Genomic DNA, 142695 nt, shown 5'->3' with positions numbered 1-142695 from the left:
AGCACATAAATAAAGATGGTAAAGAAGGAGAACATTCTATATTACACTTATGTAATTAAACCATAATGACACACATCAGACAGGCTTAATTGGTTTCTTGTTCTGACAGAGACTCTGGCTTTTGGAAATTAGTTCTGTATATGAATTAAAACTGATTTTGATACAGTATTAGTATCTTCAAAATGATACTGTAGACAGAGTGTACTTCACAGTCGAGCCAAGTGTTTCTTTTAATTAACATACTAGTTTCCACATTGTGGTGCTGCTGTGAGTGTGAAATGACATGATCTGAACATATCTTCATCATCACTTGTCAAAGTACCTTTCCAACTCTGCGATTTTCTTGTCCTTGTCATTCTTCTCTGTCTCCACCTCTCTCAGGATATCCAGCAGTCGCTCCACCTCTGTCTGGGCCTTATTGGCCTCATCTTTGAAGAAGTTCATTTCCTTTTCTAGCAACTTCACCCGGTCTGAGAAGTCTGGATTTACTCGTGAGCCTGTCTGATGCTCCACTTCATGGGCTTTCTGCATCCAAACATAAACATACATTTGTATATTAAGCCTATAGTACAATAAAGTAGTAAATCACTTGTTCTCAGACTGTGGTCCATGTACTACTAATTATATGCTAGTTCCTTCAGGTGCACGGAATCCTCTGCAGTTCAAATAAGATATAATTTAATGCACATTCTTTTCCTCCTTTGGGTTAGTCCTTCTTCTAGAACAGCAATGATATATGTAGTCTTATTTTAGACCTGGTTTAGACCTAGAATAGTTCTGGACCTGAGGTTTAGTTCTGGTGGCACCGGAGAGGACAAATATATTCTTTGTTGATATTTGTTGTGAAAAGTTTGAGAAACCTCACATTAGATAACACCCAGATAAAACCAGGTTCCAGTCATCCATAACTGTCTTATATGAGTTGACCCTCTGGCCTAGCTTAACTCTGTGAATGAAAATTGCAAGATAAATGTGGAGGACAAGGGCATTATTGCTGCTGCTGGCTCATTAGTTTAACAGGGCTATTATTTAGCTCCATTTAGCAGCCCTCTGAGACTTCATCTGACTATAACACTTAGTAAATATGAACAACCCAAGACCTTCAACACAAGCACATGTTCAGCTCTAAATAACCTATTGTTTATTTCCTGTATTGTTCACAAATTTTCTCTCTGCCCCACCACCTCTAGCCAAGTTCTGGCCAAGTTTGATTACATCCCAGTGATGAGTGAAGAGTGTGTAAAACCTAAAAGTAACTTGTGAATTTAAATGTAGGATTCTGTTCAGAGTGCATATTATAAACTTCAAGAACATTAACAAGACTGAAATATGAACTGATAAACTAATACAAGATTTTTCTATAAAACGATTGGATTTTTTTTTTGTTGTTGTTGCAGAGACCACTGTACCTACCCACATTGCAATTTGATTACAATAGATTATTCAACCCTAATAGTCACTCAAATCAACAATTTGCAACAGTTCACAAACCACTATAGTAACGACAAGCAAAATGCTCCAAGTTTGCAACCACTACAATACAGTTTTGCACAAGTTAGGACAAGTATATATTCACAAAATATCAAAAGAAACTAGAGAACCTGTGTCAAATTGGTACCATGCACTATGGCATCATGCAAAACCAGCAAAGCTAATGTCAAACAAGAGAAGCAACACAAGCCAGGCCAGGATATTAACAGCAACAATGATCAGAGGTCATCTAGTGCCAATTATCAGTCAAAAAGTCAGTATGTGTCCAAAACTAGCTTTATACAACATAGGCATTAAACACAGTAACAACAAAATTCACACATAATACAAATATTTAGCTGATTCAAACATCTTGTCGTGCTGGTGCCATAGTAACATAATTTATGAGGTTGTCAAGAGTTAGAACAGTGCAGTGTCCATGCAGCTGGAGGATGAATGCAAACCTGCTGTGCTTAATCACCACTTCACTGTAAACAACACAGTGTCTTCATGCTAGTGTGCATTATGCCTACAGAGACTGCTACAGGGACTTACAGGACTGTTCAAGTGACTGAATAGATGCTCAGCTTGCTACATTATGGACAAAAAGAGTCAATATTGTAGTCATGTGAAATTGCACTGCTGCATGGTGAAAATATAAAAGTCTCAGATATAGATTATGAATGAAGTATGAGGTTGTCTACTTCCTGCATTGGTCAGACCAAGCTGCAGCTGCCAGAGAACGAGCCCAGTGCATGATGGGAGCTATTATCCTAATTAACTGTCTTTCATATAAGACACATTCAAATATTTGTCTCACTGTAGCAGCATCAGCCAAACTAAGATATGCAAGAATAGTTTTATTAGTTTTTCTGTGTCTTTTTCTGTAAACGTGCTGACTACTCCCTGTATTGGCTTGATTCAGCAAAAGACTATTTTATAAGGCATATCACAACCATTTTCTAAATATGTTTTATATTAAACAACCTGGTTTATTTAAGTCATGATCATTTTAATGCAACCACTATGCAAATTAACTTTCATCATGAGTTGTTTGACCATGAATCAAGTCTTCTTTTTGGTTATGTAGATCAAAATGTAGATATTCTGTTTATCTAAAATCCTCTGGTGCAAGTGCATTGATAATTTACCAGGTGCTCTGTTGGCTCCTCACTCGACAGATCTGGCATACAGTATAACTTTGTGGTGACACCCACTTGTTTTCATGGAGATAGGTTTAACATCATATTATATTTCTATGGCGACAAGCAGGTGGCATACTCTCCACCAGTAAACTTGCATAATGCACCTTAAAGTTAGGTCCAACTTCCACGTCCAGCGTCCAACTATACAAAAACGTAGCTAATAATGCCTTACACTTGTAATGTGCTTTACAGGCACTACAGTGTGGTCATTATTCATTGACACCCTATTCAATGGTGGTAACAGACCGGCAGAAGCAAGGCTGCCAATATGTGCCATCAGGCCCTCAGACCACCATCTATCACTCTCACCATTTTCATACGGGTATCTTGCTTAAGGACACAACAGCAGAACTTGGTCTGAGCTGGAATAGATCCTCCGACCTTCGGGTTGGGGGACCACTGCTCTGATCACTGAGCCACTGTCATTCCTCAATCTATAAACAAATATGAAGGTAATGTTGGTCTTACCTTTTGCAACTGCGTTTCTAACTTACTACACTCTTCTTTTTTCTGTTCAATGGCAATCTCCAGTGATTTGAGTTTTGAATCCTTTTTAAGGCCTGAAGAAGCCAGTGACGAGGCATGCTCCTTCAAATCAATGAGACTGGACTGTGAATGGGGAGAGAATGCATAGAGAACAAAGTCACCTGCTTGTTTAAAGTACAAAAACAGTTTATTTTAATTACAATTTTGAGGAAACAGCATTAGCCATACTAGCAGTAACAAAAGTAGTTAATTAATCCAATAATAGTAATCATAATAGTAGTAATTGCAGTAGAAGTCTCAGTAGTAATAGTGTGTTGCCCGGGCACTGACCTCTTTTTCAGTCAGCTCTATCTGCAAACTGTTGACCTTCTCCTTTAAATCCTTGTTCTCTTTCTTGTAAGACTCCACTTCCTCCAGACGCTCACGATCCTCCCTCTCTCTTTGGTCTTTTAAACGCTCAATAATCCGCTCCTAATCCAGTGACAAACACATAATATTCCGTTGATTTGTATGTGATCAAAATATAAAATCTCGCGGTATATTGGCCTGGGAGTACCTTCTCGGACAGCGCCTCCTCCAGGGTGGCCAGGGCAGTGTCTGTGTTACTGGAGTCAGTTTGGAGGGACTTGATGCGATCCTTAAGGTTTCCCAGCTGTTTGTCTTTGTCACGGAGCTGTTCTTGAAGGTTTTCAATCTGTTGCAGGAAGAGTAGGAACACTAGTGATTAACTGACTGGCTCATGTACATGAAAAATAGTGTGGACATAACTTTTATAACAAGTATTTATTTTGTTCCAAAAACTACTTAAAAACATTATATTTTGTGCATTGCAGGCCACATGTTATCTCGCACATAAATGCCAAACTTTAATTAATAACATTATTGATACGTTGGAGATGATGCCATCAATATTCCTTGGGGTATGAATGGGCATATAGTGCCATATCATATGGGCACTGCTCAGTCTGAAGCTCTGTTACTCAGTTTCAACTTTAATCTGAGCTTTATTTTAACACAGTTTGACAGGTGATTTGTACTTTTAAAGTCTCTCACACATAAAATTACAGTCACAACAGTTTTTGAGTTGGTCACTCTCAAATTTTGTTGAAAATCAAACACCTAAAGAGGACCATGAACACTTGCATTGATCACTGGCTCCTGGACATGTGTTGTTTCACCATGGTAGAGGTAAAGTATCAATAAACTGCATACATACACTCATGGAGCATAATTACAACATGATAAACCAACTGCAAAGGTGCACTATGTAACTTTTCAGATGAAGGGTCTATCACCTACTTGTCTCCATAAAGATTGTATTGTGTTGCTTGAAATGTTCCACAGTATGGCATTAAACTTATCTATATCCTGTTAAAATTCAAAAGATCTTTGTACTTTTTCTTAATTAATTTCTGTTTGTCTAGTTTCTGATAAAAGAGAACTCTCAATCTCATGGACATAAAATGGTAAAACATTAATGGAAATCTCTAACAAACTTATTTTCAGTCAAATCAACCATTCTGAGAAGAATCTGGACCAATTTGTACTCTAAAACCACAAATAAATAATAACCCAAAAATGTACAAATTTTTTTTAGGAATTTTTTCTGAATTCCGCCTGGACATTAGTCTAATTACAAGTCCCTAATCTCATGTTTAATGAGATGTGCTTCAGCTTTGACATGGGAACTGTCAAGACCCAAAAATATGCTTAATCTGTTGTCTATCAGATCATCCACAGAGAGAGTTCTTATATTTACCCAATATAACTCAGACGCAATTTTAAATCTGACTTTCCTCTGTGTAGAAATTGTTCCCACTTGAAATGAGAATAGATCAGAGCAGAGGCCACAACTACAGAGCCTCTTCTTCACAAAGCCTCCAGACATTTGTCTGTGCTCCAACAGGTTCAGAAACACATTCCAAAGGGTTCAGAAACAAGATTCAGTTTGAATTAAGACAAGCAATAACAGGTGGTGCACCCTCAACCAAGAAAATGACATGGTGCATCTTAAAAAAAACAAAACAAAAAAAACAACCTAAAATAAAAAGGTGTATTAGAAAAATATGCCATCGTCACATTTTAGGATAGATTTACATAAAAGAAATTCATGTAAAAGGTAAATTAGATTTGATGAAAGCCAAAATACTAAAGGCTGATCTGGTGGAAGAGAGAGAGTAATACTATTTATAGCTTGTACAACCAGAGGCAGTGAGGCAGAAATATCTGGTCTTTCTAAGGGCTCTGATCCCTCCAGAGACACCAGACGCCCTCTGTGGTTTAGAGGCTTCGTTTAAGACACACAGTGGTCAAATTAAAATTGTTTATCAGCATTATTTGAATACATTTGATGTTGCCACAGTGTATTTCCAGGTACACTGCTGCCCAGTCAGTTAATTTTTTCCCCCTCTTTTCTTTAAATTATTGTAAATAAAATGTTTTGAAAGGTTTTGCATGAAATTGTTTAGCTTAGCTATTAAGTAACCTGGTAAAGTATAAAATATTAGATAAAAGGAAATATTCTGACAAAAGAGCACTATTCAAAGCATGATCCATCCATACCTTCTTCTGTAGCACGTTGATCTTGCGCTCTTTGACCTCTAGCATGTCCTTCATGTCCCTGATCTCTCCTGCGAGTGTCCCCTTCTCCTCAGTCAGGTCCTGAAGCTGTTTGGTTTTCTTATTTAGGAACGATTCTTTCTCCTCAAGACGCAGGCGGAGAGCATCCACCTGAAGTAAGTGTAAGCAAAATGCAAGGTTTTTAATCTTTAACAGAATCTTAAATTGTAGAAATAGTCTTAATTAACTAAAAGAAAAGTCTTGGAACTAATATGTACAACAACAATTTTTTTCAGGACTCATTATGAGCTTTTCTTAATGTTATAACAGAGATCCCTCCACATAATTTAACTCAAAATCGTATTTTAATTGTTTATCCATCCATTTTCTTCCTCTTATCCGGGACCAGGTCGCGGGGGCAGAAATCTAAGCAGGGACTCCCAGACTTCCTTCACTCCAGACACTTCCTTCAGCTCCTCCTATTTTAATAGTTTCATGTGTTTTTGAGCAATCCTGTGTGTCCTGCTTTCAAGAGAAAAGATAAAATGTATGTTTTCACCTACCCCTTAACTCCTCCCACTTTTCTTATTTACTTACTTAATACTTGCGATTATTAAAAAATGACAGTATTAAAAATGTCAGATAGCCATTTTTCAGCAATAGAATGAGTAAATAATAAAAATCTGCTTGCTATGTTTGCTCTGGTAAAATACAACTACAAAGAAGCAGGGCATATCAGTTTAGCACTACTGAACATGAAATCAGTAAGAGTGCTTCTGCTTTTAAGCCATTTTAAATCATTATTTAAAATTTAAAATAACAAATTAAAATGAAATTTCATTACTAAATTCCACAAAAAGCATAATATGTCTTCTTCAAATGCTATGAATTAATAGCCTGATACGGTGTTTGAGTGGCACCTCAGTCTGGAGGATGGCAGCGCGTTGCTCCTTGGCAGTGAGAGACTCTTTGAGAACCTCGATGTGCTGTTTGCAGTCTGAGTTCTGGTTGTTGAGAGTTTCTAGTTTCGTCTGCAGAGCCAAGAGCTCTGACTCCTTCTTCGACAGCTCCTGCTTCAGCTGGTCAATCTGCACCAAGGGGACATGGCTCTCATTATTACAAATGAATAGCGTAGTCTCATAGTGGCTAATCGTTTGTACATTACTTCATCAACACTCTTTTCTCCCATTAAAAATGCATTTAGGACTGACTCTCCTGCTTTCGTCATATATTATACATCATGCCCATTCATGATTGATGAAAGTCTAAAAATAGTATAACAAAACATGTGAGAATCATATGGAGAGGATGTAAACATAACATAGAAGCTTCAGAAAAGAGACGAAGAGATCAATATATATATATATATATATATATATATATATATATATATATATATATATATATATATATATATATATATATATATATAATTGTATATTTGAAATGAATGAATGAAATGAATGAGGTGGATTTATGCCTTTAAACATTCTAGTCGAAAATACTGATTTGTTCATTACCTTTCATAATTTCTATTTTTCTTATTATTATTATCAAATAATCCAGACAATAAAAATATGATGTTTTATATATTGACCTATTTATTCTTTTCTCCCCAAACTCAGTTCATGTGCATTAAATGGTGTCTTTAAGCTCAAAAACTTTGCACCTTCAGATAAAGTGACTGCATTTGGAAAAGCATGCATCAGCACATTTAGTCATTCATTTGAGTAGCCTGGATGTGGCACTCCACTCCCTGATAGCTGGCAACAAAACACATTGCAGATGTCACTAAACGTTACAGCAGTTTCATACTGTAATCAGCCCACTGCACATTGCTTTAGCTGAGTGCACTACAAACTGTTTATGTACCTTAGTCTTCATAAACTTGGAGTGGTTCTTGTAGACCTCCATCTGCTTGATCTCCTCTTCTCTGTCCTCAGTGTTCAGTAAGCCATTTGCTTTTAACATTTGGATCTCATCTTCCAGATCTCGAATGTTGCGCTCCAAGGAGGCAATTTTGGTATCCTGCACAAAAGACACATGCAGGGCAGACACACGTTAAATGAGAGCTGAAAAGTTGATATTCATCAACAAACTCCCAGTACGTTAAAAGCAAAAGCTATGGCATGTTAAGTAAGGTAAACATAAAAAACAAACATGGCAGACTGTTAAACATAAGCTCAAGAGAATACTGGTAACAACTGTAGTATCAATAAAAATCAAAAGGTCCCTAGCTAGCTGCTTACAGATGGTATCTATAGATTAGTCACCATTTGGAGATGTTAAGCTCACGCAGAGAGAGGAGAGTAGACCAGTGTGAAGCAGCCAAGCCTGAGGGTGAAGATGAAAAGTAGCTTTTGCAGTAGTTTCTTGCAGATCAATGCAGAACACAAGCTCACAAGACTGCAACTGCGAGTGCTGCTGTAGCCTTAGCTTCACGGCTTTTTAAATAAATAATACAACGTCTTTAAGATTAGCCATGGTCCATCTCTCTTTTACTGCGGGGGCACAGTGCAAGCTTGCTCTGTCTTCCAGTGGCTTTGAACTTGTGAACTTGTGGGTGTGAGCAGGGCCGGACCACTAGCCACTAATACAAAGAATTAACGGGGGTACACATATTGCAAACAGGGATGGTGATGGAGGCAGGAGTGGCCTATAATAAAATGAGATTGAGGGGTTATAATGCATTAGACACATGTACATGCACTTGCCACTGCGCTACCTCCCCATGTTACGAGACAAACATCAATATAATCAGATGGCTGCAACAGATATACAAGGCACCGTACCTTTAAACAGCGAGCTGATTTTTTTTACTCCATCCACATGTAATCACTGGCCCCTCGACCTGATCAGTAAATCCTGCTCTTTATCGCTTTCTATATCCATGTCCCTGCACACTAGCACACTCTTACTGTCATAAACAACCACACCTGTTTCCATGGTAGCAGCAGGCAGGCAAGGCTATATAGCTGCGGTGCACTGTCTCTGGTGAGTGAGGAGGAGCGGGCGAGCAAGAGGGAGGCATATGAGGGGAGAAAGGGAGGAGGGAGGGATATTTGTGCTTCTATCAGCAGAGGGACAGTACTGGGATGGGGACAGACGGAGAGAGGCTTCCTGCTCACAGCACACACACACAAACCAAGAGGCAGGTTTTTCCTATCGTCCCTCTAAATGGAACTCATCAGGACACCAGCGCAAAAAGGGGGTCACATGATCACACTAGGGGGAGGAGGGAGGACGGAGAGGGGAGCGCCAATCTGAGCCGAGTGAAGGGCCGTGTCAGCTCCACAATGATGTCATGATTTATTTTGAGGAAGTGATGTCAGGCCTCTGCAGTGGGCTGATGTGGATTCAGCAGTGTACGGAAGGAGCCGCTACACAGTAAGGTTCACCTCAGACCATGGCTCAATACAGGCAACATTAACAGTGCACTGATTTGCATATAAGAGCTGCACCAGAAGCAATGAAAGGAGAGGTAGCTAAATTATGAAAAGCATCTTGACAAGTATATGCATAGATTGCTTTGAGTGGGGTTTCTAACCATGTAACACATGCTACATATGCCTAATAGTTTCATACAATACAGCGTGATAAGTCTTGTCAATATGCAATGGCATCTTCCAAATTAACTGTAAATCCAAAATTCTTAACTATAAGATACTTTCTACAAACCACACTGTCATTTCCTTTTTAAACACTAATAACTACATAAGGCCTTTCAGGATTAAAGATTTGATACATTTTTCATTGTGAATCATACAGCATAAATACAACCCTGTACAATTCTGTGTGAGCAAGTAGATTCAATTAATACTTAACCTTAAAGGTCCTATGTTACGTAAACAAACTTGTGAACTGTTCATTCTCATCAGAAACATACTTGGAGTTGTGTTTTGTTTTATTTTCAAATTGAGAAACGCTTTATTATTATTAGCCTCTCTACATTTCCAAATCTCAAAATGTTCTGTCCCACCTTGTGATGTCATGAAGCGGTAGTTTTCAAGATAACAGCTACCTTTTACCCTGTGTTTAGTAAAGATGGGCAATTCCAGGGCTGAAATCATCCAAATGATTCTAGGGAAGGTGTATGGAACACTTCCTGAATTACCACAAGACATCACAAGGTGAAATAGAGTGTTTTGCTTTGAGAGAAGAACTCAGCCTAAATATGCTGAGTTTGTGCATTAGACATGAGTGAATGAAACATAACATAACTCCAGGCCCTTTAACATGTGAACAAAAATAAGCTAAATACAATAAACACTGCCACACATGTAAACAATATATGCCACGATTAGGCCAAATAAAAGGAAATATTTAATAAAAATAGAATAGAATAAGGAATTATTTAGCAGTTCTTACTTTCATTTCAATGATGGTCTGTAGTGCCTTGGTTTTGCTTGGGTCTTGATGCAGCTGATTTCTCCTGTGCAGTTCCTGTCAGAAATATACACAAAAAGTCTATATTTCCACAGAGTTTTCTTTGTTGTTAGTGTCATTGTATCCACACATAGCATAGTAAGGTGCATTACAAATACAAGACATGTGAAGAAAAGTTATTTAGTAAATAAAGTACTGCACTGTCCTCTAGGGACTGTAGTGCAAAAGTGCCATGAACATGTTCACATAACAAAAACATGTTATTGGCTGTACAAAGTAAGAGATATATGAAGTGTTAAACAAAACCAACCTGGTTTAGTTTTTACTATCACCACCCAGTATTTCAGTGTTTTCTGACATTGCTGATTATCCCTTGCCTGAATGGCTTGCTGCTTGAACACATGTTCACTGTCCTTTTAAGTGGGTCACCCCATCTGCTTAATATGGGAACATGCCATAGGCTACAGTCAAATTATTTTAGACACGTTAAGTGAATGATGGTTAAAAAAAAATTAAAGCATTTCCTTTACATAATATTGATTACTTTGCCACTGAGCTAAAACAGATCTCTAACCATCTGATGTTCCCTCATTATGCCTTATATTGGTTTGTAGCTATTTATAAAAATAAATAAATAAATATTATTTTAAAATATGCTTTTGTAATTACAAGTTAATATAACTGTAAGACTTTGAACATTTATTGAAAATATATAAAATTGTCATACTTTGAGTACCTCTCTGAGATGGATGTTTTCCTTCTCCTTCTGATCCAGAATGACCTCCAGGTGTCCAAGCTGAGCTTCTGCTTCAGCGATGCGCCTGGCCCGCTCCTGCTCCTCTTCTTCAGATGCCCTTCCTGGTCCCGAAGGCAGGCCTTTGCTCTGCAGCATCTCCAGCAGCTTCTTTATAGACTCATCCCTCGCACCCAGCGTTTGTTTCTGTGTTTCAATCCTCAGCTCCATCTCCTCCAGGGTCTTTCTGAGTAGGAACAGCTCCTTGGCCTGTCGGTCATGTTCGGCTTGCAGTCTCCTGAAGTTCTCCTCTGTTAGTTCAATGGTGGTGAAGTGCTCTGCTCCAGGCCTGTTCCCACTCTCCTGCTGCAGCAGGTGGTTGAGGTCTCTCTGGGTGCGAAGCTCATCCTGCAGGGCCTGGATGGTCATCTGGAGGTGCTGGACACACAGACACTTGGCTCAAACTTACAACATTAGATACAAATCTAAAGGGAAATATAGACCCAGGTCAAGGATGCATGCATTGATGTAGCATTAAGCATTTCTACAGCAATTTAAAATAAACAACTTTTACTTTTTTTCTCACACCTTTGACCAGTCCATTTAAAAGAGCAATGCTCCTAATTCCAGGATCAAACTTACTTTGAATCACTCACTGATAAAAGTTTTGATAATGTTCTGTAACATTTAAAATATATATACAGTTTATAATTTAACAAGTTTAGTGTTTATCAAATAAATTCAAACAACATCATTACTGATCTAAAAAAAAAAAGAAGAAGCTACATTTACATAATTCAGACAGCATTATGACCACTCACAGGTGAAGTGAATAATACAGATGGAAATAATCATGATAATCATATAAGGCAACAAGTGAACAATGTCTTTAATGTTCGTGTAATAGAAATTTAAAACCAAAAGACAAATGATTTGACTAGAATGGGTTTGACAAGTGCCAAATGTTCTGCAGAGGTCAGGACCTATCAAAAATATGGTCCAAAGGAACAGGGTGAATTACGATTGTTGCCTAAATAGCAGAAGAGGATAATAAGTCATCCTGAAGTTACTGGAATATAAGTTTGTTGGGCTGAATGTGAGGCAAGTGGTCATAATGTTCTACCGGATGTATGTTGAGAACAGTCGAATTTGAGCACTTGCAGTGTATTAATGGCTGCAAATTCAGAAAATCTATATTTATAGTTTTTCCGCGGTGAAAGTAATATAATTTGGATCATTTAATAGTAAATATGAATGGCTGGAAATGACCTCTACCGAAAATGTCCGGCAACTGTGTGCCTTCATAATAGGATAAGCTGCTATTAGGGCCACATTTCTGTCAAAGATTGATTGATATGGTTCTTGTAATATATTTTTGTACATACCAAAATCAATCTTTGTCCAAAACATTATTTGGTCATTTCAAATTGAGTTTGAGGGTATCAACAGAGGGTTAGCAGACACATTTGATTGGTGATTTAGGTGCACAGAGTATCCAGTTTTTCTCGTGGTGCTCACTGAAGATAGAGGGGAGGGTTCACAGTACAGACAGGAGAGCTCTTTGTTTCTCTATTGGGCTTATGGGAGAGAGGGAATCATTTTGACACACTGAGGCTAACGGTATGTTGTGCACTCAACACGTGGTGCAAACATAGCGACAAACCTTAGTCCTGCGGGCATCCAGCAGCTGCAGAGCATGGGCAGAATGAACAGAAAATACAGATGCATGGTAAACACAGCGTCAGAGCATGAGTAACATACAGGATGGCCAACACCAGCCAACTTAAGCTTTATAGGAGCGCCACCCAGGGGCCGGGGCTGTTATTACACCATTTACAATGTATCAATGGAATTATTATGGTTTATAACCTTTCTGGAAAGATGTATTTGCAAAAAGTCTTATCTTTATAAGTAAACCAGTTATAGCATCAACTCTTGAATGTGTTCAAGAAAAATATTCTCCAGTTTGAATGTATAGGAATTGCCTATAGAGCCTTTTATTCAGTTCAGTTAAAAAAAAAAAAAAAAAAAAGATTAATGTTTTATTAAACATGTTTAATACTACTACTACTGCTACTAATGTCTCGTCCCAGTCTCTCTTCCCGACAGCTGCCCAGGTCGACAGTTCGTCCACCAGAAAAATTACATTTTTACAAATTGTGTGCATTCCTATAGGTGGCACTGTATCCCTAATAACTGTATTTGACATATCAATGGAATCTGGGTCATGCAGTGTATAACTGATAGAAATTTCATTACAATCGGACTAAACATGTGCATATAATAATTTTTACAACATTTTTGAGGGAAGTCTTGCGCCCCTGCTGGCCAACCGTGTAAAATGCCCCATGTCCGTAATATATATATATTTTTCTCGTAATCATGTATAGAACTTAATCCCTGAATTGGTACAAATCCAAGAATATTGACGTTTCATGTCTAAGCTAGGGGGCGCTATAGTGTCCACTTTTCATATGTTTTATAGTGTATTATATTCAGGCTGAGATCACGCATTAATGATTCAAATTTCAGCACGATCGGACTAAGCCTGTCCGTGTAATATTTTTTTTTTTATATTTTTGGGGGGAGTTTTTGCGCCCCTGCTGGCCAACCATAAGAAATACCCGATGTTCATAATAGACTTTTTTGCTTGTAATCATGCATAGAACTTAATTCCCGAATTTGGTACTAATCTGATAATGTTGACATTTCATGTCTATGCTAGGGGGCGCTATAGTGTTCACTTTTCATATGTTTTATAGTGTATTATATTCAGGCTGAGATCACGCATTAGTGATTTAAATTTCAGCACGATCAGATTAAACATGGACATGTAATATTTTATTTTTTTTTTTTTTTTACAATTTTTTGGTGGAGTCTTTGCGCCCCTGCTGGCTAAAGGTGGAAAATGCATCATGTCCGTAATGGACTTTTTTGCTTGTAATCCTGCATAGAATTGAATTCCCAAATTTGATCAAAATCCGATCATGGTGACGTTTCACGTCTATGCTAGGGGGCGCTATAGAGTTCACTTGTATTAGATTTCATATTTCATTACATTCAGGTCTGGATCACACAATTGTGATTTGAATTTGAGCTCTCTAGGCCAATGCCTGTGGCCGTGACAGGTCACCGAAAAAACAGAAAATGAAGGCGTTTTTCAAAAAACCTTCTTATGCATTTTGTGAGTTTATGTCTGTAGATGTGACATGTCAAATCTGAGCTCATTTGGACCAAACCCCGGGGACTTGAATCTTTTTGTAGACACCCAAGTCAAAACGGCGGCGAGTTTTTGATCCAATATGGCCGACTTCCTGTTCGTCATAGGGGTGCACAATGATTGGCTTTTTTGCTTGTCTCCTTGAGTTCTATCACTGTTCCGAACCAAAATATGTGTCAGCCCCATGGATCTATTAAAATAACCAGCCCCCATTCCTGTCAAAACGTGCATTTTCAAGGGGGCGCTGTTGAGTGAGGGTGCTTTAGGTATTGTGACGATGGCCATTTTATCAAATTTTTCACCGGATCGATCTGATACACGGTTTGGGGACTTTTCGTCGACGTTCAGGCCCTCAAAATCGCGATCGTTTGCAAGGAGAAATAATAATAATAAAAGAGCGGAAGAAACCGACGAAGAACAATAGCCCGAGCCAGTTACTACGTTACTGGCTCGGGCCAATAATAATAATAATAATATCCGAAAAGTGACAATATAATAACATTGTTAATAATGTTTACAATATCCTGTACATCCTCTTCCGACCACAAGAGGACAGTGTTTGCACAGGTATGCACATATGCACCATGAGCTGCAAATGCCATCATGGACTTCAATCCGTTTCATTGTTTGACTTTTTCCAAAATAAACAGAATAAATGTTCGATGAAATTAATTATTTTAACTTCAAATGTGGGTCTCGTAGTCAACAGTATAGTCAACAGGTCCAAGAGTCTGCAGTTGATTGAATGACACATGGAGGCACTTCTCTTCTCACTTCTCAGTTTATCACGTTTGCCATTGATAATTTACTATCATGTGTAATTTTTTGCATTAGGTTTACATCTGTTTAATTTATGCCAATTAATTTAACATATTATTTCTTTTAATTCAGATATATGCTAAACATGTAAGATGTTATAAAGCTTTTTAAAAACATAGACCAAAATGGTTACACTTTTTCAGTTTAAATTAATACAAAATTTATTTAATGGCCATATATTTTACCTACTGTTTATTACACATGCTGCAACGATCTTGTTTGTCTATGTTGCCTATAGAACTGCATTTTTCCTCCCAGCACCTCCTCTTCAATCAATGACCTCCCTACACTTTGCCATCAAGCCCCCACACTGCATTTGCATAATGACACTGGTGGTTTAAATGATTAACAAGCTGTTTCTAACAAATCAATGCACTTGTCATTCACAGGACACATCTGTGACTCACTCTGACATGGTGTGTGTTGGTGGTCATCACGCCTCAAGAGAAATGAGCTTCCAGACAATGACACATGCATCTAGAAGTTACCTCAAGCTAAGCTTTTTTTTTTTTCTTTTCTTTTTACATTGAGTGATTTTTTTTATTTTGTTAGATCGATTTGAAGGAAAATATGTATTCTTATAATGTCCTCTGAATCAGATAGATTTGAATATGAGAGGGTCTCAGAACTTTAAGTAAAAAACAAAAACAAAAATTCTGGTGTATATGAAAAAAGAGATACAATGGGTGTAAAGCACAGCATGTGCTACTGAATATCTGGGAGCCCTAGTACAAATAATAAAAAAAAATTTAACACTGAAACTTTGAAAAATAAATAAAAAAAGAAACAGGCATAAAATATGTAACCAACCTTAATAGGACAATAGTGCAATCAATTGGGGAAACAAATGTAAAATGTAAACATTAATTCAGTTATTGCTATATTCAGTTACAAAACTGATGTAATTGAAAATACAATTGACCCAAAAGTGTTACAAAATATTACTAATAATCTCGTTTTAGTATCAAGATATATATCGCAATATATTGAATCATAACAGGCATATCATGATATGTAACATAGCACCAGATTCACACCCCTAGTATTAATATAATTTCACTTTTCTATAGAAACATCCTGCATCCATATTCACCCAGGGTCTTCTGCTTTTACTGCTCAGTGAAGTGTGACCTGCGCCTGCTTTCAGTGGGGATAAGATGCAGAGAACTCACAGGGAGGGTACAGGCCAATCAGACTGTATTTTGGGGAGTGCGTTGTGAGCAGCTTTGGTCATGAGTCTGTCAGATGTGGTACAGTTTTATATTGTTTTACATTGTTTTGTTTTTTCCTAAATGTGTTGCTTTGGAATCTGTCCAATTTCCCACCACTGTCAGTTCTCTCTGCCTTTAACTTTGAAGCCAGTCAAGCTCATATGACAATGGTTTGATTGGTAAATGTTTTTAAGTTTGAGCATATTTGTTTTTGTTTTAAAAAATTCAATACCTTCTTTAAGCTGCTAGCTGGCATTGTGACTGTAAAGATAATTATATATATTTTAGCCTTCCATACTACATGTTAATGTTACATGTTACTATACTACTTTTAACTTTAAGTAGGGATGCACTAAATAACTGACCAATCATGACTCAGCACTGGATCAAAGCAAAGAAGATGAATAATTTACTAGTCAATGGTGCTCTGTCATGACCTCTAGTCAAACAATTGATTTCTTTGGACTGTCCTATAATGCTAGAGCTATAATAGGAAATCAAACATGACAATTTTTTTTTCCAGACTGAAGAAATGCTTGGCATTTGCTGAGGCTAATCAAGTCCTACAGCCTGTACCAAGATAATTGGCCTAGTTTTGCTCTGTTGGTAAAAGCCAATATATTCCTTCAACAAGCCCAATGGGTGTGACCAAATGATCATCCCACCATAACAATATACTTATGTAAGGATGCCCCACAGGCCCAAACCAAGATTGAGAGGACCCATAATGTAGCACATCTGTCTTTTTTAGCCGACATACTTCATTAATGATCCCCACCAGGAGAGATATAAATATCATCCAGGGCACAGTCAGAGCAAACCCGGACGGACAAGGCAAGGCATAAAAGGAGTCTCTCTTGTATTCAGTACAAAGGGACTGTGGCTCACAGTGCAAGCCTTTCATATTGCATTTAACATATTGAGCTGAACTGAATGTTAAAGCCAGACTAAAAATATGCACAGATTCACAGTGAGTAATAAGTAGCACTGAAAAAATGATAAGCTATAAATGGCCTTTGCCTTGTCTGTGCCACAGCTGAAAGAGCATGTAATTTTCTCCTAGACACTCTCTCTATAGGCATTACTTTTGTTCAGTCTTTTCATATTAGAGGTCGCAAGGGGATGCAGCAACTATGGGCTTAGGAGGGGAACAAATTAAACGGACAGTTAGTCATTCACTCATCATATTATTTGCTGTTTACTACAAACTGTTCGGCCTATTTAAATTTCAGGATCACTATGTCATAAGAATCCTTGTCCCTGTGAAGAAAAAAATGCCAGGATGTTTACAAAATAAATGCTGGACTTATAGTGTTGTTTTACTAGTACATTTATTTCCTAAATGTGGTTGGGGCCTATCCCAGCAAGTATAGGTAGTGGGAGACATGGTCAGTACAGACTTTGGCTTTTTCATGGAACTATGGACAGTGAGGAAATCAGACAAAAACCCCACAGGGAGGGTATGCAGAGAGCAACTCTACACAGAGATTGGAAGCCTCTGACACAGCTGAGGACAGTGTCCCCAAGGCGCTAGCCTCCAGTACAGCCATCCATTTATTTTCTTTAACTAAATGTTGTTAGATGTTGGGGCCTAGATCTGTTACTCTGGCCTTGAAGAGGGGAGGTGTACACAATGAACACTTGCATAATCCAATTTTTTGATGACAAGTCAAAAGAAATGAAGTCTGACAATTATTCACTGTATGCTTCATCACCATGACAATTTTATCTAAAGTAATAAAAAAGCATGAATGTTTGTCTAACTCACCTGTGCTCATTGAGAGGTTAATCGCTTGACATGTTTCCTATTAGAAACATGGCAACTCTCCCGAGACAAGCAAACAAATCACACATTAGGGAACACAAGTACAATGAATTACTGACTATTCACATGAGAAGGCAGCTGACATGAGGACAAATGTAGACTAGCCGAGTTTAGACAGTCAGTGGTCGTGTGTTTGACCTTGAGGCTGGAGCGATGTTGCCCGCTGCTCCAGTAATGACAGTTTCAGGGGCTCTGTGTGTGTACATATATACGTGCGTGTTTGTGTGCATGTGTGTGTGTGTGTGTGTGTGACAGCATCACTCAGGGAGACGGACAGAAGTGCAGGCAGCCGGGCACACAGACCACAAGCAGCTGGCAGAAATTACCCTTACACTGCTGGACTGCTTCAAGGGAGATTGTGCAATTTGCTGCATCATGCCACACTATGTTTGTATACTTCAACAAACAATACTATTTAATTACATAGGCATGTGAAGAATGCATATGTTATCAAGATATAGAATTACTAGATAAGATTTTTTTTTTTAATCAAATAAGTATTTATTTACTGTGTGATTGACCTACCTCTGACATATCATTTTTTTGGTTTAAAATGAGCAGCTCCATGTGCTGCTGCTTTCAACTCAATGATTTGTTTATTTCTATCACATGTTTCTATGTTGTAATTATATATTTATAAATTATCAATAGACTGGTGAACACTGAGTTTGAGTTTAACATGCAATAAAACTGAATAAAGGAAGGGTTAGCAGAACATTGACTGACAGACAGTGATTTGTGATTGAGTCAGGGTGAATAAAGAATACAGAGATGCATAGGCTCAGGCAGCAGTGATAAAGTCAATTTGATAATTGTGTCTGAGCATTGTGCCAACTTGTGTCAGCTGTAATCGAAATGGACCATCACTACATTGCTTCCTACATTTGAATGAGCTCAGTATTATTTATTTGAGAACAAAAATATTAGAGTTTGTATCATAATAATTTTATGTCTTCTAGTCATACTTTTGTCTGGATTATGCCAAATGGCTTCAGCAATTTATTCTGAGGAGCACTATCTGAGCACATAGTGAGTTAAATATTTATGAACACAACTCTTTCCAGAAAGGTCTTCACATTTCCTCTAAAACTGAACTGACTGCAGCATTTGACAAGGGTTGGCTTCATTCACAGGAGATGAAGACATACTGAGACATGAGTGAATGGTTTGAGTTGAGCTGCTCTCACCTGGTTCTCCTCGTGAGTCACTCTCATCTGCTCTTTCAATATGGATGTTCGTGCTGCCTCCTCCTTCCTCATGATCCTCTCCTTCTTCAACTCGGGGCTCCAGAAGCTCTTGATGCTGTTTGTGGAGGAGCCTAACTTACTGTCCTTCAGGTCCAGTTCTCTGCGCAGCATCTCATTCTCTCTCTGCATGTCCCTGAGCTGGGCCTGCATTTCCAGCAGCTCGCCCCCACTGCTCCTCACAGCCTGTCGCAGCAGGGCAGAGGGCACCCCCTGGTGGTGATGGTGTGCATGTAGCATGGACAGAGAGCCCAGGTCACTGTAGGACAGGATGTCCCCATGAAGCCCAACTGAGGCGATGTTGGGACTGCTGCCCATGGCGGTGACGCGCCCCCCATACATGGCGCGGCTGGCCCGTCCTATGGTCATGTGACCACGGGGGTATGTGGCAGTGGAGCCCACACCCTCGTGGTCACTCAGGTACATGGGCCCTGAGGTGGCATAGGCAGCATTGAGGGACTGGATGTTCTCCATGGAGAGCGTCTTGCCCCCACCACTGCTCCCTCCTCCGCTGTTGGCCCTCCGATGGCCCAAGCGGGGGGAGCGGGGCAGCCGCGGTGAACGGGCAGGGCTGCTCTCAATGTGGCCTACTGCTCTGGCGCTGCCGTACATCTCCTGATAAGGTCCTTTAACAGCGACACGCAAAAATCAGACTGTGACTGTGTGAAGCACACATGAGCAGCTTACTTCATGTCTTTATCAGCAGAAATAATGTACCATCAATGTCCAACCCCAGGAAGCAGCAGAGAGCACCTGTTGAGAGAGTAGAGACAGTTAGTGTGTGCAACATGAATGGATGTAAAAAAACAAGATCTAATCATTTAATCATAATTAATCAAGTCACAAAGAGGAATGATGCATTATAAAGTTGTATTGTACAAAGCTGTCTGCATCTTCCATCCTATACAAATTAAGCTACATTTAAAATTTTAAAGCTACATTTGATTTTGACCATGTAAATCAGTCAGTCATATTTAATTTTAAAAAAGCATGAACACTGCAGTGGCACATGCGTAAGACTAACACAACAAAAGTACTACGCATATATATAAAAAGGGAGATGAAACTCACGATTCACTCCCAAACGTCCAGCTAACTTACTCCATGCCTTTTCCTTTTGGCTGTGGTCCTTTGATAATCCCCGTTAAAAAAAAAAGTGAATTAATAAAAAAGTTTGGTTAACTGGGACACTGGCCAGTTATTAACTTAATGACTAGTTTTACAGCCCTACATATTACAGTGAAGGTGAATTCTGTCATAAGCTTAAGATGTCTTTATTATGGACACCACATACAGGTGTCTTGTGTTATTTTTGGCCCCAAAGTCAAAGTGAACAATTCTCTTTTTAATGACACTTACTGCTTCTGTTCTGTTTCCATGGATACTCTGAGGGTTAATGGAGGCACTTGTCGCTTATGTGACTGAAGTACAGCACACCTTTACAGAGGTGTGGGGGAACTGACTATGTTCAATAAGCATATATTTGTATGGAGTAAAATATAATCTATCGGTGTATAAGATTACTTCTGTAACAAATTTGATATTCTCTTGTAACCTTCATTCTTGCTGTTTAACACACACAGTGGTTGCTAGTGGCTTAACTTGCATATAGAGGACACAATATTTTTCTCATTGTTAGTGTGCGGATAGACCATGCTTCATGTTCAGAGGCTGCACTGACTAATGATTGAGGTTTACATAGTGAGGATTCAAGTCAGACAGAGTTCTGGATTTCAGCGTTGAAAATGGCAACCCAAATGAGAGGCTGATGTGAGGCACATTCTGCTTTCTGATTGGATAATCATTTTTAGAACCAAAACACAAAATTATCACATAACTTGGCCCTGTGCAGTGTTTTTGTAATTAAGGCTAAATCAGCATTAAAGATGTAAAAGTTAGTAAACAATACTTTGCTTCTGGAAGCACAGGTAATGATTATTTGATTCAAAATCCAAATCTTACTTACTGTCTGTTTAATATAAACTCATTCCCAAGTGGAGAGACCCTGAGCTGGTCACAGGAGATGAAAACATCTATATTTAGTAACTGTAATTAAACATTAATTCAAATTCCTCATCCTTCCTGACACATTCAGTTTTGACACAGATGTAGCTGAAGTACCTGGGCTGAACATAATACCCAAGAAATACATGTGAACAAAGCTGTGACAACACTGACTCTTCTCTGCTTCTGTTCTTTTATTTTTCAGAAGTTGTTGGCTTTTCCCATGCTCCCTAATGCACCAGTGACTCCTGCAGTGATGATCTGGACAATGCCTCATCACAATACAGTTGGCCTTCAAAAAAGGGTAAGAAAGTTGTGTTATCACATTAATCAGAATGTCTGTGAACAACAGTTGTAAATTAACATGTAACCAGACATAAATGTCTTGAAACCAATAAAATATATTCTACATTGCACACCATATTTAATCCAACCAATTCAAACGTGTCAAATCCAGATTAAGATTGTAAATTCAAGTAATTTTAAGAGAGGCTACTTAAACATTTCAGAAAAAGTTATTATATTTAAACGACCTTGCATTTTTCAGGCTGATAGAGCTAAATGCACTCTTCCAGTGATTCCAAAACTCTTTCCGGGCAAGACAATTTATACAAAATTTCCTAAAACCTTAAATATACGTTTTATCATTGAGCAACAAGATCTAATCATCGTCATTATATAAGCCCTCGGCTATTGTAGGTCTTGCACCATATTGCATTGGGCTTCAAAACAGAAACAAAGGCCAAGCGAGTGATGGCACCGTGGTCAGTTGATGGCGCTACTTTGGGAGGCAGTGGTGCGGATACAGCTGCTCTGAAAGAGCCACCACAGGCGCTGCTGAGTGCACGCGAGACACAGAGCTACGCTGTGACATTTCCAAAAGGCAGGAAGCAGACATTTTGCTTTCCATCAGACTGCCATCGTGACTCAAACTAATTCTTAAACATACCTTTTTATAGACTTTTTTAGGGAATGGTTTTGTCATGCTTGCCCTTTTATTCGCCACGTGTATTAACCTTCATAATGAACAGTAACTGGTAATCTGGAGACGCGAAACCGGTTCAGAGCGGTGCAACACATGCAACATCCTCCTCCTTATCACGTATTCTACTACACAGCCCTGACGCTGCCTGTTCAGCCCACTTCAGTGGTGGGCTAGAGAAGAACGTCTTACTGTTCCCGTCATTTTAACCCACTCAATAATTGAGACCGCTTTTATAGGATTAAATATAGTAGCCCAAAGACGGATACTATTACAACATCACATAAATACAGCATGCCAACCAAACCTCGTATGAAGAACGATTCTTGTGTCTAGGGCAATATAGGCTATCGGCTGTATGGAGCGCATGCATTAGCACGGGTGTTCAATTGACAGCTGGGCCTTCATTTTCGATGACTGGACGTGCGGTGCGTCGGTCGAGCAGCACCTGGACGCACCAACACAATTGGCTGCACCATTCAACGTATGTGAGGAGACCTTTCATTACATACGAGTTTACAGTTTCTCTTGTCGCTTTATATGGCAGGTTCTAGAAAAAATCAAACCGCTCAGTTGCACCAGTGTACGTACGCTGACCAACTGTGTCTACAAGCCCATTACCGACAGCACTCAACCAGTGATTTAACCACAACACGCAAACCGAAGGACACGCGCGTCCACTGTCTAAATATCTGACTCGTATGATGCCGAGCGTCTTCACTTTAAATCATTACAGAAATACCTTTGTCGATGTTAAATCCCGACGTCCGCCACGGTAGCCAGCATCTCGTCGCCTCCATTCACCAAGCGGCAGCCTCTCTCCTCCAGCTCAGTACGGCGCGCTGTCATTGGTTCACGCAGGCGCACTCCCTCCTCCTCCTCACCATTTGAGCGTCACTGGAGCCGCGGACGCACGCCGCTGTAGACGCTGTGGATGAAGTAGCATCTGGCCTGAGGAGGGGGTGGGCGAACGAAATGGAGACAGCAATACAACCCACCACTATTTCACCTCTTGAACAGAAATCAATGCAAGGGTCCACTTTGATTAGCTACAGCTTTGTGATTTATTTTTATTAGAGTTTCATGGTTCAAGTTACAACAAAGATAACCTTTACACGGCTCCTTCTTGTTTAGAATCATATACATATAGAATAGGCCCATGATATGTAACTCGAAGGCATTTCATAGTAACAAATAGTACCAATCAACATTACTAGGCACTAGTAGGCTATAATACTGTGAAGTAGGCTATAGGGATCTGCTTTGTAGGTTCAGTTGGAGCATGAACGAGTCCAGGCTCTTGACACTGCATGCTCACTTCATTGACCTGGCTTTGTCCTTCTCAAGTGCTTAAACAAACAGCACATAAACTGCTTTCTAATGTCCTCCTTTTCCTTTCCTCTGTGCCATGGATGCATTGAATTAAGGAGATCTCTTCTGGTTTTGCTTTGTAAACACTGATGCTAAGTATGCTTGACAGGGCCCAAAGCAGAAGCATCAGCATTTCTGTCTCAGCTCACTGGATTTAAGTGCATTATTATTATTATTATTATTATTATTATTATTATTATTATTATTATTATTATTATTATTAAAGCTTTGTATTTTTCCAGATAACTTGTTGGTCACAGTAATGGAAATACAGAATTTTTTCATACACATTTGTTTTGTTTTGATCCAATATGTCCTTTGATTTTATAAGTCTTAATTATATTATTTCCACGAACCTCTTATCTCATTACTGTAACATTGCTGCCTTTCTCACAATTAATCATGTCTTTGTCCATTACTGTATAAACTGTATAAACACTCTTCTGTGGAAAGTTGTAGCACATAATCAAAATAGGAACAAATGGACAATGGCAAAAACTGAAAACTAAGATTTTGGATTAAAGTTAGGATGTTTGGCTTTTTTTTTTTTCACCAGATACCCTTTGTTAAAGAAAAACCCTTCTTTTCACTTTCACAAAAAGATCAGTTGTCTAGATTAGATTAGCCATTATTGTCTCCTAAACTCATAAACACAACAACACAGGACAACAGAAAAATAAATGGTGCAATCACTCCACATTCTCATAACACATCAATTCAACAGTGGCAATTACCATGAAAAATGAACTGATAAGATTCGATACAGTACAAATTTCTCAGTCAAGTCATCAATACTTTCCACTTTGAGGTACCTACTAAGTCCTGCTAATTCGGTGTCCTTCACAGAAGCCAGGGTTTTGTTAGATAATCTTATGGCCATAGATCGTACAGTCTATGCTTATGGCTTAATAAACTCAAACAAGGATATGGGGGCTTTATTTCACCATTATCAGACAGCTTTAAGATGTGCAGTGGCTTCTTCACTATTAACGAATAGAGTATCAATTAAGAGTTATGTGAGTGGCAGATGAAACAGGGAAGTCTAGTCTTGGCCCCTCTCTGGTCTTTATTCATTGATCGTTAAGCTCCCTGACTTGATGGTTCCAGACATATTGAGGACTTGGATAGCTGCTCAGTGCTGACCTCTTGTGGTTTGTACCAAGTGTTGACTCATCAAAGGCTCATCAATCACTACCAAGAACAGTTCTGGGAATACATTTGCACTTGAGCCCAGTTTGTGGTAATTAATAGGTGCTTATAAATTGTCTTTGGGAAATGTCAGAGGCATGGTTAATAAGGGTATTGTATCTTTAATATTATGGATAACCACTCAGAAATGAAGAAATGAAGATGGCTTTTAATTCAGGTACTGCAAAGAGAAATTACAAATTGATTTATTTGTTACATCAGTGAAGTTTATTCTTTATTAAGACACATCCTATCAGTGGAGGATGACTCACAAACTCACATACAGGTATAGTAGGGACAATGAGTCACTGATCACCACTTCTTCTGAATACGGTATGTCATGGCTTCCAGGAATGTATTAAAGGATGTGACATTTAACAAAACAAATGACTGAATCTATTAATACATCTGAGTGAAACTTCTTTGAAACACTTTTGTTTCTACATTTGTATGATAAAGACCATGTAGTATTTTTTTCTGTCTTATTGACAGTGCAGTTTACAGTAGCCTCTAATACTTGTAGTAGTTATTCTATTGTTGGAAGGTTCAGGACATACAATGGAAAAAACACAACTAGTATTGATGTTTTTTAACAGAAATTGTTATTGAATATGAAACTGCACACAAGTGTCAATTTTTACTACTTCCTGCACTTTTCAGTTTTATTTTATATCCATTAACATGCAGTTAAATATGCTCCTGTAAGTATATAACCAAGGGAAGTTGGCTGTGGGTCAATGCAATAAATTATTTTTAGAGCAAAGATGGAGTAGGCGTATTTAAAGTGCAATAGCAATCTCACTGATAAGCCGTATCAGTTATTAGAGAAAGTGTAGACTGTTTTGACCTCAGTATCTCTGCTGTAAGTCTACTCTTTCAAGTATAGGCTATATTATCTTAAATGTTAAGATGAACAGAAAAAATATACTAGTACTATTATTCTAGTATGAAGATGTGGGTCTTAAGGAGAAAGAGAATGACCTCACACTTTCAAAATGAGATTGTGGATTAAGAATGTCTTGTCAAAAACACTGATCCATAGTACAATACCATTTCTTAATTACTTAATTTTGTGTGTGTGTGTGTGTGTGTGTGTGTGTGTATATATATATAGATACACACACACATACACATATAATGTTTTGGCTTGAACTCATTTAAACCAGATGGGGGCAGGCAAGCTCTTCAGATATGTACTGCAGTTATGCGCACTACTACAGTATACTCCAGATTATTTCAACCTGCTTAGATACATATTTTTCAAGATTGGTGTGGGAGAATAGGAGGCAGATGGCCAAATGGAGGTGTTTAATTAACGTTTAGCAGGTATAAAAAACAAAGACGCTCTGAATTATGTGCCACGTTCATTATTGAGTAATAGCTGTTTTATTAAATTGGACTCATAATTCATAAACTAATAATCAATTTCATCTTTATTTTCAGATCTCTGTATGGTCCACGATCACACAATGCCCTAAACTAAATGAAGAAATCACAAGCATGAATACATTATCATAAATTCTTGGTTGATCTGAAATGACAGACACTTTCCTTCCTCACACCTCCGTTGCTTCATATACATTGGCATCTTCTCCTGCTCCAACATGCCACCACCCACACAAAGATAAGTCATCACTGTCTTCAGGGATAAAGCCTTGTCTTCTTATGCATACATGCTTCATTTTGTAGTTTAAAATCCCTATGCTACTCAATGTTAAAATCAAAGTACTAGCAAATGTAAACAAAAACACATCATTAAAATATATCTATATCTATAAAATATATCTAAAATATATCTATATTTCTATCTATCTATCTATCTATCTATCTATCTATATATATATACACACACACACACACACACACATATATATATATATATATATATATATATATATACACACATATATATAATTATACACACCCACCCACATGCACAGTATGTGTGTGTGTATATACATATATAATAACAACTTGCTTGAAATATGGTTCACCTTTTTATTTGAGAGGAAAAAAGAAACACAAAGACATTTCAGTTATTTTTTTTTATTTTCTTCTCCGTTTGGAAATTGCAGGATCAATATTTTTCATATATCACATTACTTGACATGATGCACCAAAATTTTTACTCTGTTTACAGGGATACACTATTTTAACACAGGGTTTCACAATGGATACACGACTGACGCTTGCCCATTGCACTTACAACAGTGAATGACAGATATTTTGCTTCATAATCCTAGTTCTCTGTTCATCTCTTTACAGATTATATCCATCTTTTACTACACCTCCGGATGGACTGACAAAGGACTCTCCTATTGCCAAGGAGGTACTGTCTTTTTACAAGCACAATATGGATAATAAAATCTCTACATTGACCGGATTCTGAATACAGAGTTTGTTCCGCTGTTGTAAACCATCATCACATGTCAGCCAAATATGCAATAATAATAATCATATCATCATCATTATAACCTCTTCATTATGATAATAAATATTCTTTTATTCACAAAAAGTTGGCAGCAATTACATCATGGGGATGCACATGTATTCAAAACAAAGCTGTACAGAATAATGAGTATTTACATTAAGGATGTGTGTCTGTCTCTGTCTGTCACTAGAAGCTGTTGTATCCCAGTTAGTTCTCTCACTTGCATTTTTATTCAATTTTTTGCTCTTTGTTATCCATGACAGCTCAATCAGAGGCACTGTTCTGTATCCTTTAAGAGTGCTACCAGTCAGGCTTGTGCTTTCAAGAAAATGACATCATGCCCTGATTTTGTGAACGACTGGCAAAAAACACTTTGTTCTTTAGTATTCTCTATATTGGCCTGTGAAATTTCAAGGTTCATTAGGAACATGAAAAACATGCCTCGCTTCCGGTTAGTATAAGTTCAAATCATGCACCTTTTAAAGATGGCTTGGCTGTTTTTAAGTGAACAATGAAATAGTCATTAGAAGCATTCCATTCACCCCACAGGATACACCGACACCAATATGTACAATGACACAGAGTTGATGGAAGTGCTGACCATCTGTATCACAGCTTCATAGCAGCATGAACAGCCACTGCAAGCCAAACACTGAGGAGCCCAGGTCAGCCAAGTGCACAGAAATGAGGGATTTGAGAACAGCCATACAAAAGCCAAGCAAAAAACTCCATGCTTCAAAGCAACATGATGGTGGACATTCAAAAAAACTACACAGTTTACCCTTTGGCAACAAGTCCCACCAACTAGTGTGGGGTGAGGGGTCAAAACATGCCACAGAAATCAAAACTAGTTACATATTTAATATTTAAAGTCATACAGACAAGTTATAAAGCAAAAAACGTTTTCTGGACCTATCCGACCAAGTCTAGATGTTGTTGTCTTGTGAACAGAATGATGATAATAAACCATTTCAGGCTAAATCTTTTCCAGGTTCAAAATGAGTCATTGCATAGAATATCTGATGTTATAATTGCTTTCATATTGTCCTGTTATATGTGGTAGGTGTGTGCTGAAATAGGCAGTGGAGCCAGCTTGAGATAGAGAATTGCAAAACATGTTAACTCTGTGTATGAGTGAGACAAAGTAACTGTACCTGTCTGCATGCTCTTATGCCTTCAAACATAACATGCACATGTGGGACGGTGGCTGTAAATCCGCCAACAAACTGTATTACTGCTATTTATAGATCCAAGTGTTTTATATTTCCATCACTAATTTATAATCATTGTGCTATATACCATTATCTGCATGCTATTGCTTATAAAATAAACAAGCAAATAATCAGATGCAAGAAAACAAACAAAAAGTACAAACAAAATGTCTCATGAACATGATTCAAAAATACACAAATGACAAATTTACATAATTTGATTTGGTTTATGTACATATAATAACATACAGTAGTGTAAAAAGAAAAGTGTGACGATATGGACATTTTAAAACATATGAGGTATACAAGTAAAACATACTGAATAAGGCTCTTCCATTCAGTGAGGCAAATCAAAAACAAAGGAAAACCCATCCCAGCAGACAACCTCTGGGACAAAAACAATGGCTTTGTGATGGCTAATAAAAAGCCATGGCCACTCTTTCATTTGGTCCTCTCGATGTGGACAGCACACGTGTGGGCACACTGGTAGTCATCCCTTCCCCAAACCTACACCTATAACTAGTGGCATCTCAGAGATGAAAAGTTACAATATTTTCAATCTCTCATTTGTGCGTGCATCCTGATATCCACATTTACACAATGCATTTACAGACAAAAACAGAAATGACAACATTCAAAAAAGAGCATTATTTCCCTCAAATGGAATGTACTGTAGAGATCAGTAAAACCAAGCTTTCATGAAGAGAAGCCAGGTTTGGTCTTCATTGCTGTTATACACCTGTTGCAGGTGTGGGTTGTCTTGGTGGTAAAGGAAAAACCCATAAAATTTTCACAAAATCTTCTGAAAACCTCAAGCCGATATCAAGTCTCCCTGACAGATGTACAATCCCCAGATATTCCAGTAGAGGGCGTAATAAGGTACCCTTTGGCAAAAAAGATATGCACCACTGAGCACTCTTGAGTTTCCTAATGTGCTCTGCCTCAGGTTAGAGACTGGGCCTGTCACTCAGCTCCAGTGGTAAGAAAGGGGACTGCCACATTATGGGCCTGTCAGGGACAGAGAAAATTGTGCAGAAATATTATTAAAAATGTATTACATTTATTATAGTCTACAAATGAGGAAATGATATTAATTAACAAAATATATTTTTACAGAAATGTTTTTTAATACAAGCTGACTTCACTTTCATAGTCCAGGACCCTGCTCCACTTACTTACAGTTAAACAGTCAAGCACCCTGGCAGTAATCCACTAAGCTGAGCAGGATGGCCTCCTGCTTTAAGTCGGGTTTATCTGCACATTACTCTGAGGAATCCCTTGACTGACCAAGACGTGCAGTTTGATTTCAGTCAAGAGTCACAAGTCAAGAGCAGCGTCATGCAACTGTGCACCTAATCAGCTGAGCCTATATTAAATGTGTTGTGCCAAAAAATAAAGACAGTACTTTTAGATAGGCGTTCTGTGCTTCTTTGTGCATGAGCATTATTGAGCAAAATTAGTTGGTTTACTGTGGCATGTAATGAGTGATGATGCTAACCCTGAGTCACGATTCTGTGCGCGGCATGAGCTGTCACTACAAGTCTTCACATGTGATATTAAAGCTAACCATAGTTATAGCTTCATGCTAATTATAGCACACACATTTGCCCCAGATTATGTACAAAGTTAAAATGCAACCTGCTTTGATCTTAGCTTTGATGTTTAAGTTTAAGTACACTATGACTTTGAATTAAAAACAAAAAATAACAACTATCATTATAAACATTTTAATTATATCTACCTGGTTCCACTTATTTGTCTAAAAAAATAATGTTTATATTATCATCCTTATTGGACTAAGTTACAAAAATGAGAGAATGTTGAGTTTACAATGTTGACATTTGACAGGCCAAGTCAGTCATGTCTTATCTTACCAAAGGATACAAATAACCTCAGGGGACATCTGATGGAGCACTGTGGATCAAACCCATTTCTCTCTGCCCACTGCCCCATAAACACTATAATCAAGGACCACCTACCTTTAGTCTGTCTTGATCCTCTGTTGGTGCTGTCAAATCATTTTATTAACTTCTAGTGTTTCCAATGTCTGGGGATTAATTGCTGACAAGGCACTTCTTGATTCTTGCTCTGTTCAGTTTAAAGGTAATGGAGAAATTGTGTCCATGAGTTAGTTCCTTGTACTGTATAATTGTAATGTGGCATGAATACTCACTGATGAATTCAGAAGTCTCTCGCTTGTCGCTTGAGATTTCAATTTTAAAGGTTTTTCCAGTATGAAGTCAGTCAGTGTTTCATGTTATTGAATATACTGAAAACAAAAACAAAAGCAAAAATGATCAAGTGTTACTTACAATATTGTTTCAAAAAGGCTAAATGTAAGGATGCTATCACTTGCCTTTAACTATATTCACTTCACCAGAATGAAGTGAACTTCTTTCCAAGGCCAGACAGAGCTAGATAAAAAGAAAAAAAAAAATCCATAATTACAAAATTGATATCATGCATATCAGCATCCCTTATTTGGGACTACAGTAATCATAGTCCTACCATCCCCTAGTTTCCCAGCCTGCTCTGCTGCCCCTCCTTGCAGGATTTTAGTCAGGACATTTTCTCCTTCGGCTGGGGCTTGTCCTGCTGCAGCAGTGCCGATACCTCCAGGTTTACTGCCAATGCCGACCGGAGTAGCTTTGGAGCCTAATAATAATAATGCATTAATCTCATATAGTGCTTTTCCAGACACTCAAAGTCGCTTTACAATATTGTGCATTATTCATTCACTCCATACTCCATACAGAACATGACATCAGTTCAGTAAACTGCAGGTAAACAGACTGAGATAAAACTTACCAATGCCCGTCAAAGGAGGTGTAGCTATCTTGGTTGGCTGTGGCGCAGGTGGGCCCATCATGGCTTTAGATCCTATTCCACTCGGTGGGGGAGCAGGATCCATTTTTGTCTGAAAATTATTTTAAAAAGATGCAAATTTATTACTTAACTCTCTTATTTCCGTTTAAAAATATAATATAAAAATATATATATTATTACATGTGTGGGTGTGAAAATTACACAGTGTAATTGGATGAGTTTTTGCTCATAAGTGTAATATATAAGATATTAACTTATATATTACACTTATTTATTAAACAAACTAAATAATTTTTATTATATCAGCAGGAGAGCCAATAAGACTACGCTAAATGCTATGCTACGATAAACATGATTTTATGTTGCATTAATAAATAAATACATTTAAAGAAAACCTGGATACAAAAAATATACAAGATACCAAAACCAGTCCATAAAGTTCATTAAAAAGTGTGGAGTTTCTATGCCCACTGCAGAAACAAGAGTAATGGAGTAAATTTATTCTTACAACAGTGGGAACTGGTGGTCCTGTTGCCAATCCAGTGCCAGGTTGCCTCCCTTGTGCTGAGGCTGGTGCAGGTTTGGGTTGTTGTGCTCCTCCTGGTCCTGGAGCAGTTGTTGTCTGTCCCTGCTGCACTGGCGGCTGCTGCTGCTGTTGCTGTTGCTGCTGTTGGGTGCTCTGCTGCGACGGCTGTGTGCCATCTGTTGATTCAGATCCAGGATGTCGTCCAACCTGCGCTCCAGCCCGCTGTTGACCTGGAGCTGTCTGCTGCTGTGGATGCTGATCTTTGGGCCCTGGTGTGTTGGGGTCTTGTCTCCTGGATGGTGGGCGATCTCCTTGTGTTCTTTGACCCCTTCCATGATGATGTCCTGTGGGTGAATCTCGTGAAAAGTCACCTGAGTTTCTTGGGCTTCCCGTAGTAGTACGGGAGTCTGGGTGGGCCCTCCTCTGCACCCCTGAAGAGGTCCTGCCGTCAGAGCGCGTGGATGGATCTTTGGAGTGTGTCCGGGAAGAACGAGATGACCTGGGATCCTCAGAAGAGTGCCGGGATGAACTGTGTCTCCCAGAACTGCTGCCGTGGTGACGATGTTCCCGTGAAGATGTGTGGCGCTGTTGGTTGTATTCATCTGGACCGTACTCCTCAGGGGGCTCATCGTAGTCATGGTAGGTGTGCTTACTGCGCCTACCTGTGGATGAATGTCCACTACTGCCATGATGTTTTGAGCGTGCTTCCCGTGGTTTCTCAAACCAGTCTGTCTCCTCTTGACCCAAATGATAGGCTTTTAAACCAAACAAATGTTGAAAGTCAGTTTTAATGCAGGGCAGGAATAGCATGCAGAGTGAAAGCATGCAATTTGGAAACCATGCACATTGTAGAGACATGCACATGATGTACTATGAGAACAGTCACATTACTTTACACAGCATGCAAAACAGTTAAAAGAAAAAGCAAAAATAATCCACAGACAATGAGAAGAGGATAGAAATAAATATCCATGCTTCTTAATTCTGTACATTTGGCATGCAGTCTTGTCACAGACGGTGTGAGGCAGAATAAAAGTTTTAGCACCAATTACCTTCACTGTCAGAAACTGCACAGTGCATGTCATCTACAAGATAAGGATCATCAGGTTTATAGACATGACTTCTGGGAAGATCCTTTTTGTGATGGTCTTGAACGTCTGGCAGTGAATGACTTGAGCCATACTGGTTCCTGGCATCATAAGCATCAGCTGCAGCAGAGCTGCGGCCGATGCCAACAGGTTTCCCTACAGGACTAAGAGGACTTTCCTCTTCTGAATTTTGGTTGCGCATTGGAGGTCTTCCACTACGACTGCTTCTTTGAGAGCGCTCCATTGCATCTCTTTCATAGGATTTGCTTCTGTGGCCTGTGCTATCTCTAGATGAAATCTTGTCCATGCCATATCCAGTTGATCTTGATCTGCCAGCAGTGTACATGTGATCCTCCTCCTCCAGTCCCTCTCGACTTGTTCCATAGTATTTCTGCTGATCATAGGAATGCCTTTTCCCATAAGAAGCATCTTCCTGCCCTTTCTTGGACCTGGTTACTACTGTACAGCTGCCTCCTGTTGATGTTGTCATTGTGTAGGAGGCTAGATCAGATTCAACATCTCGTGCTTCTTCTATAGGGGAAAATTTTGATATCTTCTGCTCCATTCCTTGTTTTCTATGCTTACTTCTTTTAGAAGATACTCCAGGGGTAAGATTCTTAGGTGTACTTTTATGGCTTCCAGAGCCACTTCTTGTTCCATGTTTAGTATAGTCATCATAGTAATAGGAGGAGCTCCCACTCACTGTTGTACTTGTGCGACTGTCCGCAGTGCTTTGGTAACCAGTGGTGCCTGTTGGCCTGCCATAAGCATCCAAAGTCTCCTCTTCTGGCCTTCCATAAGCAGAACCATGCACAGGACCATTCTCATTGCGATAACGTACACCTGCAGGATGTCCAAGGGCATCAGCAGTTTGTCCAGTATTGTCTTTTGTCAGTTCACTTATGTCATCTATCATAACATAGTTTCTAGGGATATTCTGCTCCAGATTGGCAGTGTACATCCCATCCGTGGCATATGTGTTTATTGGATTTTCATTGGAGTGAACCAGACCGGGCTCAGGAGGGCGGTATTGTCCATAAGCATTGCTGTACATAGAGCCATAGCTGGTGTCAGGAGTAGATGTGGCCACTGACACTGCAGGGTTACTGATCACTTCATAGTTTGTGGGGTGTTTTTGCTCTAGATCTGCCAAAGATGTCTGCCGGGGTCTTTGGTGAACCGTAAGAATGTCAGCTTGTTGTTGGTAAGGGTGACCAGGTTGGAAGGAACTAGTTGGATATGGAAGGCTTTGACCAGGCATGGGTTGACTGGAAGGATGGAAGCCCTGGTGGCTATGCTGTTGCATACCAAGATCTGTCTGATAGGAAGACTGGCCATAGGCACGAGAGGAATAACTTGTCTGATTTGGGTACAGTGGTCCTGTGGGGGGATGGGGCTGAAATGTTCCAGGTTGGGGTGCTGAGGTTGGATAAGGAGTTTGGAACCCATAGGCAGAAACTGGTGGTTGAACTGATGACTGACTTTGAGAATAGGGGTAAGACATGTAAGAAGAAGTTGAGGGATACTGTGAAGTTGCATTGGGGTCATTGGTAAACTGGCTCAGTGGTGCAGTACTGGGTCTACTCAAAAGACCGTTAGCATCAAAAGCTCCAGCTGCCATCCTTAGGTTATTGAGCTCACTGTCTGACATGTAGTCTCGAGCATCGCCCATGCATCGCAGGTAGGCCAACTCTCTTCTTTCTCTTTCCTTTACCATTGTTTCTTTGCGCTGAGTTATGCCCATCTCCAAACAACGAAGCTTGGCATCTATTTCTTTTTCTTCTTCCTCTAGCTCAGCCTGTTGCTTACGTAGCTTTGATGACTCTTGTTCTACTGCTTTGAGTTCATGTAGTAGCCCAGCTTTAGTGACCCCCTGGGCAGAGCGTGGTAGGACTCTCTGGGACATGCCAGGCGAGCTGTACATTTGTGCTGGAGTGACAATAGGCATTGGAGTCTCCTCTGGAGGAGGGCTGGGAAGTGTTCTCTTCACTTTTCTCATCAGAGAATTCTGCTGCTGCTGCAGGGAGGCCATCTGTCGAGAAAGGCACAGACAATGCACATTATGTAAATTGAGCAATTCAGTTATTAGCGCATACACTATCAGTTTATTTACCTTACATAAAATAAATAATTGATAATAATTTTATAATACAGACCGAGATTTACATGTACACAAAACACAGTGCTCAGAAGCACAGTTCACTGGAAATGTTGTGAAATCATAGATGTGTGTGTATATATGCTCTTTGTCTTACGGTTTTATTCTTTAGTAGTTAAACATGTGTAAATGAAGTTAAATGAGTGTAGTTTAAAACATAATGCATTATTCACATACTTTGAGTGGTAAATATAGTTTATTTCAGTTCTTACCTGACTGTTGGACAATGCTTGTTGATGGTATGGAGAAAACCGGTTCTTTGCTGGATCCTCAGATGTGGGGCTGAGAGGTTTGGGATCTGACATGGAACGCTGTACACTTTTGATGGGTCTTGGGAGTGACTGATGGCGCTGGGGTGATTCAGCTGTGAAGGCTTTCTGCTGAGGTGTGACGTGGGCCTTGTTAAGTTTCTCCTGAGATGCAAATGTGGTCTCCAACATGCGATGAGGAGACAGAGGAGACACTGGGGAGTATAGAACCTGGGGAGATTTAGGGGGCTGACGAGAATCATGCTGCTGGTAGCTGATGTCCAGAGGGTCAGGTTTTCTTCTCTCAAATGTTGCTACCCCTTGGAGTCTTGGGGAGGCTGCATCTGCTGAGTTTGCTCCAACTATGTGCAGGCTTGTGGAGTAGGGACTGATGGTTGTAGGCACACTGAGCTGAGGTGCTACTACACCCTGGGACTGTGACTCTGGCTCTGTTTGGCAAGCCAGACTCTCTCCTTTGTGTGTTCTCTCGGGAGCAGCTATATAATGTAACAGGTCGACTTTTGAAGTCTCTGCCATTGTAATATGGATTGCAGGAGAAACCCTGCCAAGCTGGTCTGCTTCAGTTTGACATGAAGAATCATTTGTGGTCTGAATAGCTATACTTGAAGACACAGATTTACTTTCCCCACTGGATTCAGAGTGCTTTGATGCTCGTGATCGCCTTCGCCTTACTGGTTGTTGGTCCCACTCTCCCTGGTCCTCTTCATCTGTTTGCACACTGCAGTCTGCTATGCGCCTTGTCCGCCTGCGGCGATTCATAAATCTGTCTTCTCCATCTTCATCATCTGTTTGTACACAGCTGTCAGTAATCTTCTTCACAGAGTCATCTTCTGTACCATCCCTAAGCCGAGGCATAGAATTTTGTTTTCTCATAACCTTCGGGTCAACTTGTTTTTCACTGCTTCTTAATGACATTTCAGATGCAGAGCTTTGAATTGGCCGACCAGCAACCACAGCTTGCACCACCTGTCCATCTTGCCAAAACTGAACGCTCTGGCCTTCTTGTTGAATAACTCTACCAGTGTGGTCACAAATAATGAACCCATGAGGTGTTCCTCCAACTACTCCCTGCAGGGCTCCCTGTGCTGATGTGGCGGCAGCAGCTGCAGCTGCAGAGGCTGCAGCTGCCTCTGCTGCAGCAGCGGCAGCAGCGGCCTCCACAGCAGCCGTCTTCTGCCGCTTTTGCTCCTCCAGCTGCTGCTGGAGCTGCTGCTGCAAAGACTGGATCTGTTCAAGCTGCATACGTTGCTGTGCCAGCTGTTCTCTTTGCATGATGAGCTGTGTTTCACGCTCTGCTTGCTGTTGCTGCAATACTTGCTGTTTGATTGTTTGAAGTTCTTGAATTTCACGCTGAACAATTAACTGCTCTTTTTCTCTGTGCCTCTGAAGCTCCATGCGATCTCTTTCAAGCTCCTCCTGTAATCGCAGTTGCCGTAATTTCTCCAGTTCAACGCGTTCTCGCTCTAGTTGCAATATATGTTCTTGCTGTTGACTCATTTTCTCATCTTCTTTTCCTTTTGGTATTTCAGCAGGAGGAGAAAGTTTACTTGCGGGAGTCCCAGTTGCTGCTGTTTGTGGTTGGCCCGATTGTTGACTTGTAACTGGAACTAGAGACTGGGTTAATGATAGTGGTTCTGTTTGCACTGGCTGGATGGAAGCAGGCTGGCTCTGAGCTATAGGAAGAGCTGCAGGAGAGGGAAGGTGAGTTGCCTGTTGATCTCCTGGAGCTGGGAGAGCAAGTGCTGAAACTCTATGTACCCCTCCATGGGCTGCAGCCGGAGTAGGTGCAACTATTGCATTTGTTTGGGCAGTGTCTGGTGCTGATGGTTTTCCAAGGTACATTGGTGTTTCTTGGGGCATGGAACTGGTAATAGCTGCTGGAGTAGCTGATGATGGATACTGATTATAATACTGTCCTTGTGTGGGATGAGGCATTCTAGGAGTTACTTGGGGTAACCTTGTGAGGCTAGCCAGTGGTACTGCTGTTACTCCTGCAGGGTATGGCCTGTATATTCCTCCAGACATGGGACGGATGACAGGGGCTGGCTGAGTGGTAATAGGCAATGTAGAGGCTATAGGGGTGTTAATGGTGGAATATATCATGCCATCGCCCCCTCTTACAGCTGCTGGGTACATTGCACGTAGACTTGCTTGTCTAGCATTAATCAAATTTGTTAGCGCTTGACTACTTGGGGTTGGTCTTCCATCTGGTCCATATAAAAGACTGGCTCTTATTGATGCTAAACTCTGCTGAAGATTTAGCCTTCCCAAGGAACCACCTCTTCCTGCTCCATATGGGACCAATTCAGTGCTATGTCTGTATCTCCCCATGTGGTCTGCTGTATTAAGTGCTGCACACATGCGACTGATCTCTCTTGCTGTGGTGGCACTATACTGTGCAAGATTTGAGTCCTGGGATCCAGATAGGTTTTGTGCACTATAGTTATAGTCAGAACTGATATTAGACAAGGAGCCATATCGGCGAAGTGGTAGAGAGGAGGTTGAGTAATCTTGACGCAAGTCGGTGTATGAGCCATATTGTGCTCCCATACCGAGATATCCTCCATCATATGTCTGAGTCAGGCCTGTAAGATCAACCGCTGCCCCTCCCTGCACCCTGCCCTGATGTTGACTGCCATCTGTCATTGAAGGTAAGTTGGTATCAGACATGGATGGTTGAATTCTTCCCAGAGTGAATACAGGAGGCTGATATGCTTTGTGTTCTTCTGTTATTCCTTTAGAAACTTGCTGTTGTTGTTGGCCTGCACTTAAATGTGGCGGTGATGGTTTAGGAGCTTGGTTAGTTTCAGTGGCAGGATTTGTATCTGCTGTGTTTTGCCCAAATGCCCCAGAGCAAGAGCCAGCAAATGGTAACTTGTAAACAACATCACAACAAGCTGCTTGGTTTTCTGATTTTAGCTGCCCAGTGAGATCCAAGACCTGGGGAGGGGGCTCTTCTTGCTTTACAAGTTGAGTAACCATGGTATTTTGTGATGCACTGCTATCATCAAGTTGTACCATCATAACATGAGGTTTTCCAGTGGATAGGTTAATTGCTGTTGGCTTGTTTTTCAGTTCTAAGGCAACTCCACCGTAGATGTCTTGAGGAGCCGTGGTCACAGCTCCAGACACTGAATGTGGGACTGTTGGTCTAGTTATGGCACTTGCTGTCACTACAGGTTGAGCGGTACTTGTTTGACTCACTACGAGATCTTTCTTCATAATCACTGGCTGTACTTGATTTGCTAAATTGTACCGGGCAAAGGAAGCTTGCTGCTGGTGTTGCTGAAGCTGCTGTTCCAGAAGCTGTTGCTGTTGAAGAAGTTTTTGTTGTTGTAACTGTAACTGCTGTTGTTGTAGACCCAGATTTTCAAGGCAAGCATCAATTTTAGGAATAGATGGGTCAGTGATTGGGGGTTTACTTTGAGTCAAACACACAGCTGAGCCAACACCTTGTCCCAAGTCAACACGATTTTGCAAAGGATCTCCATATATAACAGGTGTCTTTGATGGGGACATGAACACAACACCGGCTACTGTGACACTAACCGTTGTAGGTGTAGATACTGAGACATGTGGCTGTTCTTGTGCATTAAGATTCATTATGAGAGGTTGCACAGCAGTATGTCGACCAGAAGGCAGCTCCACTCCTCCAGTGTATCGCCTTGTGTCAGAAGCTAGAGATGTCAAGTCCATTCCCTGATCTGTCATTATGATAGGGGCAGACCGCATTGGAGCTCGCAGATCCACCACATTTGAACTTGAGGAGCATGCAACATTTGATATTTTTTCCAGTGAAGTTGATTCACGTGCATTCATAGTGCTAATGCCAACATTTACTGAATGTTTGGGAGAGCTTGTGGGTGGGGCATGGGTGCTATACAAAGTTTTATAGTTGGCTTGTGTAGGGGATGACAATGGAGAAGTGGAGGAATTTACAGTCTGTGGCCTGGCAGAGTTAGGTGTTTCAGAAGCCAGTGTTATGACCATTACTGGAGACTCCTGAGAGGACTGCTGACGGGCAAGCCTTGGTGACATTGCTCTTTGAGGTGATTGTGTTGCTGTAGCTGGAGGACCACCAGGCACTGAGGGCAACTGTCTGCCACTGGAAGGCCGAACTGATGGTGCATGTGTGGGCTTTGGGCAGGGGAGGTACTGGGAGATACAGGAGGACTGGGGCCTTTGAATAGTGAGAAGACTTTGGAGGTGATGGAAGATGAGGCAGGTTCTGGTGTTGTTTGTGCTGGCCTTTGGGGACCACTTTGTCTTGTGGTGGCAGGTTGAGCTTTTGTTGTGGACACTCCAACAACACCTTCGATTTTGGCACTTTGAGTCATCATCCTGTTTTGAGTTTCTTTTGACAGATGTGCAGCTTGGATTCTAGGATCTGTTGAAGAGAATGAGACTGGAGCTCCGATCTGTGTAGGACTGGAGCCTGGAGTTAAAGCACCACCAGGTTCCAGAGTGGACCTGCTTTCAGTGCCTTTCTGCTGAACCGTTTGCCCTTGTTTTTGCATTAGCTGTGCTTTCCTCATCATTTCCTCATAGACCTCTTCTGCACTTTTGAGCGTTTTATCTGATGGTGACACTGCTGTCTTTTCTGTGGGTGAGTAGAGTGTTGTTAAAGTGGGAAGATTGTACTCATTGCCAGATTTATACAACTTTCCAGCAATCACCTCAAAGCCCTCAGCCTCAGAGTCCATTGAAGGGGAGTATTCAGAACATGAGGATCTGTGAAGTTCTTCCATTTCAGCAGCTTGTCGTAACTCCTCTGTTGGTGATGCATCCTCAATCGGCGAAAGGTTACTGGGAGGAGTTTTAGACCTTTCCCTGCGTCTCTGTGCCCTCAGCTCCTCCTTGTCTCGTTTGGCTTTCCGAGCTGTACTTCTGATTCTTTGCTGTTCTAAATCTCTCATTTGTTCTTGTTCTCTGAGAAGTTCTTCCTCCTCTCGAAGCTCATCTTCTTCAGATGAGTCCTCGATAGTAGGGAGCAATGGCCCATGGGAGCGGTGTCTTGCTTTTCTCTGCTGCTTCGCTTCTTCTAGTCTTGCTCTACGACTGGGACTGCTGTCACTGTCATCCTCCATAGACGACACAGATGTGGGGGAGGTTCCAGAGGTGTAGCTAGGTGTAGTGGCAGGAAGCGTGGATGAATAGTCCCCTTTGGACCTCTCCTCTGGTGAACCAGTCAGACTTTCCATTTCAAGCTCTGGCTCTCTTAAGTCATGTTCAGTGCTAAGCTCGATATCACGGTTGTAACTGTTTGTATTATTAAGCTCAATTGTCTTAAACCTTCTGAGTCCACCTTGAGCCATTAGACCATCTTCCTCTGTTCTAGCTTCTGCTGCCTTGGGGTCATCCTCAAAGCTGTTTGACTGATGTGATAACCTGCGCCTTTCTTTACCCTGATCAGCACTGCTTTTGTGAGTTTTTTTGGTTTTCTGCATCTCATATTCTTCCATTTCATCTTCATCAGCACTCATCTCCATGATTTGCCTCCTCATGTATTCCTCATCTGTTAGGTCTTTGTGTGACTTCTTCTGTCTGACTGGTAGTGGTGAGAGACCACTTTCACTGCTGTCTTCCACATAGTCGTGTCGAAGTTTGCAGCTTAGGTCATCTTCTGATTCATCTCTCGCTGCATCATCTTCTGGACTGTAGTCTCCCACAGATAGTGAGTGAGGCCTGTTCTTCAGTTCGGGCTCCAGCAGAGGCTTCATAGAGCTCTCCAGTTTGGTGATATCTGAGGGCACTGACGCATTGAGTTTAATGCTTTCCTCCTGGATCTGGCCCGTGATCTCACCCAGGGAACCGGAGATGCCATCGGAAGAGTACCCGGTGTCACTCAGACTCTGTGTACTTGATTTGGTGTAGTCCTGAAAAAGAAGGGAAAAGGAAAATTCTGTTAGAAAAAAACATGGCAGTAACAATATCTGTTACTGCCAGTGATTCTCAGTTTTCTTCTGACCGATTACCATAATTCATCAAACTATCAGAGAACAAGATTTTTCAAACATTAATATCAAAGTTGTTTAGTTTTAGTTGTCTCAGAAAAAAATCAAGATCAGGATTTTAGTTACAGGAAAAATGAGAACCACTGATCCAGACCAGATAAACAATTGAACATATTAGCACTAAAGTACTATCAAATGTACAATTACAACCACTTAAAAGCAAAATCAATCACATTATTCACGTATCTGTTGTCAACAGAATTAAAGTGCAAGTTTTATTTAACACGAAGAGTGAATTTACCTTTAACTGGTTAATACACAAATGGTTTGTAAACTGAATAGATTTAAAATATGGCATTTGATTGCATGCATTCTCTGTCATTTCCTTTGAACCATTTTTGAAATGTGACCATGCTATGAATGAAAGTCATCATGTGGAGTCAAACAGGACAGATGCTTGGTTGTAAAAACAAACAAAAAAGTTAAATAATATGACTGCAAAAGTTGTAAAGATGCTGAGCAATTGATGATGGTAAGTTAGAAAATAAAAAAGATGACTTCAAGAGATAAAATGAAGGCTTCAGATTTTTGACAAAAATGTAAAAAAATATATAAAAAATCTGAATCAGAAATACACTGATGAAAAAAGACAAAAAAAAACCAAACAAATGATGAATTGACAGGTGACAAGTTGTTGGTCGCTCACTTGGTGTCTGGACATCTGTGTATCCTCATCAATCTTTGTGTCTTTAGGTGAAGTGACAGGTTCTGTCTTCTTTGGTGGAGTCTTGACATCTTCTTTTGCAGGTTTAGAGCTGGTTTTAGTTGTTTTCTCCTGGCCCTGGGGAGGTTTCCGGGTCTGATTGTTACCTGTGGTTTTAGATTGAACGGGCGTAGTTTTGGAGGGAGCTGGAGAAGTTTTCTGAGGTGCAGCTTTCCCAGAGGCAGGGGAAGCCTTTGCACCAGAGGGCTGAGCAGAGGCCTTAACTGTGCCTTTAACGGTACCTGTCCCTTTTACTTGAGAAATGGGCTGAGCTTTAACTTGGCTTGGAGCCTTACTCTGAGGAGACTGTGCAGTACCCTTGGTCTGGGTAGGAGCCTGTATAGTGCCCTTGGTCTGAGTAGGAGGCTGTGTTGTGCCCTTACTCTGGGCAGGGGGCAGGGAAGAAGATTTGGGTTGAGGAGAAGCTTTACTCTGAGGGGAGGGTTGACTGGACCCCTTGGTCTGTGGGGCACTTACTTGGTGACCCGGAGATTTCTGTTGGTGAGGAGCTGTGGGCCTAAGCCCTGAGGCCTGATTGGGGATTTGCTGTGCAGGTGGATGTTGACTGGCTGGAGCAGGATGTCGTGGCGACCCCATTGGCTGTGGAACAGGTGCAGGAAGGTCTCCCAAACTTCCTGAAAGGGCCCTTTGCGTCTGGCAGTTTAAGCATAGCCATTCTTTGTTCTGAAACACAAATGGAAAGACAGAGCATTAGAAAGAAGGCCTATCAGACTATCATGCATGTCATAAACCATGGAAGTTATTTTTGAGCTCAGTAGCTTGGACAAAAGCGCTGTAGAACCTTCCCAAGTGGGAGGTGGGAGGTAAAGCTAAAATTGACCACAATGAGAGGAAGGAAAAGGAGGAGGAGGAGAGTGAAGAGTGAGAAAAGAGATGATAAAGACAAATATTCTATATTTTAGTGTAAAATAACTAATAAATTTATTCCTGTTCAATTTATTCTAACAAAGACAACAATGTAATTTGTCTCATCCAAAGAGACGTCTTTCTAACCATGTCCAAAATCCCAAAAAGTATTCTCATGAGGAACAGTGAAGTGTTGGTGAAGCCATTACATTGCCAAACAGACAGACTTGCTTTGTTTTTATCTCTATCAAGTGCTTCACTGAGGAGCTATATATAAACAGGTGCAGCAGTCTCAGAAATGGCCATCTGTGCTGTTTTTTCAAATGGAGAAAAACTGTCACTAACCAGTTTTCAGTGTGTTTATAGCACCAGGACACTCTTCACCCTCTTCAAGACATGCTACTATTAAAGTGGTTCACATATGGGACATGGGATGGTAGATACAGAAATGAAAGTGCTTAGAATTATAGACCCATTTACATGAACTAAAATAATTAATAATTACCTTAAACTGGACTGAACCTGAGCATTTTTATATTTTAGCAATACCATTTCATACCTGAATGCAAAGAATATTTATGATATTGAATGTAATGGTTTTGTTTCTGGACTAACCATTATCTAATTATACATAACAAATTAGTATTTTTGACATTTCTGTAGCTAGATGTAGATTATAAGAAATCACGTAAATGTCTCCAGTACTAAATGAACATATTTTTCTCCAGCTGTGTACAGAGTGGTCCTGAATCAGCATTACATCTCAGGGTGGGTGAGGGGGAGAGCTGGGATAGCAAATAATTCATGTAGCGTACTAAAGCTTGTAGAGCAGCGCGTGGCAACTTCGTCCTCACAATGTAGAGAGGTTGTGGTCCATGTAAAAAAGAAAGCTCTCTGCACTGGTAGGCCATCTGTGTCCTTCTTTCACTACAACAGTGACCATACAATTTCATGACTTTAATTACATTTTGTCAACTTGTGTCACAAATTGTGTGAATTATAAAATTATTTCTCAATCCTCACCTCAGCAACACTAATTAAGCATATTTAATTATATGCTTTGAAGGATGTTTGTGAAGGTCTTTGAAGGACAGAAAACAAATGTTATAAAAGCTCAATAAGGACACAGTGGCTGAGTGATTAGCACTCTTGCCTTACAGCTTTCTCTGCAGAGTTTGCATGTTTCTCCCTGTGTCTGGGTGGGTTTCCTCTGGGCATTCCATTTTCCCCCATTAACCCAAAACATGCACAATAAATACAATCATCCAGTTAAAGGAAGTTCTAACTAAGACTAACTAAAGATCTGGAGATGAGTTCCTGTGTGCGCCACTGAGGCTTCCACTGCTCCTGGCAGGTTGCCCCAGCGGCATTGAAGGATGGGTCAAATACAAAGGACAAATTTCCCTAAGGGGACTATAAAAGTCAACCCTAACCTTATAAGAAAGAGAGAGTTGCATACTGCTGTCACAATATTGGCTGTTTTTCCTCAAAGCTGACAGTGCTTAGACTTTGGCACTAGTGCACATACAGTTCAGTGGTTTATCTTGCTAGTGGTATTAATAACCCCATTAAACAGTAGGAGATTAGCTGTTACATTTAACCCTCACAGAAAAGATTAAAAAGTTGTTTTTTTTAGGATTTTATATTACTTGTGATCAAAATTTTAATCAGCAAAATGTGTGTAACACTGGCATATTGCATTTTTGTAAACTATGGGCTGATGTAATAGTGAAATGTAGAAGTAGTAGGTTAATATGTATTTTAAAAGATGAATCTCATGATTCTGTAAATACCTAATGCTTTACTTTGCTAATGTGTGACATCTCTGTTTTTGTGATCTTAATGTCTCTGTACATTGTCTCTTTAAATAAAGACTAAAATAAACTAAACTAATCTTCAGAAGGAAGACAAAACCTGCTTTGAGACAATGTAGACAAAGAAAAATACACTTTACATTACCACATTAACTTCAGTCTAATGTAGTTTACTTTTAAATCTGCATTACATTGAGTTTGGAAATCAGTGCTTTCAACATGCCACTTTACTGTTGCTGTAATGTAGACATGTCATTTTCAGCTTGCTTCCATGCTTTTGGGTGTGATATTCATTAAAAAAATAAAATGACTCATTCTTTGGCAACAATCAGATCTCCAAATGCATCTGTTAAATTGAGGAGTGTCGCTAACTGGAACTACTCCAATTGCATCAAAAAGCTAGCTTGCATTTGAACAAAACATGCTGTTTGTCAGAAGTGTTGTTTATCCATTTATTTTGACAGTGCCCTGGAGCAGTGTGTAAAAAGCAGGTGAAGAGTATAGGACAAGGTATCAGACAAGTGGTTATATAATATGAATCTTTAACTTTGTTAGAAATGGGCATCCTGTCGACTCAGCCATTTCATTCTCAAAATAATGAGAGATTGAGCACTGCAGGTTAGTGTGGGGAAAAGGTCACTGCCACACAAATTGATGCTGGCACCATAGAGACCAGTAGTGACATATTAAAGGCCTGATCACTTATACAACATGCATGTGTATCACATGAGAGCATGCACAGACCAGTAACACAGGATAGCCAAAACAGATTAGGTCTTTAAATGATCTAAAAGGGCTGGATAGTACACTTAACAGTATGAATGTTGCTAATATTGTTATCTCTCAGATTTTCTTATATAATATTAATGTATTCATAAGTAACACAGTCAACATGATTTGGCAAAACCCTATGTTCTTTTCTTTTGGCTGTATCTGCTCTTCTCAGCTCATGAAAAAATAAAATAGGTGTTAAGTCGTGATACATTTAGTCACCTCATCCAAATGTTTTGTGATTTATTCATTTTAACATCTCTTCATTTGTGTGATAAAATGGTGGGAGAAAGTACGTAAGTACTGAGTCTTCAAAAGGATTATATTGTTGGATTCTATATGCTATTCATATGAGGGGAGAGAGAAAGTGGTGTTAAAACTGCCTCTTGTGGTTGTCAGGTAAAGCTGGGCAACCTGACAATGTAACTAGCATGACATTTTGAATTTTGTTTGAAAATGTAATTAGCATGTTAAGAAATTAGTAGTAGTAGTAGTCTTTCTTTAAATATATCCAGCTAACACTAGCTGTTGAAATATTTGTATAATAAGTAAGATACCAAAGTTTAGACAGGACTACAGTTACCAAACATTGATTTAGATGAGCCTTCTCTTTTGAATTAAGGATAAGGGGGAGTATCTGGGAGCCGACAACAAGCAATAGAATCAGTTATAAGTAAATTAGCATTATGATTGTGAAAGAAAATAGAGTATACTATGCTATGCTTTCTAGTTCCTGTGACCTTTTTTCAAAATAAATGCAGTGAAAAATAGGTCTACATCAAGGGTCCACATAGCTTAACAAGGAATTGTGGGATAGCCTATATACTCTATAGATCATCCCAATGGACTTTATTATCTTGCCAAGATCTAACAGTGCTCTGTGAAACAGGCTCAACATCAAGATCCAAATTCATTCTAAAAAAATGTTATTAAAATATCTATAATAATTAATTAACCAGTGTTCTTTACAGTGGCCCATAGAGGGAGCCAAAGAGTGGGAAATTTCAAAGAGCCTCTGTAAGCCCAAGGGAGCGAACACACCCACACAATAACGTGAAGGAACCAAACTGCAAAGCAAACAGCTAGAACAGACTGTAAGACTGAACTTTAGCCTTTTTTAAACACAATCTTTCACCTTAAGCATTTTCCTGTTTATTTCCTTCTCACATTTGAAGTTCATCAACAATGTGTAATAAACATATGGCCAAATGCAAACCTATTCGTCAGTAGTGCAGTTAGTCAGTCAGGCACAGTGAGATCCTCTCCTCCCACATGGCAGCACGGTCAAAGGAAGACCACAAACCGAGAACCAGAAATGTCACCTGTCATTAAACGCTCCTCTCACATGATTTACTTTATTTTTTCACAAGCTCAATGACGCCAAGATAAAAAAAAAGGGGATTTCGAGGGCTGATCCATTTCAGTTACACTGAGAACTTCACATGCAGTACAATTAATACATTTCACAAAAAGAAACTGAAATGTGGACCATTTGGTGTTATTTTTAGGATAGATATGGATTACTGTCTTTATTGTCAGTGATGCTTTTATTTACATATGTAATTGTAAAAGCATCATTTATGGACTGAAAGTCCTTTAGCCAGCAATCTTGTTCCTTTAAAAAAATAATGTATCTGCAAAAATTAAAGTTTTAGGGTTCAAGCATAAATTTTAAACCAATTTAGAGTAAAATTGTAGCCATTAATGAAATGTTAGAGTAAGAATTTCAGATTTTATTGTATTTCTCTTTTTGATAGGTGGGTAGCTTTTCAATTTCAGACTTCCTGACTGGGTTCTATATTCATTTTAAATGTGATGATTTCTACTTACTACATGTATTCCAAACATTTGATCATCAATTAAATTAAGGTATTGTAATGATAAAGTGCTTAGATCCACATCTAAATAGAACATTCAGAGTAAAAAACAACCAGCCATAAGGAAGGGGTTAAATAGAAAATATTTGACAACAAAAGCAAAAGACCATTACAACACAACATGTGCTGCTCCTCAGAAACTCTAATGAGGCATACAACTGCAGAGGTCAGAATGAATCTGTCACTATAGTGCAGGTTAGGGAGCCACCAGGTCAGCCTGTATTATTAATGACCGAGTGCACAGAGGAATGATGCCAAGCATGTGTGAAGGGGGTGAGCATGGGAGACCTCTGCAGTACAGAAACACCTGGTCAATACTCTCTCTGCCGCTAAATGTACTGCTGCTATCATCTAATTACTAACACATACTCACAGCGTAAAGTGGTGCTTGATGCAGTGATGCTCGAGATCAAAATCTAACCATCAGCATTATTCAGATTACAACATGGAGAGTGCCAAAAGCGCAGCAAAGAGTTGAGTGAGCACATGTCCCTCCCAGTGTCCCAGGTTGAGCTGTGTCACTGAGATGTGAGCGGGAAGTAAGAGTAAGCAGGTATGTAGGTCAATCCCAGGGGACTACTCCTCAATGGGGACGCATGTGCAGGACTATGGATTAGAGCGGAAATGAAGGATCATCCACTGAGCAAGTGCCATTCGCTGTCAGCAGGCATACAGGCTTTAACATCAGGTATATTGGACCCTTGGAAGAAAAACATTAGAATCCTGTTAAAATACCATTCTCCAAAGAAATCGCCAAAAAAAAAAATAATAATAATAATTCTCCAATATTGAAGTTGATCACTTCTAATAATAATATGCAGTATTAAAACACATTTTGGCAGTACTTAGCTACCCTCTTCATCATTATATATTATAGTCTTATGTATGTATGTATAAAATGTGATCTAAAACTCATCAATTACACTATAGAAATAGATAAAGACAAAACATTCAACATATTGACCCCTACACTTGTATAATAGGAACACATAAATACATTTGGCAATTTTTTAAACAATATTTAATACTTGCTTTGTGCGTTCTAAGACATTGATGGCTGTTGGAGAACTTTTTTGGACCTGGCCCCTGCTGCGCTCTACTTTTAGCCGAGTATTTGTGTCCGTGCAAATCCTGGGTCCTCCCACAGAGAGTGCTGCAGGACAGCTCTGTGTCATGTGCCAACAGTGTGTGTGTCTGCTGTCCCTCTGAGGATACTGTTGGCCGGGCTCAGGTCATGAATTCTGACCTTTATTTACTTATTCTGTCTGCTCCCGTTTGTTTCAACAGGGGCAACAGGTGCTGTATTTTAGCCACAAAAGCTGACCGCTGGTGAGGAGCACGTCTTTAGATATAAATAATGAGACTGGCTATAGCTGTAGATACAGATGCTCTCAATCTGTCGACCTGCCTCTGAGCCCTCTGGATGCAGTGTGCACTGTCACAGCAGTAAAGAGGGGCTGTTTATAGAGACCCCCCAGTCCCCTGTGTGGAGGAAATCACTGGAGAGGACCTATAGCACAGCAGTCAGATCCAAGGCTCAGGGCAGAACCTGGCCTTTTTAGAAATTCATCCAGCCAACGTATACATTTTGATTTTATATTTTAGAATAAACTACAGATCAAATTTATAGAAAGGAACAAAAGAAAGTCATATTACAATGCAAAATGCATGATGCTATTGAGTGTCCTATATATTCTATAAATGTTAATACTTGAAATGATGGCAATGAGGCAAATCTCACATCCATCCCATTCAAGCAGGTTTCCACCAATGCCCGTATCAAAAATGGGTAAACCTTGACAATATGTTGATTGGTCGCTTGGTTCAGAACAGAATTGGTTGTTCCTTCAGCTTGATGTAACTTTTTCATTCATTCATTCATTCATTCATTCATTCATCCACTTTAGAATATTTTGTACCCTCCCTCTGATCTGGTCAACCCATCTACAGCCTGGGGATAAAAGGAAGGACCCTTGATGCATCTTAATTACACTATCGTATTCCTCTATTTCACACTGGTGCACCTTAACAGGATTTGATTAACATCTGACTCGCAGATAATGAGACTGCGAATTCCACAGCAGCTCAATGAGATTTAGCTGAATGAATGCGTTTGTCCGACAGTGCGGCTGGCAGCTGCATCAAACAGAGGACGCTTGGTGCAATGGATAATTTGCTCTCTCCCCGAAAACAGAGATGAAAGAATGCAATGGCCATTTTTATACAAGAAAAATACCTCTAAAAACAAGGCATAACAAAGTCAAAACAAAAGTCAATTCTCTAAGCATACATCTGTTTTGCAAAATCAGACCATTTACACAGTGCTGGCAGCTAATAATGCTCCTGAGAGGGAAATCTATGACTAGGAGTCGGACCATGATTCATTCAGTGTTCCTCACATTTATCTTTGAGACAACCTAGTAAATCTGAACCTTATAGCATAGTCTGGCACATGACAAGTTCATTTGCACACAGTAAGTGGACACATATGTCGAAGGCAGCTAAGCTAGTGCCAGACAGGTTGTTAATTGCCGTTGTCCCCTGCATGCATGTTTTCACTTTTATCAGAGGCTGGTAAAGACTGTAGAGTGTAGATGTGACTGAAGAGTGTAGATGTGACAAACTGAGACTGGTGGGAGTGGGAAATCTGTGTCAACCTAAGTCAAGTAATGGGACAAAGAAATATTCTACCTTTTATAGTAGAATATACATTGTATACTGGATTTAAATCACTGTGTCTAACAATCGAAAGAAACTGACTGGTAAACAAGCATTCAGATCTCAGATCCATTGACTGACAGTTGAAAATACAGTAACATCTAGGGATATTGGATTATTTTTGTTGTACTTTTTCTTTCTTCACAAAAGTGAAAAGAGGCCAGTAAACTCACTAGTAACAACACTAGTAAGAAGAAAAATAAAGATAATGTTTTATAACAAAAATCTAATGAAACAGCTGCATGCCACCAATCTGACACCCATTTTTTGTTTTTAAATTATGGAAATCGAGCACCTAGCAAACCAACAACTCAAACCCAGAACCTTTTTGTGGTGAGGTGAGAATGCTAACCATCCACTCACTGTGACTGTCATATTAAAAGTTGTGACTGAGCTAAAGTACATTATGTCTTTGGATAGGTCAGCAAGTCAAGATTAGACATGCAGACTCCACTCAAAGAAATTATGTGTCAGGCGGTCATAGAACTGGATCCCCTATAGTGCAAACCACCCATAAAAGTAATTTTTCATAACTGTATTCTTGATTCTCCTGACCCTGGCACAGAGCCTTGGTGGCTGACCTGTAGAGACATGTACTACATAAAATGAGTACGACCTTGGCTTGAATCCAGCTTAAGTCAATTTGCTGTGTGCCATTCACCCCTCTATGCTTCTTACATTTCATTTTCTATCTGCACCATCAAAGCTATCAACAGTAGGCCTCTATATAACAACAGAGAGAAAGCAAACCTTAAATGCACAATATCAACTTCATGCATCCTAGCTAATACACACATACATTCAGAAGATGCATTATTATGATCAGTTTAAATTGACATCTAGTTACAAATAAAAATAAACAAAAACATTAACATTTTCTAGCCTATAAAAAGCATTAGCCTGTAACATCAAATTCTGCTCCTCAAGGGTTTGCTAAGACTATATACTGTATAAGACTATGCACCTTACTCTTGTAAACTGTAGCCACTGTAAACATTTAGCTTGTTTTCTGTCCCACCCTAAGCTCCCTTTAGTTAGTGAGCATCTCCCCTAAAGATGGCTGTGGGAGGCCCTTTCTGACTGAGTGAAAAAGTTGTCAGGTTGTGTTTTCCACTGCTGTTCTGGTCCTAAGGCAGTTATAAGCAGCAGACATGTCTCTCAGAGCTACATTTGCCCATAATTACCAGGACTTCACCAGGATAAATATATCCAAAATATATTGTACAAGACCAAAAAGAGGAATACACCAGTTTAATCCAACTAAACAACAAAGTAATCAACAAACATAGGAGAATACATCTTATCAAATCAGAAATTCGCCAGAATGACTAGTATGTACTATCAAATTTATGAGTGACACAATTTGAGAACTTCAGCGATTATTGCTGTTGCCACTGGGTGAACACATCAACAATGTGTTATTTGTATCACATGATCAATCAGCCTTATCTATCTGTCTGTTTTCATGATTCAAGTATCCTGTCTTTCCCTTTGAATTTTTCTCTTCTTTTGTATTTGCAGGGCGTATAACCCACACTATACTAACACAGCATTAGGGAATATTGCATGCCTAAGATGGTGCATGCTGCAGATGAGGAGGCTGAAGTGATGTGGTGAGACATGTGGACTCAGTAGTCAGATTGGAGAAGCGCTTGCTCAAACCACCTCTGCTCTTCTGACAGTGGGATAGACACATCAGTGCAGCGGACTGGCCCATGAGCAGCAATATAAAGCTAGTTAGCATAGCCACCAGACCTTGAAGATGATGACTTCTGAAGAGGTGATTAAGCCCCCTTGTATTGGCTTCAAAGTACAGTGGCTCATAAGGTGGGAGAGGAAGGGCAGCAGAAGATAGACGAAATGTAGGAGTAATTCAAGTTCAATATGGCCACTGTGCGGCTCAGATAGTAATTCATCAAACGGGTGATATTGCCACAGGAGCAGCTTTGGCTCTGGGATGGGTTGAGGTCAAGCTCAAAGACATCACCTGAAAATTGAACACTTGCCTGTGGTGCACAGAGGCAAGTCCAAATAAAAGCATATTATAATCTCAAAAAATACTATATATTTACTAAATCAAACAAAGCTGAGGGAGATGTAACCTTTCAGGAATGTTCCACAGTATGTCATTAAACTTATCTAGCGAGCAGCACGACACCAATAAGCAAAGATACAAGTCAGTTCTGTGAAGAGGAAAGTCCAAACATAGTAAGAATGTGTATTTTTAGCAATAAAACACATGTAATTGAGTAGATGAAATGTTTGCTTCATTGGGGAAAACTCCAGATAAAGCAATAGTATCTCTGTAGACTAGATGGTGCTGAAGTCCCCACCAGAAGCATTACATAGTGCAACATTAAGTGTAGAAAAAGCAAGATAACCAACTCTTCTCTAAATTCACTTTCTCACTCCAAGTTATAAAGAAGATGAGCTGATAAGCTTTAACATGTTTGCTTCATTTTAGTTAATGCTCATAATCATGGCAATTCTTGCTGATTAAAATCATTTTTGAATAACTCATATTTTTGTTGTTTTTCATGCTGCTGGTAATTGCCAGTAGAAATCTATTTTTCACAATTTCCCTTTGAGGGTGCAGATTTGCTGTGACTGGTATTCATTTTATAAAATGGAAGCTCTTCTTGACACAGCCCTCTTTTTTATCTGGACCTAGGAGCTACAATGATCTTGGTCACCTATTGTTTTGTCTACCTGTAACAGCGCAGTTATAAGTGGCACCTTTGGCATTTATGATTATACTGACAAACATTACAGCAGAGTACCATTTGTGCTGAATGCCTCATAAATACCACTAATGTCTTACATCACAGTATATTCCAGTCACAAAACAAGCAATAGTGAAATGTTACCACTAATTTGTAATGCCTGGACAACATATTGTTAGCTAGGAAAGGACATCACCTCTAGAAGTTAAATCATGTAATGACTTATGGCTTGATGTAGTCCGGACACTATTTGTCTTGTTAAATCAGGCTCCATCGTCTCTCAGGACACTCATCTGTGTAGGTGGATGCTTGCAGTTGTGTGCTCAGGCTAAGCATCAAACTCAAGGGATCACTCTAGTCCCTCATCCAGGATTAGAAACTCTCACAGCTATTAGCTCCCACTACGACACTGTGAGATCGCCCCCCCCTTACCTCTGCGTACCTTTAAATACACTGCATTCTTGTACTTGTGGTGTTTGCTGCAAAATCAACAAAGAGCTGACTGAATTAGGAGTGCTCAGTAACCATGTAGCAATGTCAAGCGCTTGTGATTCAACCAGGAGTAATTGCCAATTCAATCAATGTGTCAACAGCAGGCCGCCTCAGAGTGAAGCATGCACACACGAGGTGGAGGGATGCAAATGAATGCAGCGAAACATGTGAGAGGAGATTGTACTTGTGAATGTACCAGACGAGCTCTCAACTACAGGCAATATAAGATGTATATATAGACTCTGCTGTAGTGTAAGGAATGACCTGTCAGAAAAAGATGAAGTGCACCTCAGCTGTCACCTGTCCAAAATATCTGAACTGAACAAGAACACATTTGGAAAAGACCGCTAAAAATCAAGCAGAGCCAGTAATAAAATATACTGGTGCCCTTGGTGTAAAAATTATTTTTACAGAGAAGAAAGTCCAGTTCACAGAATTTACACATCTAAGTAAAAGCCAGACAAAGTTGAATAATATGTGTGACTCAGTATACTCCAATCAGGTGTAACATTATGATCACTGACAGGTGAAGATTAACCTTTCATGGCACCCGTTAGTGGGTGATAGAAAGAACATTTTGCCCTTGCAGGTGATGTGTTAAAAATATAAAAGAATTTGAGTTTGACATTAATCAAACTGTGGTATTGATATCAAGTAAACATTTTAGCCCTTCTCCAACTATAACAACATTTGTAAATTTGTAATGTTTATATATGGTACTATGATTGGGATTGGTCTTATTCAAATTTCTTCAGTTGGAGTATGGTTTGTTCAAATGCACAAAACAGTTTAGCAATTTATGAAATTGGCCATTGGAATTTGCATTGGTGCTGATTGTAACTGACAAGTATATTGCAATCCAGATATCATACGTAATGTCCAATACCAATGAAGCAGACAACCTTAATCTTTAGCCAGTGTATGTTTTGTCATATCAACTAGAAGAGCACTGAAGAGCTTGATGCATGACTCTCACATGTAGAGCAGAGAGAGGCTGCAGCTCTAGTCTGTGGGTGTCTGTGATCGTGCAGCACCATCACAGAAGCAGCCAGGCCCAGTGCGCCTCGGCAGGCTCGGAAACACAAAGCCCAGGGCCATCTGGCTTTATCCATGGAGGTCCTGAGGGAGACGGGCCTGTGCCAGTCTTCACAAAACACTTCCAGCACGTTCAAGAATGTGACGGACTTGTTCCTCTTTATGTAGCACAGTGTGAGGCAGCTCTCTGCAGAGCCACTCTGACGCAACAGCTCTCACGTGTCTCACATATGTCAACACGAACTGCAATTAGATCAAAACATATTACTTTACTAGTGCATTGGTTGTAGTAGTAAGGGGATCAAAGTGGAATGGATTTCATTTAGATTCAGCAAGTGCAAATAAGGGAGACATAATACAATATAGAATATAGCCTATTTATAATAACTAAACTTTAATTTGCCTTAAAAAGCATGAATAAAGACCCATAATAATGAACAAGTAGTTGAAGAATGACAAGTGCTAAAAAAGGGTGACTTCTTGTTTTCTTTTAATCAGACAGACTTATAAGTGAGATGTATTGTACTGCTAGCTGTAAGCCATTCTCATAACTGTCACTCGTGTAGGTGATGACTTGTCATATATCATTTGTTGTTACTTCCTGGAGGTGTGGTCAGCCTGACGAACCTGGCAGGTCGCTCAGACTAATCATGCCTCTTGCTGCCCAGTGGTCCTTGGCGAAGGGTGTCCCATGTGTGTGAAAATGCATGTGCACACATGTTCTCTAAGGATGGCTTACAGCTAGCAGCCAAAACATGCCCAGGTAAGAACATTTCACTCATATGTTTTTATGTTATTGTTCTTGATGGCAAGATAAATGTCACATAAGTGCTAATTAAGGTATTAATCAAGTCGTTACAAAGCCCAAATTAGCATTTGTGACAATTAAGGTATTAATTAAGTAGTTACCAAGCATGAGTCATTCTTAATTAAAGGTAATTAAGTTGTAGTTCTTAATACACTGGCCAATTTGTGTCAGCGTTACTGGCTTCTGTAATAATACGTTACCATGAAATTATAAACATTTTGTCTGTTTACAATATATTCTGAATAATGTATCATCAAATTACATTTTCTACTAATAATGTAGGACTATTCTTTTGCTGTAAATGGTGGTTTAACTAAGTGAAATATATAGATGCAAAACCACCTCTTAACTGTTGTGGATGCCCAGCTAGTGCACAGTGATATTTAAATGCATGTTCTCATTATTTTAGCAGAGACACAGAGGGAGGCTTTAGTGTCTGTTTGAAAGCACATGAAAGCGCGGCAGTATGGAACTGCAGCAGACTCAGCTACAGATGGTAAGGTCTGTGCACAAGCTCTGCACACTGTCACAGCATAAACACAAGCATCAAGCAGAATGAAGCCCTGACAGAGCTGATGTGTGGGCGTCACATGGCTGACCTCTATACAGCCATTGCAATTCAAATCTCAATAATCCACTGAAAAACTTATATTTGAAAAGCTGTTAAGACACACTTGACTTTACACATTTTTAAATTTCATTAGCAGTATTTGTCAGACCATATATTGTTATATGTGGGCATTGTGAGTATTTTGTTTGATTGAATAGTTGCTTGTTCTTTCAATGAGAATGAGGCAAACCTGGCTTATTGCTTGGAGCTAGGGACAAGTAAACATTAAAATTGCATATCGTTTTTATTGTAGTGTGCTTTAGTACTGAAAACAAGGTGCAAGACGTACTTACGTACTTACTTAAGTACTGTGACACCTCTATACAACATGGTTATATAGTATTTTGTATGTATATATATATATATATATATATATATATATATATATATATATATATATATATATATATATATATATATATATATATATATATATATATATATATATATATATTCTATTTGTACATTACCATGTATAATACACAGATTATCACAAATTCAGCATTGTTTTGTTGTTGTTGTTGTTTTTTTTTACATTATGGATATGTTTAGGAATAGGCATTATATTGAATTATTTTACTATTGTATGAAAGAGATGGTTGAATGTGCAGATCCATTATAGCTTTACTTTTTTTTTTCAAAAAAATAAAGAATAACAGTCTGTTATACTGCTTTTAGTCACTATTTACTGGCAGTGATTGGACAGTTTACTGGTAAAGGGAATGACATCATCTCCACTCAGTACAGTATGTTCAAAAGTAGTATACAGTATTAGGCCTACATGTATCCATCATAGGATGACCTTATGCGGCACAAGGCTCAAACCGCACTTTCTCTGCACCACTCAGCATAAACTATTTATAATGTTCTTCCAGAGTCAATTATTGATGCGCTATGTTTTCAGTTTCTGCCTTTTTAGACACTTGTGTGAGAAATGCTGCCGTTTTCCTAATGACCATCCTGGGCCACTACCTAAAAGCACACGGCGGCATTGCACTGATGCTTTATTATGCTGTAGATCATAGAAATGGAGAGTGGGATGGTGCTCCGGGCCCACCGTGGGAACAAAATGTCTGGTATGTGGGAAAACTGGCAATGGGAACAATAATGTTTTAGTGACACTGCTGGGAAAATAACGCATTGTGTCAGACCCTCCCCTCACTGTAATTAGCAAAACCCTATGTATGCTAACAGCTAACACAGCCGGAGAATAATCATCATCAGTGTTAACTAAAGTGTCTCACAATTGGAGAACGTGTGTCTGTGTCCACACGATGACTGCTGCAGAGGAAATGTGAATTAAATCTTTCTGGAGTATACAGATATTTAGTATAAATAATAATACATTTGATGCTTTATGATGCATTATTAATTAATTCATATTAATTCAAGCACCATCTATAGCCACAGCTGCCCTGGGGTAGACTGGTGGAAGAAAGGCAGCCAGTCTGCGCTATCTGCCTTTCCAAACACCAGTAGTCGTTCACATATACAAAACACCTTCATACAATGGGTAGAGTATCTTGCCCAAGAAATAAACAACAGTATGCAGTGGGTCAGACTATCTTTAGGCCAAACCAAACATAAGCAAATGTTAGAGGGCAAACATTCTACCTGTTCAGCCACTGCAAATGAATGAGGAGCTAAATGGCTGTGTCAGTGTCAGAGCATCCCCAGAACAGTAGCTCTTTAGAGTGTCTTTGGGTCAGTATCTGTTAAAATTAGGACAAGCAAAGCATACATCAACATGATTAAGTAGGCCATGTAGGACTGTGCAGCTGTTCTCCACAAATACAGTTGCATAGAGTATAATAAAATAGTCCTAACACTAACACACACAAAGCCTGGGGGTCTGGGAGCCTGGGTGTCTGGACCAATACTGCACTTAAAACTACCAGAAATGTATGAGAATATAGACATAACCAATCAACAGCAGTTACAGCCTTCTCATAATGTTTAATAATTTCTCTGAGCCTCATGTTTCTAATCAGTTCAGATACATCCCTAACTACCAGAGCAAAAATATTTATTCATTCAAGTAATTCTGGGGAGTACCAATGATTAACAAGTAGTATGAATCTCATTAAGAAGTATACATTTTCCAAAACAAAAACTGTAATTAGCATATCTTTGTGTGAATGCTTACAGCAAACACAGACAGAATGTAATTATTATAGTTAACTTGGATATTCTATGTTTTATGAAATTGATCTATTATGAAGAAAAAATAATAATTTATATTTCTTATTCTGTAAAGCACTTTGAATTATTGTGGGTGATACAGTTGACTAAGGTGATACTCTTAAGATGTGTATTGGAAATAACAGTCTACACACTAGGCATGCTATTTATTTTCGATGACTTTGGGAAACTAATTAAAGAGATGTTTTTTGTACTCACAAGTTTATTTTCCTGCAGTCTTTTTCTGAACTCTGGACACATAAAAGCACCAACCCACCAAACAGAAACAGCAAGGGGAAAATGTTCATTGTCTAGGTCCATATTTGAAGAACGCATTTAAACATAAGAGGTAGGTGTGAGATGCCTTCAGGGACATATTGTAATTACCAAGTCTTTGTTTCAGCCAGTAAAATGACATGTTTTGTATACTGGTCTAACCTATAGGGCTTTCTTTATTACTTTATTACTGTTACTAATTAATCTGTCATTTCAAATAGATGATCGATGTAGTCAAAACATATAGGCTTTCTTACACGTGGGAGTGACTTGAAGTTCAGAAAAAAATATTATTATATATTGAATAAAATAATTGCACCACTGTGTATGAATGAATTAACATAAATATGTAGTTAATATATGCAGGTCCCATTTTGCTGAGTAGAATGGACAACACTTTAAGCTTGGCTTTTCACTTTACACTAATGGTTTATTTTCATGTTCTTACACCAGATGTCCTTGCTGGTGTAGCTCTCTCCTTTCATCAAAATGAAGAACTAAAGGAATCATTGGATTGCTACCAAACCCACAAGATAGAAAAGATTGGTGATTTGTTTGATCACAGAATTTAAAAATTCTTCTGTGTGCAGTAGTGCGCTAAGCAAGTGACACTCATATGTATTTGGTTCCATCTCTGTGCCATCATTGTGGATTTTACTTTGGGGCCTGACCATTCTTTAAATGCCTCTATTCTTTTTTCCACTTTCAGTGTGTAGCTCCAATGAAGTCTAGTAAGTCAAATCCTATCACCTGAGCCACTGTCATTCCAGACAAAGTTTAGAGAGAAAGAGAAAATCATCAACAAAAAGCCAATCTGAATTTGACTTTGTTCAATAGTTTGTTTGTTGTACTTGCGGTTTCAACCCCTCTTACTCAGATTTTATTTCTTTTTATCTCCACAAAGAAACAACTCCAGTTATAACAGTCTTTTCCTACGGCAGGGTTAAACTGAAGGCATTTTCCCAGAAGAGAAATAAAGAATCAAGCCCAAGGGTTGTTACTGAAATCTATTCATTGTTATATTAGTGTGTTTAAATGTGGCATTAATCCTTATTGAAAAATGTGAATCGCAATATAGTTAGAAAATTTTCCTAATTTTTCCAACCTAGGCTTGTATAGTCAGTCTCCTATCATTAGTTTTTAGCACACCTCCACACATCCTCAAGCTTCAAAACAGATTTCACCAAACCAAACATTTCAAACTAAAAAGCAATAGTCTTTATGTCCCTGCTCTGACAAAACGTTGAGTCCAAAAACACTTCTCTATGTAGCAGACAGGAACAGGAATGGATAGAGGAAGGCAACCATGGGGAAAGAGTTTAGGGGCGGACGATGAGGAAGAATGTGCCAAACGGTCTGTGGAGCTCACGCTGAGAGCTCAATCCGAAACACAAAGCATTTTCTCCCAGCTCTTTTCACCCACTCCATTGCCACGGCGACGCATCTGCCGACAGCACACACTGACGGTAAAAACAAAGCACGCGCAGGTTCACAAATAAAGCAGTTTCACCCTTCATTGAGTTGTGGATAATAACTAGTCAAGCAGAAATATATCCTTTAATAAAATAGCTGTAGATGGAGAAAAGTGATGGTTTTCAAACTTATGTATCCAGATAGCCAAACATTTAGAAAAACAGAGATATGAGAAGAATTCATTACATTACATTTATTTTTAAAAGATCTATGTGTGCCTTATTTGACACCAGTCTAATTTTGTTACTTATTTAGAATTTTTATTTAACATTTATATTTGGACTCTTTGTTGTTATACTATATTGTAATGTGTGTAGCTACTGTGTCTAGATAAATTCCCCTGTGGATCAATACAGTTTAGTCTAAGTCTAAAATACTGTTTACTTCAACTCGGGTATAATTATTTTAAAGGCCCTAGTATATGTTTGGTACCTATAGCATAGCCACCTCTTTACACCTTCTCTTTTTACAAAAAAAAGTGTTTTTTTTTACACACTATAAACACAAATGTCTTATTCTGGAGGATGTGTTTTTTGTTGTATTAGAATTACTAGTATTCCAACATTTATGTTTTGACAGATTGCATTATCACAAATGAGATATTGGCAACAGTAAGTTGTCTATTTTTACCAACCAGCATTTTGACAACTACTTCTACAAGTTGAATTAGACTGAAAAGAGAAAGTCTTACTTTTGGGCTACGTTAACCACCTCTAATGATAAGGAGGTGCCTGACTCACATTGTGTGCATGTGAATGGCCTGTGTGACGGTGACAGCCAGATGCCTGCAAAGACAAGGCTGGCCATAAAGAGACAGCGCTCCACAGAAAGCTGTTATTACTGCTATCATTCAGTGGGATGCATTTGCATAATTAAACCCTGTTATTACTCTTCTCGGGAGAAATTCCCCTCCTTGTTCTTGAGTGTCATAGCAGAGGACTTAAAAGACAGCAACCTCATGTGACCCCTGCGTATGACCAGTCAATACTCACTTTATTACATTTGACTTGATAAGCTTCCTGCTACATATTGTACATTGTGTGTCTGTGCAACCTCAGGGGAAAATAGTTACTCACTATTTGAATCAACGTCCAGTTAACTGTATCTACAATATGTCACAGAGACAGAAAATAGAGAGAAGAGAGAGTGTGGTTCTCAAACTGTGCTGCTGGCATAACAGTGGTGGCATGCACGAATATTGTGATCAGAGGCAATGTTAATCATAATTTAGTATTTGATTAAGACCACATAGTCTTGGTTTAGACATACTAATTTGTCCAGTCTTGGAAACAAAACAGAAATGGGTGTGGTTAGTACTTGGATGAAAATAACAGGTGCGTAGTGTAGCGGCATTTGCTTATCTAAATCCAATATATTATTATTATGATAAGTACTTGTTCATGAATCCTGGTTTACAATAGGATTAGTTTTGCTCATTCTGGGTATATGTATAAATCAATATAGTATCAAATGAATTTCCTGGATAGACTTCACAAACAAAAGGGAGCATAAGGCAGATGTGATTTAAGGACAGTTCACAGACTGCAGAAATGTTGTAACAAGATCAGGCCTGACACTGAAGACAAACCAAGAAAAACAACTTCTAAAGTCAGACCAATACCCAGAATGCAGCTGATCTCCACCACAACACAGCAACATCAGGAGCTCATAAGAATTCATAAAAGTGCATAGTGCGCTTACTGGAAAATATCACAATATCGTTCACATTGAAATGAATGACATTATATCAAATAATGTGAATATTTCAAACTTGCACAATGGCACCATTTCTGCAAATGACACTTCTTATTTGCAGCATAGTAACCGAAAAGATTGCAGGTGTCAAGTTATAGTTTAATTATAATATAATTTATTATCCTCTAAATACATTTTTTTGCATTTTAATATGTACATCTATAGGAAAGCACTATACTGTCCACTGCACAACTGTACTTTGTCCTAAAAAAAAAACAACAAATATTAAACTATGGAGAAAAAACACCCAAGGAAATGAATATGTAAAACGTAGTAGTGTACATCAAACAGTGTCATCTTACCTCAACTATATGGGGTGTGGGGTTGAAGCCGCACATGTTGCACACTTGGGCGTGGCATTGGGTGCAGGTGTTGTAGTTGGGTGCCTCTGTGGTGGTGCCCACATTCAGTGTGGTCTTACACAGAGGACAGCACACTTTGGCTTTAGGCTCAGGAGGAGGGGGCTGCTGCTGCTGCTGCTGCTGCTGCTGCTGCTGCTGCTGCTGCTGCTGCTGCTGCTTGTTGAGGCCCTGGTGCTTTCCCAGCCAAGGACCCAGAACTGGGGCTGGGTTTGGGGGCAGGTTTGGGGGATTGCTGCTGTTGGGGTTCAATTGTTTCAATGGTTTCTGATATGAGATTGCTGGCTTGGTTTAACAGAGATGCACCAAAACCAAACAATTTCCCAAAAGTCTGCTCTGGAGGAGGGGGTTGCCGTGATGGCGAGCTCCCCGCACTCCGTGTCTGGTCCTGTCGAGGGGGGTGTGGTTGGTGGACCGGAGAGTTGCGAGATAGGTCTGGTTGAGAGGGGGCCTTTGCCATGGCAGCAGGGGACCTTGTTTGCGGCTGTTGCTGTAGTTGGGGTTTGGGGCCGGGCTGTGTCTGTGTCTGTGTTTGGGAGGGTGGTCGTGTTTGGGGGGCAGGCTGTGGTGGGACGTCCATTTTGGCTGCTGAGGGGGAGTGGAGCGACTGCTGACTCTTGGAGCGCGGTGTGTTCATGTCCATCCCCATGGCTCGCTGCATCTGACAGTTTAGACACAACCACTCCTGCACCTATAAAACACAGACAAATACACATGAGGTAAAGGGTCAAGGAGTTATCTTCCACCATTTGCATTTCTCAAACCAATCGTCCTACTTCCACTGGAAAATACAGCTGAAGCCCAAGGGAGGAACAAGGCCACAATAATGAATAAGAATATACTATAGAATGAGGATATGAGAATATGCTATTCATATTGCATACCCTCAAATTCCTTGTAGAATTGCATCTGTTTACAAAGGCAAGGTCATTTAGACATACTGGTCATAATAATATGTTTCTTAAGATTTACAGAATATTTTGATACATCCTTATATAGAGTCTATGGATGTGGATGAATAGTAGGAATTCCTGAGCTGATTCCATGCAGCTCTATCCTTCATCATTAAATACATCTATGGAATACACAAACATGACATCCTCTGCCTCCTTTCCATTCTTGTTTCCCATGTTTATTTGTCTCATTGCAGACACATTCACATGCTCTCCCTTCCTGTCTCCTCTCTGCTCTTGTTGTCTCTCCTTCACTCCTCCACTGTCCTCCTCTGTTCTAATACGAAGGTGAAAGTGACAAAGTAGCCCCAGTGACTTTACGTGTCTGTATGCTTTGTGGTAATTGGCGCCCTGGTGCTCTGACAGCTGCCACACTATTGTAGTCCACTGTAGTCCTGCTCATTACGTAACAGTGAGATGCATTATAAATGTGGCCAAAGAAAGCCTTTCAGGGTGTGGGCAGTGATGGATGTCTAGGGTACAAAGATTATTCAAGGATAGGCCAGTGAAAGGAAATGATAAATTAATTAATTAATAAAAATATTTAAAAAACAGAAAGATGTCTTCACTCCTGTGTGGACTTAAATGTCTCTGTTGCCTGAAGCTATGAGTGATTGATCCACAAAGAACACCTCAGCTCTATACTACTCACCACAGGGCCTTCACAATATCTGAGACACACAGACTTATTCACAAAAGAGAAGTGGGCAATGTCCCCCTTCCATATACTTGGGAGGAACAATAATCTTACCTAATTGTAAAACCATGTAGAGCTTTTGCATTACACTCCCATTGACTGATTGGTCTTTACATGTATGTTTGTCTGTTCAAAGTACTGAGATCGGCCAAAACAATTTCAAATAAATTCATGTGTAATTTTTTATTATTATTATTATTTAATGGTGATCACTTGGTAGCTCCTATTTTGCTATTTGCTTTATGATGTAAACTGAGACTTTTGCTATGGAATGTATTGTTTCACAGAGGAATTTATTTGGACACAGTTCAACAGCAATAGTAAATAAATCGTAATAAAATGTAAATAATAAGTAGACATATGCATAAAATTTGTCAAAGTGAAATATAAATATATACATACAAAAGGTAGGGTAAGGAAAAATGCAGGGCAAAGATGGATACGGGAGCATACATATAAGGTTATATATTAGTTAAGGTTAAGTTATTCCTGTTAAGAGTATTTGAAAAGGACGGAGGGACTCTACATCCATCAGTTACTATGCAGTGTGTCTGTGATTGAAGGATTGACAAGAAGAGTGTTTAGGTAATGTGCCTCTAATGTTGTGATGCATTGAGTGTGTCTGGAAGTGCATTAGCCACACCCAAACATGACCAACTGAATAACAACTCGCCTTCTTCTACTATTACTCTAATCTAATACTCAATACTAAGGCTGCAAGATATATCACAATCAAATCTAAATCGCAATTTTGCAATTTGGTGGTAGTGTTATTATATATATATATATATTTTTTTTTTTTTCATGTATTAGCCTAATGTCATGCTCTCTGTCATATGTGTGTTTTTCTGTTTTTCTGTGTGGCAGTCTGTGTGTACAAGGCAAATCTGATCTTATGTAAAATCCTTCTAACCCTGTAGTTCAGATCCCTACAAACTTAGTCAGAAATATATATGACTCTTGTATTCATTTCGCAGTTCGTATTTCAGTCTCAAATGCGAATGCTCCAGGAACTGTGAATGGATTCCTACTATCAAAACATAAACTGCAAATCAAATAATAATCATTTAACAGAAAAATTGCAAGTAGATATTGGATAGAAAATCATTCAGCCCTGATACTTATGCTATCATAATGACACCACAGCAATAAACCAGTCACAACAGCTTCATTTCTGATGTTAAGTAACGGGCTGTCTGTCATTATAGTAGCAGGGAGCTGAGGCCTGGTCGAAGTCTTGCTTGCTTGTCTTGCTTTTCTCTGTCAATCAAAAGCAAAGTGAGACGCTGGGAGCAGAGGTGAACCCGGGGGACAGGCTGCAATATTTGTGGAGCGTGAGATAAGCAACACAACACCACAACATTGGAGCTTTTATCCAATCACAGTATCACTACCGCCACCTCCTCACACGGTCATCATTATTGACCTTGATTGTTTTTTTTTTCTTTTTCTTTCAGGAAATTACATTGGCAATAATCAGGTTATGCACATTGGTTGAACGCAAATGGGGAACACAGAGAAGGCAGCTGCAGAGAGAGAGGGAGAGAGAGAAAGAGAAAGGAAGAGAGAGAGCAATTCATCAATATCAGTGACTCTCCTCCGCCTTAACCCGTCCCTCTCTGCTTCACCCACGTTACGAGGCAATCACGTGGGAATGTGAAATCTGATCATAAAACCACACATACTACCATGGCTTCTCAAAGGTACAGATGCAATTTGTTAAATTAATTACGATGTTGGTTCCTATTTATTTATTCTAAAACAGTATACATGGCTAACTAATGTAATTACAATATCAACTTATTACTCAATATATGAAAGCTGGAATTAATATATTCGCGGGTACTTTTTCTTTGCAATAGTGGGGAGATTTTAGACATTTTTATGTAATATGATTTAATTTAATTTTGTTGTTTATTTGTTTCACACTTTTTAATGATGTAAAAATTGGTTCACTGGGATTATCCTTCTTCGTGTCAGTGGCATAAAGTAGTATCAGTTTTATAGTTTGCTGCAGTATATCAAGCTTCAAAACGTGTTTTCCTGATAGGCCTACTAAGGACTACAGCTGATGCGTAATTGTTCTTATTTTAACTGGGGATAAAAAAAATAATTAACATGTACTACAGGCAAGACATACTAGATGCTTTTGCAGAGTACTTGAAGGTCATATATTACGCAAAATTGGCTCATGTGAGTTTTTACCATACCTTATCAAAAACATACCTGGAGTTGTGTTTTGTTCATTCACACATGTTTGAATAAACCATTATTATTATAAGTCACTCTGTATCTAAAAAGCTTAAAATGCTGTGTTCCACTTTGTAATGTCATGTAGTTTTCCAGTTAAAAGCTACCTTTTACCTTTATTTCTGTAGAGATTAGAAATTAAAATGAAATTATTCTAGTGAAAGTGTATTGAGTTTAAAAACACAGTGGAGTACTTCCTGTTTTTCAGTTTGGAAAGAGAACACATCCTAATTATGCAGGGTTTGTGTGTGAAACGTGTGATGAGATAAAACACAACTACTGGTATGTCTTTTATAAGGAAAAAACATAACATACATCAGAAAAATAGACCATTTAAGAGCACTGCAGCCCTATTCCCTACATACTGATGCAAAGGTCATAGGGGCCAGGCAGGAGCCCACGGTCGTGCAGGAAGTCAGTGTGCTCCAACAGGATGCACCGAGAACCTGCTCCACAAATAGTACCTTTAGCAGCAGGGACCACAGAGACTTGGATCTACACCAAACTATCACTGCATAGGTGTTTATTGCAGTACTGTCCTTCTCTTTAACAGAAAGGGATTCCTCTAAGCAGTTCAGATATTAGTCCATGAAAAGCTATGTTCCATTAAATGTTTTAACAACTATGCTGAACAATATGCTGATAAATCTACTGTTTAGCATGATTGCACTACATCAACTAACCGTACAATAAATAATAGTTGAAACAATAACTTTTGGGGCACAATATTTATCATGGGTATTTTTCATTGTACTAGTGAGGAAAATCATGTTATTTTTTCAGTATTATGATGATATCTGAGCTAAAAATGTTGGATAAATAACTTCTAGTGTTTCATATCTGCCATTTATTTATTGCAGTGAATTTGCTGTACATGTACAATATTTTTGGAGGATAATCCTGCTTTAGCATTATTGTGTCAGAAGAACAAATTAAATTTAATATTATTGTTTAACATCTATATTTAATTCAGCAAAATATAGCACTTCAAAATGTGTTACCATGACAGGCCTACTTTTCAGCCTCCAATACGCTGTAGATACATTAGAATACATACTTTTAAGTAATCATTACAATGCTCTATTGTACCAGTCACTGCTGCACATAATAAAACACAGCCTTTCTTCTATTTATCGACAGCAGAGGCTTTCCCTGGAAAGTAACTTTGTGAGCATCAAACGTGCTCCTGGATGAATGGATTGTGTTTTAAAAGGGAGTAAGAGAAAAAACAGCTGTTCAGCTGGAGCTCAAACTGCAGCATCCCCATCACCACAGCAACTAACACAGGAAGCTGAGCACTGCACTTTAGGACCCAGGATGGTGGGGATGTGAAACTACTTTATCAATTCTCTTCCAAATGATTCCAAAAGACATTGATATTCCTGCCTATGCCTCTGTCCTCTGTCCCTCTCTTCTTCAATGTCTTCATCAAAGTGCTGAGCCAGTGTAGCATTACAAGCAACTAAATATCTTAACGCTAGCAGGTGAGTAATAAAACTGATTAAAATATGTGAGTATCTCATTTGAATTCCTGGTGCTCATTGACTGTCAGGTGTGCCGGAGGCGGTTACCCACAATGCCAAGCGCTGGACTATTATGGAAGACAGTGAGACGTAATGCAGAGTGGCCGTGCATGAGATTGAATTTGGACCAGTGCAGAAAAGGGACAGCTCATAATGAATGCCTTTACAGTGTAATGCAGGAAGCAAGCCTCTTCTTCTGCTGCTGCTGCTGCTGCTGCTATAGACTTTTATTAGACTCTAAGTATAACTGTGTCAGTGAAGTCATTATGGGAAATAACACAGTTTTAAATATTAGAAGGCATGGACTTAATTATCCACGAACTGAATGAAACTGCTCCCATTTAATATGTTTTTGTCAACACTTTTAGCAGATTTTTTTTTTTTTGGGGGGGGGGGGTTTAATTGCACCAAAGAGAAACATTTACATAAACACAGCAAATACCTTATTCCCGAGCTCACTAACATTTGGTGGCATTTGGCATTTTAAACAGGTAAACAATGCCTGACTGATAAACATGCTGCAAAATGCCCAACATCTGGCTGGTCTATAAAAACTTTCTAATAAGTTGTCACTTTTGAACAACAATAAGGAACATCTGGTAGAGGGGGAAGTAGGTAGGACTTTACTCATTTAGTAATGCAGTCTTAGTTGACCAAAATTTTTATTAGTTGACTAATCATTTCATTGAGTGAAACTGAAATTAGTATGATTAACATGGGTCAGCAGCAGAAAGTAGAAGTGAGTTAGCTAGAATTTATAAGTAAAACGGTAGATTAAACTCATGATTCACAAGATTAATCTGTCAATGTATAAATACATTGTTTCCTAGTACTGTTTACTGCATAAATGGTATTGTTTTTGCATGAACTCCTGTGCAGGTATAGTCTTGTGAGTGTAGTTTTGGTCAGATAGAGATGTATAATATAGTTTTGAGAGCTTTAGCCACGCTTCCTTTGTAGTCGACTAATATATCAGCAGGACATGTCTTAAAAAATCTCTTTAGTCAACTACAGCTCTAGGTGGAAGTCTATTGGGTTTAAAACATTAAAAAAATACCCTATTGATGATTTACCTTTATAAAACCACTGAAATGGGAATCGCAAACTTAAGTGAGTTCAAGTTTACCACCGGTGTCCCAGATTCTCTTTGCAAAAGTGTCTTCTGGTATAATATGCAAAATTCACTGAGTAGAGTCTCAGTTGGATTTCTGACCCACTTCATTCTGTTTGTCCACTTGAAATTCTCACACTTGCCTCACCCTCCTCTTTTTGCGTTGGTCCAGTTTGAGTAATGGGCTCTATAAATGTGTTTGTACAGGATCTATGAATGGTAATGGTTTATTTCTAGGTCAGAATCTGCAAGTCATTCATTGTAAAAGCATGTAGAAAGAAAGTTAGTTCTGCTGTTACTTAGTTCATATCTCTTTGTAATGGAGTTTGTGGCAGGCAGTAAACCTTGTGTTATGGTTCAAGCTAAGATCAATAAATTAGACAGCAGACTCTTACAGCCTACAAAGTGGTTTTCTAGTGCACTTTCAAGATAGTTTTGAAAGAGTAGAACCAGAAAATATGAGTAAAAGTTTGTATAAAAAGTGCACAAAGACATTATAATAACTACAGCTTAATTATCCTCAATAAATCCTGAGCAAAGACTTAACAAACAAATATAGTTTATTAAAGAGGAGGTATTACAATTCTGGGGGTTTTAATTGTTAACACAGATTACCATGTTACCTTTTATTGTTTTGAAAATGCTATATTTGCTGAAAGAATGCATTCAAATGTGTGATTAGTTTTGTTTTTGATGCTGTGAGTCCCCCCTCCTCTTGCTCCCTGGACTCAAGTTACTCCCCCTTCAGAGAGCCATGACAGCACAATCAGCATGCATTCTGCTAATGAAGCTGCTGCACATTGTATCAGGTTTCTGAAATCATAGTGTATTGTTTTGTGTCATGCTAGTTATTATACGTAGTACCGATAGTTTCAATTTCAAAAACAGAGACGGTGATGGGGAATCAATTTGTTTTTAAATCATAATTGCTCCATAGTTTTGGGGGTTACTTTTCATGTTTTCTAATACTTATATTTAACTTGAAAAGTGCTGGGTCATAACTTTATATGAAAAATGTGAAAGCGTAGTTTCGGCAACAGTACAATAGCTACTTCTATCAAAGTCTGGCTCCCACTCAGCCATTAAATGTATCAAGTGCACTGTAAACCTGAGGACAACATCGGGCTCATGTTTTTTCCCCACAAGCTCCTTTGCAAACTCCTTTGTAGAGTTTTTGAGTTATTTTCTGTCACTGTTTGCAAACTAGACTTTTAGGCAATATTTCAAATAAAACATTAAATATCACCATTGAAACATTGCCAACACTGTTCTTTTATCCATCACAGAGATTCTGGCAACAATATCATTATGCCCACAGTGTGTGCAGTGTAGCTTTATTTGTAGCTGTTGTGGTCAGATAGTAAAAACAAGTGACAATAAATTAACTCTCATCCTGCCTATAGAGGAGACCAGATGGTCACAATATATATTGACTGTTGTTTTGAAGGTATGGAAAATCTGAATGTGAAAGGAGTGTATCATTTACAACAAAAAAATACAAAAATATTTTAAATTGATATTGCTGATATTTGTGGATATTTTTGCAATCATTTAACATTTGTTTGAACCTCTGCTTTTGTTTTTAAACATGTCAGCTTGATTGACATAATATCAGGTAAATATTGTTACTAGGATACTCCAAAAAAAGAAGAAAATAGTTTTTATAATTTTTATCATTATCAATAATCAGCCACACTTCACAAACATTTTTTTTTCTTTTCTACTGAGAAATCAGGACTTGCTAAGTATGCTTTCTACCAGTTTTACTCTCGCCACCTTGAGTATGTGTAAAATAATTTGACAAAATATGGTCTTTGTGGTTCAATCAATGGAGCATATACCATATATGCAAACTCTTTCAGGTGGAACTTGGACAGTTCTTCGGTATGTGATTTACCTAATGTAAGTTGAGTTTATTTGATCCACTTTTTGTTCTGCTTTGGTAATTTCTTGTTTAGAACTACAGCAGAAATGATGCAGTCACTTTTAGGCCTAGCCCTAGAATAGACCTGGAATAGTGCTGTTATCTACGTAATTTAAAGCTGGGGGTACACGGGAAGTCAAACCTTTTCTTCGGTGGTATTTTGTGTGAAAAGTTTGAGAGCCACAGAGATAGAGCATTTAGTCATGAGGAAAATCACTGCAGTTCCTCATCTCTAAGGTCACTGAGTTTCCTTTTTCATCCTACAGCAGAGTTTCCTAAAGTTTCCAGGTGGTCAGGCCTTGAGACTTTGTCAGTGCTGCTGCACTGCTCAAGGTGATACATGCGACCCACACACTCTCTCATTCTCTCTATTTCTGAGTAGTGACTGTGCTCTGAATACGTCAGCCTGTTGTTCACATGGGCCTGCTGACGTTAATGTATGCTCATGTGTATGCAGGTTCATATCTCTCTCCTCTCCTCTTGCTCCTTCTCTCCCTCCATCTCTCTATCCTTACCTCTTTCTCTGTCCCTCTCTGTCCCTCTTCCCCTCTATTCGAAGCTTTCTATTTTTTCTTTTTTCTCTATCTCTCTCTTCATTCTTCTAGCTACTTTCTTTCTATCTTTCCCCCTCTCTCCTTCTTTTCCTTCTCCTTCTCTTCTTCTCTTTACCCTCTTCTCTCATCCCTGCACCTTTTGCTCACTTCTTGCTCCTTTACTCACTCTCTGTCTCTGTTACTATTTCCCCTTCTTTCTCTCTCTCTCTCTCTCTCTCTCTCTCTCCCTCTCTCTCTCGCTCTTTCTCTCTCTCCCTCTCACTCCTTGTCTTGCTCTTTCTCTCCCTCACTCTCTCTTTCTCTCTCTCACTCTCTCTCACTGTCTGTCTCTACCTCTCACTCTTTCTTTCTCTCACTGCTCCTCTCAGCTGTGGCTTTTCAGGCCCAGGCCGTCACTGCAGACAGAAGGGGGATAGGGCCTATAAATAGACTCTGGGCCAATTATAAAGCAGATGTTTGCCTGTATGATAGTGGCAGAGGGTACAGTGTCTGTGGTCCTCTCTCTGTTTCTCCCTGCTCTTGTTATCTGCACTCCACCATAATGAAAGCCTTCAGTGGACATTAGGATTATATTCAGTTAACATTATTACACAATACAGGACTGTGCAAAAACAGCGAAATATCACAAAGTATCCATTGCAATATATCGATTACTGCATGTATCACCGTTTCATGATAACATCGTATCATGAGCTGTGTATCGTGTATCATATTGAATCATGAGGGACCCTGTGATTCACTAGAACCAATATACCATGATGATAAACTTTATTTAACCAAAAGAATGTAATTTTCAACACAAGATAATGTTTGTTTAATGTTCTTTATTCTGCTCATTTGATAAACCCACTGTAATGGAAAATCAGGCGAGAGACATTGATCAGCACACAGTCAATGTAAAGCCACTATAGTTCCACAAGCACGTTTCCTCTGTGGACTAGATCTGTTTTGAACATTTGTTTCAGTATCAATCCTTCATTAATTGACTGTCTAGTTTTGAAATTAGTTTTGGTATAATCTGGGTATTGTTTTCACAGTATAGTATTTTCACAGTAGCAATACACAGATGTGGTCAAATTAAATCTGATGCCAGGGAAACAGCTCTTAGATTCAATGACACTTTGAAAGGCACCTCACCTTCTCACTTGACTGACAGACTCAAAACACGCCGCGACACAAAAACACCAATTTGTTGGTAGCAGTTTGCTCCTCTGCAAATTGCATTTACCCACAGCTCCATGTTCAACACTGTCTCAACTCGCCTTTCAACTATTTTTATACTTCATCAGTTCCAGATAGATACCAAAACATTGCACTAGTTAAGCAGTTTTTTGACAGTATAGTTTGAGAAATGTGAATAGCACAATATCACAAATGTATTATGACCAGCCCTTATTGATTAAAGTGACCATTATTCTATTTTCTGCTCTGTATGTTTCCTCATCAAAAACATACCTTGGATATTTTGTTTCATTCACACATGTTTGACACACTAACCCTGAATATTTAGACTGAGATCTTCTCTCAGACAGAAAACACTACATTCCCCCTTGTGATGTCATTTGGTAATAGAAAGTGTTCCAGTGTGCTCCACTGTGTTTTTAAACTCCACACCTTCACTAGAATAATTAGATTGATTTCAGCCCTGGAATTGCAAATCTCTACTGAACTAAATGTAAAAGGAGTTAAAATGTTAACTTAAAAACCTTCATGACATCACAAGGTAGAAAAGAGCATTTTGAGCTTTGGAGATATGGATAGACTAATGATATAGAATGCAACTTGCAAGCATGTGTGTATAAAACAAAGTACAACTCCAGGTATGTTTTTGATGATGTTAGAAGATTCTAACATGGCTTGAAGCTCACACGAATCAATTTCACTTAATATAGGACCTTTAATCAAATAACCTTGACATCCCTGGTAATGAGCATCATTTAGAGGAACCAATGATAATAAAAAATGTGTTATGTGTAATTAACATAACCATCTTGAATATTGGGATTTGTCTCATGCACTGCAGCCATTTGTGCCACCAACACAACAAAGCAAGATCTCCAATGGTCTGACTAATTGATGCAGAGGGATTCATTATGCACTTCTCATATGCGCAGCCGGTGGTCTGACCATAACCTTGCATCACCTATAGCCTACATTTCAGAAAACAGAGCTGTAGGATAAAAAAAAAAATGAAATTAATCTGTAAAATGTTGTTACTCAATCTCAATCCTCTGCATCCTCTTTTCACACAATGACATACAGTCTTTCTCTACAAGTTAAGATAAAATACAGTGTTTTTTTAATTTTTATTATTTGGTATCATGTTTTTAGTTTTCAAGAATGTATTGATGGGCTGAATACTTTTGTGGTTTATGAAATCACATTTTTGTCAATAAATTAAAAATAAATCAATCATTCAGTCTTCCACCCCCAAAAACGTCTATATCAACATCTTAGAATAGCACATACTGATGAAGTGCAAAAAATCTATATGTTCATGTATTTTTCTATTGCTGTTGCCTCCCCAGTGCCCTGTCTTCATTATCAGGTCCTCATCACCTCTGCGTTAGGTGATAAGGTTGTGTGAGATAGGCTGCACTGTGGCCCAATCCATGCTAAGTGGGTTAGGGGGCTAAATCTTCAGCTCTCCAGGGGCAGAACTCTATCTCTCCTCGTGTGTGCGTCTCATCTACTCCCTCCAAAACCAAGTGTCTCACTCACCAATAACATCCACCTCTGCGCTCCTCTCTGCTGTACTCGCCTCCGCTCACTGCCTGCCCAGATCTGTCCTGGCTGCATATTTGTGTCTTTGTTATCGAGTGACCAAAATACCTCCATATAGGGTGGGTCAATAAGACAATTAAAGGTTGTATTGTCTTAAAAATATAACAGTCAGAAGTAATGTAATAGAATTTTTTGCAGTGGTCTAAACGTATTCCTGTCATTCTCATTATTCACTTTGATGACTTTATAAGTGCCTTTCTCAACTTTCAGAGCCTAAAAGCCTTACTTCATGAGTGGTTGACTGAGGTTGGGACCTTTGTTGTTTTATTACTGTATTATTTCATTTATTTTATCATCATTAATACAATTATATATATATATATATATATATATATATATATATATATATATATATATATATATATATATATATTATATATATATATATATATATATATATATATATATATATATATATTTATATTATATAATCTGGTAAATTGTGACAGTATGCTATTTTGATGAAGACTGAGTATCATGATTCTTTTCCCCACCCACTCCTCCTATTGTTCCGTCTCCTTCATATCCTAAATGAGTGACAGACGCATTTATCCAATCACAGTGAAGTGTGACCTTTAGTTATTTGTACCAAAAGAATCAAAATTGTTATCAAGGCTCTGAAAAACGATTTAAAATTTCAGCTATGTTGCCCACCCCTATCTGTGAAGTACAACTAACACATAGTCTTAAAAATAGTTATTTAGGCTATTGTTTCTTCCAGGCAGCTTAACTAAAACCCCATCCCAGCTGCGATTTGCACCATGACTCACCAAACTTGATGTGGAACTTTGTGACAGATGACATAGCCCCACTTGACAGTCACAGTGAAGCATAGCCTTATTCAAATTAGACTGGAGATTTATTTCAGCAAGGCAAAGGCAGCGTTCACAGCTACCTGATAGGAGTAATGATTGTTCAGATGCAAAGGAATAATTGAAATGATGATGTGAGGCTAGTTATGATAAGAATGCTTAGCAAAGCGGTTTGAGTCATCAGTGACTCCATTAATGTACCTGTTCAGATGTGATGGTAAAAGTGTGTATCATCATGAGATAATTTACTTTATACCAGAAATGTTGTGGGAAGACTGTTATTAAAATCTGTGCTGTGTACAGGAAAACCAATTCAGGACAGCTCAGACTGCCAATACAGCTTGTTCTGTTTGAAGAAGACCTATTGTACTTGAGTTTGCTATATAGTTAGAATCTATGACACCAGTGGGTCATTATGCTATAATTGTATAATTTGCACATTTTGAATTGCAATATTCATTTAAAACGACTCAATAAAAGAAATAGGTCAGCTGACTTCCCCATTCGAAAACTGCGATTCCCAATGGGAACTGATGTTGCCGTAAACCTTGCCACAACAGAGAGCCATGCAGCTGATGACATCTCCTATGGATAGCTATGGATCACACTAGCGAATAGCAGATTTAAATTTAAAAAAAATAATTTTTACCAAAATGACTACACACCCCTGCCAAATCCTAGGTGTATCATTGACTAAGCAATATGGCATCTTGAAATCTTGAAAAAGCGATTAAAAATCACTCAAACATGCACAAATCAGTCCAAATACATCTTTGAGAGGGTAAATGAGAAGAGGAAACAGCTGTAACATAGTTAAAAGCTCTGAAAAGTCTATTTTGCGTAATAGATCTGCTTTAAAATGTCTAACAACATCTATAAGATGATGGGAGACTGACCGACTCATTTTTAATTCCCTTTCAAGACACTCTAGATCTATGCACTTTTTCAGTTCAGTTCAAGTTCAAACCTCAGCTATACTTTACTTAAACTTGTTTTAATTTTGGTTTATTTGATTAGATTTTAAAAATGTTGTACTCATTCCAAATTCACACTCATCTTGTTTTGGTTCTAGATGTTTGGCAGCACTTTAACTGTGATATAGACTAGGGGTGGGCAATATGACAAAAAAAAGAATATCACTTGGAGTTGGATCATGATTGATTTCTAGTATATCACAATTCATAGGCTTGTTATGTTTCGATAACCTTTTAAGAGGCAGGTAAACTGATCTGCTTCTTCTCACTTCATGGTGGTTGATTATATCTAGATGTCACTCACTAAGAGTCTTACAGGGGCTGACCTATAGGAGGAGAGGATCTTTGTTTGACGGTAGAGCTGTACTAAACAGAAAAATATTGAATCACAAAAGATGGTCTCAGGTTTGAGATCACGATTCGATTTTTAGCACCATATTGCCAAGCCCTAATATAAACTTGGTTTGATCCTGTTCTAGTCCAGGTCTAGTTTTGGTATAGTTCTGGTTTATTCCAAGTTTAGTTCCAGTTTTGATGTGGTGCATGAGAAGGTGTGAAAGCTGCCAAACACCCATAGATCTGCTACCTGATCTCATACCACTTTCTATAAACAACACATCACTGCCAGCTTTGCCACGCTCTTGTACAATCCAGAAGTTCAAATAATTAATAGCAGTGCATATCCAGAGCTGTATATCAAGCATACAATAGCCAAATAAGCCCCATTATAGAAGAAAGTGTCCTATACCTTCGAGCACATTAACCATTCGCACCCCTCTCTCATACTCCCATGCAGCCTATAAAGCTATAAAAACCTACAACAGTTTTCAAATTGGCCAACATACAGAAATCATACAAACAATCATGTCAACATTATTCACACTAACCAAATGTCATAAATGTAACATAATTTTTCACAAAAGGTCTGTAAAAATATAATTACCCCAACAGAAGTCAACTCTGACACCTCACATATTGAAACTCATGGAATGCTCAAATGTTAGATGCACTGTACCATGCAGTGCTCTTCATATTCCAGGACTAGCCTGAGTGACCAGGGGGAATTTGTGTATGAAAAATGACTGCAAGATACTGGTCAATTTCTAAGCTGCTGCTGGGGTTACTAAAGAGCTGTGAGGCACACCTGGATATGGGGAATATCTGTGAATATCAGGGCTGGAATAAGAAATGATCTGTAGCACTACCAATTTGCAATTATGAGATGAGACATTTTGTATTTGGAAGCAAGGCCAAATCAAATATTAAGGGCAAACCTTGTACAGCTGAAAAGCACATTTTATATGAATAGAAAAATCTTGTACACGCATTTTTAAAGCATTTTTTTAAAATTTTTAAGTAAAACATATTCTCCAATTTCGAATTGAGAACTGATACTGTCCGAGATGATAATAAAATGTCATTGTGTTCAACCAAATCTCTAAAACTTCCAGTTTTAAGGCCAAATTCCAATATTTATTTTTGCATTCTGTAAATATTTGCTACATCCTTGTTATAAATAATATAAGTATCTTCATGATATTATTAACAATATAGTAATGGTCTAGTAATGTGATCAAATGTTTCTTAGTATTTGTTTTTATACCTAAATGCTGTACTTTTTAGGTTTTTAGATTATAGTGCACACAGTATTGTCCACAAACCTTATAGACTGTCTCTAATGTGACTGGTGCCCATAGAGTAAAGAGCATGCTTACCTCAGTCAGGTGGGGGTTGGGGTTGAAGCCGCACTGGTTACACACCAGAGAGCGACACTGCGTGCAGGTGTTGGCGCTGGGCTTGTTGCCCATCAGGTCTGTGGTCTTGCAGACTGGGCACAGTTTGCTGCTGGGCATGGGAGCGATTTGAGGCACAGAGTAGGGGGAGGAGGGGGCGCTGCGGTCAGGGGACACTGAGGGGGACCTCCCTGTCCTGCTGCTGGCTGAGTCCACCTGTAGAGTCATCCGGGACTTCTGGTCAGTCCCATGTGAGGCCAGTCTGTCCCCGGTCCCCTGGTGGTCACTTTGAAGGGCAGCTTTTGGCCCAGGATCTGACGGTGGAGCTCTATAAAGATCAAACCAGGAGAAGACAGAGATTAAAGCTAGACAGTGTAAGTTTTGGTTCAAGAGTTTTATAGGAAATATTTTGATAATACAATGGTTAATTTTTAGCACTGGGGATGCTATGTACAAGGTCTTTTATAAGTTCAGAATTTTATCAGACAATCAGACAATAAGTTGCTATAACAGGTAGGTTAATGCTTTAGATTCATCTTTTTTCACACACATACACACACACCCAGACACACACACATATACAGAGCACAGTAACATTATGGAGGTGGCATGTTACCTGCATGATTCCATGGAAATAGTTCAAACCATATTTTGGAAAATACTGTGGAAGATTATAGACATTTCCATGGAAACAAGTTGGCCAAATAAAGAGTCACGTTTGTGGAGATCCAAACCTGAGTAAGAAAACATGTTTTTCAAAAATTTTTCAGTGCAGTATGCTTGTATTATAGTTTATTTTTGGCTAAAAGGCTTCATACTCTGCCTTTATAATGAGACTTTTCTTTTACATTTTGACTTAGAATGATTAAACTAACACTAACCATGGTCTGGATGTATTAAAAAAAAAAAATCCAGAATTGCATATATTAACTTAAATCGGAAAATAAGGTATTGAGAAAATAAGTTGGAACAAGTGTGCGTAGAGAACATTAGTGATTCAAGGCTCCTCTGTTGCGCTCATAAGATTAGTTTTACCACTGCAGTAAACATATTATGCAGCCTCTATACGTAATGCACAATACATTTAGTTGAATGGGCTTTAGAGTTTGGGCTATTACAAATTACATCTCTATATAGGAACTTTTTATTAAAAAAGAAAAAATGCAATGGGAGAATACGTAGGTGCTCATAGTGTGATATCAGACTACTCAAAACATTGGCTAACAGAGACAAATGCTGAATATTTTATATAGCCTCTATCAGTTTTCTCTGAGCGAGGCTGCTTTTCATTCTTTGAAGCTGTTCTGACCACATCTATGATTCCAGGGAAGAACAAAGAACCCAGATCAGACGATATTTACAAACATTTTAGTCAAATTTGGGCTCTGAACACCTGTGTCAATTGAAACTCCACACAGGTCTTGTTTTTGTTTCGGTGTTGACATTCAAAAGCACCTCCACCTGTGCGCTCAAGTGAAACAAATGTAACAAATGTAAATAGCGCATGGAGCTATTGTGAGTCATTGCAGATAACTGGGGCTGCTCCACACCTGCATCTCTGCTTGACTCTCTGCACGATGCCTTTATGTGCTACAAGGAAAAAACTGCACTTTTCAAACCACGACTGGCACATGAGACGGTCCACACTGTCCCAGTGATGTGAGAACTGACAGATCAGAGGACAGTCGGAAAATTGGGAAAATGTCACAGCACGATAATTACTTAGTAAAAGAAGGAATTTAAAAACTATGAACAAACTGGATAGCTGTTATGTTTTGTATTATTATAGTATAGATATATGGTAATATATATGGGAATGCAGTTTCTCTTTTCCTCAACATACAGCGTTTGTATGTAACCAATGAACAGATAATAAATGGGCCCAGTCAAGCAGAAGTATACAGCAAAGCCAAAAATTCAAGTTAATGCATCTGATATAAAAATGTATTCAACAGATGGCATATGTACTCTAGTTTATGAAACTGTTTACTGTTTATTTTAAACATACCATGTATGCAACATGGAACAAAAATGATTTCCCAAATTTCAAAGACCTTCAAATCATGTAAATAAATTGATGTATTTCATCATATCTTGTGTTATTCGATCTTTGAACTGTTGATGAAGGTGCATGATTTTTCAAAAGAAATGTATTTAAAATGATAAAAATTTGTTTGGAAGAACTGACATATTTTATAGAAATAGTTCCCTTTCATTTTGAAGTAATATTAAAGTATTCAGAAGAAAAAAGCTGACAAATTATGCAAAATCATGCACCTTCTACTTGCTTGTACAATTTCCCCTCCGTTACTTTTCCCTCTGTTACACATGACCTTTGTTAATAAAAAATCTCATTACTCAAAAAGTAAGAGGTTTTTCAACCTAATCTTGTACCATATGGTAGAAAACTATATTAAGCAAATATTCAAACCAGTTTGTTAAGGATATGTAAGTGAGAACCGCTAGTTATCTCTGTTTGTATTTATTGCCCAAAAAGTGCTGCATATTTCATTCCCTCCGTTATCGACATGAGTTTTTTAATTTTTTTATCAACAACTTGAAAGAATATCACAGGTTTAACTTTACCCTGTTGGAGTGTTAACTCTTTCCTACATTCTGATACTTTAGTTATTTCAATAGTTCCTCTAGTTTCTGAATAAGAGCTATTTGAATGTAAAAAATCTGCCCCTGTTTCCCTCCGTTACCGCTTGACCGGACCCAAATGTTGTAAGAGACATAATAAATATCTGCAAGAATGAAATAATGGTACCAATGGTAAGAATTAAGAAGTACAAAATGATCGATGTAGTACCGGGTAACTGTACTGAATATTGAGTCTTTTAAGTTCGAATTTTTTGCACTGTGACAACACTAATATAGCACAGTATATAACACAGTATATAAATAAAATGTTATGATTTATGTTACTTCAATTAGTTATTCCAATAAATGCAGTTGTCAAAGCAGAATTATTCATAACATCTCTGCAGAAAGTCGCTCTAAGTCAAAATATGACATAAATCTATACATTATAATTAAAAATATACATTCATTTCATACACTGTAGAGAGTAATGCAGAGGGCAGCCTAAATACTTGGGATAGCTGACAATTGCGTTTGGAATGTGCCCCTTAGTATAGAAAAAGAGACCCGATCTCCAGGGATGTATGGCTTTAATGGAGATGCTATATGTTTCTCTGTATTGATTGAACTGTTGTCCACTGGAAATGAAACTGGGATTGCAGTGAAAGTGATCCGACTGCTTCCGTTTGAAAGGTCAGGGTTTGGATCAGGCTTTCACATGCACCATTTGTTCTTAATGCTGGTTGTTTGAAAACATCTGCTGCTAAAATTGCATTACTTCGTCAAAAGAATGTTATAAAAACTTTTGATAATTTGTGTCTTATGAGTACACTCAACAGAGGATATTTGATATGTAGCATTACCTGTGCAGGAAGTATAGTTGTAGTATTTCAAGCAGAGCGGGTAAAATAAAATGTATGAATAAACTTGTTGTTTTGAAGATGCAGAAGTGTCCAAATTACAGTGGATTTACTGAACATCAAGACATTTACAGATGGTTTTAGGCAAGCACACCTCTAATAGATTACAAAGGCATAAACCATGCCCTGTTATCGTTATTTCTAGTAACAATTTTGTTGACACTTTTTATTTTTTACTGCATAAATGTACCAATATAATTACTGGGAAAAGGGGATAGAGGTTAAAATGTCATGTTTTTAATTGCAAAAAGAATATTTAAATTTTAACAGGGTCAAACTGAACTGTGTCCTGTGGTTCTGATTATGAGACAAGAGCCTTTATGTGGAGACTTGATTTTTTATTACTTTCTGTAAAAAAAATCACAAGAATTTTATCTGAATCACTCAAATGGCTTAAAAGCTATTACTGCTTCAAAACTGTTTTAATGGCAATCTAGTCTCTATAGAGATGTTACTGACACATAGCATCAAAATTAAACAATAAAAAGTTCACTGGAGAGAGTGTAGATTTTTCCAAGGTATTTTTAGCTATCAAAGCACAAAAAAATTTCAAAATACAATAAAATGTTTAATGTCATACCATGGAACATTCTAAGCATACGTCTTTATGGTGACTAGCAGGTTGCTGCCCCTGCACCGGAAATGTTACACAGTGTACCTTCAGTTTTGATGATAAAAACACTGACCTGAACAATATCACTTAAGAATTGCCTGTGATGGAACAGGAGCAGAGGTGTCATCACACATGGAGCTGTCTCATTTCAACAAGCAACAGATCACAAACACACTGGGACTAAACTTGCATTGAATAAAACAGAAAATGAGTTGTAGGGAGTTCCAACTTTAAAGCATGTAATGCACATTAGGAACGTCACTCCAAGATAGATGCATTTGAATAAACCATTTAAAATGTGACAGAGGGTAAACAGCTAGGCTCTGATTTATGGTCATCATCTTGCTGTCATCTGCTTTGACTGGAACAATTGCAGTCCTAAATCTTTAAACAAAATGGAACTGCATTGTTTATGGTTGTTTGATACAAGCATACAATTAATAAAACATTTGTGTCCAAGACAAGACAATAAACTGCAAAATTATGCCTGTTTTCTCCCAAAAGTACTGAGATGCTATTACTCAAAACAGTACAAGAGATATTGTAGTAATCTAAAACGACTTTGTACATCCCCCCTCTCAGGATTTAAGTCGACTTTCACTACATCCATAAATCTCCTCTTTGGGCTTCCCCCACCTCGCAGCTCTTACAGTATTTACTATCACTCTCCTTCAGTATCAAAAGTATATCAATGTGGCTCCTTTGACTTCATCTCCAAAACATCTAAAGAGAGGAGAGCTGTACCAGTGATGTACTTTAATATCCAGCAGACTAAATGATACACTGCAAATGAATAGAAATGGCAAGTTGGCATTTATTATATCACAGTTCCTGAAATTATTTATATAATAGGTTGTTCTTTGTAAGGAACAAAATATTCTGTCTTTTTATTAAATCTTATACTGCTGTTTAAATCTCTATTTGCAATTTACCTTTACTTAAGTCGTGTTATAATGTTACTTCATCAAAAACATACCTGGAGTTGTGTTTTGTTTTATTCACACGTGTGAGTAACTCTTTATTGTTAGTTTATCGACATCTCCAAAGCTCAGAATGCTCTGTTCCACCTTGTGATGTCATGAAGTGGTAGTTTTCAAGTTAAGGCAATTCCAGGACTGAATTTACCCAAATGATTCTAGTGAAGATGTATCGAGTTTAAAAACACACTAGAGCACTTTCTGTTTTACCACATGACATCACAAGGTGGAAAAGAGTATTTTCAGTTTGAAAGAAGAACAGAAGATTATGCTGGGGTTGTGTGTTAAACATGTGTGAATGAAACAAAACACAACTCCAGGTATGTTTGTGATGAGGAAACAACATTATAACAATACTCAGAAAATAGCTTAATATGGGCTCTTTAACACAGTAATATCAGCAGCTCTAACAGAAAATCACAAAGTCTGCAACATACATTTCTCCCCTGCCTTCTCCCATCAGGCATAGAACAACATGATATAAGACAGCAAATAAGATTACAAAAATGGTGAGATCTAAAACTCTCTCTTTAAAGGTGAAATGCAATGCATGTGTAATAGCTTGTAAACTTGAAATCTGTTCTTTAGCGTGACCCTTGACTATATTCAGCCCTCATGTCAGGCTATAAATAAAGGATGGCGTTCTGCTGGAGCTGAGATAGATTTTGTACGTATGTGTTGTGCTTGTGTTTTGTATGTATGTGTTGAGCTTGTGCTGATAGATGCTTTCCTTGCTGCAGATGAATAAAATATGCACCCATGCTGTTTCTCACCGTACATGATTTTACTGTTGTGACATTATGAACTCATAGGATAGATCGTCATTGAAAACAAATCTGGAATAACAAGGGTTTGTATTTGTACTGAACATGTGCTAGAGATTAGAAGACCTATTTTGTACATACAGATTTAGATTACAAAATAGTACTATGCATTTGATGATACTATAATTAGCTTAATACAGCTTCTTAATGGTATAATACTGTATTAATGGATGTCTTTTTTTTTTTCATTTAAGACAAGCCCCTGTATTGAAAAGCTACTAATTGTCACTGGTTCTTTCAACCGCTTTTGAGAGAAAAAATTATAAACTGAATCATGGCATGGCTTTGAAAGGGTATGAATCAAGAGTCATTAAACCATTTATTTAGTATTTTTAGTTAAATCAAATCTTTTCATCCTTTTGTTGAGGTTGTAGCCTATTCTCCAAGCTGAGATAAGGCCTAAACTGACAGACTTCCATTCACTTTCACATTCATTACAGGCAATTTAGATTCACCAGGGCATGCATGTCGCACACACCACTCAAGGATACCCTCAACCCCTTGCTAAATAAAAGATCTTATAGTGGCCTATTCATTATAGTGGCTACTGCTGGTGGGCTTTTAAAGTATACACTATCAATAGACCACATGATGGACACTCTCAAACAGCAAAGATGGCCGCCCCAAGCAATGTAGACTTACAGTGTTGAAAGGTTGACATAGGTTATCAACTAAATTATCACATTTAATTCATTTGAGACAAAGGAAGTATCTTTGATGATGTATTTTATTAGAGGATTTTCATTATGTTACTGAATAGAGAGGTACAGCATCAGGTGTGGTACAGATGTGTGAATGTCATACTCAAGATATCAAATCAGTAATTCTGCCATACACACAAACCCTCACTAGTTTATCACAACTTGCTCATATGTTACATAGACTATAGTAATATTCTTGGGATTTGCTGATGATGTCAGCCAAAGAGACATTATCATATAAAGATGAGTAGGATATTAAATTAATTTTNTTTCGATAACCTTTTAAGAGGCAGGTAAACTGATCTGCTTCTTCTCACTTCATGGTGGTTGATTATATCTAGATGTCACTCACTAAGAGTCTTACAGGGGCTGACCTATAGGAGGAGGAGAGGATCTTTGTTTGACGGTAGAGCTGTACTAAACAGAAAAATATTGAATCACAAAAGATGGTCTCAGGTTTGAGATCACGATTCGATTTTTAGCACCATATTGCCAAGCCCTAATATAAACTTGGTTTGATCCTGTTCTAGTCCAGGTCTAGTTTTGGTATAGTTCTGGTTTATTCCAAGTTTAGTTCCAGTTTTGATGTGGTGCATGAGAAGGTGTGAAAGCTGCCAAACACCCATAGATCTGCTACCTGATCTCATACCACTTTCTATAAACAACACATCACTGCCAGCTTTGCCACGCTCTTGTACAATCCAGAAGTTCAAATAATTAATAGCAGTGCATATCCAGAGCTGTATATCAAGCATACAATAGCCAAATAAGCCCCATTATAGAAGAAAGTGTCCTATACCTTCGAGCACATTAACCATTCGCACCCCTCTCTCATACTCCCATGCAGCCTATAAAGCTATAAAAACCTACAACAGTTTTCAAATTGGCCAACATACAGAAATCATACAAACAATCATGTCAACATTATTCACACTAACCAAATGTCATAAATGTAACATAATTTTTCACAAAAGGTCTGTAAAAATATAATTACCCCAACAGAAGTCAACTCTGACACCTCACATATTGAAACTCATGGAATGCTCAAATGTTAGATGCACTGTACCATGCAGTGCTCTTCATATTCCAGGACTAGCCTGAGTGACCAGGGGGAATTTGTGTATGAAAAATGACTGCAAGATACTGGTCAATTTCTAAGCTGCTGCTGGGGTTACTAAAGAGCTGTGAGGCACACCTGGGATATGGGGAATATCTGTGAATATCAGGGCTGGAATAAGAAATGATCTGTAGCACTACCAATTTGCAATTATGAGATGAGACATTTTGTATTTGGAAGCAAGGCCAAATCAAATATTAAGGGCAAACCTTGTACAGCTGAAAAGCACATTTTATATGAATAGAAAAATCTTGTACACGCATTTTTAAAGCATTTTTAAAATTTTTAAGTAAAACATATTCTCCAATTTCGAATTGAGAACTGATACTGTCCGAGATGATAATAAAATGTCATTGTGTTCAACCAAATCTCTAAAACTTCCAGTTTTAAGGCCAAATTCCAATATTTATTTTTGCATTCTGTAAATATTTGCTACATCCTTGTTATAAATAATATAAGTATCTTCATGATATTATTAACAATATAGTAATGGTCTAGTAATGTGATCAAATGTTTCTTAGTATTTGTTTTTATACCTAAATGCTGTACTTTTTAGGTTTTTAGATTATAGTGCACACAGTATTGTCCACAAACCTTATAGACTGTCTCTAATGTGACTGGTGCCCATAGAGTAAAGAGCATGCTTACCTCAGTCAGGTGGGGGTTGGGGTTGAAGCCGCACTGGTTACACACCAGAGAGCGACACTGCGTGCAGGTGTTGGCGCTGGGCTTGTTGCCCATCAGGTCTGTGGTCTTGCAGACTGGGCACAGTTTGCTGCTGGGCATGGGAGCGATTTGAGGCACAGAGTAGGGGGAGGAGGGGGCGCTGCGGTCAGGGGACACTGAGGGGGACCTCCCTGTCCTGCTGCTGGCTGAGTCCACCTGTAGAGTCATCCGGGACTTCTGGTCAGTCCCATGTGAGGCCAGTCTGTCCCCGGTCCCCTGGTGGTCACTTTGAAGGGCAGCTTTTGGCCCAGGATCTGACGGTGGAGCTCTATAAAGATCAAACCAGGAGAAGACAGAGATTAAAGCTAGACAGTGTAAGTTTTGGTTCAAGAGTTTTATAGGAAATATTTTGATAATACAATGGTTAATTTTTAGCACTGGGGATGCTATGTACAAGGTCTTTTATAAGTTCAGAATTTTATCAGACAATCAGACAATAAGTTGCTATAACAGGTAGGTTAATGCTTTAGATTCATCTTTTTTCACACACATACACACACACCCAGACACACACACATATACAGAGCACAGTAACATTATGGAGGTGGCATGTTACCTGCATGATTCCATGGAAATAGTTCAAACCATATTTTGGAAAATACTGTGGAAGATTATAGACATTTCCATGGAAACAAGTTGGCCAAATAAAGAGTCACGTTTGTGGAGATCCAAACCTGAGTAAGAAAACATGTTTTTCAAAAATTTTTCAGTGCAGTATGCTTGTATTATAGTTTATTTTTGGCTAAAAGGCTTCATACTCTGCCTTTATAATGAGACTTTTCTTTTACATTTTGACTTAGAATGATTAAACTAACACTAACCATGGTCTGGATGTATTAAAAAAAAAAAATCCAGAATTGCATATATTAACTTAAATCGGAAAATAAGGTATTGAGAAAATAAGTTGGAACAAGTGTGCGTAGAGAACATTAGTGATTCAAGGCTCCTCTGTTGCGCTCATAAGATTAGTTTTACCACTGCAGTAAACATATTATGCAGCCTCTATACGTAATGCACAATACATTTAGTTGAATGGGCTTTAGAGTTTGGGCTATTACAAATTACATCTCTATATAGGAACTTTTTATTAAAAAAGAAAAATGCAATGGGAGAATACGTAGGTGCTCATAGTGTGATATCAGACTACTCAAAACATTGGCTAACAGAGACAAATGCTGAATATTTTATATAGCCTCTATCAGTTTTCTCTGAGCGAGGCTGCTTTTCATTCTTTGAAGCTGTTCTGACCACATCTATGATTCCAGGGAAGAACAAAGAACCCAGATCAGACGATATTTACAAACATTTTAGTCAAATTTGGGCTCTGAACACCTGTGTCAATTGAAACTCCACACAGGTCTTGTTTTTGTTTCGGTGTTGACATTCAAAAGCACCTCCACCTGTGCGCTCAAGTGAAACAAATGTAACAAATGTAAATAGCGCATGGAGCTATTGTGAGTCATTGCAGATAACTGGGGCTGCTCCACACCTGCATCTCTGCTTGACTCTCTGCACGATGCCTTTATGTGCTACAAGGAAAAAACTGCACTTTTCAAACCACGACTGGCACATGAGACGGTCCACACTGTCCCAGTGATGTGAGAACTGACAGATCAGAGGACAGTCGGAAAATTGGGAAAATGTCACAGCACGATAATTACTTAGTAAAAGAAGGAATTTAAAAACTATGAACAAACTGGATAGCTGTTATGTTTTGTATTATTATAGTATAGATATATGGTAATATATATGGGAATGCAGTTTCTCTTTTCCTCAACATACAGCGTTTGTATGTAACCAATGAACAGATAATAAATGGGCCCAGTCAAGCAGAAGTATACAGCAAAGCCAAAAATTCAAGTTAATGCATCTGATATAAAAATGTATTCAACAGATGGCATATGTACTCTAGTTTATGAAACTGTTTACTGTTTATTTTAAACATACCATGTATGCAACATGGAACAAAAATGATTTCCCAAATTTCAAAGACCTTCAAATCATGTAAATAAATTGATGTATTTCATCATATCTTGTGTTATTCGATCTTTGAACTGTTGATGAAGGTGCATGATTTTTCAAAAGAAATGTATTTAAAATGATAAAAATTTGTTTGGAAGAACTGACATATTTTATAGAAATAGTTCCCTTTCATTTTGAAGTAATATTAAAGTATTCAGAAGAAAAAAGCTGACAAATTATGCAAAATCATGCACCTTCTACTTGCTTGTACAATTTCCCCTCCGTTACTTTTCCCTCTGTTACACATGACCTTTGTTAATAAAAAATCTCATTACTCAAAAAGTAAGAGGTTTTTCAACCTAATCTTTGTACCATATGGTAGAAAACTATATTAAGCAAATATTCAAACCAGTTTGTTAAGGATATGTAAGTGAGAACCGGTAGTTATCTCTGTTTGTATTTATTGCCCAAAAAGTGCTGCATATTTCATTCCCTCCGTTATCGACATGAGTTTTTTTAATTTTTTTTATCAACAACTTGAAAGAATATCACAGGTTTAACTTTACCCTGTTGGAGTGTTAACTCTTTCCTACATTCTGATACTTTAGTTATTTCAATAGTTCCTCTAGTTTCTGAATAAGAGCTATTTGAATGTAAAAAATCTGCCCCTGTTTCCCTCCGTTACCGCTTGACCGGACCCAAATGTTGTAAGAGACATAATAAATATCTGCAAGAATGAAATAATGGTACCAATGGTAAGAATTAAGAAGTACAAAATGATCGATGTAGTACCGGGTAACTGTACTGAATATTGAGTCTTTTAAGTTCGAATTTTTTGCACTGTGACAACACTAATATAGCACAGTATATAACACAGTATATAAATAAAATGTTATGATTTATGTTACTTCAATTAGTTATTCCAATAAATGCAGTTGTCAAAGCAGAATTATTCATAACATCTCTGCAGAAAGTCGCTCTAAGTCAAAATATGACATAAATCTATACATTATAATTAAAAATATACATTCATTTCATACACTGTAGAGAGTAATGCAGAGGGCAGCCTAAATACTTGGGATAGCTGACAATTGCGTTTGGAATGTGCCCCTTAGTATAGAAAAAGAGACCCGATCTCCAGGGATGTATGGCTTTAATGGAGATGCTATATGTTTCTCTGTATTGATTGAACTGTTGTCCACTGGAAATGAAACTGGGATTGCAGTGAAAGTGATCCGACTGCTTCCGTTTGAAAGGTCAGGGTTTGGATCAGGCTTTCACATGCACCATTTGTTCTTAATGCTGGTTGTTTGAAAACATCTGCTGCTAAAATTGCATTACTTCGTCAAAAGAATGTTATAAAAACTTTTGATAATTTGTGTCTTATGAGTACACTCAACAGAGGATATTTGATATGTAGCATTACCTGTGCAGGAAGTATAGTTGTAGTATTTCAAGCAGAGCGGGTAAAATAAAATGTATGAATAAACTTGTTGTTTTGAAGATGCAGAAGTGTCCAAATTACAGTGGATTTACTGAACATCAAGACATTTACAGATGGTTTTAGGCAAGCACACCTCTAATAGATTACAAAGGCATAAACCATGCCCTGTTATCGTTATTTCTAGTAACAATTTTGTTGACACTTTTTATTTTTTACTGCATAAATGTACCAATATAATTACTGGGAAAAGGGGATAGAGGTTAAAATGTCATGTTTTTAATTGCAAAAAGAATATTTAAATTTTAACAGGGTCAAACTGAACTGTGTCCTGTGGTTCTGATTATGAGACAAGAGCCTTTATGTGGAGACTTGATTTTTTATTACTTTCTGTAAAAAAAATCACAAGAATTTTATCTGAATCACTCAAATGGCTTAAAAGCTATTACTGCTTCAAAACTGTTTTAATGGCAATCTAGTCTCTATAGAGATGTTACTGACACATAGCAGCATCAAAATTAAACAATAAAAAAGTTCACTGGAGAGAGTGTAGATTTTTCCAAGGTATTTTTAGCTATCAAAGCACAAAAAAATTTCAAAATACAATAAAATGTTTAATGTCATACCATGGAACATTCTAAGCATACGTCTTTATGGTGACTAGCAGGTTGCTGCCCCTGCACCGGAAATGTTACACAGTGTACCTTCAGTTTTGATGATAAAAACACTGACCTGAACAATATCACTTAAGAATTGCCTGTGATGGAACAGGAGCAGAGGTGTCATCACACATGGAGCTGTCTCATTTCAACAAGCAGCAGATCACAAACACACTGGGACTAAACTTGCATTGAATAAAACAGAAAATGAGTTGTAGGGAGTTCCAACTTTAAAGCATGTAATGCACATTAGGAACGTCACTCCAAGATAGATGCATTTGAATAAACCATTTAAAATGTGACAGAGGGTAAACAGCTAGGCTCTGATTTATGGTCATCATCTTGCTGTCATCTGCTTTGACTGGAACAATTGCAGTCCTAAATCTTTAAACAAAATGGAACTGCATTGTTTATGGTTGTTTGATACAAGCATACAATTAATAAAACATTTGTGTCCAAGACAAGACAATAAACTGCAAAATTATGCCTGTTTTCTCCCAAAAAGTACTGAGATGCTATTACTCAAAACAGTACAAGAGATATTGTAGTAATCTAAAACGACTTTGTACATCCCCCCTCTCAGGATTTAAGTCGACTTTCACTACATCCATAAATCTCCTCTTTGGGCTTCCCCCACCTCGCAGCTCTTACAGTATTTACTATCACTCTCCTTCAGTATCAAAAGTATATCAATGTGGCTCCTTTGACTTCATCTCCAAAACATCTAAAGAGAGGAGAGCTGTACCAGTGATGTACTTTAATATCCAGCAGACTAAATGATACACTGCAAATGAATAGAAATGGCAAGTTGGCATTTATTATATCACAGTTCCTGAAATTATTTATATAATAGGTTGTTCTTTGTAAGGAACAAAATATTCTGTCTTTTTATTAAATCTTATACTGCTGTTTAAATCTCTATTTGCAATTTACCTTTACTTAAGTCGTGTTATAATGTTACTTCATCAAAAACATACCTGGAGTTGTGTTTTGTTTTATTCACACGTGTGAGTAACTCTTTATTGTTAGTTTATCGACATCTCCAAAGCTCAGAATGCTCTGTTCCACCTTGTGATGTCATGAAGTGGTAGTTTTCAAGTTAAGGCAATTCCAGGACTGAATTTACCCAAATGATTCTAGTGAAGATGTATCGAGTTTAAAAACACACTAGAGCACTTTCTGTTTTACCACATGACATCACAAGGTGGAAAAGAGTATTTTCAGTTTGAAAGAAGAACAGAAGATTATGCTGGGGTTGTGTGTTAAACATGTGTGAATGAAACAAAACACAACTCCAGGTATGTTTGTGATGAGGAAACAACATTATAACAATACTCAGAAAATAGCTTAATATGGGCTCTTTAACACAGTAATATCAGCAGCTCTAACAGAAAATCACAAAGTCTGCAACATACATTTCTCCCCTGCCTTCTCCCATCAGGCATAGAACAACATGATATAAGACAGCAAATAAGATTACAAAAATGGTGAGATCTAAAACTCTCTCTTTAAAGGTGAAATGCAATGCATGTGTAATAGCTTGTAAACTTGAAATCTGTTCTTTAGCGTGACCCTTGACTATATTCAGCCCTCATGTCAGGCTATAAATAAAGGATGGCGTTCTGCTGGAGCTGAGATAGATTTTGTACGTATGTGTTGTGCTTGTGTTTTGTATGTATGTGTTGAGCTTGTGCTGATAGATGCTTTCCTTGCTGCAGATGAATAAAATATGCACCCATGCTGTTTCTCACCGTACATGATTTTACTGTTGTGACATTATGAACTCATAGGATAGATCGTCATTGAAAACAAATCTGGAATAACAAGGGTTTGTATTTGTACTGAACATGTGCTAGAGATTAGAAGACCTATTTTGTACATACAGATTTAGATTACAAAATAGTACTATGCATTTGATGATACTATAATTAGCTTAATACAGCTTCTTAATGGTATAATACTGTATTAATGGATGTCTTTTTTTTTTCATTTAAGACAAGCCCCTGTATTGAAAAGCTACTAATTGTCACTGGTTCTTTCAACCGCTTTTGAGAGAAAAAATTATAAACTGAATCATGGCATGGCTTTGAAAGGGTATGAATCAAGAGTCATTAAACCATTTATTTAGTATTTTTAGTTAAATCAAATCTTTTCATCCTTTTGTTGAGGTTGTAGCCTATTCTCCAAGCTGAGATAAGGCCTAAACTGACAGACTTCCATTCACTTTCACATTCATTACAGGCAATTTAGATTCACCAGGGCATGCATGTCGCACACACCACTCAAGGATACCCTCAACCCCTTGCTAAATAAAAGATCTTATAGTGGCCTATTCATTATAGTGGCTACTGCTGGTGGGCTTTTAAAGTATACACTATCAATAGACCACATGATGGACACTCTCAAACAGCAAAGATGGCCGCCCCAAGCAATGTAGACTTACAGTGTTGAAAGGTTGACATAGGTTATCAACTAAATTATCACATTTAATTCATTTGAGACAAAGGAAGTATCTTTGATGATGTATTTTATTAGAGGATTTTCATTATGTTACTGAATAGAGAGGTACAGCATCAGGTGTGGTACAGATGTGTGAATGTCATACTCAAGATATCAAATCAGTAATTCTGCCATACACACAAACCCTCACTAGTTTATCACAACTTGCTCATATGTTACATAGACTATAGTAATATTCTTGGGATTTGCTGATGATGTCAGCCAAAGAGACATTATCATATAAAGATGAGTAGGATATTAAATTAATTTTAATTAAAGAAATTCCCTGAATATTGATTGGAACAGGTAGCCAATAAATAAGCTGTGGGATGGTGTAAATTCTCACAATGCACAGTGTTTGTCATCTTGGCTACACAGCCATCAGCAGACGCATCACTGGGATGGGGCTCTCACACAATCACTGAATTCAAACAGTCTGGCATGATGAAAGATAAGGACATAGGCTAATTGTAATATGGTACTACCCCTACCCACAGGCAGTCCATCCTGCATCAAGATTACAAGCTGCATCTAGGCTGGTCTTTTAGTCGAGTAAAAGGGTGCATCATGTCCATTCATGCTTTAGTGCTACCTTTGCGCACACACATTGTAACAAACGTGGAAATCCCTAGAAACGTTTGTAACCAACAACCCAGTCTTATTTATTATAATCCGCCGCGTATTACATTTGACTGCGACCTTGGTTGGTAAGGAATGAACAGTGGCTGCTACCTAGAAGCGATAATGGTGTCAAAAACGGCGAAAATTGTGTTGACAGGGATATTGAAATAAATAATTAAGCACCCATTCAAGTCTATCTCCACACAGCGGGGCGAGCCTCCTAACGCCGTACAGCTGAAGCTATAGCCGTGCTCCCTGAATGAACATAGGCGATTCTGTGTTTTGGAGCAAAAGCGTCCTATTGACAGAGCTACCTGTTAATCCCTGGGCCGGGTGCAGCCCCACTTCCTCCAGCTGGCGCTCCGTTACTGGGCTTGGTGAGCTGTCCAGAGTCCGCTGGTGCTGAAATGGAAGCCGGAGCCCCCGTTGAAGGCACGGCGGGCCCGGCTTGTCCCGCCTGTGCCTCCCCCTCCATGCTCGCCTCATTCCCCATCGTGTCGGGACGGTTCTCGATGCAGAGAAACGGTGTCGAAGATGGTTGTACGACGGTTATAAAAACTCAGATGACACTCAGCGTTTCCCCCCTTCCGCCATCATCGCTTACAATTCAGCATCCCGCACAGAGCACGCGCACTGAAGAGCTGAAGGAGCGCGCTGACGCACAGGGTGGGAACAGTACGTGCGCGCTCACAAACAAGCCTGGTTTATTTCAAGTCAAACAGCAATCCTCTCCAAGCCCCCTACAGCACCTAAATGCAGACCACTGGGACCTCACAGTTTCTTCTGTGGAACAGGCTACAGAGTGCCAAGTCAAATCATAGGCTATTAATTTTTGCCACTTTATCAGATTGTTGCCGTTTTATTACAGCAACGTGGTTAATTATGATTGTGACATATAAATGGCAATAATGATCATAAAGGCCTACTGTAAAAACAAGAGTATGATCTGAATAAACCATGAAACGCATGTGCTTCTGGAAATTAGTCTAGCCTGAGCGGTTAGTGAAGATCTCAATCAGCATTCAAGAGTACTGTTGGTTTAAGATGCATTGCTCTCCCTAGTGCACAAAAGGTGCCACAACAGCAATAAACACCTGGATGAAATAAATGATTGTTAAAATCATAAAACACCAACTTTTATAAACTGTAAAACAAAGACATGTTAAATTCTGAAAGGATTCCAATATGCTTTAATGCAGCATGAATTGTCATGAACAACAAAGAGCTCAAAAACCAGTGAGCCAAAGAACAGATACATATGTACAAAACATACAGCTGTACAGTGAAATTCACATCAGCTCACACCAATGTTAGAGTATGATGACATAACACAGCATACACCTGTTTTTTATCTTTTGGCTGAAATTTGAATAGGTCTTTCCTTTAAAAATATCTTACCAGTAACAAAATGATGCATCAGCGCTTTAAAAACTGATAGTGAATAATGCAATATTATATACATTTACCATAGTAATGTGGAAGGTACCAGTGAAGGACAACAGAATTACTAAAACATTGTAAATAAATGTCCTTCATTGGTACCTGTGAATAACTTGAACAAACATAAAAACATTTTACTTTAATAAGTATGTTGTAATTAAGATTTCACAAATTCACAAATGAAGGAGCATTGTCAATTTAAGAAAGTTATACCCATGCCGAAGGTCCTTTTCAAACAAACTGATAAGGAAAAGCCCAAGTTCATTATGAATAACATACGTGGAGCGTTGACAGAAGCCATCTTTTGTTACAGACTTACAGGACTGATCTTGGATATGTGTTGTTACTGTCTCTTGGCTTTGTAAGGACGAGAGCGTTTCCTTCGGTCAGGTTTTCTTTGTTTGTGCAAACGTCCAATACTCACTCCTTGCCGACGTCGCACTGAGATGTTCTGCTCCACAAGGCTAGCCAACATTCCTATGGAGGGCAATGAACATTCAAGATAATTCACATTAAATTGAATTTGCAGTATAAAATGGGCCACTACAAAAATCAATAGTCACATTTGTGGCAAGACTCATGAAAATCTAATACAAGAAAGCATGGTTAAATAATGTCATATTCAAACAAAGTATAGCGCCATAAAGCAGATCTTACCTTCTTGGGCCAGCATCGATATAAAGGTACAGATAAATTCATCATAATTATGAGTTCTCCTCTGGTCATCAATCTAAAATAAATATACATTACCTTTATAGATTTAATATTTTTACAGATACAGATATTGTAAGTAAAAAGTAGTCACTTTGTATTTCTTTCTCTTTTCAACTTCCTCCTTAAGGTACACCTCATAATTTGCTATGTCAGCCTCAACACACTTTAGCAGTGCAAGCAGCTCCTACAGTAAACACACAGCAAAATTATTTTATTTATATTCTACTTTGGGGTTGGTATATAAAGTACATAACTGTAAATAACTGTACATACTTTGGGAGAATATTTATCTCCGAGGGGCTTGGGGTCAGCAATTATCTCATTGAGGTTTTCCTGGCTGGGCTTCTCCTCAGTCTCCTCTTTGACTTCTTCTTCCTTTACCTCCACGGATGGACCCTCATCTGGAGCAATATCTTCTTTCTTTTCAATGTCAACAATGACTACCTGCTCATTATCTTTAATCTTCTTTGGAGTGCATAACTGCTTTGTAACATCTGCAGCCATATCCCCTAAAAGAAAAAATATATATAATAAAAAAGAAAAAATTTAAGAAGAAAAAATCTATATAGATATCTATAGATTTATATCTACATCTATCTATCTTTCTAACTAGATAGATATATAGATATAATAAGACACTTTGATCAGGTCATCCTAAATTATGTGCCTCTCCTCTCTAAAATAATGACCAAATGAATACACTGAAAAGCATGTAGCAGAAATTACCTAAAAAAATATAATCTATCTATGTATAGGTACAAGTAAAAATATAACGTCAAAACAATAACGTTAATGTTAAATATATGAAAATTTAAGTCAACATAATTATTGGGACTACCTTATCTTGTATACTGACCAGATGGTGGCAGGGCGTACATAACTCCATCCTCTTGTAGTTGCAACAGGGCGATGCTGACAGAAGGACCCAGGTCTCGTACAGCACGGTTATGTCTGGAGTCTAGCCTCAGCAGCTCATCTTCTCCAAAAAGCACACGTGACAAATGGGATGCAACTGGACTGGAGGGACGTGTGGCAGCTTGGGAGCGAGCAGGCGAACGCAGAGGGGAGTTAAAAGCGCTGCCAATCTCAGAGGCAGTGTCAGTACTTTCGCTTGGTGTTGGGGAAGGCTGAGAGGCGGATGTGATGGAGATGCCCCCAGTACGGCCTTCTGTGCGAACTGAAAGGGGTGTATTTAAAGCATCTTTCCTCTGGGCTTCTTTCTTTAGCTTTTCAGCCAAGACACTGAGGGCAATTTGGCTCTCCATTCCAGTTGTAACTCTTCCAGTTCTTGACCGGAGACTCTGCTTCCTTCTAAACCTACTGAAAAAGAAAAGGCATCATAAGGAATAGGAAAGGGCAGTCATTTTAACAGTTTTTAACTTTAGGGGAATGCAGACCTGTTGGGTGTGCTAGTAGAACCTGTAACTGCCTCTTCCTCATCTTCATAGTCATCTTCCTCATCAGAGTATGAGGGCTGTGGAGGGCCAGACACCCGAGTGCGACCAACTCCTGCCGCAAGGTCCTCTTCTTCCTGTGACACAAATATATGAATATCTGAAGTACAAAAGGTACGACAGAAGAATCAGAGCCACCTTAAACAGATGAATTTCCATTCTACCTGCATTGGAGACTTTGCGTAGTTGTGATTGTCAAGGAAAGCGGGCAGGCGTTGTACAATAGGGCATGGACTGGTCACTCCTCCTACAGGGGTGGCAGGTTTGGCCATGACTTTAGAACTTCCTGAAGGACTTAGGGCATTTTTGGCTTCATCTATTGATCCTAGACAAAAATTTAATTTTAAACAACAGCAATATATGCAAATTTATTAATTTATAGATGACGGTTACCTGATGCAGTTTGATCACCTCCTTGGGAGGCAGATGGCTCTTCATCAGCCTCTTTCTTGACTGTAGCTGCACATTCCTCAGAGGAAGCAGAGTCCTGCTGTTTCTTTTCATGAGCAGCTTCAGTCTGTGTTAGTTGGATCATCTAAAACAGAGATGGGCAATTATTTTTTCCATGGGGCCACATGAGAAACATGCAAAATACTTAACTCATTTCCGTATAATACAAATTGTATTTCTTTTTTTTTTAAAGTAGTAAATAGCATGGTTTTGACATGCTGGTAAGACTGGTAAGAGTTTATATTATGACTAAGCAATGAAAAAGTGAAGCTACCTTACAAAAAATATCATTTGAAAAAACACCTCTAAAATAAAAGCAATGCAGCTTTAGTCCATGCATGAGATAAAATGATAAAATATGTTTATTTTGTAATTCCAAATTATCTTAAAGGGGCCGGTCAGAGTCAATCAAAGGGCCGTGTGTGACGTGGAAGCTCTACAATGCCCAGGTCTGATTTAAAATGTTTACATTTTAATAATTTACATTAAAATGCAATATAACTATCAAGTACATGGTTAGTTGCATTAAAAGGCTATACTTAGAGTAGTCAAATTTGCATTTCTTCTCCAAGCACTAATCACAACCACACAGAAGCAACAAAACATTTGAGTTTTTTACCTTTTGTAACCCCTCCAGGACAGTCTGGCGATTCCGTTTAAGAATTTCAAGTTTGGACTCATATTTGATCCTGCGGTCAGGCACCACTGCCATCAGATTGAAGCGGATATCATGATATGGCTCACTGAATAAAAAATGCAGGACAGCATACTTTTGAGAATGACAGCACTGAAATTTGTGAAAAAGGCAATGAACAACAGTTAAGTGGTTTGGAGCTCACCCTGCAGTGGCCAGTCCAATCCTCTCCATGATAACTCGCCGTGCTTTATCAGTCCACTCCTCATCCTCTCCCCAGGGACCTAAAAAGTGTTTCAAAAAATAGATTCAACACAAAGTCTAAACATAGGTAATATTGATTTCTAAATAGCATTATTTCTTGCCATGGTCAATAGGGTATGCTTTGAGCCCATCCAGCTCAAACAGACGGTCTTTTATGGGCACATAGCTGACAAAGTGGAAGGCTTCCATGGTCCGCACTGTACTGATCCCATTTTGTTTCTCAGGCAGGTGTCTGGGCTCTGGCCTTTAAAATAAAACAATTATGTGAAAACTAAATATAAGATAAGCAGTGCATATTCTGAAAAAACAAAACAAAAAAAACTTAATTCTAAAAACCTTGCATGGCTGTTGTGTGCTCTGGCAAGCTCGGGGGCATTTCCTATTGCATACCCTTTGCTCTGAAAACAGTACAGACACTTTAATTGGAGTAAGAGACGTGAAATATTATTAAGAGAGATCTAGCAGGGCCTCACCTCTGGACTGAAGCCTTTTGTGAAAGCTTTTATGCGACTAAGGGTTGTTCCAAGCTCAACACCACTGCAGTTTAGAAGCACACTCAATAAAGCATGGGTGGCACATGAGTTAGGGATGAGCTGTTTGTAAGAATTGCAACCCATTAATAGAATATAATACGCTTCTTATCTTGCAATGAGACTGTACACATGTAAATAACATTTGCTTCTCACCTGATGAGCAAAGAACATGTCATTAACAATGTCTTCATCAATAACAGAAGTCTCATCGACCAAAGTGTTTACTTTTCTTCTTGAGCGTCGTTCCTCAATCCATTTGAACAAAAAGATAAAGCCATATACTGGACTGAGAATATCAAATCAATTTGTTGTAAGTAACATACAATGTAAAGATATCATTTAGATTCAAATGTAGACCAGAATTAGCCATAGTATTAATAGTAATAGGCTGTTAAAAAATCACAAACCTTTGACATTTGCTCTGAAGGTCGTATATTTCTTCTACTTGAACTCCCTTGACACCTAGTAAAACACAAAATTAATTTGAAAACGAAGGCAAATGCCATCCGCATAGTGCGCAATTTGCAACCCACCAAAATCCTCCACAAGTAGAGTGAACAACCCTAAAATTACAAGAGAATAATAACAAAATAAGTATGGGTAAACGTGCATGGGAGCAACAGGAGTGACCGAACAACAGAATTTTATTTTAGCCTAACAGTCTGTCCAACGGAGAATCATACGAAATTACTTGCAAACGATTTATTAGTAGTCATATTTCTAGTGCCTAACAATTTACAGCGGCTCCGTTCTGAGCTAGCGTTTGTTAGCTGAGGATACTTAAAATGTTATTTTCACCTGGATCACTCTCCAGCTCAAGCCACCCCTTATTCATTTTGAAAATTATATCCAATCGACTAGGATGTTTTCCAGTCCATGTCCAACAGAAGATTGATGACAATAATTAAGAATGCTGCATCCATTCAACAGCAGGCGAAACAGAGCTCAAGATAAACACAAAAGACCTAATTGGTCGCATACATGTTACGTCATCAATAGGAGACATGCTTGCACAAAAATACAACCACTGATTAACGGTAACACAGACAAACTAAGTGTACAGAGAAAGGGTATTTATTTCATTGCATTTACATAATATTGTTTCACAATGCACATCAGCGTTAGTGTGAAATCGTCAAAAAGGAGTTACCCTGGCTCACCCTACATACACGCTCTCTCAACCCTTTGCTACAAACATAAGTAAACATTATGCAGAATTTCTAAATACCGTATATTATGTGTTAGTTTACGAAAACTATTCTGTGCATATGCACTTTTTTTATATTTCTGAATCTAGTAATTTCGCTTCGTTCGTAACCGGAACACTTGGGGTTGCGCCAATTTTGGGGGGAGCATGTTTATCGTTGCACTGGAAAATTGGAATTTAGCTGCCTTTATCATTTTATTAACCTCGGTCCTGTTGGAATAAACTATGGTGTTCGTGTGCTCTCTTAGTGGGATTTCATAGAGACTGCAGTGTAGACGCATGTATGGTAAGCTTCAACAACATTCGGTTGTTTTGGTGTAACTAACGCACCGAAGACTAGCTAGCGTAGTAATTTGGGTTAGCGTTAGCTCGTATCTGCTACACATATATTATAATAGATGTGTATTTATAAAGAAATCCCATTATATCAACGGGACTCAATTAAAACCTATGTGTTTATGAATAATATTCTTGATACACAGATGTGCTTTAGAAAGCTCGTTTGTTATTATGGCAGTCATCAATGCAACGCTTGTACTTGCTGTATGTGCTAGTTAAAGGTGTTAGTGATAGTTAAGTTGTAACGTTACTGTAGTTTCACACATCAATGCACTAGTTGGTACACTGTACAACTTTCTTTGTCATTAACTTTTTTGATCTGAGCTGGACTGGCTAATAAGTTGCAAATAGAGAATGTGAAATTTACTATTAACCTCCATCCTCTCATGTCCTCAGCACTCCCAATGAAGATGTGTAGGTAATAGCCTCACAGCCCTGCAAGACACCATGTCTGAAGAGGCTCATTCAGAGAGTGACCTGGACACCAATCCCAACAGTGAAGAGGAGGATTTTGAAAATGAAGAAGAGGAAGAAAATGATGACATGGATGAGGATGAGGATGAAAATGATGGAGATGATGAGGATGATAGTGTTGGTAAGAGATAGAATTGAAAAAATGGTTTGTGTATTATATTATTATATTTTTGGTCTGATCTAATGATTGTGGCGTTGTTCAGAACGACCTGCAAGTTCTCACAGCCACCCAGAATCCTCTGAGTCACCCACATCTGAGCCTCCATCTCGGCCTCCTTCACAACCTCCATCGCAACCTCCATCACAGCCATCTTCACGGGCTCCCTCCAGACCTGGCTCCAGATGTCAACCCCCAAGCCCTGAAAACTCAAATAAGAACAAAACACCTTCTACCAAAACAAAGAAACCCAAGTCCTCAAGTAAGTCAAAATCTGCAAAGTCTCCAAAAAGCTCCAAGTCCACCAAGCGATCAAAGCCTTCCAACATGAGAAAAAACATCAGGTACATTTTTCTGATCTATGTATCTGATAGTGTTATCCTTTATAGATTTATTAATAGATTTATTTGTGTTTGAAGAAAACTATTGAAAGAAGACCAGCTTGAGGCTGGTACAAAGACTGCTCAACAGGAAGAGATGGAAAGACGAAAACGTCTGGAGCAGCAGAGGAAGGACTTTCCCACAGCAGCCCCAGTCCTGCCAGATTCTCAACTAGGTCACTCTCCACATATTGTCATTTGGAGTCCTATATCATGGCATTTTTGTTACACTTTCTACAATGTTAGTATGTTTCACATATTTATATCCTTCACTCTTCTCAGTTGAAACCACTGCAATATTAGGAGAAGTGTCTCAATTGGTTCCTGATCTTCTTAGCAAGGAAGATGTAATATGTTTGGATAGTAGTGGTGATGAAGACGAGAATTTGGAACAGAAGTTGCCTGTACTTGCTGTCAGAGATGGTGATTTTTGTTATGCATCTTATTTGTGGTTTGTGCTGTATAAGGCCCTTTCTCTAAAGTCTAATGGAGCCTTGTGTCATAGATGTAATAGAACTGAGTTCTGGGGATGAAGATGCTCTACAGATCAGCAGTGAGTCTGCTGAGGAGGATGCAGATGCTGCTGGTTCAGAGGAGAGCAGTGGAGCTCACATCAACGATGCACTGAACTTACCTGATGCACAAGGGCGGGTCCTGGTCAACATTAATCACCCTGCAGAAGAAAAAGACATTTTTCTTGCTCCACAACTTGCAAGGGCTGTCAAACCACATCAGGTATTGTTGATGTTTTGACAATGACAGTATTTTTTTCTTGCTTTTTGTTCTCTACTGAATTTTTACTTTTCACATTTTAGATTGGGGGTATCCGATTTCTTTATGATAACCTAATTGAATCTCTGGAACGGTATAAAACTAGCAGTGGCTTTGGCTGCATCCTTGCTCACAGTATGGGACTGGGAAAGACTCTGCAGGTCATTTCGTTTATTGACATTTTGCTGAAGAATACTGAGGCTCACACTGTACTGGCCATCGTCCCTGTAAGTGCAGCCATACGCATTTCTTCTTTTTCCCCCTCTTTATTGCTGTTAAATAACTGTATTTGTAATGACATGTTTGTCCTTGTTCTAGGTGAACACGCTTCAGAACTGGCTGTCAGAGTTCAACCTATGGCTCCCCCCTCAAGAGGCCCTTAGTCCTGACACTGATCCTGCAATTTTTACTGGTCGATCTTTCAAAGTTCACATTTTAAATGATGAGCACAAGTAAGCATTGCTGTTTTTGCTTTATGGTCCTTTATATGATTGTTTTTATTACATATAAATCATACTTTTACTCTTCAGAACAACCGTTGCAAGGGCCAAAGTTGTAGAAGAGTGGTCAAAAGATGGAGGAGTATTACTCATGGGTTATGAGATGTACCGACTTTTGTCTATGAAAAAGAGTTTTGTGATGGGAAAGAAGAGGAAGTCAAAGAAGCCTGTGGGCCCAATCATCATTGATTTGGATGAGGAAGACAGACAACAAGAGCTGATGAAAAGTCAGTACTCTCGCTATCCTTTTATATAACTTGATCCCTTTCCTGATTCTACCTGTTGTTCCTTTTAGGTATTGAAAAGGCAATTGCGCGACCTGGCCCAGATGTGGTGATATGTGATGAGGGACATAGAATCAAGAATTACCATGCAAGCACTTCACAAGCGCTTAAAAACATCAGGTCGCGCCGGAGAGTAGTTCTGACTGGATATCCACTGCAGAACAACCTCATTGAGTACTGGTGCATGGTGGACTTTGTCAGGCCAGACTTTTTGGGCACACGGCAGGAATTCAGCAATATGTTTGAAAGGCCCATTCTGAACGGACAGTGTGTGGACAGCACTCCTCAAGATGTTCGGCTAATGCGCTACCGCAGCCATGTCCTCTACAGTCTGCTAGAGGGCTTTGTACAGAGGTAATTATTTTCAGGGCTTTATATAAGTTTTACTGCAGAATACATTAATATTATATTTCTTTATTTCAGACGAGGTCATGATGTGCTGCGAGATCAGCTCCCCCACAAAGAGGAGCATGTAATTTTGGTGAGGCTGACTCCCATTCAGAGAGCACTATACACAGAGTTCATGAAACGATTCAGAGAAGCAGGAAACAGTGGGTGGCTTGGACTAAATCCTCTCAAAGCATTTTGTGTATGCTGCAAGGTGAGATGGTATTTTGTTCATTGCCAAGTATAAGGCATTTAACCAGTTTTTAGCCCCTAAAATCAAATTATGGTATCATTAATTTTATTTGCTTATCTTTGTTGTCTTTCAGATTTGGAATCATCCGGATGTCCTTTTCGAGGCCCTGCAGAAGGAGAATCAAGCCAACGATCAGGATTTGGACCTTGATGACATTACGAACAATCCTCGCTGCTCTGCTCCTGCTGGCCTTAAAGCCAAAGATTCAAGTAACAGCAAAGGGAATGGAAACAATAACCTTCCACCTCTGAATCCTTCACAGGATAAATCAAATCAAGTGATCACTTACGAATGGGTATGTCTAACACTAAACTAATTTAATTTGGACAAATCTTTAATTATTTACACCAGCATGTGCTGACCTGTCTTAGGCAAAGGATATCATGTCAAACTATCAAAGTGGAGTTCTGGAAAACTCTGCTAAGATGCTTCTGCTGTTCTGTTTGATTGATGAAAGTGTAAAAAGACGAGATAAGATATTGGTCTTCAGGTACTTCTCTTTTTTGCCTCGATCCTTAAATATTACTTACCACTGATGAATAGGTGTAAAGATTTTTTGTAATCATCTGAATTGCTTTTTGCAGCCAAAGTTTATCAACGCTGTCTCTTATTGAGGACTTCTTATCACAGCGTCTCATGCCAGCAGATGTCTGCCCTCCTGACGGCCTGAACCATAACTGGGTTCGCAATATCAACTACTACAGTGAGTCCATAAAAATATACATTACATGTCTTCACACAATTTTAGCCCCAATTGAAACTGTTGCAGGAATGATAATCAAATGGAGCTACATTTAATTTTGTTTGTAGGACTGGATGGGAGTACTTCTGCTACAGAGAGAGAACGCCTCATCAATCAGTTTAATGACCCAGAAAACAACACAACTTGGGTTTTCCTCCTGTCTACAAGGTACACATATGTATACACATAGCAATTTCATTAAAATACATTACTTTGCAGTCACTATATTAATGCCATTTTCTAACTTTAGAGCTGGCTGCTTGGGTGTTAATCTGATTGGCGCAAACAGAGTTGTTGTGTTTGATGCCTCCTGGAACCCTTGTCATGACGCCCAAGCAGTGTGTCGTGTGTATCGATATGGTCAGAAAAAACCCTGCTATATTTACCGCCTAGTCTGTGACTTCACTTTGGAGAAGAAAATTTATGACCGTCAGGTTTCCAAACAGGGGATGTCTGGTAAGGTTTAGTTTTGACTGCAGAAGCCCATGCAACAAGCTACAGTTAATTGTATTGTATGATTTGAATGTTGTTTGTTTCTGCTGTAGACCGTGTGGTGGATGACCTAAACCCAGTTCTCAACTTTACCCGTAAAGAGGTTGAGTCTTTATTGCATTTTGTTGAGGAAGAGCCTGAGAATGAAAAAATCTCTCTTGAATCCAAAGAAGATCTTGAGTTGGTGTTGTTCCAGGCCTGTCGTTTGCACCCACACCTCATCACCAAGGTACATGATTTTGCCAAAACTTTGTTTTGAGGCCAAATGTATTTTTTGTTGTTACCAATTTATTTATTTATTTTTTTACATTTTTGCAGTTTGAGATTTTAGCATGTGGTGTTATATTTTTCTTAGTTTCAAATTGACCATAGATGATACATATTTAACTTTGCTGAAACAAAATTCATTTTGATTTTTTCAATCAGCCACCTTTCCAACACGAGTCTCTGCTGGTGGACCGCAAGGAATCCAAACTGACCAAAGCAGAAAAAAGGGCAGCAAAGAAGAGCTATGAGGATGAGAAACGAGCCTCAGTACCTTATTCTCGTCCCTCATATGCCTCATATTATCCAAACAGTGATCAAGCACTTGCAAATATACCTGCATTTAATCAACGGGGGTGGTAAGTGAACTTCACAAATGTGAAACTATTCCTACAATTATTTGCATATTTACTTATGTGTACTTGAAGGCAACCAATGTTAAGGCCGGATGAGAAGCCAGTAGCTAGCGTTCGACCAATTCAATCAACCCCAATCCCAATGATGCCCCGTCAGGTTGGGATGGGCCTACCAGGCTCCAGTGGAAGCATCCCGGTTAACTTCCTGCAGAAGGCTGGAGTTTCTGTGCAGAGAATAGTCACTACAACAGGTAAAGCACATAATTTATTTCTCACAAATGTGCTCTTTAATTAATAGTAGCAATTTTGCTTGGATTTTCAGATATTGTAATACCAGGCGCAAATAGTGCTACAGAGGTTCAAGCCAGAATCAGTGCTGGAGAAACCATTCATGTTATAAGAGGTTCTAAAGGTAGTAAAAGCAAGACCGTGACTACATATCACCCATATCATCCATATGACATGTTAACTTGTTATTATGGTGACTGTTGTTTAACCATAGGCACCTACATCAGAACTCACGATGGGAGGATCTTTGCTGTCAGATCAGGAAAAATTAGCCGACCTCCAGTTGCAGTGGCTGCTGTTTCAAGAGGTTGGTGTATATTAATATCTAAATACATTATTTTTCTCACTGTGACAAATAACACATTGAAGATAGTAAGGACTGTGAGTACTAATTGCTAAATCCAATTTAAAGATAAGGATTTATTGTAAACTTTAATTATGCTTTGTGAAATGTTATTCTTAGGTTATTTTTGTAAAGGGATGATATTGGGGATAGTTATACTACAAATTTAGTCAGTGCAAGTTCCATGTCCTGTACAGGTCATGTGAGATTTCATTCACACTGAGGAGGTTATGCTTGTTCCCACAGAACCACAGGGCCCTCTGATCCAACCAGTCACTAACGGCTGCTCATCACCTGTGGAGCAACCACAGCACTCCCCGAGCAGAGATCCGCATCCCTCCTCTCCTTTGAGCTCCGACCTTATCAGGGAGCTGAGCACTTTCTCAGCCCCAGGAAGAGACTCTTCCTCTGGGCTCAGGAATGAACTGCTCTCCCCGCCCCATCCCACACCCGCTCCCGGTGCAGGAGGGCACAACCAGAAAAACCAAAACACAGACCTCAACAGACCACTGAGTGAAGACCTCCTGGGCTCCACACTGGACATGCATGGGATAAAGCGCAAAAACAATGAACCACAAACCAACATGTATAGCACAGGGAAACGCACCTCCGCGGCATCACGTTTTCCTGGATTTAACATGGGCTCCAGTGGACTGAGCTTTCCACCAATGGGACTAAACTCGTCCTCTTTATTAGGGAACTTAGGACATATGAGTCACCCTCTACTGATGGGCGGCAGCGGGGGGGCTTCTTTTTTGCAGACCCCTGGACAAAACATGGGGGACCTCCAAACCATGTTCCCAGGCTCCACAGGCTCAGACCTGCTCAGACAGCCGGCCACAGGGAATGGGCATCTCCAAACCCCTTCATCCTCAGCTTTCTCCTCCACTCCGACCACTAATCCCTCCACAGCAACATCTTCCTCACTGTCCTCCAGTTCACTGCCTCCATATCTGATGAACCCCAACATGACGGGGCTGCTTACTTCTGGATTTCCCCCTATTAACTACAGTCAGTCATTACTTCCTGAGTCTAGGATGCTCTCCACGCCTCACCTTTCTGGCTCAGGGAGTCTTCCTACTTCTATCCCTAGTACTTCTTCGTCCAGTTTTCTTTCCCATTTCAGTAACCCCACTTCCAGTCTGCTGGGGGCAGCTCTGACCCACGCCGACAGGCATCACAGTGCAGAGAATGGGGGCAGTAGTTCGGATGATGATGTTATAGAGGTTATTGGGCAGTAGGAAAATCATCAAATGTAATAAAATTATAACAGCGTCTAAAATAATGCACAATTGATAAAAAGTCAGTTTACTTTAAGCTAAAACGCATATAATGAGGACACATAAAAATCTGAAGCTTATTAACTATGAACGTTATTATGGCTTACAGGGCATTTTCAATTCAGTAAAAATCATCACAGTGGCCATTAATTAATGTTTTAAATGTGTACCTCTGTATGTGATTCACTTTAAGTTACTTAAATGTTTTCACTTTTCACATTCACATTCTACAATGTACCTATTTTGGCTGCATCGGCAAAAATGAACTGATAAAAAAGGTAGTTTTCCAAATAAGTGATGCAAATGTCAACACTAAAATACCTATTGCTAAAACACAAAACCGGTCTCGAGTTAAACATAACTTTATATAAAAAGGAAGTTCTTTTCATCCAGGTTGTATTTAATTGTATTTGGAGCCAGGTTATTTGGCATACAGGGACCAGCTGTATCTTTCCAGGGTTTTCTAAGCACAGCTTCTCCTGTTACAATTTGTAAACGTCTTGTGATATAACAATTAGTTTTAGTTTTGTTCAGATGTCATTGGAGAGTTTCTGTGGTGGCTCTTGCACATATGTTTATGGTGTATTAGTGATCAAATATGTAATATAGTAATCAAAAAACCCAAAGCAACTTATCTTTTGAGGCTATTAGAGAAAATCATAGCAATTCAGTAGATATTGTTGCAACCCAGTTAAAATATTGTGAGTGAAATACAAGTGAATATGTTAATACTTTGTAAATAGCAGCCATTATCATTGTTTATATTGCAAGGTAATGTTAAATGTGTAGATTTTGGTCAGAGGGGTGATATCATCGCTTGTAAGAACCCAACCCCACTTATACATTTTGTTTTCTCTAAAATGAATGTATTTAGGCATTTGTAACCTGGGACAGTCAGACTATTATAGCCTTAAATTTCGAAGGGTACGCCTTGTTTTTTTTCTACGTCTGTGGGACAAACTACTGAGCATTGAGATGGTGCTGAACTCATAATAAATACAATTATTCAGCAAAGAGGAAAGAAAACCATCAGAAACATGAACAAATCTTACCTAAGCTGTTAAACCATTGGTGCGGCCTATGTTTTCAAAAATCTAAAGTTGTAGCTGCCTGACATTGAAACATCATTACATTGAAACACCACTCATGACATTTAGGTGGTGGTGTGGTGGCCTTACCAAACTAACAGTGCCATTTCGTGGTAGCGTTTCACTGAGATGCACCCTTTTCAGAGCAGTGCAGTGTTAGTAGCTTCTGTCAGTGGCGTCACGTGCCGGTCTGCGATGCTTAGAGAGGTCTGTAGGTCTTTGCTGTTCTCTGTAGCATTGTGTTTCTGTGTAGTGTGACTTAGAGAAGTTACTTTTCCTCGTATAGTGGAATAGCCTTTAGGAGAACACTGAGAGAGTTATTCTAAAAATCATTCCCACATATATAAACGATTTTGTACAAATACTTAAGTTCCAGACCAGTTTAGTTTGTACTGGCATTTCCTTTAACTTTTCTATCAAGGATACCCCCAGAATGCATAAGCATGTCTTTGTCAGATTTTGTGATGACATTTGACAGTAGAAGTGATATTTGAAAATGATCTGCTTGCGAACTGTACAGACATTAAGTGTCCCCAACCTTAATTTTGACCTTCATAGATTAAGTTGGACAAGTTCTAAAAAACAACGCTTTTTAATGTACCATTTGTCACTTACTGTTGTATGTTTTATAGTAAACTGTCCTTTTTTTAAAGTGTTTTTATAACTTTTTATTGGTGTTTGCTCACCTGTATCTCCTATTTTGTTTGAGATATTTATTTTGATTGCAAAGTTAGTAATGCCATTTCTATCATGTTTATTTGAATCCTGCAGGCAAATTCATTGAATTTCTGAACACAGTTTAGATCAATGTAGAATTATACTGTGTTATCAATATTATTTTAACAATAAACATGCTCCTATTGCAATCACACACTATTTTGCATTATTATATTTAAATTTTAAATACATATTATTTTCATAGCACAATAGAAATTCCCTGACAATGTCATTGCACAATTATGATTTGACCAGTAGTGAATGTGACAAGCCAAAATATTTCAACGTAAGTGTTTTTGTTGGGTTTGTCAGGACTGCAGTCTCTTTTTTGCAGTGTATGCGCGGGAGACTTGGTCCATGATGACAAGAGCAGAGAGCACAGGGCACAGGGCTGACAGATACCAGGTGTAACTGCTGACAGACTCAGTGAACCAGGAGGAGCAAAGGCCAAGCAGCAGACTCCCACAGCCGAGCAGGTAGGTCACAAGTCCTGACGCTGCATGGTACCGCTTCAGTTTGGCAAGAGACCAGCCTTTAGCTAGACTGTGGTACTTGAGAGGCAGTGCTGCCAGGGACTGCAGCCCAACCACACACACAGTGATCAGGCCTAGTAAGCCATGCCAGGAGGTAAAGTGCAGTTTATTGTTCAAATGTTTGTTATAGGCAATGACTGCTAGACCCACAACAGCACAGGCCACACACAAAACCTGGAGGGCCCAGTGAATACGACCTTTGGTCTTATGCCCAAACTTCCTTATAGGTGAGCCATGGGGGGAGAAGAGAAGGATAGCCTCTGTCATGATGAAGGAAAACTATGGGATATGGAGAAGGGTAGAAACTGTTAATCTTTAAATATGAAATCAATAATTAATTAAATATTTCTGTAACATAAATATACTTACAGCAAGTGTCATCAGAAAAGGATGCCATGAGAACAAGCCTGTGCCAACACATAGTTGTAATTCTGAACAAGTTTAATTAAAATCTGAAAAAAGTGGTATTAGAAAAAGTACTTAGACACTCACTCGAACCGGGTCGAGACAGGAATACAAGGAAAACTGTGAAGGCAATGCAGAGGACATGGGTAAGGGCTGCGACCAGGGTCCTTGTGCATCTGTATAATCTCGCTTCGGCCTCAGTCTCCTTCCCTTGGGCCATGTTTAAATGAATAAAGGTTTTAAAACAAACCTAAAACTGCAGCCGTGGCCCCCGCCTGTCAGTCACCTGAAGTGAACTCAACACTTTAGCAAAGAGCGATGCTCAAGATCGACGCGTAGTTCATAGAAATAAGCAACTTTTCTCAATTCAATCGATCAATGTACTATCAAAACGCGAGTCCGATTATTATAGATATGAGTGAAATGTAAACAATTTCAAGCTTTTAGAAATAATAGTAACAATCGATAGTTTTACATAACCGACAATAGAAAGCAATGAATGGTTCCGCTGCACTGAAAAGTACAACTTCCGTCTTAAATATTATAATGCAAAACAACGACCTCTTTAAATTGACTTTTAATAAAAAAATAAAAATAAACAAATTTTGTTGCTAACTTTGCGTTCAGTACAGATTTATGTATTCGTACTGCATGCAAATACAGTTAAATGAATAAAAAGTTTCGTCTTTTATTTTGACAGGAAAAATGGTTACAACAGCATCTTGACACGCCTCCTGCTGACGTGGATGAAGATGACAATTTTTAAACCCCAAAAAATCAAGCAATTAAGTGCCTATACATCGAAACAACGATGCAAACATGAATGCATTTTTGAGTTCATACATGGCTCACATAACAGTACGTGTGTTCAGTCATGATAGGAATTATGTTTAAGGCTATACCCTTTCACATATGAAAAATATTAGGTTATTATATTAGGCAGGTCCTGACTTTAGTGAGCATATGCAATATTGGTTAAAACATAACAATGTCTACAGGCCTTTATACCTCAGTCCTTTAACTGAATGGATTCTTGAGTGGTTAGTTGTTCATTGGTCATTGTGCTCCAATAACTCTGTAATAGGCTTGTGACTGCACAGTCCATAGCCAAAGGGGAACTAGCATTAGTCAGTGAAAACATAATTTTATTTTAGATGGAATAATTTGTTTTTCTGTTTTTAAATTTGTGTGCACGTTAGTTAGAGTTTTGCACTAACATTTAAACTGATGATTTAATTATAACAACAATGCATCAATGACTACACCAACCAGGCATCAGTTAATTATCATTTAATAACATAGGCCCATAAACTATGGAGGCACTGCTTTTGTGGCAGCTGACCTGCTCTGTTAGAGCACACATAAATAAAACAGCTGGCTCCCATGAGCCTTGAGCACTGGGTGATTTCCAAATTAAGACTGAAATCAAAATGAGTTGCAGTATTTGCCATTTGGCCTACAACATTGATGTTGAGGGATATTCAAAGAGCACAAGAAAAAGCCTAACTGAAAAAAAAATTCTCATGTCAAAATGCTTATTATGTTTGATCGCATAATATTCTATATCCACAAATCTCTTATATGATCAGGTCTTTATAAACCTTCAGTATAAATAAATAAATAAATATAGACTGGGCTATTCGATATTTTTTGATCGATCTAGGCCTATCTATGATGGGTACGTAGTGTAACCACTCACTTACTAAACCTAATGTGTGGGGACCAGAGGGTTTTCCTTTTTGATGTCTCTCTGGGATTGTTAACAGCGGATTAGAGATAATCCCATACTCTCAATGTGCATGCGCAAACTCCAGGACGAGCAACGAGCCCACAGTGTCATCCTAAAACGCATATTATAATCTGCAACAAACAGCGAGAAAAAGCAAGGTAAGTGTGCATGTATGTTTACGGGGAGCTTTTTGTTGGGAGGGGATAGGGTGCACTTGTTGGGACCTCCAGAGTTCACCGACTCTATTCAAGTGTTGTAAATTTTCTCCTGTCCCGTTTGGAGATGTTGCGATCTCTAGATAGCGGAGTCCTTAATCTGTACCTATTTTAATGGCCATTGGCAACACTAGCCTTAGTTTATTTAGAAAGTTATCGGTTCTTGCACAATGGTCGCTTGTTAGCCTGTAGATAATTTCACGGTGCCGTGACCCACTTGGCAAATAACGCTCCGGGTTGTTCAAATTCAAGTCACAATGCTGTTTTCTCACACAGTATGAACACTATACTTCCCACTATAGGATTCCACCTGTCACCAATATCGCCTATGCAGTTCTAATCTAGCCGGAGTAAACAATTTTCTTTAAAAAGAAGAGGAAGCAAAAAGTGTGAGTTGAATCTTGAAGATACTGACGCATGCATTCTCTTAAGGTTTATGTTGCTATAGCCTAGAGACACACAGAGTATGCCTATTATGCAGCTGCTATGAATGTTATTAAAGCTTATTACACTGTGAATGGTGACGCCACATTCATGCTACTCCACAATCATGGATGGCAAAGACAAAAATCCACAAATGTGCAACTTTACCAAATATAGAAACATTTAAGGTCATCCAGTTTAATTTTAGTCTTTTACTACTATGTATGGCACTATCTCTGCACACAGTCTGTACTGGTCTGTCAGGATTAAACTTACCTGGTAACATTTTTCAACCTGTGTAAAGGCAATCACTTTCATTATTCTCTGTGCTAATATCCAGCAGGCGCACATGGACTACCCATACACAGCTGACATGTGGATGTTACTACCCCGTCTAAGATGTCTAAATGTGAGTTGATTGAGCTCCAAGACCTCAGTGTGAATGACCCTATTGAGCTAGCTGCTCCTGGGACACACCACACACCTGCACCCACGGTTCTGCCTGCGGGACCATCAGGCTTCTCCCACGTGGTGCGCCTGGTGGGGGACAGAGTCAGTATTGAGACAGCGCTCTCAGAAAAGACTGGACTAGGACACGACTTCCAGCCCTTCAGACAGACCCATCCCACCTGGTGTGATCTGTGTGGGGACTTTATTTGGGTTCTTTACAAACAGCAGAGTCTGCGGTGTGCCAGTAAGTACTTAATGGTTATTTATTCACAGGTGAAGTTAGTGACATTGCTTTGTTTGTCTGACCAGGGCAAAGAAACATAGCACTGTAGCCTATACAAGACACACAAATGATAAACAACAATCAAATTTGTCAAGTCAATGTCACAAAGGTTCCAAGTTTTCCATATGAGAGAATGCTTTCTAATCTGTAGGAAGCTCTGGCTAGTGTCATAGTGAAATGCCCTGGAAACTACATTTATCTTTTGTTTTAGTTCTCATGTGAAGACATGAGATAGTGTATGGAACAATGATTGCAGCTTTGATTACACTTTGGATGTGATATTGAAAAAAATTGCAGAATCCACAATACTAGTAGAGCTTCACTCTTATTTCAGGGTGATTGTATTAGAACACATACAATGTCCCATTTATACCAATACTATCATTGTGCCCTTGGGCAAGACCCTTTTTGTCCAAATCATAGCTAAATCAAACAATGAACAGAATTGCATCTTGTACAGTGCACATGGACAAACAACTGCTCAATGCAATTTAGGAAGCATATTTTTTTTCCACAACAAGACCCAGTTAGCATACCTGTTCCAAAGCCCCAAACCATAATACTTGTTCCTTGACCTAATAGTGAAATAATATATTGTAAAAAATAAACATGCTAGTATAGACTCCAATGCAAAATAGCTGTATTGTAGTATGGTTGGGGCGAATAATGTGAATTTAGGAGAGGTACTGCTAGTGCTAGTGTTGTCCTCTGACCCCTGACACTTTTAAATATCCATGTTCCAGAATGCTGCTACACTTGTCACCACCGCTGTCGCCCATTTATCCAGCTGGACTGCAGCACAGATGAGGGGGCACCCACTGACAAGCCAGGCTCTCCGGGGGACTGCTTCGAATCAGACACAAATGTGGTAGGACTACAATATAATTCCTATTTCACCTCAGGCAGTTTTATGTGTTTTTGAGTTAAATTTCAAATATAAAGTAAAGTTTGATGGACACTTGTAGATTGTCATTGTCCTAGTGCCATATGTTTGGTTTTTTTGGCCTCTTCAGAGTCTTCAATTAAGTGACAATACAATGACTAACGTTGTAGAAATCCTTGGGGAGGGCTCCATAGCACTTTTACAATACCCCATCTGTGCTTAAATTAACCAAAATAAACCAACCATAAAATAAATGTTTGGTATTTGGGAGGAGCTAGAGGACTTCAAATGTGTTTGTTTGGTCTGGTATAATCGTTTGAGACAGAAACCAAGCAGCGAGCGACACTGAGTCTATTACTGCTTGAATTTAAGGATTAGTAATTAGGAATGAAAAATGGGGAGCATAACAGTTGACATTTCAGCAATGTGCATAAAAATACGCCTGACTCTGGAGGTATTTTCTATAATTATACCTGCATTATGTTTTCATTTTATAATTATATATATATATTTTACATTATTATATTATATTTTATGTGACACTATTATGGGTGAGTCTTTCTTTTTTTTTCAATTGAAAATCTTAAAAAAAAAAAATGTCATTTGTTTTTAGGATGATAATATTGAATGGGATCAACAGGAGTTAAGTCATGCAGAGATTCAGCAAAAGATTTTAGAGTATAATTCCCAGACCAACAACAATCTTCAAATGGTCATCGTGAGTATCCAGTTTAGGCCTTTCCTTTTGCTTTCATTCATTTTTTTTTTATTTTGCAGTGAAACTAAATTATTTCTTTTAAATATTTATTTTTGTCAAATAGAAAGGATTTACTTAGTTTATAGTTGAAATTATAGTAAAAGAATGGTTATTAAATTACAGATTTTTTTTCTGCCTCAGCAAATGAACATTATACACTTTTAATTTGTTTTAATAATTAAAAATTATTGTATTTAGACATTTTCTTTGTATTATTTGGAAAAAGAATTTTAAAAACAGTCTTTCATTTTGTTATATAAAAAAAACCTGTTAAATTCCAAAATAAATGAATGGCAAAAGCACAGGGACCTGGTCTCTTAATCTTTAGCATTAGTTTGTATATTTCAGTACTTAATTTTTTTTTCTTACCTTTCTATATTACAGCAGAAAGATGGCTCTTACACTGGTTTCATTAAGGTGCACTTTCAGTTAGTCCGCCCAATTTCCCTGCCCCCTCCTCAGGGTATGCGCCCATTGGATGCTCAGTGGGATGAAAGGATGAGACGGCGAACATCTTTCTATCTACCTAAAGACGCTGCGAAACACCTCCACATAAGTTCTCAAACACAAGTCCAAGAGGTCATCATAGCCTTGCTCAACAAGTTCACTGTGGTGGACAACCCAGCAAAGTTTGCCTTGTTCGAACGGACTGAGAGACAAAATCAGGGTATGAAAATATATTTCACTATTACAAATGAAAGGAATCTTATTGAACAGTGAATAATTACCATTCATTTTAGTGTTTATGAGGAAATTGTCTCAGGATGAGCGTCCCCTGTACCTGCGTTTGTGTGCCGGCCCCAATGAAAAAGTCCTGAGTCTAGTTTTGAAAGAGAATGAGACTGGGGAAGTTGATGTAAGCTATTCTCTCTTCAAGAGTTGTAATATTTAAATATAGATTTTCTGGAAGTGTGAGGAAAAAAAAAAATCATGTTATCTGAATACTTTTCAGTGGGATGCTTTCAGTTTTCCTGAATTGTGCAACTTCCTGAGAATCCTGCAGCGTGAAGAAGAGGAGCATGTACGACAAATTGTGAAGCGCTACACACTGGCCCGAGAGAGGATGATGCATGCAATGTCCAAGTTTAAAAGCTGCAGTTGATTTACGTCCATATGCACATAGACTAGTTATTGTAAGGTAAAATAATATGATTGTGTAAATATATGTTTACAATTAGAGAACAATATTTTTATTTTCAGAAAACAAAATTTTGAAAATAAGTGTACATAGGCCTAATAAATATTTTCATGTCTGCAATGTATTTTATTCAACTTTGGGATTGCTGCATGATTCATTTACTGTTCTGAGATTTGAATGAGTAGAGGTATCATGCATTATTATAATGTAATAATATTGTTCACGTTTATGAAAACACAATTGTTGTTAACATTTTATTATACAGTTAAAGTGAAGATGAAGATGGGTCTTTAACCTGAGGATAAAAGTGTACTATGAAATCTTTCTAAGGTCAGAGAAGATGTTATTGCTTTTCCTGGAATGTTCCACAGTTTGGCATCAAACTGTTGCTTGAAGACAAGCAGTTAGTGCCTCCAGGCCAAGTTACTGGTCAGATCTGCTCGCAGCAGGTATGCATGTTTTTCAAGGTATGTTTAACAATTTCAGCAACATCAAGTCTTACTGGGGAACACTGCATGAATAGATTTAATATCACCACGATGCCTGGACGCACTAAAAAATGGCAAATACTGCACTTAAGCTAAAAATGCACTATTTAACTTAAAGAGTCCGTCAGCTTGTTTCTATGGCTATGTCACTGCTTTGCCTGGGATGTTCCACAGTATGACATTAAACAGCTCCACCTCACATTTACTCAATTACAGGCAGTTTTATTGATCAAAAATACCTAGAAAAACAGGTATTCTAACTGAAAGGGTTTGCTTCTCCACAGATCTGACCTGTAACTTGGCCTGCTTTGACCTCCATGAAGATAGAATGGTTTAATGTGATACCGTAAAACATTCCAGACAAAGCAATAACATCTCCATGGAGACAAGCATTTGACAGAAACCAGAAAAGTTACACAATGCACCTTCAACACGCAAAATCAGGTCTCAATACCAGCCCATCCAGCCCACCAGGCGGCGCTCGTTCGTAGTTTGTCCACAAATAGCTTTCCACGAGTAGAAGGTGTAGCGTTAGCGGAGCAGCTGTGGTTCAACATCATCAAGCCAAATAAATACGCAAGATTAATCTGTGCCCGTTTGGTGACGGCTGTCAAGGTTTGTTTTCAGGTAATGCATTTGAAGCACCAGTTATTTCTTGTTGAGCTCGTCAGTAGTCATCGGAAACTCTGATTGCTGAATAATATATTATGTTAACAGTAGCTACACTGCCTTAAAGCTAGCAGTTCAGAGCAGTTTGTCTTTGAGCAATGTGTTTTATAAGGACATGCTATCTCGTAACCACTCAGGTGATCAAAACTCACTATTAAAGCGTATTTTCGTCAAGTACCATTCACGTACTGACCTCCTTCACAATTACCTTTATGCTTCTTGGCATGTCACTGGTGTGGTTTTGATAAAAGGCCAGTTTAAGATACACGTTGCTACTTAATGTACTTACACCTAGCCTGGGAATACGTTAAGTGTTTTGTTTGTTTTTTTGTTTTTTTTTTATTATATTGTTCTTATTTACCGGAGAATAGTGTCATCTCACTTTTGCTTCTGTGTCTTTTTCAGGTGTCACTTTCTGAACTGGTGCAGTAGGACTGTTGCACTACATCAGCAGTTTGATAACCAGGAAAATAATGTGCTGCAGCTGAAGATGGGGGGTAGTGGCTCCAAATCCAAAGGATTTTGGCCTTTTTCTGGCTCAGGCAGTGGTGATGATCCAACCAAAGACGGAAATGAACAGACATTGTCAAGATTTAAAAGTTTTCAAGGTGCAACACCTTTTGTATTTACTAGACGCAGGTAAGAACAATAAACAAACTTGAACTTACTCATTCACGTTTACAATTTACATTTTGTTTTTTAGATTTTCCAGTTGCATTTTATATATGCTTTGTCATTGCTTTGCCCATTTTTAAAGCCCTACTGAATAACTTTTGAGCCCAAATATAGACTAGAAGAAAGGCACTTTACTAAAATAAATAAATTTTACAATTATTTTATGATTTTTGGTGCATTGGAAAAACAGTGTTCCTTACTTCATCTCCACAAACCTGACTTTCAGTTGGCCTGGGAGAGGGCCTCTTCCTGCTGAGATGTTATTTCTTTTGCTATAATATCTCATAGTAGCATAAAGCATAAAGCATAAAATAGTCATGTGTTTATCATGAAATTACACAGGAAGTTGCTTTCAGTTGTAACTTTTTAAAGTATTGACACTGTTTAAAATAGATTTTTTGCATAAATAGTGGTGTACTATTCTACTGACTCAGGTTCCCACAAATCTTTTAACTGGAAATCCTCAGGTTTCCAAAAATCTTTTAACTGGAAATCTCGCTCTTGCTCTCTCTCTCTCACGCTCTCTTGCTCTCTCTCTCACTCTCACTCTCTCGTAGTTCAATGTTTTTTGATGAAGATGGCGACTTGGCTCATGAGTTTTATGAAGAAACAATTGTGACAAAGAATGGGCGAAAAAAAGCCAAGCTCAAGCGAGTTCAGAAGAATCTTACACCTCAGGTACGCATATTAGGTAATAATGATTTGCCCCTGTAATTGTTGGCCGTAAACATGTTTGTCTTCTACGTGTCCAACAGGGAATTATTAAGCTGGAACACCCATGCATCCATGTAGATTTCCCAATTGTCATTTGTGAAGCTTGACAAAGTCTCATAAAAGCGACTGTGTCCACTCCGTCCTGTGGTCTACAGCTGAAGACTGACCACCTTTTGAAAATCATGATTTCCTGGCATCTCTGAAGTCCCTATGCAGACAGGCTGATGCTGTGTTTTAAGCCTCTGCATGTGATCTGTTTTGGCTTGTGTGCTGTTAAGACACACCATAGGTCACCGGTGGCGACTAACTAAAAGTGTGCCAAGTGAGCGAACGTGTTCGGTTTACAGATATCTCATGATCAGTGCGCATGCAGGTTTATTTAGAGCAAAGAGGACAGATGCAGTTTTTTGTAGCATTCACCAAACATGCTATGAATGAAATCTGTCCAGGCTGAAGAAGTTGGAAAGTAAACTAGATATTGGTCTCTTCTGTTAATTATTTTAGTATGCATGATGGAAAACAAACTGGCTTGGGGACTTGACAATCACTGGTCTACAAAGCAGACTGTGATGTTGAATGAACTGACTTAGGTAGTCTCAGTTTGACCAGTGTGAACTTGCAGCAGTTGTGCACAGCCAGTGTCAAATGAGAACTCCTTGTTTTTTCTTTGCTGCTTTGGCATATGTTTCACCTTTTTAATTTATTGTTAATTTTTTAATTACATTATGAAACACTAAAGTGTGAGTGGTGTTTTTTCAAGTATAGTTATTTATTTTCTTAATAACAATCAAACTTCCTACTAAGGTTGTACCATGTTTATATATACACACACATATACACACATCTGGTGACACAAGGTGGATACAGTGCTAAATTATCTCAGAAGATAAACTGCTTCATCTACATGGGAAAAGGTTTTACACAAAGCTGCATGTGATGTGTTTTTCTTCTGTAATGAAAACCGTTGGACCAAACTATTAATTTAAGATGAGAACCTGCTCACAACTGTTTTTTTTTAACCCTTTGAGTTATGATAATGGAAAGACTAAGGTGTATGTAAATGTATCAGTGATCTCCACTGGATACAATCTCCAGTAGGTTTAATGTATTTAAAATAATTCTTTCCTCATAACAAGATCAGTCTCACACAGATAGTTAATAAAAAATGATGAGTTAACAAAATCTTAAAAGAAGGTGGAGTCAGAAGAGTTATGTAAGGGATGGATGCCAAAGAAACACGGTATTATGAATTTCCTATATAAATGCACACGCCACAACTTGAAAAATAGCCAGCAAAAGGTAAGATTGCTTTTAAATTTTTAGGCTGTTATGAAGTTTTGTTTTATTGTCAACCGGAAGTAATACATAAATAAAAACGCAAAGCATTTATTTAAAACATGTTTTGTAAACGTTATATATGTCTTAATGAAGCAAATGTTTAACTTAAATGAACATAAAGCACAACACAAATGTGTTATTTTTATTACATGTTTAAGTATATGTACATTTTATTTAGGATATCAAGAGTTAAATCTGAAAAATTGTGGATCAGACCAAGTGTTTTGGGAGAGAATCGGCTAGGGGTATAATGAACCCCACATTTCTTCTTAAACATTCTAATTTATTCATTTTTGCAATCTAAATATCTCAATAACAATAATACTTACTTTCTACTTTCAAAATTAGCATGTATTAAAATCAAAGCCACATAATAATGACATATTTTATTTTATTCCGTTATTACTACGGCCACCCTCACGAATCAGGAAATGAACTGACCCATAGTTGCCTCCATGGGGTTGCTTCTATGAATTGCTTCAATGGTTGCTTCACACTTCCCGTTATTTTCTTAAGCATACTTTTTGCTGCTTTATATTCTGAAAGTTCAATATTTAGCATGGTTTGACGAGTTTTGTATTTTTAATCTCATGGCAGTGCGGTGGAGAAGCCAGGCATCCCATATGTTTCATGTGTCCATCATCTCCAGATTGTGTGAGGAAACTTGTGCCACCACGACGGAACAGGTTAGAGGAAGCAACGTATGCTAGCTATAATAGCGTACTGAAAGACAGAATAATGCATTATAAGAAAATAATGATCCTTTAATAGTTGTGTGTTCAGATGTATATCCTTCCATCTCATACGTGAACACACACATTATGAACTATTATCTCTAACAACAGAAAGCCTATATATAATGAAAAACGATTTTCCTGTGTTTGAAAAATGTCTTCCCTCAACAACTCATTGTTTTATAGGGAAGGGAGACCGTGAGCATAGATGGAGCTATTTTTCACCATTGTGGCCCTCCTGTCTTGTCCATGGATCATTGTCCTGTGTTCAGCTGACCCTAAGCAGACAAGATGGCCTTTATATTCCAGGAAGCCTCTTATTCTTGTCTGGAATGCTCCCACAGAGGACTGTACCCCTCGGCATGGTGTAACTCTATATTTGGATCAGTTTTATATTGTTGCATCCCCAAATGAAGGTTTCGTTCGACAAAACCTCACAATTTTTTACAAAGAACGTTTAGGTTTGTATCCTTACTTTGAGCCTGGAGGATCTGCAGTCAATGGAGGGCTCCCACAACTGGCCAGCCTCACTCAACATTATGAAAAGATGCCTGAAGGGGTGCAGAAGTACATACGTGAGCCTGAGGCTAAAGGGCTGGCAGTCATTGACTGGGAGGAGTGGCGGCCTCTTTGGATCCGAAACTGGGACATCAAAGATATCTATCGAAATAAGTCCAGAGAAATGGTCGCACTGAAGAATCCAACATGGAGCCCTGAACAAGTGGCCAAAGTGGCTCAAGTAGAGTTTGAACTGTCAGCTCGTAAATTCATGCTTGAGACTCTAAACTATGTCAAAAATCTGAGGCCCAATCAACTCTGGGGCTTCTATTTGTTTCCAGACTGTTACAACCATGATTATAGGAGTGGTCTGGAGAACTACACAGGCCGCTGCCCTGCCCTGGAAATGTCCCGCAATGATCAGCTCAACTGGCTGTGGATGGGATCCACTGCACTTTACCCCTCCATTTACATGGGTCCTGCCCTGCGTTCAACCAAATATGGGCGACTCTTTGTACGAAATCGAGTGAAGGAGGCAGTGCGTGTGGCGTCTGTTGGGAAGGGTTTAACACGGCCAGTTTTTGTTTACACCAGGCCTACGTACATCGGTGAGACGACTCCTCTCTCTGAGGTCTGTTATTTTGATCTTATCTTAATGTATATAAAAAAAGTGCAAAAGTAACTTTCTGTGAAACTGTGTGTTTTAGATGGATCTTGTCTCCACTATTGGGGAAAGTGTGGCTCTGGGAGCAGCTGGTGTTATATTCTGGGGAGACACATCGTATGCCAAAAGTGCTGTAAGTGTCATGCCTTTTGTCTATGTTTAATTCACTTCTTTTGCACTGATACTTTTTTTTTGGTTTTCTAGGCCAGCTGCTCTAGTCTAAATGAGTATCTTAAGGGCTCATTGGGGCGTTATCTCCTGAATGTGTCTACAGCAGCAGAACTGTGCAGTGAGAACCTGTGTAAGTCTCGTGGTCGCTGCCTTCGTAAAGAGCCTGATCAGGATGTGTATCTGCACCTCAGCCCCTCCAGCCACAGCATCGTCAGTGTGAACGGCCAGTTAAAGGTGAGAGGAGCTACAGGAAGGGCTGAGATCACACACTTCCGTACATATTTCCAGTGCCAGTGCTACACCGGGTACAGGGATGAGGGCTGCACACAGAGAGAGAGAGGACAGAATAAAGCCTCCTCTGTTATGGGGGGCTGGCACCTCTGCTTAATGCTCCCTCTAGGGCTCCTCACTCTACTGCACTGAGCATTCTCATAAAGACTAACCATGTATGTATAGCCATGTATTGGGGGAAACAAAGGTTTGGTGCAAAATATGGCTGGACCATTTTAAATATTGGTGATCTCTACATTTATGTTGTTTTTAAGAGCGCTAGGCCCAAGTATCTTGGGCAGTCTTGAGCAAATAAATAATCCCAAAGTATTTTTATACCCCTTTTTTTTCATTGTTGTATAAAAATATTAGCACCTGTTTGTCAAACCTAGTCATGTTGTTCTTTACGTTACCATTACCAAGCTTTATATGGTTAATTCATTTAACTGGCTAAATCCCTGGCAGTGGCACTGTTTACATAAATTGCTTTTAAATAATGTTATTCTGGTGGTATTTTAATAATGGCATGCATTATAATAATTGTATCTGTATTGTTTTTAATTACTTAATGGTAAAAAAAAAAATCTGCAGTTTGTTATCTTTGTACTGTCTGCAATATTTGAAAAAGGGGGGGGGACAAAATCATCTCAGTGCTGTGCTACGTGTACTACAGCTACTATAGAAAAAGTATTTTTCAGATAATCTGCACTTTACTATTTGGTTTGGCTGGACCTTGTCTTATGATTAAAGCCTTGTTTTTAGTTGCTTTCTCACTGTGAATCTATAGAGGGGTATACTTTGAAGAAATGTAACCTCTTTTGCACAAAAAGATTTAATGTATTTTTATACACCAAATCTGTCAAATAAAATAACATGCATACAATACAATAGACAAACATGTCTATTATATCAGGACAGTTTCAATTAGATAGTTATTGGTTTATATGTTTAAAGTATGACTTAAAATGTTGAAGCTTATTTGGTTTCTTCTAAAGTTCTGAACAGACTTCAGCATGTTGTCACAATTCATTATAGGAATAAAACCCACTTTTACCTCTTTCATTTATTCTCAAAATCTGTGTGAAAGAAGTTACAAAGTAAGTACTGTAATTATTTAATACTTGTAACTGATTCACCTTTACTTGAGTAGATTACAGTTACCATGTAAGAACACGTATAAAGATAATTTGGATGAACATTGGGAAAAGCTGTTACCAAAATGTGAGCAATTCTTCCAGCTTTGACAGATGAGTTTTCCATGTTGTGCAAGCTTTATTTTCCCTCCAGTTTATAATTGAACGATTTTGTTTTGTACTTATGTTGTATGGAACCCATTTGATTTTTCATCGTAATAAAAGAGTTGTAAACATGATTGTTGAATATGCTTAGTGTTTAATGCTTCGTTAATCTTTTTTTATAAAATTGCCTTGCTGGTCACGACAAAATTAAAGTACACGATTTAAATCAACTTTTTTTTCCGGAAATGACGTGACACTCGTTGTTTTGTGCAACTTCAAATGTGTTCCGGCAGGACATAGCAGCAGTCGGACTTGTCCTGCAGAAATGCCTTCACAGCAGAGCCATTCTTCAAATTCACTGAAATGCGACACAGTCTAGTTATTCGTCTGATTTCATGATTTGAGGCATGTTTCAAACGTGTATGTCATAACTGGTACGTACTGCTATTGCGACCTGCAGAGTTGATCGCTTTCTAATTGCAGCACCGCTACTGCAAGAGGAGACATGACGGATGATGCCACTGCCATTTCTTTCTCACAGTAACCCGGCTTAGCTACCGTCTTCACTGTGGTGGTATGTCCTTTTGTCATTGGTACACGAGGATAGCCGTATTATAATCGTTCAGTTACCATCCTGTTTATAATAAATTATTTACTTATAAATATTCAACATGTAAAGAAAGCAGAGAGATGGTTGGTAAGAGTGAAATCCCTAAAGAATTTCGTTAATTGGTTTATTTAAATAAAAATTACTTCAAATGTCATGATATTATTCGCAATTTGATTTTCCATATTCCTTCTCATATTGCGTATGTACTGTACAAATCTAGACAAGATGTGAAACTTGATTTTACTTATACTTGTTTTTATGGAAAATCTAAACTTTTATTCAGTGTTCTTTGATTTCTCTTGTAGATATTTTCAAGGAGCTTTCTGAAATGAATTTTCTGCGCAATCGTATTGTTGTTCTGGGCTTGGTTCTACTGGCCACATTATTGCTGTACCTGCTATTGCCAGCCATTCGCCAAGGAAGTATGGAGCCTTCACTAGAGGCGCAGAAGATGGGACTCTCAGCCACCTCTCCTCCACTAGTGCCGAGTGTCAATGTATCTATTCGCACTGGACAGCTGCCTGGAGACCCCCCTTTGTTCTTTAGAGAGGCGTTACCTGTAGATGCTGCTGGCCGCCAAATATTACCTAGGTGGGTTACTGCAAGCTAAAATGTATGATTGAATGACAGAAAACGTTTCCCTTTTTATTCCTGTGTGTACAAAGAAAAGTATTGGTGCTAAATACTGTGATGTTTTCATGTGAAGGTTACAGATTGTTATGCTACATGGCCAGGCCTTCACCTCCAAAACATGGGAAGAACTGGGAACAATGTCCATACTGGCTACTCATGGATATCAGACTCTGGCTGTGGATCTGCCAGGTACAATGTGTTCTTGAATGCTGCTGTAAAGAAATTAAGATAGGGCTGAAGCACACACTCTCCCCATTGTTTTCAAAGTTTTTCTTTCTGCAATTTCTTCAAAGTGTGGATTGAAAACTTTCCACTACGCATTTCTCTGTAAATGTTGGAGCATAATTTGGCAGCAAAGTGTAAATTCTTTCTCTCGTAATTGAATAATTGTCATCTAGACCATTGTTTCTCAAACTGGAGGACAGGGGAGCAATTATTGCCAGGAAGTACTTGGTGTTGTTTCAGGTTTTAAAAGAAAGGTGAATAGCATTTGAATATGAAATCTTCTCTGTGCCACATTTTACATCCATAATAATATTTCTGTATGATAATGTTTGGAGATGACACTATCATTATAAGACAATGTAGGGATAACCATAGAAACAGACCCCAAAAATAAGCCATGTGCTGAGAGAAAGGTTTTATGTTTCAGATATGACATCAAAATGACACTTGCACCGTCACTTCAGCCTCATCTGGGTCAAATTTAGTCAACATCTTACTGGATTGCAATAACCAAACAAATGCTAGTAATACTTGACAGACAAAAATGATGTGAATGTATTTTTGCAATTTCCACTAAAAATAATAGATTGCATATTTCAATAGTTAATAATAAAGTGATGTTTTGTTTTTTTTGTCCTGAGGTTATGGAAAATCACCTGACTCAGAGTCCTTGAAAACAGACCAAAGTAGGGTGGATCTTCTTTCCCGGTTCATGGAGTCATTGGGGGTCAGGTCTGCAGTGCTTGTGAGCCCCTCCATGAGTGGACACTACTCTATCCCATTCCTCATGAAGAACAGTGCAAAGCTACAAGCATTTATTCCTATAGCACCTGTTGGAACCAGAAGTTATACTCAACAGCAGTACCAAAACATCCAGGTAACAAATAGGGATTCAACAATATTCAATTTAATATCGAATCGTTCGATACTGGTCTCATAATTCAATACACGGTCAATATGTACGTGTCCTTTTACGCGCTCTGTATTTTGGTCTTAAAGGGAAAACCGTTCTTGCTGCAGCAAGAAAACGGCTCCATAGGGACTTACAGCTGAAATGTTCCGACATATGTGGATTTTATCTTTCAGTTACTTTTTATTTTACATTGACAGACCTAGGAATGACAAAGAAATTAACTTTTAAATACTTAAGAATCTCTTTTGGCTTTACATCGGCTTTAATCAAATGTGACTCGTGATATATGCAATCTTTTTCTCAGACTCTATCTCTTAAGTTTTAATCAGAAAATAGTCTATTGAGACATTTTGATGTAATATAACATAGTTTTAGTGTCCAGAAAGAGGATGGGAGAGCGCAGTGTGTCTGTTAAGAGCACAGACAGGGCAGTCTGGAAGGAGCTATTGGAGGAGACCTGCGTGAAGTTGGCAGTCTATCAAACGCAAACCTACACAAAAACTATCTATCGTTTGTGCTCTGTCTGTGCTGTTTTATGCTGCAAAAAGTTTTGTTTTTGCTGCTTAAGTTTTGGGGATATTAACGATTCTTTTATAGGTCAAATTCATTTCATTTTTTCATTTGTGCTATTATGGTTCGTAAGATATTAGCAGTTTTATTTTCGCCTGATGACATCATCCAGCCCATCAAAACAAGCAGAAAATTATATGGAAACGTTTGTTTGTTTTTTTTCTTCCGCTTTTTCCGGGGCCGGGTCACGGAAGCAGCAGTCCACCAGTCCCATTCCATGCACACGTCCTCCAGCTCCTCTGGGGGGATCCCAAGGCGTTTCCAGATCAGCTGAGAGACATAGTCCCTCCAGCATGTCCTGAGTCTTCCCTAGGCATGTCCTGAGTCTTCCCTAGGGCCTCCACCCGGTGGGACGTACCCAGAACACATCCTGAGGGAGGTGCATTTGTGCTAGTACATTTCTAAAATTATTAATGATTAGTTTTACCGAAATTATATGACACCATTTCCTCTCAGCTAATGGCAGCGGCCGTTAGCAAAACTCTGCAAAACTAGTGTAGATCATGGATCTATTATATATCTAATCTAATCTATTGCTGAAAAGTATGTATCAGTCTTTAGTAACTTGCCTTTGATTCTTATTTTATATAATAATACAGATTTTTCCACAGCCGATTTAACATTTTGATGGGCTGGATGATGTCATCGGCCAGAAATAAAATTGCTAATATCTTAAGAACCATAATAGCACAAACTAAACTTTTTGCAGGACAAACAGAGTACAAACGATTGACATAGTTTTTGTGTAGGTTTGTGTTTGATGGGGGGCCAACTTCACGGAGGTCTGGAACCTGACAGAGCAATGCGGACACAGGCGTGTGCATGCAGTGAGAGGAGACAGACTCAGGAGGAAAAGAAATCATCAAATCATCATCAGAGAATGAAAAGTCTGATAGTTTAACTCCCCCTCTATATTAAGAATAGACTAAAAGACTAAATTATAAAATAGCCTGAAAAAGAACTATATAAATATATATATAAATAAATGTGCTCCTCACCTTCCACGGTGGTTGGTCTCTGTCCCTGTCATCCAGCTCGGGTCGGGTCCCTCCTGGGAGTTTGAGAGTTCTGCACAGTATCTTTGCTGTTCCCAGTACTGCACTTTTCTGGACTGAGATGTCTGTTGTTTTTCCTGGTATCTGTTGTAGCCACTCTTCCAGTTTGGGGGTTACAACCCCGAGTGCTCTGATCACCACGGGCATCACTGATGCCTTCTCCAGCTCCTCCTTGAGCCCCTGGCATTTCTCTAGTTCCTCATGTTCCTTCTTCCTGATATTGCCATCGCTTGGTATTGGCTCTACTCTGTTTGTTATCCACCACCACTATGTCTGGTTGGTTTGCCATCACCATCCTGTCCGTTTGTATCTGAAGTCCCACAGGATCTTGGCTCGGTCGTTCACCACAACCTTTGGAGGTGTTTCCCACCTTGACCTTGGGGTCTCCAGCCCATACTTTGCACAGATATTTCTGTACACTATGCCCGCCACTTGGTTATGTCGCTCCATGTATGCTTTCCCTGCCAGCATCTTACACCCTGCAGTTATGTGCTGGACTGTCTTATTAGCCTCTTTGCACAGCCTACACCGTGGGTCTTGTCTGGTGTGGTAGATCTGGGCCTCTGTTGCTCAAGTGCCCAGGGCCTGCTCCTGAGCAGCCAGGATGAGTGCGTCTGTGCTGTCCTTCAGACCAGCCCTCTCAAGCCATTGGTAGGATTTCTTGATATCAGCCACTTCAGTTATGTTTTGGTGGTACACCCCGTGTAGGGGCTTGTTCTGTTGTCGTGGCCTTGTCCTTGATGTACTCGTGGAGCTTGGATGTCTCATCCTGGACAGTGGTTCCCGCACTCACTAGTCCTCGGCCTCCTTCCTTCCGGCTTGCGTACAGTCTCAGGGTGCTGGATTTGGGATGGAACCCTCCATGCATGGTCAGGAGCTTTCGTGTCTTAAAATCTTTGGTCTGTATCTCCTCCTTTTGCCGGCTTATGATTCCTTCTGGGTATCTGATCACTGGCAGTGTGTAGCTGTTTATTGCCTGCGCCTTGTTCTTGACATTGAGCTGGCTTCTTAGGACTTGCCTCAGTTGTTACAGGTACTTGGCCATAGCCACTTTCCATGTTGCCTCTTCAAGGTTGCCATTTGCTTGTGGGATACCAAGGTACTTGTAACTGTCCTCAGTGTCTGCTATTTTTCCCTCTGGGGGTGCGATCCCCTCTGTGTGGACTACCTTCCCTCTCTTTGTCACCAATGTATGTGTTGTTTCATTAATATCAGTGTTATTATATTACACTCATTAGCAGAAAAAATTGCATGTTTTTTTTTTGTTTTTTGTTTTGCACCTTAAAGCATATCAAATTCGAAGCGATATCGTGACCTCTGTATCGAGATGCGTATTGTTACATCCCTAGTAACAAAGTGCCACACAAATTCAGTGATCATGCTGGCAGACATGTATCTTTATGGTGGAATCTTCAGCATCCAAAATAGTTTTAAGAAACTCATGAAAATGGATTTAAACAACATTTTCCAGAGCCTGTGATCTTATGTATTGTCTTGTTTACAGACTCCCACTCTGATTGTGTTTGGGGCATTGGACACAAATCTGGGTGCACAATCGCACAAAAACCTGCTGCAGCTTCCACATACGTCTGTGCTTAAACTGGAAGGAGCTCGTCACGCCTGCTACATGGACAAGCCCAAAGAGTTTCACCAGGGACTGATTGACTTCCTCAGAAATGTTTAAAGTGTGTTTATATAAGCATGGATAAAAAAATAATAATTAATGCTGTTGACATAGTTAAAGAAAGGTTGTACAGTTCAAGAGGAAGGTAGCATCTGTTATAACGCACTTAATATTTCCAGTGTTAACTAAACCCACATTTGCAGATCGCCTCATTAACATAACCACAGGCTTTTTATTGGAGGGCTTTATTTTGTTGTGTGCATTGTGTTTCTGCATGTTAAAAATGAAAAGTGTTTAGCTTCGTTGCCATTTCTGTAGGTGACATGTAACTTATTGTAAATATGTATTCAGCAGATGTGCATTGTTTATGTAACTTATTTTGCTATACAGTAGAGCAGATTAAATTTTATTTATCTTCCATTAGTACTCCATCTTCCCATAAAACATGATTCTAAACAAAAGCGGATGCAATAAAAGATAACATGCTTATTTCCGTGTTTATTTTATATTGACAGCAAAACATGTCTAAGTTAAAAAAGTGCAAGTTTCTGTATTTTTCACGAAACTTGATTTTATGTTTAAACACCGGAAATGACAACTTATCAGCTGACGGACTCACTGGCTGTGTCCCAATTCAAAGGGCTGCAGCCTCCGAAGGCTGCGAAGGCTGGGTCCTTCGTCGGCCGCGAAGGCTGCAGCCCTTGAACTGGCCTCCGCGGACGACAGGCCGTTGAGGAAATGGGACAGATCTAGACCTCGGAGCCGCTCTCCCGTCGCCCAGCAACCGAGGGACGCTGCTAGAGCTAATGCTAATGCTAACACGCTCCGCGCAGATTACGCACACGGATCAGTAAAAAGAATATGCACAGGTCATCAGACTGTCGGATTTTGTGACCAAATTATTTTAATAATTCGCCAAATCTTATGGCCAAAAACAAAAATGTATGTTTAACTTTTGCAAAACAAAACGGCTATATTTAAGGGATACATCTTAAATAGACTAAATTATCTTAAAGTTTACAAAAACTATGATGAGTTATGCATTACTAAATATTATCATTATTAAGGATTTGTAAAGAAAGAAAGACATCTCTCCTGAGAAAAGCTGGTTTATTAAACAATCCAAGGAACTTCTGGAAATACTTTATCATAATATGAAGTCAAATATTAAACCCATTACACACACTCTGCATTAACAGGTTAGTACAAACAGCTGTATGTCAGTAAATCTCATTGTGTTCCCTTTTTGCTGAAGCAAGTGACAATCAAAAATGAACAAAATATCTTTGCCAAATATGATCATGTGGAATACCACTGCTTATCTGCAGTACAATAGTACATTCTTATAGTACATGTAATTAGTTACTATCAAAAGAGACATCAAACCAATGGCACATTTCACCATAAATCAAATGTCAGTACAGACTGAAAAACATTCAGAAAAACTTATGAGCAGATGTTTTCATTTCTGTCTCACACACTTGTTCAGATCATATGAGACTCTGGACCTCCTCCTCAGAGACTCTGGACATGGACATTGGAGACATGGACAGTGGACTTGGACCACTCAGTCTGATGTGTCTCTCGTCTTCTGGAGGAGGAAGAGCAGAATGGGTGTTAGGTCTGATTGATTCAAAGTTCTGTCCTGCAGAGTGAAAACCTGTAATGACACACACATTAAGAAAACTACAACACTATTAGAGGAAAATAAGTTTCACAGAGCATGCAGCCCCAAAGAACACCTGGACTCCCCCCCGCACTATTTACATTTATTATTATTTATTTATACGCAAGGGAGTGAGAAAAACAATTCTTTATATGTTTTTCGTATGAAGAATTGACAATAAACAATTTTAACGTTGAACTTAAACTTTGATCTACATTCAGATTCAAAGGCAGTTTATATCTGAAACAGCTAAATGAATAGAGGAATCCCACACATTTGAGAAATGCATATTTTCACAATTTAAAATCATAATTTCAACATGAGCATGATTCATTTGCAACTCTTATTATTAGTAGAATTTTCAATGTTACATGCCCCATACCTAATTGTTGGCAGGAGTCTGGGTCAGCACCTCCAGCTCAGTGTTGGCCGTACTTTGTCATCTGCATTTGACCCATTTTATGAATCACAAGCATCTTGTCAGCCAACAGTTCTGTGGCCCCTGCAGTGTGCTGTGTCCTCATACTGGAGGCTGCAGATGAGAAAAGAAAATTCATGTAAAACAGATTTCTCATTGTTATAACATTAGATGTGACAGACTTAACAGACACAGCCAGGTCGTATCTACACCAGTGTCTGCACAAATCTGTTAAACGAGCCTCATGTCCATCATAAATCTGACCTGTCCAGGCAGGATTATTTACTCTTCACTTTACAAACATGCACGGATTGTTAAAAGTAGATAATGTATTCCCTGAATGAAATGCACACGTTGGAGGCATATATTATGTGATTTACAAGTAAATATGAGCTTTGATAGAGTCAAACTGAGTCTTTTCAGTTGAATGTATGAAATAATGCGTGTTTTCATCTTAACTCCGAGCTACACTGACCAACTGTTTACATGTTTACACTGTCCGTGAAAACGTGGAGTTTTCTCCTCGTAGCTTCTTTAAATCACTCCGTGGGCTTCTTTTCCCCTAACAGTAAAAACATCATTAGTGTTTGATGGAAATGTGTCCAAATATGGAAGTTTGAGCGGATTTTTCATCGCATTAGCTGCACATCACTAGGCAAACTTTAGCTCAAAACTCCGCGGTTCACGCAGTTAAAAACAAACTTATTTGACAGTTTTGTGGGAGTTATGGTCGTACTTTACGTTTACAGTTGTGTTAGTAATGATTTCCTAAAGTTAAAAGTGTTACTCACATGTTTTTCTCCGCTCCAGACGGGCTTTTTGCTGCGTGTTTTCGCTCCGTGTTTTCGAACATCTGACTGCCGCCGCGCGGTGCATGCTGGGATACTGAAGGCTGCGAAGGATACTCTGATGTGTCCTCCGTTCGCGGCCCCATCTCCATGGAAACGAGACCGGTTTTAGGGCTGCATTTGAAGGCTGCATGACATAAAAATGAAATGGGACAGGCCTTGTTTCACCGGAAGTGACGTATGCGGCCTTAAAACCAGCCTTCGGAGGCTGCAGCCCTCGAATTGGGACACAGCCAACGCCTGTGTCCTGTCAGACCATCATGTGTCAGACTTGTGTGCTTGTGGACTTGCGAAACGTCATCTTCTGCGCCGGAAGGTCTGTTCCAATTCAAAGTCCGCTATTCGGCATGTCCACTGGAAATCCGTGCATGAGCTTTAGCTCCGCACGTTTTAACAGGGAGCACGTGGAAATATAAGATCATGGGGACACATCGGAGGAGACTTGTCCGTACCACGGTCCGTACTCGATACAGTACATTTTCCGCAATGCACTTAATACATCTTCAGATCGCACACGCACAGGCGGCTGCTTTCCGCGATCCTCTCACATTGCTGTCTCCGCGTGCTCAAAGTGCTGCTGCACACGGAGCGGTTACATAGACTCTAAATATACCATGAAAGTATAAATACAGGTACATACTGTATATATACACAGTCTATGCGAGCAAAGCGGCACGGTCAAGCCCGTATATACAGTGTGCGTGGAAATCATGGACTTAATGATGAGATTTAATGGTTTTATCAGTAACAATTTTCCTAAACGCGGGTTAGGGCATTTCCCCCCTAGTAACCCCATGTAGGCTTTGTTTTTGTTTTTTCAGTAGACGAGAAACTTTGAAACAACTTGTATCTCAATCTGAATTGTGAATAAATTAAAACAGTCTAAAACTGATATTTCATAGCAGAATTCACTTTAATGTATATATTTTATATATATAACTTTTTATTTTTAAATTTTTATTTTATCATTTATAATTGTCTAAATATTATTTAACAGCATAATTAATCTTGGCCTAAATTTGCGCTTTTATTATACTGAACACCCACATTATTTCCTGTGATGTCATCAAGTCTACCTGTCCCAGAAGCTCAAAGGGCCGAGTGTTTTATTATAGATCCATGACTGTGTGCTTGTGAACTGCGTAAGTCCATTCTGAGTCTGCACCACAAGTGTGTACCTGGGAGTACACGAGTACGAAGTGTGCAGACTGATGATTGTGTAAGGGCTGTAGTTCATCTGAGCGAGTGTGCGAGTTTACGAGGTAAGAGTTATCCGTCACTGCCATAATTATTATTCTAATTATTATTGTTCAGTATCGAGTGGACGTGCCTGTTGTATTAAGTATTAAGATCTAATGTTATCATTTCACCTGAAAGCTGAGAGTTGGAGCTATAGTGGTAATATACTTTTTGCTAGCTAACATTGGGTTGTACTGAAGTGATAGTAAAATTGTTCTACCTTTCCATGCGGTGATCTGGCAGCTCGTTTATCTGTAGAAATCCTTCCATAACAAGACCCGATAAAGATATGCAAAACAGATTCGCACTTTTGTATCAGTAAATATTTAAGCTTTACTCAGTGCAAGCTTTTTGCTAAAGCTATTATGTGTTTTGCTTATTTTAGTAAATCTGCCTATCGTCAGCACACACCATGCTTCCTGACAAAGATGGTCCCGAGTTGGGCAGCGGGAGCTGCTCTTCCGCAGGAGAGGACCCCTCAGTCAGTTTGTTCAGAGAATACCTCCGTCTAAAAACTGTGCACCCAGAACCAGACTATGGTGAGACTAGACTCACTTCTCCCTCCTTTAAACAATGCGTGAATGTCAAAATTATACTTTGACACACAAAGAGCGCTATTTCTTTTGTTATCATTTATCAAAGTCTACATTTTATCTTGGTTCAGATGTAGGCCTGATTTTTACTATTATATTGGCAGTCTCTAAAGTTATTCATTTGATAAACTCCACACTGTATGTCACGTAGTTTACATACTTGAAATCTTTCGATACCATCTGCTTTATTATGAAGATAAATATTTAGCTTTATGGTCTGTTCATAAGCTTATGTGCAGTCTTTTGATTCCAAACTAACTTTTACTGCTTTGAAATGGCATACAACTGAACATAGTCACCATAGTTTCCACATGACTGCATTCATATAAAACTAGATTTAACCTTTTGAAGGTAAGAGAATGCTCAAATAGTAATGTGTTATAATCAAGCTTCATAGGTTCATTTTGAGAGATTTGTTTTTGTGACAACAAATGTTAAATGCTCGATTTTTTTTGTAAGTAAATTATTTGTTTTATTAATTTACAGATGTGGTGCTTCAGTTTCTGGACAAAATTGCAAAAGAACTGGACTTGCCTATAAAGAAGATTGAGGTCTGTATATGATATAACAATCAAGTATATTTAATAGTGCTGTCATGCGATTAAAAAAATTGAGAGATTAATTAATTATGATCTGTAATTAATTAATCTAATTAATCTCATTTTAATCTCACCTAAAAATTGCTGAGAAAAGCCTTCAATTTGAGGTATTTTCATTTCAATTCATTATTACATTATTGTGGCAGATCAAAAGACTGATATAGATTTAAAAAAGTGACTTTATAAAGTCATTTATTGTTTAACAAATCTCTCCAAATTGGCTGTTGAGCCCAAGTCTCCATGAATAAGAAACTGTTTGCTGTAAAGTAGCAAAGACGAGGAAATCTGAACATAATAACCTTTGTCTACTTAAAGACAATAAAAAGTCCAGTCTTTCCTTAACCATATTAAAAATATTATTGATAGAGAAATGCTTTAGATATGAGATCACTGGTTTTAGTCCTTGTTTTAGTTCTGGTTTAGACCTGCTTTAGTCCTAGTTTAGTCCTAGTTTAGTCCTGGAATGGATTAATCCTGTTTTAGTCCTGGTGTTAGTTCTGGTTTAGACCTGGTTTAGACCTGGTTTAGACCTGGTTTAGTCCTGGTTTAGTCCTGGTTTAGTCCTGGTTTAGTCCTGGTTTAGACCTGGTTTAGACCTGGTTTAGTCCTGGTTTTAGTCTTGGTGTTAGTTCTGGTTTAGAGGCGCACAGGAGGAAGCGCAGTTTACACGGCGTACGCGAGAAAACACGATCCACACGAGGTGCACGGGAGCACATCGGTGTCCGCGCAGTAACTACGGAAGGAAACGTGGTCCGCGCGTTCTGAGGTTAATGACGATGATGAAGGTGTGTGTGTGTGTTTGTGTTTGTGTGCGTGTCCCCTCATGTGGCAGATCACTATAGGACAGTAGTGCAGACATCATGAGCCTATGCAGGTTGTTTTCACCAGTGACATTTAAGTTGTAGGCAATTTTATATTTGTTATTTTCTTTTATATTTCACGTCGGCAGAATAATTTCCAAGATACGAATGCGTTTTTACCTGTGCACTGCTGACTCTGTTCTACTGGCTCTTCGACCTCGTCCATTGTGAAAAAAAATGTATAAATGTGTTTTTTGTGTGTGTGTGTGTGTGTTGTTGTTGTCCCAACAACACATAAAAACAGGTTTTATAATAAAGCAACTCGCATACAGAAAAAGTTAGAGATTAAAAATGAGATAAACGCGATTAAAAAACATAACGCGCTAAATATGACTGTAATTAATTAATTGCAATTAACGCGATAATTTGACACCCCTAATATTTAAATAACCACCACCTTTTAACATGGAAAAAAGACTTCATGAAATAGATAATTGCTTATAAGCTGTAGTTCGTCTGATCAAGTCTGAACTTATTTGGGTATTCCACATGTGCCACATTATAGGCATATAATTCATGTCTAAAGTTATATTGTTATACTTGACAAAGATATGGATTAGTTGTTATATTTGTGTCTCAGGTGTGTCTTAAACATTCTCAAAATGACAAAGATCAGCGTTATCTGAGCACATGAACATTTAGGATTACACTGAAAATAGTTTGTAGTCACTATTGAATTAACTTGACAAGGTTCAAACACACTGCAAAACTTTTAAGAGAATCTAAAAAAACTTAAACACTTAAAGGATATGGTTTTGGTTTGTATGAATGGTTGGGGGATTATATTATATAAAGATATGTTGTTCAAATAAGTAAGAAATGGTTGTAGGAAAGGTCAGTGGCTGATCTGCAAAGAATCAGAAAGAATAATCTCTTTTACTGTATGAAATTCTAACAGGGGTCTTTTACCTTCTCCTCCAGGTATTTCCCGGTAGGGTGGTCACCATTATGACCTGGGAGGGAATCAACCCAAACCTGAAGTCCATTTTACTGAACTCCCACACAGATGTGGTCCCTGTTTTTCCGGTATGAGGCATCACCTTGTTAATACTGTGTGTACCCTGTCATTCCTGATATTAGAAGTTGGAAAAATAGATGTGATATCAATCTCTTCTTCAGGAACACTGGAAATATGATGCTTTCAGTGCTTTCAAAGATGCAGAGGGCAACATTTATGCCCGTGGATCACAGGACATGAAATGTGTGACTATACAGTGGGTATAAACTGAACTGACTTGTAGCATCACTTAGTTTAGTTTATTTTTTTTTTAGTTTATTTGTTTATTTATCAGGAACAATACACATAAAAACACTGACCTACACAAAGGGGCAATATGTTTGTGCCAGGTTATAGCAAAATTGCTAATTTTCACCTTTGGTCCCTGGACAGGTTGATATCAGATGGCGTAAATACCGATAAAATACGAAGTATATTAATGCAGTTATTTCTCCATTAAATCATGAAGTAAATCCACATCCATACACTATTTACATATATTATTTACTTCTAAATGTTGTTTGGCACGACTGTAGACCCAGCTGAGTTAGCCTGCACAGACTGTTTTTTAATCACTGTTTTAACTATATTCCCTTTGTGTTCCTTATTTGCAGGTACATTGAAGCTATTAGAAGACTGAAGGCCAAGGGACAGAAATTGGCGCGCACTGTACACCTGATGTTTGTTCCTGGTAAGAAGTGTCATTTTTGTTTGCTAGAATAAACTCAAAATTTGTTGTGTTGTAGTATGGGAGAAAGTAGGACAGGGTAGAGGGCAGAAAGCTGCAAGTCTGGATAGAAAATTTATCTTTATTTTATTTGTTTGGGAAACATGTTAGTACAAAACATGTCTACATTAAAAGGAAAGAAAGAATTAAGTGATGGAAACTACAGTATTTGTAACATCAGGAGTATGTCAGAGAGAAGGCACATCATCCTTTGTGGTTTGACTGTTGTATTTGTGGGTTGGAGATGTATAGCGGATATACTCTATAGTTGTATGGTACTGAATGCTTATGACAGTAATAAAATCACATGAAGCCTTCTTCTTTTGCATAGTTTTCAACTTAACTCACTCATTCGACAAATTATAATCAAAATTAACTGGCTATTTAGCTGCTTTTACATGGTGACAGTTGGCAGCAGATTTTGGCCAGATTTGTCTTAATTTGGCCGGAGAATACTGCTAATTAATAAAACTATATTTTCTCTTTCTAGATGAAGAGGTTGGGGGCCATAAAGGAATGGAAACATTTGTGAACCATCAAGAGTTTCACAAATTAAATATTGGCTTTGCACTTGACGAGGGTAAATGAATAACTGCACTCAGAGTCTTAATGTGTAGACCTAGATTTCACAAAAACATCTTGAAGACAGCCTGTTTTAAAAAATCAATAATCAACTTGTGCTAAACTGGGAAGGAACTGTCTGTCCACAAGACTTTAATGTTGATTTGACACAAATATATAATAGTTGTTGCTTGTATGTGTGTGAATCGTACTGTTGTAATGGCTTTTTATCTGACGAAACTTAGAACTCTGAATGAACAATACACAACATTGAAGACTGTTGTATGGTGTACTTAATGTAAATAATTGCTAACATTGGTTAAGTAGATAAAATATATTTTTATTTGTTTGCTCAAAAGATATTTGCCAGGTAGCTGTCTCTGTAGTAATTTGATTCATTAATTGCAAAATGCATTGAGTGGATGAAGAAGAGGACATAATAGTTACAATATGTACGCTTGCAGAAATTAACAATTAACAAAAGCAACCAATTTAACACTCTACAACTACCTTATAAACTCTTTCTCTTTTTATGTTTAATAGGTCTTGCCAACCCTACAGACGCCTTTACAGTTTTTTATGGAGAAAGAAATCCCTGGTGTAAGTGTGACACGGCTTTTCATTGTCCTCTGCACAGATTTGTGTGTGACCTGTATGTACATTTTTTCTTTTTTTCTTTTAGGGATCACTATACATTGTCCTGGAAGTCCAGGGCATGGCTCCAGATTTGTGGAAAACACAGCTGCTGAGAAACTTGTATGTAACCTTTTATGTACTGTATGACTGCCTCTGCAAATTATCCCCTAAAATGTGTCAAACATTACTAACACTTTACTTTTTCAGCATCATATCATTAACTCCTTCCTGGGCTTCAGAGAAAAAGAGAAACACAGGTAAATATTTGCACTTTTATTTCAGGAATAATTTTATCACAACTATGCTTATTTATACTTGCTGCCATTTCATATTTGCCTGATACTGAAACATAAATTTATACATTTAAAGATGTTTTAGCCCAATTCTCTTGGATTGGATCATTGACTATATATATAAATGGACATATCCTACTGACTCTGGCTCCCATTACCTTACACTGGAATATTGTGCCCCCTCTCTCTGTAACTGCTGCAATGAACCTTGTAATTTTCAACTTAAAATGTTTGTAATAACCTGCTCTACATGACCCTAGGGTTTTTAATTCCCATTCCTGAAAAAAGCTGTTTTTTAGGCAGAAGCTGTAAACAGCTTTTGGGTTTAAGCATGTTTTAATTGGATAAATCCACTCAAATGAAAGTGACATACTTGAGTAAGTTATGTTATATTTTCAGGTGTTATTGGATTCCCATATTTTTTTATCACAATTTTTAAATGGGAGGGAAGAAAACACTTGTTATAATGTACTTGTAGATAACACCTAGACATGTTAAGGAATCATTTTCATGTTTTTAGATAAAAGCATCAAGTTAAAATCTTGCAGGTTGAATACCAGTGAGTGCCTTACTCTGGGGGATGTGACCACTGTGAATATGACAATGGTAAAAGGCGGAGTAGCTTACAATGTCATCCCAGCAGAAATGGATGTTAGCTTTGACCTGAGGATCCCTCCCACTGTAAATCTGCAGGTCTGCACACATATTTATTTCTCCATACCACTCTTGTGCTAAGGTGTAATTGTTTTCCCTCAGGAGTTTGAATGTCAAATCAAAAAGTGGTGTAAAGAAGCAGGGGAGGACGTCACTTATAAATTCGCTCAGGTAACCACTTCCTTGACCGAGTCCCTTAACGTGTGTACTATTTAATTTTTGTGGTATACGGTCCACCATCTGCTTGTCTCTATGGAGACATTATTTTGCCTGTATTTTCCTCACTATGACATATCTGTCTTGCATTTATTTAATTTCATTTGAGTTTTAATAGCTCAAAAATACTATGGAGTAACTGCAGATTCCACATGTCACCTGCTTGTCTCCTTGAACTTAATGCTATAGTGTGGAACATTCTAAGCAAAGCAGGTGGGCATGCACTACAGTGCACCTTTTTTTTTGTACAGAAACATATGGATCAGAAGGTGACTTCTACAGATGACGATGATCCCTGGTGGAGTGCATTTAGTGCAGCCTGCAATGAAATGTGAGTATCCAGGAAATGTAGTTCTGTGGGATTAATTTCTCTCCATCAAGAACAGATGCATTACATATGAAATTAATAATAATAATAAGAATGTTATTATTATTATTATTGAACTAACACTTGATGGCAAATTCTTCAGTTCAACTGATACGTATCAGTTTGTGCATTCTCTTTGTGACTGTAAATTGAAAGCACTTGTGCTAATGTATTAGAGAAATATTTTGTATGTATTTAATTATTTATTTTATAACAGGAACATGAAATTGGAAAAAGAGATCTTCCCTGCTGCTACTGACAGTCGCTTCATTAGAGCGGTAAGTTTAGTTCTGAGAGATGGTAAAAGCCTTAAACCACTGATATAGTTAATGACACAAAATGTACCCAGGTTGGTCTACCTGCCATTGGCTTCTCCCCGATGAACCGAACCCCTATTCTGCTACATGATCATAATGAGTTCCTGAATGAGCAGGTATTCCTCAGAGGCATCAGTATTTACCAGAGACTCATCCCGGCGTTGGCCTCTGTCCTTGCTTTACCAGACGAGAAGTAGGCCTCCTGCAGTAATAGTTCACATAGAATATTATAATTTTACTCAAAGATTACCAAAGATTTATCTGTTTATAGAATTACAAAGGAATAGTACTGTTATGCTACAGTTTTACTTTCTCAGGAGTTTACACTGTGCTGTTATGTCTTTAGATATGTGAGTGCCTGTATGCAGTGTTGGACATATCTGCTAATACAAGGTTTTCCACCAGATAGGAAAAAGATCTACATTGATTCATTTTTAATGACAATTTTTAACCCATTGACGCCGGATGCTGCGCAGCGCAGCGCTGAGTCCCCTGTCCGGATTGTCTGGCGATCAGCGTAACTGGTAAAGGTGGGGCCACACCTGGAAGCATGGGGGGCGTGTCCTCCTCTCGCTTCATTCACTCCCATAGAGAGACGCAAAACTGCCAGAGCTGTACTATCGCGTTAAACCTTCTTTATCGTGACGTATTATTTCTCCATTGAAAAATAATCGAAATGTCCCGCACATGTTCCCATCAAGACCTGGTTTGAAGTAACAATCGTTGCGCTTTACTGCAGCGCATGAACGAGCTTAACCACTTGATCTGTTCGCTGTTCCAGACGCTCCTATAACAGGAGCTATGTCGTATAACAAATAAACATGGTCAAACACAAAAATGCTGACAGTGACAATGACAGTGAAGACACGGACAACATTTGTGTTTGACCATGTTCATTTGTTACACGACACAGCGATATGGCACCTGTTATAGGAGCGTCTGGAGCAGCGACTAGATCAAGTGGTTGGGCGCGTTCATGCGCTGCAGTAAAGAGCAACGTTTGTTACTTCAAACCAGGTCTTGATGGAAACATGTTCGGGATGCATTTGGATTATTTTTCAATGGAGAAATAATACGCCACGATAAAGAAGGTTTAACGCGACAACACAGCTCTGGGAGTTTTGCATCTCTCTATGGGAGTGAATGAAGCGAGAGGAGGACACGCCCCCCATGCTTCCAGGTGTGGCCCCGCCTTTACCAGTTAGGCTGATCGCCAGACAATCCGGACAGAGGACTCAGCGCTGCGCTGCGCAGCATCCGGCGTCAATGGGTTAAATCAGTTAAAACGTGTTCAAATTATTTATTAATCAATAAATATATTTGTCTAGAGCCTGACTTGGTCATTATTTTTCACACCTGTTGTATACATAAAATACAAAGAGAACCAACAACTAAGAAGAACATTAACACTAATAACAATAGCGCCACATCATTTAACTTGCTTATCATGTAACAGTAAAAATAACTTCCAATAATATCTAATCATGTTAAATACTTGTGGTCATGTTGAATATTCAAAATGATTAAACAATGCTACATAAAAGAAAAAAGCATGTCTGTGTATGAATGTGTAAAAGGATTTCAGTGATTCAATTGCTTTGGGCAGAAAAACAAATAGCATGTTAAAATCCAATATTCTCATTGATTCTGAGTTATGAATGTAAATAATATGTAGTGACACAATGTTTTATAAGAGTCAAGCTCACATTGTGGGTTAAATCAAGTATGTCATTCTTTTCATTTATAATAAAGGAGTTTACGTGCAGTGTTTACAGGAGCTAAAGGTTGCCCTCGTCTACAGTTCAGCTCCCTTCGGATTTGTCGGCTAATTAACAGTGTGCGTCTCTCTGAGGGGGATTGGCAGGAAGGCCGTGCAGTCAGTAATTAGGCTGCTCTCTCCGCGGGACACGACAGCAGCATTAACACATGGGGTTGCCTGCCACATCCTTCCTCCCTGAGGGGCCAGGAGAGGTGCAGTCATCCTGTCAGAGCATCCATAAGGCGCCCTGTAGCTGCTAAACACTTCAATAATAAAATCTTATGTCACTGCAATACGGCATTGATTTAAATAAGTTCATGTTCCAAGGGAATAATTGATGAGAATGCAGAAGTGCAGATGCAGGTCTTCTACAGTGCCTTCAAGGTCAAGTACAGGATAAGAATTCAACATAATTTGAAAACAGGGGTCAAAGGTCAAGATCAGGTCAAGGTCATATGAACAATGAACTGTATACAGTGTGGGGATCTTATAGACTAACAACACTGATATGATAATTTGCTTCAGGGCATATTTATCTATATACAATTGACATAACATTAATGGCAGGGCACTTTTGCATAACTTAAAACAAGCACTGTTATCTATTTTGTCGTAATCATCATTTCGCTACACATCCATAAAAATGTGAGAATGTCAGTGGCAATGTTTAAAAAAATAGTTAGATCCAGTGTGATTTTACATTTTAGTAAAGGTGGGCTTTGTTTGTCAAGGATACTTTTTGACCGGGCATATTTAGTTCAGTTTATCTTTAATTTTAACATAGGAAACCATGCAAAAGCTCAAAGTGCATTGTAAACACTTAAAGGAGCTGTAAGACTTTGATTTTACATTTAACAAACATGACCTAACTGTCCCCAGATACAAAGTAATTTCAAATAAAACAGACTTTATTGATAGCAATAGTAATCCCGATTTATTCTTAATTACAAAACGTTGGTTATTGTTTGGTGTTTTTGTTCTCAGTATTATCAAATCAGAATGAGAATCACATGAGTCTCTTATTTGGGTTGCCAAACACTTTCAGTTCTGAAATCCAACTGGTTTAGTACTGATTTGAATCCTGACTAACTAAACCCCAGCCTCTGCAGCTAATCACTGCTAGTGCAGCCTCTGCAGCTTGGTGGGTGAATTCTAAACTTTCACAAGGCATGGCCTTGTCATTTTAATGAGAACATGAAAAAAAAAATACATACACTCTCTCTAAAACAGCTACAAAAACAACAATTAACTTTGAAGTAAAATGTTTGAGAGCCACTGCCCTGAGACCGACAACAGTTTAAACAAATTCATATTTTATTTTAAAAGTTTGGTAAAATAGAGTAATTATAGCTTATTCCATGATACAGTTATGTATAAATATTATATAATAATAATATAATTGTGTTTAAATTACAAACACTGAATGCACATTAGGAAGCTTCAGGAATTATTCAGGTTTGTAGAGAGATATTTTTGTTGCTACACTTACCACCTCTGGGTCCATATCTCACCCACAACAACAACCCAGATGACAAGCCACCTGCCTGTGTGCTGCCTGTCACATAATCCACAGCACCCAATTT

At 38.7% G+C, this 142695-nt stretch overlaps 10 protein-coding genes and 1 long non-coding RNA gene across 20 annotated transcripts in view; 6 read left to right on the top strand and 5 right to left on the bottom strand.

Moving 5' to 3' along the window:
* erc2 (ELKS/RAB6-interacting/CAST family member 2) overlaps window positions 1-22969 on the bottom strand; it is a 30243-nt gene extending 7274 nt beyond the window's left edge. The window contains exons 1-12 of one of the 2 annotated variants that reach the window (XM_055160874.1): window positions 22887-22969; window positions 19876-19911; window positions 19102-19784; window positions 10834-11277; window positions 10089-10163; window positions 7593-7748; window positions 6641-6808; window positions 5724-5891; window positions 3718-3855; window positions 3492-3632; window positions 3144-3284; window positions 323-525 (exon numbers count right to left, since the gene is read on the bottom strand). In XM_055160874.1, coding sequence (XP_055016849.1) covers window positions 323-525; window positions 3144-3284; window positions 3492-3632; window positions 3718-3855; window positions 5724-5891; window positions 6641-6808; window positions 7593-7748; window positions 10089-10163; window positions 10834-11277; window positions 19102-19784; window positions 19876-19911; window positions 22887-22944 — 2411 coding nt within the window. In that variant the 5' untranslated portion in view covers window positions 22945-22969. The remainder of the gene's footprint in view (window positions 1-322; window positions 526-3143; window positions 3285-3491; window positions 3633-3717; window positions 3856-5723; window positions 5892-6640; window positions 6809-7592; window positions 7749-10088; window positions 10164-10833; window positions 11278-19101; window positions 19785-19875; window positions 19912-22886) is intronic. The other variant, XM_055160875.1, reaches the window with a different exon arrangement.
* A 7749-nt stretch (window positions 22970-30718) lies between these two features.
* bsnb (bassoon (presynaptic cytomatrix protein) b) lies at window positions 30719-93139 on the bottom strand. Its single transcript, XM_055160342.1, is given in 13 exon segments — window positions 30719-30759; window positions 30854-31000; window positions 31154-31262; window positions 31680-32452; window positions 32750-34817; window positions 35156-39345; window positions 39348-41092; window positions 41874-42613; window positions 61632-61826; window positions 61828-62379; window positions 76986-77265; window positions 85640-85732; window positions 92961-93139. Coding segments are annotated over 13 exon segments (11112 nt in total).
* Window positions 93140-93766: 627 nt separating this feature from the next.
* On the bottom strand, window positions 93767-99096 carry bap1 (BRCA1 associated protein-1 (ubiquitin carboxy-terminal hydrolase)). Of its 3 annotated transcripts, none has more exons than XM_020934107.2 (17): window positions 98934-99096; window positions 98669-98698; window positions 98543-98597; window positions 98289-98421; window positions 98076-98195; window positions 97939-98000; window positions 97704-97846; window positions 97544-97622; window positions 97324-97447; window positions 96648-96789; window positions 96419-96579; window positions 96198-96331; window positions 95657-96120; window positions 95074-95309; window positions 94892-94984; window positions 94744-94816; window positions 93767-94563 (listed from the first exon to the last, which is right to left on the bottom strand). In XM_020934107.2, exons 1-17 carry the CDS (start codon window positions 98968-98970, stop codon window positions 94430-94432), a joined length of 2220 nt encoding a protein of 739 aa, XP_020789766.2. In that variant the 5' UTR covers window positions 98971-99096; the 3' UTR covers window positions 93767-94429. The 3 variants fall into 3 exon arrangements, with proteins under 3 accessions (XP_020789766.2, XP_020789767.2, XP_055016915.1); XM_020934108.2 differs by having other exon boundaries at window positions 95657-96117; XM_055160940.1 differs by having other exon boundaries at window positions 96419-96570.
* Window positions 99097-99490: 394 nt separating this feature from the next.
* Window positions 99491-108611, top strand: rad54l2 (RAD54 like 2). Its single transcript, XM_020934095.2, has 22 exons — window positions 99491-99628; window positions 100078-100276; window positions 100359-100656; window positions 100732-100868; window positions 100975-101115; window positions 101198-101427; window positions 101508-101690; window positions 101782-101915; window positions 101994-102190; window positions 102259-102601; window positions 102671-102848; window positions 102961-103182; window positions 103259-103377; window positions 103472-103590; window positions 103698-103797; window positions 103880-104085; window positions 104175-104350; window positions 104548-104744; window positions 104814-104992; window positions 105064-105153; window positions 105244-105336; window positions 105619-108611. The coding sequence occupies exons 2-22, from the start codon at window positions 100129-100131 to the stop codon at window positions 106611-106613; spliced, it is 4485 nt and encodes a 1494-aa protein (XP_020789754.1). The 5' UTR covers window positions 99491-99628; window positions 100078-100128; the 3' UTR covers window positions 106614-108611.
* LOC110168679 (transmembrane reductase CYB561D2) lies at window positions 108612-109897 on the bottom strand. Its single transcript, XM_020934154.2, has 3 exons — window positions 109483-109897; window positions 109360-109397; window positions 108612-109269 (listed from the first exon to the last, which is right to left on the bottom strand). The coding sequence occupies exons 1-3, from the start codon at window positions 109613-109615 to the stop codon at window positions 108766-108768; spliced, it is 675 nt and encodes a 224-aa protein (XP_020789813.1). The 5' UTR covers window positions 109616-109897; the 3' UTR covers window positions 108612-108765.
* A 2157-nt stretch (window positions 109898-112054) lies between these two features.
* On the top strand, window positions 112055-115237 carry rassf1 (Ras association domain family member 1). Its single transcript, XM_020934258.2, has 6 exons — window positions 112055-112456; window positions 113239-113363; window positions 113992-114096; window positions 114520-114802; window positions 114876-114991; window positions 115088-115237. Exons 1-6 carry the CDS (start codon window positions 112162-112164, stop codon window positions 115235-115237), a joined length of 1074 nt encoding a protein of 357 aa, XP_020789917.1. The 5' UTR covers window positions 112055-112161.
* Window positions 115238-116250: 1013 nt separating this feature from the next.
* On the top strand, window positions 116251-118557 carry tusc2b (tumor suppressor 2, mitochondrial calcium regulator b). Of its 2 annotated transcripts, none has more exons than XM_055160533.1 (4): window positions 116251-116376; window positions 116836-117069; window positions 117663-117783; window positions 117861-118557. In XM_055160533.1, the coding sequence occupies exons 2-4, from the start codon at window positions 116921-116923 to the stop codon at window positions 117924-117926; spliced, it is 336 nt and encodes a 111-aa protein (XP_055016508.1). In that variant the 5' UTR covers window positions 116251-116376; window positions 116836-116920; the 3' UTR covers window positions 117927-118557. The 2 variants fall into 2 exon arrangements, with proteins under 2 accessions (XP_055016508.1, XP_020789738.1); XM_020934079.2 differs by having other exon boundaries at window positions 116251-116388.
* A 143-nt stretch (window positions 118558-118700) lies between these two features.
* Window positions 118701-122866, top strand: hyal2b (hyaluronidase 2b). Its single transcript, XM_020934077.2, has 5 exons — window positions 118701-119118; window positions 119755-119843; window positions 120078-121020; window positions 121097-121186; window positions 121258-122866. Exons 3-5 carry the CDS (start codon window positions 120100-120102, stop codon window positions 121645-121647), a joined length of 1401 nt encoding a protein of 466 aa, XP_020789736.1. The 5' UTR covers window positions 118701-119118; window positions 119755-119843; window positions 120078-120099; the 3' UTR covers window positions 121648-122866.
* A 141-nt stretch (window positions 122867-123007) lies between these two features.
* Window positions 123008-128851, top strand: abhd14a (abhydrolase domain containing 14A). 2 transcript variants are annotated; one of them, XM_055160531.1, is made up of 6 exons: window positions 123014-123137; window positions 123216-123306; window positions 123648-123933; window positions 124049-124164; window positions 124842-125077; window positions 128243-128851. In XM_055160531.1, exons 3-6 carry the CDS (start codon window positions 123671-123673, stop codon window positions 128420-128422), a joined length of 795 nt encoding a protein of 264 aa, XP_055016506.1. In that variant the 5' UTR covers window positions 123014-123137; window positions 123216-123306; window positions 123648-123670; the 3' UTR covers window positions 128423-128851. The 2 variants fall into 2 exon arrangements, with proteins under 2 accessions (XP_055016507.1, XP_055016506.1); XM_055160532.1 differs by lacking the exon at window positions 123216-123306 and having other exon boundaries at window positions 123008-123166.
* A 604-nt stretch (window positions 128852-129455) lies between these two features.
* On the bottom strand, window positions 129456-131254 carry LOC129411071 (uncharacterized). 2 transcript variants are annotated; one of them, XR_008633138.1, is made up of 3 exons: window positions 131238-131254; window positions 130411-130560; window positions 129456-130022 (listed from the first exon to the last, which is right to left on the bottom strand). It is a non-coding gene; the product is annotated as an uncharacterized LOC129411071 (long non-coding RNA). The 2 variants fall into 2 exon arrangements; XR_008633137.1 differs by lacking the exon at window positions 131238-131254 and having other exon boundaries at window positions 130411-131220.
* Window positions 131255-131365: 111 nt separating this feature from the next.
* LOC110168627 (aminoacylase-1A) lies at window positions 131366-139847 on the top strand. Of its 4 annotated transcripts, none has more exons than XM_055160841.1 (15): window positions 131366-131610; window positions 132919-133072; window positions 133613-133677; window positions 135507-135611; window positions 135705-135799; window positions 136197-136273; window positions 136800-136889; window positions 137414-137470; window positions 137553-137626; window positions 137714-137763; window positions 138348-138492; window positions 138556-138624; window positions 138921-139000; window positions 139254-139314; window positions 139386-139847. In XM_055160841.1, the coding sequence occupies exons 2-15, from the start codon at window positions 132946-132948 to the stop codon at window positions 139548-139550; spliced, it is 1260 nt and encodes a 419-aa protein (XP_055016816.1). In that variant the 5' UTR covers window positions 131366-131610; window positions 132919-132945; the 3' UTR covers window positions 139551-139847. The 4 variants fall into 4 exon arrangements, with proteins under 4 accessions (XP_055016816.1, XP_020789750.1, XP_055016817.1 ...); XM_020934091.2 differs by lacking the exon at window positions 131366-131610 and adding an exon at window positions 131611-131750; XM_055160842.1 differs by lacking the exon at window positions 131366-131610 and adding an exon at window positions 131791-132556 and having other exon boundaries at window positions 138348-138480.
* The last annotated feature ends 2848 nt before the right edge of the window (window positions 139848-142695 follow it).

The sequence above is a fragment of the Boleophthalmus pectinirostris genome, unplaced genomic scaffold (genome assembly GCF_026225935.1).
Source record: "Boleophthalmus pectinirostris isolate CB_2022bp ecotype Guang Dong unplaced genomic scaffold, ASM2622593v1 HiC_scaffold_3, whole genome shotgun sequence".
NCBI classification, from domain to species: Eukaryota; Metazoa; Chordata; class Actinopteri; order Gobiiformes; family Gobiidae; genus Boleophthalmus; species Boleophthalmus pectinirostris.
This window is presented reverse-complemented; position numbering and strand designations above follow the sequence as displayed.

What these genes read in the sequence shown, in the direction of transcription:
- bap1 (XM_020934107.2), bottom strand. Translation starts at nt 98,970, where the DNA reads ATGAATAAGGGGTGGCTTGAGCTGGAGAGTGATCCAG. An exon ending in AGCATACCCTATTGACCATG is followed by an intron (nt 97,623 to 97,703) that starts GCAAGAAATAAT and finishes AACACTTTTTAG; the next exon opens with GTCCCTGGGGAGAGGATGAG. An exon ending in GTACGCCCTGCCACCATCTG is followed by an intron (nt 95,310 to 95,656) that starts GTCAGTATACAA and finishes TTTTTCTTTTAG; the next exon opens with GGGATATGGCTGCAGATGTT.
- abhd14a (XM_055160532.1), top strand. Translation starts at nt 123,671, where the DNA reads ATGAATTTTCTGCGCAATCGTATTGTTGTTCTGGGCTTGGTTCTACTG. An exon ending in GGCCGCCAAATATTACCTAG is followed by an intron (nt 123,934 to 124,048) that starts GTGGGTTACTGC and finishes TTTCATGTGAAG; the next exon opens with GTTACAGATTGTTATGCTAC. An exon ending in AGCAGTACCAAAACATCCAG is followed by an intron (nt 125,078 to 128,242) that starts GTAACAAATAGG and finishes TCTTGTTTACAG; the next exon opens with ACTCCCACTCTGATTGTGTT.
- rassf1 (XM_020934258.2), top strand. Translation starts at nt 112,162, where the DNA reads ATGTCTAAATGTGAGTTGATTGAGCTCCAAGACCTCAGTGTGAATGAC. An exon ending in GACTGAGAGACAAAATCAGG is followed by an intron (nt 114,803 to 114,875) that starts GTATGAAAATAT and finishes CATTCATTTTAG; the next exon opens with TGTTTATGAGGAAATTGTCT. An exon ending in ATGAGACTGGGGAAGTTGAT is followed by an intron (nt 114,992 to 115,087) that starts GTAAGCTATTCT and finishes AATACTTTTCAG; the next exon opens with TGGGATGCTTTCAGTTTTCC.
- rad54l2 (XM_020934095.2), top strand. Translation starts at nt 100,129, where the DNA reads ATGTCTGAAGAGGCTCATTCAGAGAGTGACCTGGACACCAATCCCAAC. An exon ending in CTGTACTGGCCATCGTCCCT is followed by an intron (nt 101,691 to 101,781) that starts GTAAGTGCAGCC and finishes TCCTTGTTCTAG; the next exon opens with GTGAACACGCTTCAGAACTG. An exon ending in TGTTATAAGAGGTTCTAAAG is followed by an intron (nt 105,154 to 105,243) that starts GTAGTAAAAGCA and finishes GTTTAACCATAG; the next exon opens with GCACCTACATCAGAACTCAC.
- hyal2b (XM_020934077.2), top strand. Translation starts at nt 120,100, where the DNA reads ATGGAGCTATTTTTCACCATTGTGGCCCTCCTGTCTTGTCCATGGATC. An exon ending in AGACGACTCCTCTCTCTGAG is followed by an intron (nt 121,021 to 121,096) that starts GTCTGTTATTTT and finishes TGTGTGTTTTAG; the next exon opens with ATGGATCTTGTCTCCACTAT. An exon ending in CATCGTATGCCAAAAGTGCT is followed by an intron (nt 121,187 to 121,257) that starts GTAAGTGTCATG and finishes TTGGTTTTCTAG; the next exon opens with GCCAGCTGCTCTAGTCTAAA.
- LOC110168627 (XM_055160841.1), top strand. Translation starts at nt 132,946, where the DNA reads ATGCTTCCTGACAAAGATGGTCCCGAGTTGGGCAGCGGGAGCTGCTCT. An exon ending in TGGAGAAAGAAATCCCTGGT is followed by an intron (nt 137,471 to 137,552) that starts GTAAGTGTGACA and finishes TTTTTCTTTTAG; the next exon opens with GGATCACTATACATTGTCCT. An exon ending in AGAGAAAAAGAGAAACACAG is followed by an intron (nt 137,764 to 138,347) that starts GTAAATATTTGC and finishes AAAATCTTGCAG; the next exon opens with GTTGAATACCAGTGAGTGCC.
- LOC110168679 (XM_020934154.2), bottom strand. Translation starts at nt 109,615, where the DNA reads ATGGCCCAAGGGAAGGAGACTGAGGCCGAAGCGAGATTATACAGATGC. An exon ending in CCTGTCTCGACCCGGTTCGA is followed by an intron (nt 109,398 to 109,482) that starts GTGAGTGTCTAA and finishes GTGTTGGCACAG; the next exon opens with GCTTGTTCTCATGGCATCCT. An exon ending in CTTTTCTGATGACACTTGCT is followed by an intron (nt 109,270 to 109,359) that starts GTAAGTATATTT and finishes CATATCCCATAG; the next exon opens with TTTTCCTTCATCATGACAGA.
- tusc2b (XM_055160533.1), top strand. Translation starts at nt 116,921, where the DNA reads ATGGGGGGTAGTGGCTCCAAATCCAAAGGATTTTGGCCTTTTTCTGGC. An exon ending in TTTGTATTTACTAGACGCAG is followed by an intron (nt 117,070 to 117,662) that starts GTAAGAACAATA and finishes ACTCTCTCGTAG; the next exon opens with TTCAATGTTTTTTGATGAAG. An exon ending in AGAAGAATCTTACACCTCAG is followed by an intron (nt 117,784 to 117,860) that starts GTACGCATATTA and finishes CGTGTCCAACAG; the next exon opens with GGAATTATTAAGCTGGAACA.